General features: G+C 44.8%; 1 protein-coding gene across 1 annotated transcript; it reads right to left on the bottom strand.

The window, feature by feature from the left end:
- Positions 1–39,531: 39,531 nt before the first annotated feature.
- SEPTIN1 (septin 1) lies at positions 39,532–119,029 on the bottom strand. The gene is given in 16 exon segments (XM_070944749.1): positions 39,532–39,612; positions 53,628–53,665; positions 53,668–53,702; positions 81,241–81,328; positions 81,331–81,393; positions 81,500–81,538; positions 82,067–82,103; positions 82,105–82,128; positions 82,438–82,539; positions 83,581–83,644; positions 86,154–86,288; positions 112,184–112,307; positions 112,408–112,494; positions 116,043–116,103; positions 118,396–118,663; positions 118,833–119,029. Coding segments are annotated over 16 exon segments (1,443 nt in total).
- Between the last annotated feature and the right edge of the window lie 21,228 nt (positions 119,030–140,257).

Here is a 140,257-nt window from a genome sequence, read left to right as displayed (position 1 = left end):
GCTGCTGCATCATGCTCCTCGGAACTGTTCCATGACTCCGCTGGTGGTTGCTCCCCACCTAACCACCGTGAGAGGGTGGTTGCGGCCGGTTCCGCTGGATTCATTCGCTGCAGCTTCTGGACTCCCCCACCGCTGTGAGAGAGTGGTGGACATGCCGGCCTGGTTTACTCCTATTTTGTTATTCTTCCCCTCTTGTTTACCATCTCGGTCCCCTGTCGCTGTCTTCCCACCCACTTCTCGTATTTATTCTGGCTTACACTTCGGTGACCCTCCTCGCTCTGCGAGATGCCCCCCTCTCGCAGACATGGCCTTCGGATTTATCGAAGGCCTACCTCAAGGACGGGTTTTGGAACCCCGAGTGGGGGCATGCTTCTAAGCATGGTCTGAGGGTTTTTTTAATTAAGACTTTTAACCAAATTTTAAGGGGACCCGGGAGGTGGGTGGTGAGGGATGAGCCGGGGGCGGCTCCTACGGTTCAGCAATTGGGCCCATCGGATGGTTGTGGGGGGAGGGGGGGAGGGGGAGGGAACGAAGAGGCTCGGTGGAGAGAGGGTCTTCCAATCCCTGTGATGGTCGGGAGAGGCGGAGGTCGGGGGGGGCTTGGAGAGCGCCCCCGCTTTGTTCAAGCGGGGGCGCTCTCCTGCCCCCTCAGCTCATCCTGCTCCCCTGTCGGCGACGGAGTGCAGAGCCCTGGACTCCGGCTGGTATATTTGAATGCCAGGTCCGTGGTGATCAAGGCCCTCCTCGTTCGAGATCTTATTGACGAGGAGGACGCGGACCTGGCTTGTATCACTGAGACCTGGCTGGGACCGGAGGGTGGTGTCCCTCTCGTGGATTTATGTCCCCCAGGTTTCCGGATACTTCACCAGCCGCGACTCCAGGGGAGGGGTGGAGGAGTGGCGGTAATTATTAAGGAAAGTCTCAGTCCTAGGGAGGTCACCGTTCCTCAGATAGGCGGGTGTGAATCCCTTCTTTTGAAATGGGACCCTGGAGTTCAGTCAGGGCTGTTGATCACGTACCTCTCCCCCAGCTGCGTGGCCTCAGCCCTTCCCGCACTACTAGATGTCTTAGCCGAATTGGCGGTGGAACTACCCAACCTTTTAGTTGTGGGAGATTTCAACCTGCCGTCAGCTGGTGAGACATCTGAGTTGGTGCGGGAGTTCATGACCTCCATGACGGCCATGGACCTAACTCAGATTGTACAGGGCCCAACTCACATTGGAGGACACACACTCAACCTGATTTTTCTCTCTGGACGGTGGATAAATGATCGTGGGGAGGGGACTTTATCTATCGACCCTCTGTCATGGACCAATCATTCCCTCCTTAGGCTTGACTTTCCCACTGCCATCCCCCGTCACAGGGGTGCGGAGCCGGTAAGATGGTTCCACCCCAGATGCCTGATGGAACCCGAAAGGTTCCTGATGGAGCTTGGGTCATTTCCCGCCTCCTTAGCTCACGATTCATCCGAGGCCCTTGTCGCAGCCTGGGAACGGGCTGCGGTGGGGGCCCTGGATCGAATTGCGCCTTTGCGGCCTCTGATCCGACGCAGATCCCGGGTGGCTCCTTGGTTCACCGCGGAGCTCAGGGAAATGAAGCGTCGGAAAAGAAGCCTGGAGGGTGGTTGGAGATCCTCCCGATCCGAGTCCGACCGAACACAACTAAGAACCCATATTAGGTCTTATCTTGTGGCGATGGAAGAGGCGAAACGTAACTATTTCACCACTCTCATTGCATCTGCAGAAAACCGCCCAGCAGCCCTGTTTAGAGTGACCCGCACCCTCCTTAATCAGGGAGCGAGGGAGGATCCCTTGCAGGGCTGTGCTGAGGATTTTGCAGTTTCTGCAAGATAAAATCACTCAGATTCGGACCGGGTTGGACTCCGACTGGACAGAGTCCGTTGAGGTGACAGGGGCTAGTCTTGGTGGAAACATCTGGGTTGAGTTTGAGCCTGTTTTGCTGGATGACGTGGACAGGATTATGGGTAGGATGGGGTCCTCCACGTGTTTATTGGACCCTTGTCCCTCCTGGCTAGTTTCAGCAGCCAGAGAGGTGACTGGAGACTGGATCCAGGCTGTTGTCAACGCTTCATTAAAGGAGGGGGTCTTCCCCGCTGCACTCAAAGAGGCGGTGGTTCAACCCCTCCTTAAGAAGCCTAACCTGGACCCTGACGTTCTTAACAACTACCGTCCAGTCTCCAACCTTCGCTTTTTAGCGAAAGTTGTTGAGTCCGTGGTGGCACAGCAATTCCCTCAATTCCTGGAGGAAACTGACTACCTCGATCCTTACCAATCTGGTTTCAGGCGTGGTCACAGCACGGAAATGGCATTGGTCACCCTAGTAAATGATCTCTCGCGGGCCAGGGATGGCGGTTGTTCCTCCATCCTGGTCCTTCTTGACCTCTCAGCGGCTTTCGATACCATCAACCATGGTATCCTGCTGCAGCGGCTCGGGGAGATGGGGTTAGGAGGCACTGTTTTACAGTGGTTCTCCTCCTAGCTCTCTGGTCGTCTGCAGTTTGTTTGGGTGGGGGGTCAGGGATCCTCCCAGAGGCCTCTCACTTGTGGGGTGCCTCAGGAATCGGTTCTCTCCCCTCTGCTCTTTAACATCTACATGAAACCGCTGAGTGAGATCATTCGTGGTTTTGGGGTGAGGTATCATCAATATGCTGATGATACCCAGCTTTACATCTCCACCCCTGACCACCCTAGGGATGCCCTTTCCGTGATGTCCCACTGCCTGGAAGCGGTGCGGGTTTGGATGGGGAGGAACAGACTTAGACTCAACCCTTCCAAGACTGAGTGGCTGTGGATGCCGGCATCCCGGGATCTGGAGGTTCCATCTCTAATGATCGGGGGAGAAACTCTTGCTCCCTCTGATAGGGTCCGCAACTTGGGTGTCCTCCTGGATTCTCGGCTGTCCTTAGAGGACCATCTGACGGCCGTAACCAGGGGGGCCTTCGCACAGGTGCATCTTGTGCGCCAGTTGCGCCCTTTTCTAGACCGGGATGCCCTTGCCACGGTCACTCATGCCCTCGTTACCTCTAGGTTGGACTACTGTAACACCCTCTACATGGGGCTGCCCTTGGGATGCGTCCAGAGGCTCCAGCTAGTCCAGAACGCAGCCGCGCGGGGTAGTTACGTGGGCATCTAGATACTCCTGTGTAACACCTCTCCTGCATGAGCTGCACTGGCTGCCGGTGGCGCTCCGGATACATTTCAAGGTGCTGGTGCTCACCTATAAAGCCCTTCATGGCTTAGGCCCGGGATACTTGCAGGACCATCTCCAGCCGCTCTCCCACCGTCCTGTGCACTCTCACAGAGTCGGCCTCCTCAGGGTGCCGTCGGCCAAACAATGTTGGCTGACGGCCCCCAGGAGGAGGGTATTCTCTGTGGGAGCCCCGACCCTCTGAAATGGATTGCCCACCGAGCTCAGGATAGCCCCCGACCTTCTTTCCTTCTGTCGCGAGCTGAAGACGTGGCTCTTTCGTCAACTCAACTGATCCGTTTGGGGATACACTGTTATAATTTTAAACTGTTTTTAATAGGGTTGTTGATTTTAATTTATTTCATTGTGATTTGTATTGGAATTTGTCATTTTGTAAGCCGCCTTGAGTCCCTAGGGAGAAAGGCGGCATATAAATCGCAATAATAAATAAATAAATAATAAATAAATAAAACTCACTTAACAAATAGCTCACTTAGCAACAGTGTTAGCAAAAACACTTAGCAAAATGTTGGGCTCAATTGTGATCATTAAGCCAAGGACAGGCAGTCCTTGACTTATGACTATAATTACCATAGGATCAGAATTCCCATTGTTAAGCCAGGCAAATGTTAAGTGAGTTGTGCCCAATTTTACGTTTTTTGCCATGATTGTTGTTAAGCAAATGTTGTTGGTTAATGCTGGCTGAGCCCGAGTGCAACATAAGGAGTGTATATGTTATTTCTGTTACAGTTCTTAAGTGTTTCCCATCGAAAAATGGCGAAAAGTAACTTTGAAATTAAGTGGGACAGTTCAAGGGCACTTGGGGTCAGGAAAGGACTGGAAAATTGCATGTCATTGTGCAGACACAGGGATGGGCCAGGCCGGCTTCAGGACTCCAGCAGGCACACAAATTCCATGGTTCTCACTTCCGATTTCTAGGCTCAAATTTTGAGATACCTATCAAACACTCAGTTGGTCTCTCTGTGCCTTTTAAGAGTGGCTCAAAAGGCAATTGTGTATTCGTATCATATACAGGTAGTCCTTGACTTATGACCATTCATTTAACGAATGTTCAAAGTTATAATGGCGCTGTTAAGCTACAACCGGTCCTTGGATTTAGAACCACTGCAGTGTCACCATGGTGATGTCATCAGAATTAAGGTGTTGGGAAACAGCATGTATTAACAACAGTTGCAGAACCCTGGGGTCACATGATTGCCATCTGTGACCTCCTGGGAGGCTTCTGACAACCAACATCAATGGGGAAAGAGAATGTGCTTAACAATTGCACAAGTCACTTAATGACCATGATGATTCGCTTAACAACCATGTCAAAAAGTTGTAAAATCATTGAACCAACCAATAACTTCGGAGGAAATTATTTTAGCAATTAAACAGTTAAAAGGGGGTAAAGCTCCAGGTACAGATGGACTGACAGCTGTTTATTATAAAAATTTGCAATTAGAAATGGTGGAACCGCTTAAGGAACTATTTAGCAAAATTCAAGCCGGAGGAGATGTACCCCCATCCTGGAGAACAGCTTTTATTTCACTGATCCCAAAGGAGGATCAAGATCATAGTCAACCTAAAAATTATAGGCCAATATCGCTTTTAAATACAGATTATAAGATTTTTGCTAAAATATTAGCAAATAGGTTAATGATAGTTATGCAACAAATGATTCATAATGATCAATCTGGATTTATAAGTGGGAGACAAATGAAATGTAATGTAAGACAAATTGTAAATTTATTGGAATATTTGGAAAGAAACAACCAAGTCCCTGCAGCGCTTATTTTTTTGGATGCGGAGAAGGCATTTGATCGATTGAATTGGCAATTTTTATTGAAAATAATAGAAAAGATGCAGTTTGGAGAGTATTTTACACAATCTATTAGGGCAATATACCAGAGACAAACAGCACAAATAATAATTAATGGTGGTTTAACAGAAACTTTTAAAATTGAAAAAGGAACAAGACAGGGATGCCCTTTATCACCATTATTGTTTATTTTAACTTTGGAACTCTTATTGAATAAAATACGAGGGTCAAATAAAATAAAGGGAATTAAAATTAGACATCATGATTATAGACTAAGAGCATTCACAGATGACTTGGTTGTTACTTTAACTCAACCAGTACAATCAGTTATAGGCTTAATGGATATAATTAGCCAATATGGACAAATGTCTGGATTTAAAATAAATAAACAAAAAACAAAGATAATAACTAAAAACATGATGGCAAAGCAAAAAGAACTAGAAAGACTAACAGGATTTGAAATAGTAAAAAAGGTTAAATATCTAGGGGTATATATCACAGCCTCAAATGTAAAATTATATAAAAATAATTATGAAATGTTATGGCAAAAAATACAGAAAGAGATGGAGAATTGGGGAAAAATACAATTATCTCTGTTGGGAAGAATAGCAGCAATAAAAATGAATGTTCTACCTAGGTTTCTATTTTTGTTCCAAATGATACCAATACTCAAGAAAGATGAAAATCTGAGGGAATGGCAGAAGGGTATTAATAATTTTGTTTGGGCAGGGAAAAGACCTAGAATAAAGTTAAAAATAATGCAAGATATACGTGAAAGAGGAGGTCTTAAAATGCCTAATTTAAGATTATATTATGAAGCAGCTGTCCTATCAATAATTAGTGACTGGATTAATTCAACAGAAGAAAGAATATTGAATATTGAAGGATATGATTTGTTATATGGTTGGCATGCTTATTTATTATATGATAAGAAGGTGGATAAGACCTTTAAAAGCCTTATATTAAGGAATGCCTTGTTACGAGTTTGGAAAAAGTATCAATATAAGTTAAATTATAAGATACCTATATGGGCAATACCCAGACATGCGATAGAGAATATAACTGTAGAACAAAAGCAAGAGGTGATTACCTATAAAGAGCTTCTTAAAATGGAAGGGGGTATATTGCAGTTAAAGTCCTTAAAGGCATTAAAAGAAGAAAGGATAATTCAAACTTGGTTTCAGTATGGACAGCTGCAAGCTAGATGGAAAGAAGATCAGAGAATCAGTATCATGTAGAACGAGGAAAATTTGGTAAAACAAATTAGAGATCAACGCCAAATGCATATAAAAAGATTATATAATATATTGATAGAAATAGATTCAGAAACGGAATTAGTTAAGGATTGCATGATAAAATGGGCACAAAATATTCAGGAACCAATAATGATGGAAACTTGGGAAAAAATATGGGTTAGAAATGTAAAATTTACGCAAGCACAAAATTTAAGAGAAAATTTTTATAAAATGTTTTATAGATGGCATTTAGATCCTAAAAAGTTAGCTTGTATGTATCCGAATTTGCAATCTAAGTGTTGGAGATGTGATTGTGATGATGCTACCTATATGGTGCTACCTATCATATATGGTGGACTTGTAAAAAAGTTAAAGCATTTTGGATTAAAATATGATGGATTATCCAAAATATTCTTAAAAAGAAGATAAGGTTTACTCCACAGTTGTTTTTGTTGGGTATAATTACAGATTGTACGGTTATAGAGACTAAATTGATCTTAAATTTAATAACTGCAGCTAGACTTTTGGTGGCGCAATATTGGAAGAAGGAAGATCTGCCTACTATTGAAGAATGGACATTAAAAGTAGCGAATTTAGCAGAAATGGCAAAAATTTCAGCATATTTGAAAGATCATTCACAAGAAAGATATATATCGGAATGGAGAAGATGGATTGATTATATTCAAAACAAATATCGGACTAGAAAGTATCAAATAGCTTATGAATGAATAGAAAAATTAAGAGTATTCATATTTAGTGAAGTAAAAGGGGAGTTAAAGTGTCAAGGGGGGGATAGGAGTCCATAGATAGTTAGCTCAGTTTAGTATATGATTGTTAATTGTTATACCCTGTATTTTGTTCCAGGAAGTTCGGGGGGGGGGGGGTTGGGGGGTAAGGAAGGGAGGGGGGGGATGGGGAAATATTTGTAAAAATTTTTGTAAAACTCTTTAATAAAAAAAAAAGTTGTAAAATCAGGCATGACTCACTTAATGACCACATGTAATGACAGAAGAGCTGGGATGTAAAGGCAGACGGGCTGGTTAAACAGTTTCATGACAAGTACCCTCAAAAGTCAAAGGGACCTCCGGGAGCAGGAACAGGTGGTTAATTGGAGCACTGATAAACCTCTATGTGGTTTCTTTTCTTTTCCAGGAGCTTCTCATCAGTTAAGGGGGTCCGACTGTCAACCCTGAAGAGAACCTGGATGAGGCCATCTTTGAGGCTTCAGGGTTGCCACAAGGCAGAAGACGGGACAGGGAGGGGGAGAATAGATAGTGGGGGTTTGTAGTCAAAACAAAAGAAATTCCTGTTGGAACCAAGGACATTCCAACAGGTGCTGGGAAGAGGAGGAGTGGAGTAACCAAGCAACCGTCCAGCACCTCTATTGGACAAGGTGACTGATGACTTGGGGGAAGGGGGAACTTTCACTTTTTAATTAGGTGAAAACCGCAGGAACTTTGTTTTATTAAATTTGTTTTATTAAATTAAATTTTAAATTTTAAAATTTTAAAATTTAAATTTTAAAATTAAATTATTAAATTTATTAAATTAAATTATTAAACTTTCAGTCGGTTTTCACCAGTTGTCCCAATATGATGTATCCAATGAATTGTTCTTTGAGGAATCTACCTGCCTCGGAGTTCTGCTTTCTATGGGTGCATTACTTGGAATGCTGACAACAAACACATAATCCCTAACTTTAGCCACTGTTTCTGGAAAGGAACTCCCACAGAATTGTCCTCTGCAATACATAAAACTCACTTTTCCACACATTTTAACTGGCTCTGCTGTTATATTTGCAAGAGTACTGTGACATGCAACAGTTAAGTATCCAAATTAGTGTTTCTCAAGTCAACCTTGGCAACTTTTAAGATAACAGAATAACAGCGTTGGAAGGGACCTTGGAGGTCTTCTAGTCCAACCCCTCAGGCAGGAGACCCTATACCAGGGGTGTCAAACTCATGGCCCACAGGCTGGATAAATCACACGCTGGCCATGCCCACCCTCATTTTAGCAAAGGGGAAAAAAGTTGCAATATGTCATGTGACAATGTGACAACGTGAGTTTGACACCCCTGCCCTATACCATTTCAGACAAATGGTTGTCCAATCTCTTGTTTAAAAACTCCAGTGTTGGAACACCCACAATTTCTGGAGGCAAGTCGTTCCACTGATTAATTGTTCTAAGTATCAGAAAATTTTCTCCTTAGTTTTAGGTTGCTTCTCTTCTTGATTAATTTCCATTGCTTGTGCCTTCAGGTGTTTTGGAGAATAGGTTGACCACTCTCTTCTTTTCATTAAACTCGACATACCCAATTCCTGCAACCGTTCTTCATATGTTTTAGCATTCAGTCGCCTAATCATCTTTGTTGCTCTTTTCTGCACTCTTTGTGTGGACATGCTGGCTGTTGAGAAACACTGGCCTAGATAAACCTGTATGCTCAGTTGCTATTAAAAGCATGACAACAGGCTCAGCCAATATACAAAAGAGGATCATAAACCAGATCTCAGCCATGGCACCTTGTATCAGTCTGGCTTGCTGGTTAGAACGAGCTCAGCCAGGATATTTTGGCTGGGGATCATGGGAGTTGATCTGCAAGGCATCAGACTAAGTAAGTCTGATCAAAATTTCCCCAATTTCCTCTGTTGAGTTGAGTTCAATCCTGATGACTTTGTGGCCACATTAGAAAGTATTTATTTATTTATTTATGCAATGATACAGTCTCTCAACCTTTTTCTAGGACATTTTCCAGCTTCACTCAGGAGGATACTGGAAATCTCCCGTCCAAGCTAAGGAGTCTGACACTGCAGTGCTGAAATCTGAGTGAGATTTATCTGATCTGACTTATCCCGGGTCTACAGAGTTTAAAACACGCAGGAGTTCAATAACAAAAAGTTTTCTGGGAGAAAGAGAAGGAAAAAATGAATTATTCACACACAACACACCATTCAGGACTTGAGAACAACCACACTCCCAATATTGCTGATCTACAACTCCCAGCAACCCTCAGGCGCGGACCTGCTTCCAGGGGATGCTGGGAGTTGTAGATCAACAATACTAGGAATTTCAGAGGTTGATCAACCCACAGCACCAGTTTACTAACATCTGATATTCTCAGCTCTCGTCAAAATGCAAGTGCCTTAGCTGGGGATCCCACATCACCTTCATGTTGACTCAGGAAGTCTTCCCTCCCTGTTACTAGTTAAGAAAAGGAAACTTCAATTATTTTACTGAAATCGATACTTCTCTGGAGAGGGCAGATCAGCCTGCACTGCAGGGTTCCTATAGCTGTATGGGAAGGGTATAAATTGTTTTATAGGGAACTAAACTTCCAATAGAAGAAAAATACATGAAGTAAACTTTTATTTTCCTCCCTACTTGAATGTATAAGAAACAGGGCTTTTTTCCTCCACAAAAAAAGTTTCCAAAAGTGTTTCTACAATCTCCCCATCAGGTAGGATGGATAAATATCCATTGTTGGAAGAAATGTCCATCTGGGTTCAGTTCCAAGTGGGGAGAAAGACACTGGAAACATGGAAGGTGTTTGGAAAGATGGTTTAATGGTGGACAGGACCACATAGTTTGAGGTCTTAGGCAATTGAGCACATGGGGGGGGGAGAGAGAGAGAGAGAGAGAGAGAGAAAGATTTATACCCTCTCTTGGGCCCCGCCTTGGAGCTTCCTGTTCCTGTGAAAGAAAAGTATTCTGATTGGTTGTCAGACTCCCATGGGGCCATGCAAGGGTAACTTTGTAGGTTGTCTTTTCAGTCCCAGGCTTGGTTGAATCTTGCTGGGTGATGTAATCTCCCCAGATGCCATGTGGTGAGTTCTGTTGCTAGATGGGTAGAGGGCTAATCCTATCATGTCCTGAGGGCCATGTCTTAATCCTATCACCCTGGAGCTGAAGGGGGACAGGAAGCTGCAGGGAGCTGCTTTGTCTTTAGAACATGTTTCTCTCTTTCTCATCCAGGGAAATATAATATTCTGCCTGTCCAACATTTCCTAAAATATTTCATTCTTCTAGGAGGAGGGTGGGTGCTAACTTTCTTCACCATTAAAAATTATTTAAATTTATCTAATTATTGTAGGAAGTTAGCACCCACCCCTCTCCTGGAAAAATGAAATATTCTAGGAAATATTAAAAAGGCAGAATATTATACCTCCCTGGATGAGAAATGGAGAAACATGTTTTTTAGGCAGGAAGCAGACTCACTCTTAATAGCCCCCACACTCTCAATAGCCCACAGCAGATGTCAGCACTTAAGAGATTAAGAGATAGCTAGGTCTATACCCTCACCCAAGATCCAACAAAGGTAGGATTAATTGCCCAAAACCCTCTTCATTACATCATCACCCAGCAAGATTCAACCAGGCCTGGGACTCAAAAGACAACCTACAAAGTTAACCCTGCATGGCCCCATGGGAGTCTGACAACCAATCAGAATACAAGCTCAAATTCAAAGCCAAACAGAGGGTATAAATCTCTTAAATTGCTGGCTCGCCCGCCCCTCGCCTCCCACCCGCGCGGCGCCAGCCTACCGTAGCCAGGGGTGGGCAATTGTGGCTCTTTTACAACCTGTGGACTTCAACTTCCAGCTTGTCTGTCTCAGGAATTCTGGGAGTTGAAGGCCACAGGTTGTAAAAGAGCCACAATTGCCCACCCCTTCCCTAGCCTGAGTTCCGCTGCCTGGGATCCACGTGGGCTGCCACGTGGTTCCCCACCGGCTCCGGACGCAAGAGAGCAGGATGGAGAAAGCAGCTTCCACGCCTTCACTCACCCTCACTCTCTGCTCTGTTGGATCGCCGGCCGTTCACTTACCCCGCCCACTCCCCATCTATTGCTGCCTCCGATGGCTAGAGGAAAAAAAACCGGTTTAAATTCTTGCCGCGGGGCTTCAAAGGGCCGCCCTAGAGCCAGTGGTGCAGCTGAACCCTTTGTTAAATTGCTGGCTTGCCCGCCCCTCCGCACCACTATTTATTGCCAATAAATAGTGGTGGGCGAGGGGCGGGGGAGCCAGCAATTTAACAAAGGGTTCGGTGTTTTTTTTGTAATTTTATTGGCCCACGGAGCTTCAGCATAGGCTAATTGGCCTCCCGGCTCTCAGCTGATTTGTCTCAGCTGTTTTGCTCAGGGCTCTTCTGCTTCCTTGCAAAGAGTGCTGATTTTTTCCCCCCTAGCTATGCTGAGAAATGAAACTGAAACTGCTTTGCTGTTGCTGCAAGGTTGGAAAATTAGGCAGGCAGAATTCTTTTCTTTTTCCTTACCAAAAAAGGTAGGTGCAAAACTGCAAACAATGGGAAATTTAGGGAAAAAGAGGAGAGTTCAGGATTTTAAAACACAAAAGAAAAAAAGCTCTATTTAACTAGGGAATTGTAATAATTGAGATACTATTAATTGTATATTGTGTTGAAAGCAGAAATGGTTAAGTTGTGGTTTGGAGGAATATATGGGGGAAATTATTTGGTTTATTATTATTGGTAAATATAATTAATTGATTTGTAAGAAATTGGATTGCATGGAAATAATTGGAATATTCATGTTCATATTGATTAATATACAAAAAAGGTAGTTATATAACTAATTGATTTATATTAAAATGTTGAATTTATATTAAACAACTAATATTACATAATTAACCAATGTGAGGATGGATATAAAAATAGATGACAATGGGAAGGGATATAATATAGAATAGAAGGGAAAAATTGAATTTGATTAAGATTAGAGATGAGGATGAAGGGTAATATTGGTTTTTTACAAAAATAGATGAGGAATAAATATGGCAAAAAGGAAATATAGAAATTGTAAATTTAATTGAAATGACTAAACACTGTTTAAATTTGTGAACCGGCCAAATACTCTGTTCAAAGAAAATACATTGTATGTTTGTATGTGTGTTTCTAATTATTGTTATTTATTCATATTTGTTCTCTTTTATTCTTTAAAGTTTAACAATTCATTCTTTATCTTAATATCTTTATATTTGTTTGGGGTTGGCTTTTTTCCCTTTCATCTTTTTTATTGTACAGCAATCTTTCTCCTCAAACCTACCACCTCTCTCTTTTCTTTCCTTTTTACTTTCTCTTCCTCCCCCTCTTCTTCTCCTCCCTACTTCCTCTTCCTTTCTCCTTCTCCTCCTCTCTTCCTCCCTCTCTTCCCCTCCCTCCTACTCTAATTTCCCTTCCCTTCCTTCATCCCTCTCTATTGCTGTATCCTTTTATGCATATGGACTACTCAGAGGGCTGAAAAAGTTATTTCTGACTCGCACTTTTTGACCAGTCCTCGAACTTACAACTGTCCTCACATTTTACGTTTTTGCCCTATCTTGTCACCATGGTGAAGAGAAGCAGTTGTGAAATGAGTGACATGGTTGTTAAGAAAGCTGCACGGGCATAAATGTGAGGATGGTCATAAGTGTGAGGACTGGTCAAAAGTGCGATGCCCAGTCAGAAATGACTTTTTTCAGCCCTCTGGGTAGTCCTTTTGTGCATATGGACTACTCCGAGGGCTGAAAAAGTTATTTTTGACTGGTCCTCGCACTTTTGACCAGTCCTCGAACTTATGACTGTCCTCACATTTTACGTTTTTGCCCTATCTTGTCACCATGGTGAAGAGAAGCAGTTGTGAAATGAGTGACATGGTTGTTAAGAAAGCTGCACGGGCATAAATGTGAGGATGGTCATAAGTGTGAGGACCGGACAAAAGTGCGAGGCCCAGTTAGAAATGACTTTTCAGTCCTCTGAAAAAAGTCTATGCACATAGCCACGCCCACCCGGTCACATGACGAGCTACCCACGCCTACACAGTCACGTGACCAGCTAGCCATGCCCGCCCAGTCACATGATTGCCAAGCCACCCCCCCAACTAAGCCACGCCCACAGAACCTGTTGTTAAAAAAATTGAATCCCACCACTGGTGAAAGGGCCTCATAAGTGGAATAGCCTAGGGCCTCTTTTCATCTAAATCCGGCCCTGCCAGGACCTCAAAACCATGTGGTCCTGTCCACCATTAAATCATCTTTTCAAGCAGTCTCCATGTTTCCAGTGTCTTTCTCCCCACTTGGAACTGAACCCAGATGGACATTTCTTCCAACATTATTAAAAAAATTATTTATCCTGCCTTTATTATTTTCACAAATAGCTCAACCGTGAGTTTGACACCCCTGGTATAGGATTTCATGCCTGAGGGGTTGGACTAGAAGACCTCTGAGATCCCTTACAGCTCTATTCTGATTGATTGAATGAATGAAAGCAACTGGCCCAAAGCCACCCAGCTGGCTTTCAAAGCTAAGGCAGGATTTGAATTCACGGTCTCCCGCTGATTGATTAAAAAGGGGAAGAATTGATGAAAAGTGAAAATAAAAGGCTTGTGTTGAGGCTATACCTGCAGCAGATTATTTTTATAAAGAAAAAAAGATCTTTTAAAACCTTTTCTCCCCGCCCCCAGATCTTCCACATACTAGCCTTTGTCTCCATCTGTGTTGTTTTCTTCCTTTCACTTAGATCTTCTCTGAGTGGATGAGATCAGGAGCAGATCCTCGCCCCTCTAACTGCCTTCCTTTTGGATTGGTTAGAGAACTCAGCGTGTGTTTTGATGGCTTCCTTTGAGCGACTGCGGCTGCTGATGTCATAACCTATTGGACTGCCTCTTGTTGATTGGTGGAAAGACAGGGTGAACCCGGGGGAAAAAAATCCTGCGATCTACCGAAGACAAATTCCTTGTGTGTCCAATCACACTTGGCTAATAAAGAATTCTATTCATCCCAGCTGGTGTGTTTTTGGCGTGCATGGTGTGGGGGTGCCTTTGAGTGGCTTGCCGTCTGCAATCAGCAGAAATCCAGGTGGGTTTGAGTGCTGTTTTTTAATTCATTTAGCACCAGATATACTGGGGGAGGGGTTTAATTTCAATAATTGTACAGAAAATGAGATTTCATCCAGGCGGTGAGGTTCTAGCAAGGGGGATCCTTTCTCCAGGGCGGGAGAAGTCCACCAGAGCAACGACTTGAGGACCTTGGGAGGAATCCTGACCCGACTGGAAGAGTTGCTGTTGCCAGCCTTCTGGCTTGGAAGAAGGAGCCATTGAAGAGGTCTCGAGTGCAATCTTGCCCAGGGAACGATTGACAGGCACGAAATCATCTGGCCCAGCAACTGGGAGAGCTGGAGAAGAGGAACCCTGTGAAGTGCTCTGACCTGCCTGATCGTGGATCTGATGTTGTGACACCTCTCCTGCGACAGAAATACCTGACCCAACGATGTATCGATGCGGGCTCCCAGGTGAACTAAGTCTGTGGAAGGACTTAGCTGGCTCTTCTCCCAGTTCACGGTGAAACCGTGTTGTTGCAGAGCTTCGATGGTGAGTCGAACATCCTCCTGGGCCTGTTGAAACGAGGGAGATTGAATAAGAATATCGTCTAAATAGCACTGCAGTCTGATAGGGAAGGAACGCAAATGGGCCGCCACTACATCTAAAAGCTTAGTAAAAATATGGGGGCTGAGGAAAGGCCAAAGGGCATGGTCCTATATTGATAATGTGCATGCCCGTAACAAAACCTAAGAAACCTCCTGTGGGAAAGCCTAACGGGAACATGTAAATAGGCCTCCCGGACGTCAATAGATGACAAAAAGTCCCCCAATCTAATGCCACTCAGTATGGAATGGAGGGAATGCATCTTAAAACGCCTATAATGAATGTGAATGTTCAGGCGCTTCAAGTCCAAAATGGCCCTATAACCCCCCGACTTTTTAGGAACAAGAAACAGAATGGAGTAGAACCCAGAGCCCTGGTGTTCTGTGAGGACTGGTTCAATGGCTTGAATGGAGAGAAGATGTAGAATCTCAGCTTCCATCGAGACCCGTTTGGAAGGATCCGCGGGAATAGAACATTGAATAAATCTGCGTGGGGGGGAAGAAACAAATTCCAAGGTGACTCCAATGGACACCATCTGAATGGCCCATGCGTCTGTGGTCGTGGAGCGCCAGACATCAGCAAAGTGTGCGAGCCGACCACCAATGGGATGTAAAGGAGATATGATGTTATTTTCTGCGATAGGGTCGAAACCCGGATCCTCTGAAGAGGCGTCTGCCCTGGGATTGACGGCCACGATCCCTGTAGGGTTGACAGTCCTGGGTCCTGTAGGAGGACTGGCTGAACTGGCCCGCACGTTGTGGGATTTGAGACCCTTGTTCAGTGGGATGAAAGGACTGCCTGCGATACAGAAAGGAAGACCTTCTGTCGTAGCGCCTGGATGAAAGGGGAAGGATTTTCTTCTTGTCCCTACCCTCCACCAACACGGGATCTAATAACTCACCAAACAGAGCCCCCCCTTTGAAGGGAGCGGACGCCAAACGCCACTTGGTCTTCATGTCCGCTTGCCAGTGACGGAGCCAAAGGAGGCAACGTGAAGCGATGTTGGAAGCCATGGCGCGGGAGGCGAACTTGGCCGAATTGAGAGTCGCATCCGCCATGTATTCAGTGGCGGCAATGATCTTGCTGATATCCTGCTGTAAACGGGTATCCTCTGTGGATGCTCTGGTTTGTATCTGTTTAAGCCAGATGAGAGAGGTCCTGGCGAAAAAGGAAGCCGCCGTAGCTGATTTGATGGCCCATGCAGAGACTAGATGAGTCTTATGTGTGGATATTTCGGCCCTTTTGTCCTCCGTGCAAAGACCTTCAGCCGCATCAGATGGAAGGATGCTGGGAGTGTCACTGCGTTATTTTATTTGCCAGCTGAACTCATCATTTCTGGACTATCTGACTTTCCGTACCTTGCCAAGAATTGTTATCAAAAGTTACTACGCATGTCTGCATTCTTTCACTTGCTTCACACACTCTTTCCTTTGTTCTCTTGTCAGAAAGGTCCGGCTGAGAAATAGCCGGCAAGAACTATTTCAAAATGTAGCAATTACTTTTCTTAGTTAGTGAGGTGTTTTATTTTCTTTATAACAAATAAATGAGTTTTATTAGAGAACTTTTCTTCGCATTTCTTTTCAGAATATTGCAAACTTGGAGAGGCCACGATCCATCCTCTAATTAAACCAGGGTGATTTGTCCCAGAGCCAAACATGGGATTAATCGATGCCCTGACAGGGAGAAGTCAAGCTGGCCATGGGAGGATCAATGACAGGAAGCTTCAAAAGCTCTTCAAACTCCTGCTCAACAGCATACAATTTCTTATCCAAACCGCTAGGGTTGGAAATGGAGCCCGGCTGTGACCATTGATGCTGAACAGTGTCCACAAAAAGTTTAGGAGAAGGAACTGTGTCCTGTTGGGTGACACGTTCAGTAAAAAGACTAACGTTGGAATCAGAGGACTCCACAGCAGGAATCGGTGGAGGCTGAATCAGACCCATCTTTGCTGTGACCTTGGCTTTGTGCAGCAGAGTCTTGAACATCTCGTGACGAAAGAGTCCTGTGGAAGGAGAACTGCAGGAAGAGGGATCTTCCTCATCATCAGAAAGACAGAAGTCAAAGTTCTCATCATCATCAATAAAGGACTGGTCACTGTGATGCGAATGAGGAGACCGGGAAGGAGCAGGAGCCTCCTGGGTCAAATGCGAAGGAGATCCCAAAGAAGGCCTGGACGGGGCTGGTAAAGAGGAAGGAGCCAAAATACCTCTTTGTGAGAAGACGGATTCAATGCCTCTAGCCAATGACTGGGCTATCATGTCACACATCTCTGGTGGAATAGAAAAGGGCTGACCTTCTGGAGGGCGGAGCCCCACTGATGTAGGAGTGAATGTGGCAGAGGGTTGGGTGACAGCAAGTGAGGAAACCTCAGTTCCCTGTGAAAAAACCTCTCTCACCATAGACTGGTCACCTTGAGCAGAGGAATCAGTATTTGGAGACCAAGAAGAGGAGTCCTGAATGGTAGGCAGATCCGTGGACTCTTCTGGAATGAGATCAAGTGGCACAGGCAAGACAGAGGGGGGGGGGGGGGAATGCACAATGGCTTCAGCCTGCTTTTTTGCTTTATCAAACTGATTGTTGAGGGCCATGTGCCTTCTCTGGGCATCCTTCTCTGCAGCAGCAGAAAGAGAGACAGAAGAGGTAGAGGGAGAGTTGGATTTGGATCCTCCCTTATGCTGAGATGGAGCTTTAGTATTTCTAGTAGAACGGGTGCGTTCTGCCATGATTAGATATCAGTGAGAATACACAAACAATCAGAAGAGTCACTGTATCTTTGCCCACAAGGGACCTGAAATAAACAGGGAATATCAGGGCAGTTAATAAAAGCAAGGATAAATATGCAATAAGGCAATAATAAAAGCAGACAAGCATATTTTTTATTTTATTTTTTTATTTTATTTCAAATTTATATACCGCACCTTCTCCCAAGGGACTCAGGGTGGTGTACAGCCAGATAAAAACATACAATACAAACATTAAGAACAATTAAAAGAATATATATTAATTTGGCTCCAGTTTAAAATGACAAACCAATTAAAAATTTAAAATTTAAAAATATGTTAAGCCAGCCCGGCTTGATGAAAAAAGAAAGTTTTAAGGGCACGGCGGAAGGCACCAAGGTCTTGGATTCTCCTTATCTCAGGGGGCAGCTGGTTCCATAGGGTAGGTGCCCCCACAGAGAAGGCCCTCCCCCTGGGGGTCACCAGCCTACATTGTTTGGCTGATGGCACCCCGAGGAGGCCCTCTCTGTGGGAGCGCACGGGTCGATGGGAGGTTGTTGGTAGCAGCAGGCGGTCTCGAAGATAACTAGGTCCTATGCCATGGAGTGCTTTAAAGGTGGTAACCAACACCTTGAAGTGCACCCGGAAGACCACTGGGAGCCAGTGCAGCTCGCGCAGGAGCGGTGTTATGTGGGAGCGCCATGCAGCTCCCGTAATTACCCACGCGGCCGCATTCTGGAACAGTTGGAGCCTCCGGGTGCTCTTCAAGGGGAGCCCCATGTAGAGAGCGTTGCAGTAGTCCAGGTGAGAGGTGACGAGGGCATGAGTGACTGTGCACATGGAATCCCGATCAAGAAAGGGTCGCAAGTGGCGAATCAGGCGAACCTGACAAAAGGTCCCCCTGGCTACAGCCGTCAGATGTTCCTCCAAGGACAGCTGCGTATCCAGGAGGACTCCCAGATTGCGCGCCCTCTCCGAGGGGGCCAAAGACTCGCCCCCAATAGTCAGCGATGGAGTCAGCTGACTATATCGGGATGCCGGGAACCACAGCCACTCAGTCTTGGAAGGGTTGAGCTTGAGCCTGTTCCTCCCCATCCAGATCCGCACAGCCTCCAGGCACTGAGACATCACTTCAAGGGCATCGTTGGGGTGGCCTGGGGTGGAGATGTACAGCTGGGTGTCATCAGTGTACTGGTGGTACTTCACCCCAAAGCCATGGATGATCTCACCCAGCGGCTTCACATAAATGTTGAACAAAAAGGGTGAGAGGACTGACCCCTGAGGCACTCCACAGATGAGAGGCCTCGAGGTCGACCTCTGCCCCCCTGCCAACACAAACTGCGACCGGTCAGAGAGAAAGGAGGAGAACCACCGCAACACGGTGCCCCCTATCCCCAACTCTTCCAACCGGTGCACCATGGTCGATGGTATCAAAAGCCGCTGAGAGGACTAACAGGACTAGAACAGAGAAGCAACCCCTGTCCCGAGCCCTCCAGAGATCATCTACCAACACGACCAATGCCGTTTCCGTGCTGTGCCCAGGCCTGAAACCCGACTGGAACGGATCTAGATAAGACATTTCCTCCAGGAATTGTGGAAACTGTCGCGCGACCACACTCTCGACAACCTTCGCCACGAAGCGAAGGTTGGAGACAGGACGGTAGTTGGCCAATACTGCCGGGTCCAGGGAGGGCTTCTTGAGGAGAGGCCTCACCACAGCCTCTTTCAAGGCTGTGGGGAAGTAACCTTCACTCAACGAAGCGTTAATAATTCCCTGGAGCCAGCCTCGTGTAACCTCCCGGGAAGCCAGTACTAACCAGGAGGGACACGGATCCAGTAAACATGTGGCCGCACTAAGTCTCCCCAAAATCCTGTCCACGTCATCAGGGGTCACAGTGTCAAACTCTTCCCAGATAACGTTCTCAAGACTATTCCTCGCCACCCTGCCCGAATCTACCCAGTCAGAGTCCAAATCCCCCCGGATCTGAGCGATTTTGTCATACAGATATTGTCCGAAATCCTCAGCCCTGCCTTCCAGGGGGTCCTCCCGCGCTCCCGGTTGAAGCAGGGAGCGGGTCACCCTGAACAGGGCGGCCGATTTTCTGATGACACAATAAGAGCGGAAAAGTAATTAAACTTTGCCGCTTTTATCGCCACTAAGTAGGTCTTAATATGGGACCTTACTAGTGTTCGGTCAGATTCGGCGAGACTGGCCCTCCAACCGCTCTCCAGGCGTCTTTTCCGGTGCTTCATCTCCCTCAGCTCCTCGGTAAACCAAGGAGCCGCGAGGGATCGGCACCGGGTCAGAGGCCGCAGAGGCACGACTTGATCCAAGGCCCCACCAGCCGCCCGATCCCAGGCAGCCACCAGTTCCTCGGCCAAGTCATGTGCCAGATCCTCAGGAGGTGGCCCAAGCTCCATCTGGAACCTCTCAGGATCCATCAGGCGCCTGGGGCGGACCCATCTTATTGGCTCCGCCTTCCTGCAGCGGGGTGTAGCGGTTCGAAGGTCCAGGCGAAGGAGCGAGTGATCTGACCATGACAAGGGTTCCATGTCTATATCCCCTATAACAAGACCACTCAACCACTGGCCAGAGACAAAAATCAGGTCCAGAGTGTGACCCCCCCCTGTGGGTGGGGCCATGAACTAGCTGGGTCAGGTCCATGGCCGTCATGGAAGCCATGAACTCCCGAGCCATCTCGGACGTTTCACCAATGGACGGCAAGTTGAAATCACCCATGACCATAAGCCTGGGTGTATCAACTGCCACCATGGCTATCACGTCGAGGAGCTCGGGCAGGGCCGTTGCCACGTGGCAGGGAGCCAGGTACGCAAGCAACAAGCCCATCTGAACCCCATGACCCCATCTCACAAAGAGGGATTCACATCCGGCAATCTGTGGCACAGTGGTCTCCCTCAGACCAAGACCTTCGTTAATAATAACCGCCACCCTCCCGCCCCTCCCCTGGGCCCTTGGCTGATGGAATGCTCTGAAGCCTGGTGGGCACAGCTCAACCAGGGGGACCCCTCCCTCCGGGCCCAACCAGGTCTCCGTAATACCCGCCAAGTCCGCTCCCCCCTCCTGTATAAGATCGTGGATGAGGGGGGCCTTATTTACCATGGACCTGGCATTGCACAGCATCAGCCGAAGGCCCAGATCCTGAGTATCCGAGCCACCTAGTATCCGAGAGGAGCCTTGGAGACCGTGGCGCGCAATAGCTCTCAAACAGCGAGTGCGCTCCCCCGACACGTGATATGGTCTCCTGCTCCCGCCATATCTGCCCCTCCCATCCACCGTGCTAATGGTCCATCCCTCATTGGTATAGCCCTCCATCCCCTCCCCAATCCCTCGTCCAGCACCCTCCAAACCGTTGCCCCATGCCGGGCTTCGCTCCGACCTTAGTGGATTTGCCCCCCCATCCCCTTTGGTCGTTCTCTCAGTTCCCCTTAAAAGATTGTTAACCCCCCCTCCCTGAACCCCTTAAAATCTTATTTAAAAACTTCCCCAAAAAACCCCACAAGCCCTTCCTCGCGCCATGCCATCTCTCAGTATTCCAAAATCCGTCATCGAGATAGGCCCTCGATAATGTGGAGGGCGAAACCTGCGAGAGGGGGGAATCTTGCAGGGCAAGGAGTTCAGACACTGAATACATCAAATCGTTAGGGGTGAGAAAAGTCCATGGTCGGGAGACCACCATGATGTTATAGTACAGGGTACAAAGTTCCAGTCCATGACACAAGCAACCGGGCTCCATTGCCCTCTCACAGCAATGGAGAGGGAGATATATGCCATCCGACCCCCGGAAGTTTCTTGGCCAACCGTCCTCTCACAAAGGCCGACCAATAAAACTTTGATGGACAACGGGAGTGAAGGCAGCCATACACCGACTCCCACCGGCCTCGAGTCCATAGATCCAGTTCCCCATATGGGTTAGGAGAAATACAGGGAAGAGCTGAGCCAAGGCACCACGAGGCTATTCTCCATTCCCTTAGCGCAAGGCTGAGCAACACAGCCTCCCACGCGCGCTCCTTCCGTTTTAACACCAGAAAAAAACAGTACAAAGGGCCCCCAGCCTCAGAAATTTATCCACAACCCACAGCAGTAACATCAAAAACGGCGCGGGGCCGACAAAACAGCCCCTTAAGCGCCCTCCGTTAACTCATGATCACACCACTGGGTTTGGAGAAGCGCTTTGAGCCGCCGCCGAAGCTAGCACTCTACAGCTGATCGGCGCTTGCGAAATTCCTCCCCTCGCTTGCTCCTTGTAGAAGAAAATTGCGATTTCCAACAGTAGCAAAGAAAAAAATTTAGTCTTAGAGAGTCCAAGAGTGGAGCTCCAGGAAAAAACAAGTGATTGAGGCTCGGACTGAGTAAGGAACTGGGCTAAGCAGGAAGAGGAGGTGTGTTTAGTCTAATTTCTTACTCAGTCAGAGGCCAATCGGATGAGGAACCTCCCACTCAATGGACTCTCTAAGCAGCGCAAGGGAGAAAGAAGCATATTTTGGAGTGGTGAAAGATGAAATCCTTGGAGCGAGGATTTATCTAGTCCAGCTTCCGATTCCCCAGACAGCCCATCCAAAGATTTTTGAGAAGTCTGTACAATCTGAAAAAAAAGCCCTTAGAGCAGTGATGGCGAACCTTTTAGAGACCGAGTGCCCAAACTGCAACCCAAAAACCACTTATTTATGTGCCAACACGGCAATTTAACCTGAATAATGAGGTTTTACCACCTAAAGTAATGATAAACAAGGCAGAGTTCAGCTAATTGTTCTAAGAAAAATGTGATAAATGCACTTCTTTGCCCCATTTTTTGCTTTTGAAATATTACGTTTAGCAACAATAAAAAAGAAAAACATTTGTAATATTATTTCTCCCTTCCCCACCTCTTTCTTTCCCTCCCTCCCTTTCTCTTTCCCTTCCTCTATCTCTGCCTGTTTCTCTTTCCCTCCCTTTCTCTTTCCCCCCTTTCTCTCTCTCTCTCTCTCCCCCCCTCTCTCTTTCCATCCTTCCCTCCCTCCCTCCCCCTGGGGGGGGAAGGAACCCCTGAACTGGTGCTGGGTGGTGGGAATCTGACATCTGGAGGCCTACAAGCTGTTGTGGCCCACCAGCGGCCTGCACGGATTGTGGCTGATCCTGATGACGAGGAGGCTGGTGTGGTGTCGCGCCAGCAGCTGGCGCTCGAGTCGGACAGCGAGGAGGCTGAAGAAGATGTGGTGCCAGAGGCAGAGATTCAGCCAGGGCCTTCAGATCCTCCAGAGGCTCCTTCAAGTGAAGAGAGTGAAGTGGAGGAGCCTCTTCTCAATGCACGAGCACACAGAGCTGCCAAAAGGCAGGAGTGGTTACTCAGGAGGAGGTGTCCTCGAGAGTAAGGCTTGGGGCTAATTGGCCACTCCCTTAGCCTATTTAAGTTTGCACACAGCTGGCAAACGTTGCAAGAAACAATGTGTGTTCGTCTGGTCGTCTGTTGAGCATTTGAGAGTGAATTTTCCTTGCAAACCTGGTTTCTGGGCTAATTGCCAACTCTTGTAAGCCTTTATCTAATCTTTGGAATTTCTGGCAGGCTGTTAAGGACATTTTTAGTAATAGCCTGCATTTGAAAAAGACTGTGTTTGTAGTAAATGGAGTTGTTCGGAGTTTTGTGTGTGCTACATTTCTTGGGTTCCGTAGCTGGGGCAGAACACAAGCCCAGGAGCAGTGCGCCAAAGACCAGCTGGCTGGCGGGGAGGCGGGACATCCCAACACAGGCAGCTCTGCAGGAAAAGCAATTGACCGGATGTCAGTTGCTTTTTTTGGCCGACCTGATGCAGGGTCACAATGTGGCTCTGCGCTAAATTTCACTGTGCTGCACAAGGCGCTGTGAGAATAAGGGGCAGGCCAGGGGGGCAGCAACAGCAAATGTACCACAACGAAGGCGGAAAGCTGTTTCACACATTTTTTTAGTCCCTCAAACGTTTGTTTCCCTGCAAACAATGGTGAGAAACACAACAGAGAAAAGCGCCCCCTGGGCTGGGGTGATGGCTCATGTGCCCACAGAGAGGGCTCTGTGTGCCACCTCTGGCACGCGTGCCATAGGTTCACCACCAGGCCTTAGAGAGTTTTGGCTCAGGTTGTGCTAAATGGTGGTTTGCTTCATCATGGTTATTGAACAAACCATAGTTAACTGCGTCCCTGCAAGGGATGATGTCATTGGTCATGATTTACCAACCACAGTACTGTACTGTACTTGGTATTATAGTCAGACTAAGCCAAAATCAAAATTCAAGTTGCAGAGAAACCGCTCGTTATTCAGTTTCCTTCAGTTGTTTTATTTCAAAAGTTGCCATGGATTGTTTTAATGTCCTAATGTCGAGCCCTGGCCGGGACTCGCCATCTCCGGGGACGCTGGGGAGTCTGGGGCCGGACGGAGCGCCTACCTAACCGCCCGTGACGGCGGGATCGGCTCCGCGCAGCAGCTGAGCAACCGAGGCGATGCTGCCGGCCGAGAACTACCAGCGCTGTCCTGTGACGTCACGGCTGTGGCGTCGGAGCGTCACGGCGCTCAACGGCTGATGTGGGAGGGGGGGATTTTTGAAATTGCATTGCCGGATGGTGGTTTGGGGGCCGGGAAAAGTATAAATAGCACTGCACGGCGGTTGCGTGCAGCACTGACTTTAACCCTGTGTTCCGGTTCGTCCTGTTCTTCTTGCTATGTTGCTGCTAACTCCGAATAAACAATTATTGATTGGCATTGCTTCTGGTGATTTTTGCGGACACGGTCTGGATGACAGACGGAGCCGAGAGAAAGTCAGCACTACCACCTATTCCTGTTCCCGTTTTTGCTGGTCTTGTCTGCTGAGGAGTGAGGATGGCGGAAGGCTCGGTACCAGAGGAGGTGGAAACGGAGCTGTTAGCCGAGGCAGCAGTGGGGGAGACGCTGGCAGAGGAGGAGGTTCAGGAGGAGCCTGTTGAGCAGCTAGTGGTGAGACCCAAGGTACGACAGACCCAGGAGGAGGGCTGTCAGGAGGAGAACGGTTCCCAGCTGCAGAGGGGCCGTCCCGCACAGCCAGCCACAGGGGACTGGTAGCATAGCTCTGCTCTCACTGGACTGAAACTGCCAAACCCCCCCCCCCTTTGGGTCCATCCTTCCAGGGCTGGCGGGAGAGACTGTGGATAGAGGAAGAAGAGGGGGAATGGGGTTATGATACCGGCCCTAGCGCCATGGACACCCTCCGGGAACGCTTTGGGGAGGCAAGTTTCCGTGACGCCCCCTCATGGCAACCGTGGGCCACCGGATTGGATCCTGTGCAAGCGCTATCCTGGCAGGATACCGGGACGTTTAGTGGGGGGAGGGACGTTTCTGCCTTGCCAGCCCGAAATTGCGGAAAGAGCAAGCACCTACTCAGTTGGAGGACCGTACAGTAGCATGGGACCAGGAGTCCTCTCCGGGGAAGGGCGTTGTGCGGCATCAGGAGCGCCAACAGAAGCGGCAACCCGGGAGGCAGGAGAGGGGCCCTGCGAGAGGGCTCCAAAGACCACCAGCTGACCAAGCCCGTGTTGAGCGAAGGGGTGTGGAGGCGAGAAGACCACCTGACCCGCCGCAGCTGTGGGGCCCAGCTCCCGGAATGTGGGTACCACCTACCTGGGGCCCCCCTGCTTTGCAAGCCACCTTTGATGGGAGTCCAGACCGAGTGGCTTTATTCCTAAACCAAGTAATAAGCCATCTGGACCAGTATGGGCGTTGGTACCCTTCCCAGTGGGCCATGGTTGTGGCCATTACGGTGGTCCTGACTGGGGATGCTGCTGATTGGGTGGCTAGCCTGCACAGTAACCACACTAGGGAACTGATCGACGTTGGGAGATTTCTGGAGGCTCTTCGGTCCACCTTCGAGAATGAGTCTAGTGTGCAAGTGGCAGAGGGTGACCTGGTTGCGCTTAAACAGAGGGGTGCTCCTGCTAAAGACTATGTAAGGGATTTCAGGAAGATAGCAAGTCGCTTGGTGGGCTGGCCAGAACAGATGTTGGTCCAACAGTTTCGCATGGGTCTGGACCGAGAACTGTGACAAGCTTGTGTCTATAGGGGCCTGGCACCACATTTGGCGGTATGGTTCAAGGCCGCTATAGAGCTAGACCTCGGCCTCCGAGAATTCCGGGTTCGGCCCGAGGGTGGTTCAGGTCAAAGGAAAGGGCTGATGGATAGATCGACAGAAAAGCCTCAGGCCACGAGAGAACCTAGACCGTGTGTACTCCCGGACCCACTGGAGAGGTCCCAACGACCAGCATTCCGATGTTTTCGGTGTAACCTGGTGGGTCATCGAGCGGCTGAGTGCCCTTCGCCAACACCACGGGTACAGCCCCAGAGGCCGACCACTGGAGTGGCATCAAGAGGTCGAACACGACAGCCACCTGAGAGATCCCGGGCGGCACAGGGCCCCAAGACAGCTACGGAACCCCAGGGCAGGGGTCCTGCATCAGTCCCAGCGATGGGAAAGTTTCCTGTAGTGTCCGGGGACAGTGACGAGGAGGACCTGGAAGACCCAATGGTGAGCGATCCCATTTGTCCTTTTGTGATACCGGTGGTGTTGAACCCTCGGGCCACTTCCAGGAATCGCTACGGGGCTCTAGTGGATTCGGGGTGTACTCGGTGTCTTATCCGCCAAGCAGTGGTGGATGACCTGGGATTGCGGGTGAGGCAGCTAAAAGCTCCCGTGACGTTTGAACAAATGGATGGATCATTGTTGGGGGGGGCACCGGCTACCCATGTGACAGAGAGATTATACTTGGAGATAGGAGACCACCGAGAGATGATCCGCTTTATTGTTATTGAAAAAATGATAGAACCAATAATACTGGGATTAGCTTGGCTTGATAAGTGGCAGCCTACCATCTGGTGGGAAGGGGGATATCGGAAACTACGGCTGACAGTTGGTCCAGTGCCACCTGACATGGCTGGGGACCCCCGTGCATCATCTACAGAGGGGCATAAAGGGGAGGGCTGTGCTATAACGGTGCCCCCTTCAGAAAAGGAATTCCCTAGTGTTTACGAGGATCTTGCTCTTGTATTCAGCGAAGAGGAGTGTGAGGTGTTGCCCCCTCATCGGCCCACAGACTGTGCTATTGAATTGGTACCTGGGGCCACACTACCAAAACCGAGGATGTATTCCATGACACAGAAAGAAATAGCAGAACTATGGCAATACATCGATAAGAATCTAGCTCGAGGGTTTATTAAACCCAGTAGGTCACATATGGTGGCTCCTGTCCTTTTCAGAGAAAAGAAGGATGGGGGGGTTATGCTTATGTGTCGATTTCTGGGGTTTAAATGCAGTTTGTGTAGAGCATTTGTACCCGCTTCCCTTGATGAAAGACCTCTTGGCTACGTTGGCGACTGGACGAGTTTTCACGAAATTGGACTTGCGAGAGGCGTACTATCGAGTTCGTATCAAACCAAGGGATGAGTGGAAAACCACATTCAACTGTCCCCTCGAAAGTTACCAATTTCAAGTCATGCCATTCGGTCTCCAGGGCGCTCCTGCAGTCTTTATGCAGCTCATCAACGAGGTGCTGCATGAACATCTGTACAGGGGTGTCTTGGTATACCTGGACGATATCCTAATATATACCCAGACCATGGAAGAACATACCAAGTTAGTACATCAAGTGTTACAAAAGTTATTGGCGGCTAAACTGTTCGTGAAATTATCGAAATGTGAGTTCCACAAAACAAGAATAGACTATCTGGGTTACAGGATATCGGCGGATGGTGTGGAGATGGATCCACGAAAGGTCCAGGCAATTGTGGACTGGCAAGCCCCAGGGACTAGAAAACAGCTCCAAAGTTTCCTCGGTTTTGCCAATTTTTATCGACAATTTATTCCTGCATTCGCCACGATAGTGTTACCTCTAACAGACTTGTTGCGTACCAAACCACAAACTTTGAAACCAAAGCCTGGTCAGCTATTGAATTGGACAACCGCATGTCAAACGGCGTTCGAGAAGTTAAAATACCTGTTCACTAAAGAACCAGTCCTTAAACACCCCGATCCAACACAAGCATTTGTTGTTCAGGCAGATGCTAGTGACGTAGCTGTGGCGGCTGTTCTCCTACAAAAAGATGGACAGGGTCGTCTGCAACCGTGTGCATATACCTCACGCAAATTAAGTCCCACCGAACGAGGGTGGGCTATATGGGAGAAGGAGGCCTTTGCCATAAAATGGGCATTGATGACATGACGTCACCTTCTTGAAGGAGCAGCGCATCCGTTTGAGGTCTGGACGGATCATAAGAACTTGGAGGCATTACAAACACCGAGACGGTTGTCTCCTAAACAAGTGCGGTGGTCTCAATACTTCCACAGGTTCTCCTTCTGCTTGAAGCATGTTCCGGCTGGGAGAAACTTCCTTGCAGATGCCTTGTCCCGAATGCCACAATACCATAGCAAACGGGAGGAGGTTGTAGAAGCTCTTATACCACCCAGTCAGGGTTCACATGATATGTCAACGGTGCTTCGTTCGGAAAAGCCCTTTGTAACTGAACTTAAGGCAGCAATAGACAATGACCAATGGTTGACACAGAAGCCCTTGCTTACCGTTCGGGAGGGGCTGGCATGGAGAGGGGATAAGTTGTATATTCCGGAGTCACTAAGAACGTCTGTTCTACAACGTTGTCATGATTCGAAACCAGCGGGACATTTCGGATATTTGAAAACACTTCATCTTGTCAGACGACAGTTTTGGTGGCCGCAGATGTGCGGCGATATCGAGAAATATGTGAGAGGGTGTTCAATATGTGTGGCAGCTAAACCGTGGTCAGGAAAACCAATTGGACTGTTACAAACTGTAGCTGATCCCAGCAAGCCATGGGAAGAGATCGCTATGGACTTTATAGTTGATCTCCCCCCCAGTAGTGGATACAATGTGATCTGGACGGTGGTAGATTTGTTTTCAAAGCAAGCCCATTTTGTGCCCTGCAAGGGATTACCATCTGCACGACGTCTAACCGACATGTTTCTTCAACATATCTACCGCCTTCATGGAGTTCCTAAACGAATTATTTCAGACCGAGTTCAATTCACTGCTAAATTTTGGAGAGGTTTCATACGGCGGATAGGCTCCACCCAGGGATTGAGCTCTGCCTTTCATCCCAGTACCAACGCTGCGGTTGAGCGATACCTCCGTTGCTATGTCTCTTACCAGCAATCTGATTGGTCTAGACTCATCCCATTTCCAGAAGTGGTTTACAATAATGTCACTCATCGTAGTACAGGCCTTTCCCCCTTCCAGGTGGTATATGGTCGAGACTTCCCAATTATACCGGAGGTAGAACCTCTGTCCACGGGTGTAGACACCCCAGGTGGTTGGGCAGAGAAGATCCGCCGCATATGGCCAGACGTTAAGATGGCGTTACAAAAAGCGGCAGATGAATATAAGACCTATGTCGATAAAAGACGGGCGGACCCAAAGCCGTTTCAAGTGGGGGACAAAGTGTACCTATCGACCAAATACCTGAAGCTTAGGTTGCCAAGTAGGAAGTTGGGTCCAAAGTACCTGGGACCTTTCCTGATCACCCGAGTAATTAATCCTGTGACTGTAGTTCTTAAATTGCCCTCATTTTTGGGTAAAATACATCCTGTGTTTCACAGTAGTTTGTTGAAACCCATAACAGTGGACAGGACCACCGATGCAGCTAGTCCACCAGGTCCAATACACACGGACCAATATGAAATAGATAAGATATTAGACTCTAGATTCCGCCGAGGCAGAATCCAATATTTAGTATGGTGGAAAGGTTATCCCCTAGCACAAGCATCCTGGGTAGCAGGGTCAGACGTACATGCTACACGTTTGGTAAGGAGGTTCCACCGCCAATACCCCAACAGACCACAGCCTGCAGGAAGCGTATCTACTATGATTAATATCTCTCCTCTTCCTCCCACAGGTGGACCCCTGGTAGAGGGGAGCCGCCTGTCGAGCCCTGGCCGGGACTCGCCATCTCCGGGGACGCTGGGGAGTCTGGGGCCGGACGGAGCGCCTACCTAACCGCCCATGATGGCGGGATCGGCTCCGCGCAGCAGATGAGCAACTGAGGCGATGCGGCCGGCCGAGAACTACCGGCGCTGTCCTGTGACGTCGCGGCTGCGGCGTCAGAGCGTCACGGCGCTCAACAGCTGATGTGGGAGGGGGGGATTTTTGAAATTGCATTGCCGGATGGTGGTTTGGGGGCCGGGAAAAGTATAAATAGCGCTGCACGGCGGTTGCATGGAGCGCTGACTTTAACCCTGTGTTCCGGTTCATCCTGTTCTTCTTGCTGTGTTGCTGCTAACTCCGAATAAACAATTATTGATTGGCATTGCTTCTGGTGATTTTTGCGGACACGGTCTGGATGACAGACGGAGCCGAGACCTAATCTGCTTTATTCCTTGCATATGAAACTGCCCTCACAAGAGTACCAAAGAAGCTGATAGCCCATGGAACTAAATAAGGATGGCATTTTGCTTCTGTTGCCGTGGTGGTAGATGATCGGAAATCACTCTAGTTTACCAAAAGTGCATCCTCAAAATGTTAAGCCTTTGAACCCTGCTTTTGAGGAGGACAGCCTTCTGCATATGCTTAGAGGCACTCCTCTCCTTGGATGATTGAGATGTAAGCCCTCATACTGAAAGTAAACCTTTGTCCCTGGGGATCAGCTTTGGAAAATCTTGACTCAGATTAAGCCCAAATTTGAGGACGTAAGAATTATGTTTCGGTGAATTGGATAAGTTTGGAAATTGGGATTAACCTGGATTTTTGCTGTTTTGGGAGCGTGTCTGAATGAACCAGAAAACACTGGGGCAGCTGCTTCACCCAGAATGATTTTATGGCAAAGCTCCACTAGGACCAGGCTGCATCCTGGCCTTACAGATGAAAAGGGCATATTGACATTCATCATCTCAAAGACAGAGGGACATTTTTTTTCCAAACTGTAGGTCCTACATGGCATTTTGAGGTGCTGGGCATTGTGCTCTAAAAACTTAGGGATGGGCTGGGATAAAAAAAGTTGATTTGATTTCAGTTTTTTTATGTATAATTGAAATTAAACAGGGTGGTTATTCTCTGTTTTTAATTCTTACCCAGAGTAAAATATGGTTAAAAACTAGAAGTTTTTGGAGGCCACGTTTAAAGTTTTGACGATGTTAAGATTGCTCTGACATAGCAGAATATCCTACAGTACAGGTACTGTATTCCTCAACTTACAACAGATCATATAGTGTTCAAAGTTACACCAGCACTGGAAAAAGTGACATGACTATTTTTCACACTGTTGCAGCATCCTCAGGGTCACATGATCAAAATTCAGATGCTTGGCAATTGACTCATATTTATGACAGTTGTAGTGTCTTGGGGTCATGTGATCACCTTTTGCGAGCTACTGACAAGCAAAGGGGTTCAATGGGGAAGCCAGATTCACTTAACTGTGCTACTAATTTAACAACTGCAGTGATTCACTCAACAACTCTGGCAAAATTCACTTAACAAATGTCTGGCTTAGCAACAGGAATTTTGGGCTCAGTTGTGGTCGTAAGTCGAGGGCTACCTGTATTGATTTTTATGTAGGAAATGAGTTATAGGAGAATGTCTGAAATAGTATCTCTTGTTTTTGGCAAACCACTTTATTAAACCCTTCCTTCCCTCCTTCCCTTTCATCTGTCCATGCCTTCCTTCCTTCCTCCCTCCAGGTGTAACTGATCCATGGCATCATCAGAGAGGGACAAAGGGAAGGAAAAGGACTCAAATGCCCAGTTTCAGGCTACTATAGACAAGGAAGGGAGGACAGCCTGCCAGACCTGCAAACATGAAATGCCTGTGAATCCATCTGACCCTCAGCAGCGTATGGCCAGCAATGCCCATGATAGCACCACAGAGTCTTCTGGGTCCTCGATTGGTGAAAAACATAGAGTTTCAGAGGATTGTGGTCTTGCAAACACCATATTCAAGAGGAAAGAGGTGACAGAGCTTCTGTTGTATTTGCTCACCCATAACCATAACCATTTTCACATCTATTGCATTGAGGTTTTAATTTATGTATCTATTTTATTTATGCATCTCATTCATCCTTAGTCTCATCTTCAAGAAGTTCCTGATCCTTTTTTGATCCTAAGAATTTCTTGGGAGGCTGTAAGAATTATTTAAAGCCACAGTTTTGGAGATAGTGAATGACAGAGTTCACATGTGGTGCTAAGCTGTTTAGCCATAGTTTGAGTAATTATGATTGCCTGGCTGTTTGCAAAAACACTATGCTTAGGCTAAGCCAATTATACAGTTAGAACAATTAATCAGTGGAACAACTTACCTCCAGAAGTTGTGAATGTTCCAACACTGGAAGTTTTTAAGAAGAGATAGCCTAGGATGGGCACCAGCACGAATCGGAAAGCTCGGAAGAAAATACCTCTGATCCCGGTGACTGACCCAGATTGGATCCTGCATAGGTGATGTTATTTATTTATTTAGCCCAGAAATAATTACCCTAGCCTTTACAGGCAGTCCTCGACTTGCAACCGTTTATTTAGTGACCGTTCAAAGTTACAACAGCACTGAAAAAAGTTACTTATGACCGTTTTTCACACTTACAACCATTGTAGCATCCTCATGGTCACATGTTCAAAATTCAGATGCTTGGCAACTGGTTCATATTCATGACAGTTGCAGTGTTCTGGGGTCATGTGATCAGCTTCTGCTGCCTTCTGACAAGCAAAGTCAATGGGGAATCCAGATTCACTTAACAACCATGTGACTAACTTAAAAGATGCAATAATTCACTTAACAACTATGGCAAGAAAAGTTGTAAAATGAGGCAAAACTCACTTAACAAATGTTTCACTTAGCAGCATAAATTTTGGACTCAGTAATGGCTGTAACTTGAGGACTAGATGTATCAGATTTAAAAAAATATTTTTAAAAAATTTTAAGATAAAGGCTAGAGTAATTCTTTCTGGGCTAAATAAATAAATAACACAACCTATGGCCAGAGCAAGCTCAAGTATGGATGGTTGCTTCCTAGCCCTATTCTACTCACCAAAGAAAGGAACAGGAGAGAAGGATTCTTCAACTGTGGTGCTGAAGTCCGTTTTCCATGGATATTGGCTTGTCAAGGTTGAAAAACTGGTTTATTTTTATTTATTATTTTATTTTATTCAATTTGTATACCGCCCTTCTCCTAGTGGACTCAGGGCGGTGCACAGCCAAAACTAAAACACATACCAATACAAAATTTAAAATTTTTAAAAGAATTACATGACTTTGGCCCAGAATTTAAAACATTCAAACTAAAACCCATTGACAATTTAAAAAGCTAAAAAAAAAAAAAAGGGGGGGGGTGTTTCACGCCAGCCCTGCTTGATGGAAAAGAAAAGTTTTTAGGGCACAGCGAAAGACCCGGAGATCCAATATCCTTCGTATCTCCGGGGGCAAATCGTTCCAGAGGGCAGGAGCTGCCACAGAGAAGGCCCTCCCCCTGGGGGTTGCCAGCCGACATTGCCTGGCTGACGGCACCCTGAGGAGTCCCTCTCTGTGGGAGCGTACTGGTCGGTGGGAGGCTATTGGCAACAGAAGGCGGTCCCGCAAATACCCAGGTCCTATGCCATGGAGCGCTTTAAAGGTGGTAACCAACACCTTGAAGTGCACCCGGAAGACCACTGGAAGCCAATGCAGCTCACGCAGGAGAGGTGTCACATGGGAGCGCCCCCTCGCTCCCATAATCCCCCACGTGGCTGCATTCTGCACCAGTTGGAGCCTCCGGGTTCTCCTCAAGGGGAGCCCCATGTAGAGAGCATTGCAGTAGTCCAGGCAGGAAGTGACGAGGGCATGAGTGACCGTGCGTAAGGAGTCCCGATCCAGAAAGGGACGCAACTGGCGAATCAGGCGAACCTGATAAAAAGCCCCCCTGGCCACGGCTGTCATATGCTCTTCTAAAGACAGCCGTGCATCCAGGAGGACGCCCAAGTTGCGAGCCCTGTCTGTGGGGGCCAATAACTCGCCCCCAATAGCCAGCGATGGCACCAGCTGGCTATATCGGGACACCGGAAGCCACAGCCACTCAGTCTTGGAAGGGTTGAGTCGAAGCCTGTTACTCCCCATCCAGATCCGCATGGCCTCCAGGCACCGGGACATCACTTCAAGGGCATCGTTGGGATGGCCTGGGGCGGAGATGTACAGCTGAGTATCATCAGCATACTGATGGTTTAGCACCCCATGAGAAGAGAACCTCCCTCAGGTTTCCTTCCCCCTCTTCAATCTGGCTCCATCTAAGCTTTTCTTTGCACTCAGTGCTTTTGTCTGTGGTCTTTTTTAGCCAATGGTGGGAAGAAGCTCCCAAAGGCTTACCAGGGTGGACATCATCGGAGCGTGAGGCCCTCAGCGATGAGCTGAGTGATGTTCTCATTTGTCTGGTTGCGCTGGCAAACAAGTGCCACATGGACCTCCCTGCAGCTGCTCTCTGTAAAATAGAAAAGAACTGCCTCAAATACCCAGCCAAGCAGGTCTATGGTTCCTCCAAGAAATACACAGAGTATCAGGAATAAGTATGGAATTTATTCCTGGATGGAGAGAAGAAAAAGCACCCCATGGCTTCTAGAAGATACTCTTTTCACAATTTAGGACTCTTTTGGGATGAGCAGTTCAAAGTGACCCCGGATTGACTCTTGACTTTGTGGGATGGATCCAGCAAGCTCTGATTCAAAGATACACAAACAGACCCTGTTGTGGAGATCTCTGTTTTTTGTTCCTTTGCCCTTTCTTTTCTTTTGCAAAGTAGGTTTGGGGAACCTGTGACCATCCAGGAAGTGTTGGGCTTCAATTCCATCACCCTGAGACCATGTTGACTGAGAGTCATTGGAGTTGGAGTCCAACCCCAGTTGGAAGGCTGCAGGTTCTCCATCCCAAACTTCAAGGGTTGCAGATGGATGCACAGGAGTGCAGAGGAATCTCTCTGGAGGTAAAACTGAAATATCACATCGGATGTGGAAAAAGGTCATTTACAGAGAGAAATACATGTCCCTTTCCTTGTGGAGGGGTGTATCCAGCATAAAAGTGCAAGGAGCTTTTTATAAACTCTGCTTTCTGAGTGAGGCCAGATTTTTCTCTCCAGCTTGTGGATGTAGTTTAGTTTAGTTATTAAAGAAAAATAGGTGGCCACCATTTTGACCTGAAGAATTGACAATTTCTTCCTGACTGCACATTCTTTCCAATAGAATTGCCCTCCTCAATGTGTAGATTACATCTCATTTGGTATTCCCTTTGGGTCTTAAAAATGCAGAGGGCATTTTTGAGGGGAAAAAATGGTGGGAGGCTGAAGAATGAAGTGGCTGTGGTGGTTTTCCTGCCCAAACTGGCAACATAACATGGCTACCATCATAACATAATAACATTTGAAGAGGTTGCTAGATATGCCTTCTCTGTGTTGATTCATTTGCTCCTACAAAGTGGGCAGAAAGGATGAATGATGCCATGATGCAAATGTGTCATTGCCTTACATACACGTGACAGTACAATGTATATGCAGCACTCGTGTGGGTGATATTGCGACACAGATGCAGAAATAGTGGAGCACGTCATGAGGTTGTAGCACAAATGTCATGATGTGGGAGTTATTGTGGATAGAAATGGACACCTATGTTTCTTCTTCAGCACTTCAGTATCCCCTCCATCATATTCCTATTCTTTTTTTTTTTGTAAATTTGTTTTATTTTTTCCAACATAAACATAAAAAAGAAAAATTTTCTCAAGAACGAAGTCTTGGTCTGGTCACAAATGGGTATACTAGTTTAACAAAGGAAAACAGATAATTTTAACATAAATTCCAACATCTTAATTTAAATCTTTCTATTATCTCATCATACATCTTAATCTACTAAAACAAAGCTCATTTTTATATTCAATTATAAATTCAATTATAAATCAAAATTCAATACCGCTCTAATTTTTTTTTCCATTGCTCCTTTTAACATCAACATTAAACACAAAAACAGTCTAATCTAGTGTTCTATATATTTACCTTACAATTTTATCACCACGAATCCTAATTTCCAAATGTATGCAACTCAATTTTTATTTCAATTTATTAATCAAAATTTCTTTCTATTTTTCTCATTTTCTAGACCCAATTCATCCTATCTTAATCTTAAACTTTTACACAGACATCTCAAAATTTTCCATTTCATTTTAATTATCACCCAACATTTTCTTTTTCACCCCTTATTAATAATTATTCTTCAATGTATTCTCCTCATTCTCCTCCATCACTCCCGCTGTTGTTTGGCTGATTTCCAGCATAACATATTTTGGCTGAGTTTTCAGCATATTCTCCTCCATAACTCCAACTATTATTTGGCTGATTTCCAGCATTTTCTCTTATTTTGGCTGATTACCAGCATGCTTTATTTTGGCTGATTTCCAGCATTCTCCTCCATAGCTCCACCTATTATTTGGCTGATTTCCAGCATTACTTATTTTAGCTGAGTTTTCAGCATAATCTCCTCCATAACTCCAACTATTATTTGGCTGATTACCAGCATTTTCCATTGTTTTGGCTGATTTCCAGCATGCTTTATTTTGGCTGATTAACAGCATTCTCCTCCATAACTCCACCTATTATTTGGCTGATTTCCAGCATTACATTATTTTGGCTGAGTTTTCAGCTTATTCTCCTCCTTAACTCCAACTACTATTCTGCTAACTTATTTTAAAAATTTCTTCTTCAGTATGTTGTCTATTAATCCACTGTTTCCAACTAAACTCTTCCAGGGTGTATCCCCATCTATTTCTTAATATTAATCATTTCCAACATGTGTTAAATTCAATCTCAATTATGACTTCCATCTGTGTACCTTAGTATATTTTTTTTTAATTTTTTTTTATTTTTTTAATTTGATTTATATGCCGCCCTTCTCCGGAGACTCAGGGCGGCTTACAATGCGTTAAGCAATAGCCTTCATTCTTTTGTATATTTTATACAAAGTCAGCTTATTGCCCCCACAAACTGGGTCCTCATTTCACCTACCTTAGAAAGGAGGGAAGGCTGAGTCAACCTTGAGCCTTGGAGAGATTCGAACCAGCAGAAATTGCAGGCAGCTGTGTTAATAACAGGGTGCACTAAACCCCTGTACTATCAAGTATATCATCTATAATCATTAACAATTGATCATAATTATCATCCACCACTTTATCAACTTAAAACTAAAACATGTTACATCTAATTATGCTTTTATGAAAATATCACTTTTAGTCACCTTAACTTCCCACTTCTATTTTAATTATCTTTTATTTTTAATTTTCTATCTTTATTTTACCATAAGCACTTCTTGTTTTTATTTAAAGCTCACTTAAACTTTGAACCATTTAAACAATTAAGCATTCAAACATTGCTATCTAGTTTATCTATTTTGCTTCTTCATTTCCTTAACTGTCCATAAGCATTTCAATTCAAAGTCAATACTTCCATGCTTAAAACTCTGCATATCCTTTTTAATTCTATTGTAGAATCTGTTTCCAGTAAAATCCATTAGCTTCTCCACTTCTGTTCCTGCGCCAAGCCTTTTGTTACTGCGCCAGTTAGTTAAAAGTGTATTAGTCATTGTGTTTCTTCTTTCTTAATAGAGCCATTAGAAGACAGAATAGGAATCTCCAAAGTTCAAAAAACCATAGTTCTTTTCAAAGTAATCCACAATATGTAGCGAGTCAAATAGGTTCTTTTCAGAAAAAAAAAACAAGTTTCCACAATCAACACTTTCACTTAGTCACAGCTTCAATCGTCATTTTGAAACATTTATGTAGCAATCCGTTTAATCTCTTTGTCTGGCTATTATTATTATTATTATTATTATTATTATTATTATTATTGTTATTGTTGTTGTTGTTATTATTATTATTATTATTATTATTATTATTATTATTATTATTATTTATTAAATTTCTATACCGCCCTTCTCCCGAAGGACTCAGGGCGGTGAACAGCCAAGATTAAAATACATACAATATGAAAATTAAAATAATTTAAAACATAATTAAATCAATTTGGCTTCCCCAATTTAAAACCCCTTACCCATAAAATTAACCAGTTAAAAATTTTAAGCCAGCCCGGCTTGCTGAAATAAAAAAAAAAGATGACAAATCCTTAATTATTGCTTTTCTCTTTTCCAAAAGTCAAGTCCATTTCAGTTTTAACAAGAAAATTTGAATATCCAACTCTATTTGGTTATTAAGCAATTCATTCCAATCAATCAGTGTTAAAGTAAAATTCTTAAAGGGTCTTCAATTCCTTTCCTTATTTTACAAAATCTTCAAGCCCCTCAGATCTTCAGCCGCTAGGTAAGGCTGGGGGTCTTATTTGTAAATATCCTTATTCACACATTGTTTCTCTCCTGGGTTGGTGTCACTCACCCGGCTCCAAAGCACATCGTCCTTTCTTCCTTCCTCCTGCACATTGCTTGTCCCGATTTGTCGCGGTCTCGAGGCAGCCACCATGGCTTCTGTCCCCTGCCGCTGACTTAGAGGGTTGCCTCCGGCCTCCGAGGAACTTGCCTGTTCTTCTCGGCCACCCAAAGGGTCCCTCTCTTTCCCCTGTCCCTTCAGGACAGGGTAGGTCCACAGACCTGTCAGCGGCGGTTTGCCAGTCGGGGTTTTTGCGGGGCTCATCAGACTGCATCGCCGCAACGCCAAACCAGAAGTCCATCATATTCCTATTCTTGATAGCCCAATAAACTGTCCTGTTGATTCTGCCGGTAGTCCTTAACTTACGACCACAATTGGAACCAGAATTTGTTGCTAAGCAGTATAAGTGAAGTGTGCCCAATTTCATGATCTTTTTTGCCATGATTGTTATGTGAATCACTGCAGTTGTTAAGTGAGTCATATAGTTGTTAAGTGAATCCAGCTTCTCACATTGAATTTGCTTGTCAGAAGCCAGCTGGAATAGCTTGATCTCGGGATGCTGCAACCATAAACACTTGCCAAGCATCCAAATTTTGATCACATCACCATGGAGTTGCAATGGTCATAAGTGCAAGAACTGTTCATAAGTCACTTTTTTCACTTGCTGAATGAGAGGACTACCTGTATAATATTAAGCCGAGAACTAAAGAGTTAATTTTCTTAGTGTCATCTTTTTGTGGCTTCTTACCAATTGTTCAGCTCTAATATCTCTGCATTCTTGCAGAAGATCTGTAGATATTGTTGAAAATATTTGGTTCTCATGTTAAGCTAAGCCATGGTAGTTTAATCATGATGGGTTTGCTTGCCATTGCACAAAACATTCCTTTATGGCAAAAGGACCAAAATTACAGTTGAGTGAGTTGTGTCAGTTCAGCCAAGCTGATCAATCAAAATGACCCTGAATAAATCAGATTTGGATTAATGATTGGGTCCTATTGAAAAACAGCTACAGGTAGTCCTCGGCTTACAACCATTCATTTAGTGGCCATTCAAAGTTACAATGGCACTAAAAAGAGTGACTTATGACCATTTTTCACATGACTGTTGCAGCATCCCCATAGTCACGTGATCAAAATTCAGACACTTGGCAATTGACTCATATTTATGATGATTGCAGTGTCCTGGGGTCATGTGATCACCTATTGCGACCTGACAAAGTCAATGGGGAGGCCAGGTTCACTTAAAAACTGTTACTAACTTAACTGCAGTGCTTCACTTAACTGTTGCAAGATAGGTCTTAAATTGGGGCAAACCTCACTTAACAAATGTCTCACTTAGCCACAGATATCTTGGGCTCAATTATGGACATAAGTCGAGGACTACTTACATTTGACTCAATCCCAAATCATGAATCGATTATACTTTAGATATAAATGCCTTATAAGAAAGAAATTGCGAGAGAATAACTGCATTAAAAATTCCAGGCCTGGCATGGATCCAAAAAATGCATTTTATTGAAGAGTTTTATTGCTGGCAAGTGAGAAATGTTCAAGGTCTTAATGGATGAGAAAAGAGGTCTGTGTGAAAGGAGGAGAGAGGAACGAAGGAAAGAATTCCCTTTTCCACTTCTCCAAATGCACAGTTCATCTGCCAGAACTAACCTGGCCATTTTCCAAAGCTGGTGGGCTCCTCTGACCTGAAGATCAGCCAGGGAATTTCTCCCTTCAGAGATTCCTCTGATTCTTGGGAAAAGAGGCTCTTTCACAAGCTGTTGCACTGTTCTCCCTTGCTGTGTAGCATCTGCTCCTTCATTTTCCGTAACATTTCCTGCATCCAATGGAGCTTGGAAAAGCAACGGAGAAATGAAATTTGCGCTCACAGTGCAGCCTAAGAGTATTAGGTAAGAGCGGCTGAGATTTGGGTTGGGAAGTTGATGGATTGCCCTGGGCAAAGACAATCATCCAACCTGTACCTAGCCTTACTAAGAGGGCAGGAACCTGCATTTCCCTCTCTGTGGCTGGCAATTATGAAAAACATCTGTCTTCTGTGAGGTCCTTGCTGCTCTCTGAGCTTGGTTGTTTCCTTGCAGACATTTTGTGGTACACAGGAAATACCTGTCACCTGGAAAATAAATGACAGTGAGTTGGAATACAAGACAAGAAAAAGTTTATTTCTTTGCAAAGGTCCCTCTCAAATTGAGAGAGCAAATTACAGTGTCTCCCTTACCGTCTTTTATACAATTTCAGGTAACATTGTACAGGATACAAGCCAGGATACAAGCATGTCCCTTGAGTACAATTTCAGACTTTATATAACAAGTAAACACATGTTTTCCCCTTGTGGAAAGTCCCCACAATTCCAATATATAAAAATACCCCACTTAAAAATATCGCTTATACATGTAATATGTAATATCAGCATATGCGTACTTCCCCTTCTTAATGAGGGCAAGATGCTTGAGGGCAAGATGACCTGAAAGCATATTTCCTGCCAGATAAACACATTCTCAAGAACACAGGAATTACACAGTTCCTTTCTCATGTTCTTAAATGTCAGCTAAATTATATAATCAGGTTATACAGAGTAAAATAAAGCCTTGACATGATTTTAAAATGGCGTAACTTAGGCTATACATTTTTACAGGAATAATCCTAATTTCTTTATTTCTCACAATCCCCACTTCTCCTCTTCATTATTTTTTATTCCTGTAAATTATGTATATCTTGCAACATTATAGAAACTTCTCTTCTCCCTAAGCCACCATGCGAATCTCCAACTAATTTCTTTTGCTTCTTTATTTGACAGCAACACTTCCAAAAATCACAGCAAATAGGTATACATTTAATACAAAGACAAGAAATAACCTGGACTCTCTATTAGGTCAGCCCATTTTTCCATCACTACTGACTCTGGGACTTTATTATCACCCTCCTGGATTTTTATGTTTGTTCTCTATCTCCTTCTGCTGCTGGCTAGTTTATTCCTGCCGCCCGATTTCCACCTTTAGGCCTTGGCTCGGGGGAGGAGAGATTGCAGGCTGGAGGGAGAAGCTGAGAGTCCAGGTCAAGGACTGCTGCTCCATCTGCAGGGAGAGAGTGACTATTGTTGGCCTTTTACATCCAGCCGCGGTGAGAGAACGGCTGTGGCCATCCGCCTGCACTGCAACCATCTGATCTGGTCGCCCCATCACTGTGAGAGAGTGAAGGGGCCCCAGCTTCATCCTGGCCAGCCTCTTTTGCCATCTCTCACCTCAATGACTATCTTTAAATTTCGCTGACATCCAAGGTTCCCCTTTTCCATCTCATCATACTTGTATGGCTTATACCTCGGCAGATTTGCTTGCGCTGCGAGATGCCCCCCTCTCGCGGCAATGGCCTTCCACTCTATCGAAGGCCTACCTTAAGGACGGGCTTTGGAGCCCCGAGAGGTGGCATGTTTTAAAGCGGGGATTGAGGGGTTTTTTAATTAGGGTTTTTAATAATCTTTTAAGGGGAACTGGGAGGGCGACCAAAGGGGATGGGGGGGGGGGTAATCCACCTAGGTCAGGGCCCAGCCTGGCACAGGGTAACGGTCTGGAGGGCGCAGGACGAGGGATTGGGGATGTCATCAGCACGGTGGATGGGAGGGGCAGATATGGCGGGAGCAGAGGACCTTATCTTGTGCCGGGGGTGTGCACTCGCTACTTGAGAGCGATTGCACGCCCCGGTCCTCAAGGCTCCCCTCGGATACTAGGTGGCTCAGATACTCAGGACCTGGGCCTCCGGCTGATGCTGTGCAACGCCAGGTCCGTGGTAAATAAGGCCCCCCTCATTTACGATCTTATTCAAGAGGGGGGAGCGGACCTGGCAGGTATTACGGAGACCTGGTTGGGCCCGGAGGGAGGGGTCCCTCTGGTTGAGATGTGTCCACCAGGCTTCAGAGCATTCCATCAGCCGAGGGCCCAGGGGAGGGGCGGGGGGGGTGGCGGTTATTATTAACGAGGGTCTGGGTCCGAGGGAGACCACTGTGCCACAGATTGCCGGGTGTGAGTCCCTCTTTGTGAGATGAGGTCATGGGGTTCAGATGGGCTTGCTGCTTACGTACCTGGCTCCCTGCCGCGTGGCAACGGCCCTGTCCGAGCTACTCGACGTGATAGCCACGGTGGCAGTTGATACACCCAGGCTTATGGTCATGGGTGATTTCAATCTGCCGTCCGTTGGTGAAACGTCAGAGATGGCTCGGGAGTTCATGGCTTCCATGACGGCCATGGACCTGACCCAGTTAGTTCATGGCCCCACGCACAGGGAGGGACACACGCTGGACCTGATTTTTGTCTCTGGCCAGTGGTTGAGTGGTCTTATTATAGGGGATATAGACATGAAACCCTTGTCATGGTCAGATCACTCACTCCTTCGTCTGGACCTTCGAACCGCTACACCCCGCCGCAGGGAGGCGGACCCAATTAGATGGATCCGCCCCAGGCGCCTGATGGATCCTGATAGGTTCCAGACGGAGCTTGGGCCAATTCCTGAAGATCTGGCACACGACTCGGCCGAGGACCTGGTAGCTGCCTGGGATCGGGCGGCTGGTGGGGCCTTGGATCGAGTCGTGCCTTTGCGGCCTCTGACCCGGTGTCGATCCCTCGCGGCTCCTTGGTTCACCGAGGAGCTGAGGGAGATGAAACGCCGGAAAAGACGCCTAGAGAGCGGTTGGAGGGCCAGTCTCGCTGAATCTGACCGAACACAGGTAAGGTCGCATATTAAGACCTACCTAGTGGCGATAAAGACGGCAAAGTTTAACTACTTTTCCGCCTCTATTGCGTCATCAGGGAATCGTCCGGCCGCCCTGTTCAGGGTAACCCGCTCCCTGCTCCATCCGGGAGCGCGGGAGGATCCCTTGGAAGGCAGGGCGGAGGATTTCGGACAATACCTGTATGACAAAATCGCTCAGATCCGGGGGGATTTGGACTCTGACTGGGTAGATCAGGGCAGGGTGACGAGGAATAGTCTTGAGAATGTTACCTGGGAGGAGTTTGATGCTGTGACTCCGGATGATGTGGACAGGATTTTGGGGAGACTTAGTGCGGCCACATGTTTACTGGACCCGTGTCCCTCCTGGTTGGTACTGGCCTCCCGGGAGGTTACACGAGGCTGGCTCCAGGGTGTTATCAACGCTTCGTTGAGTGAGGGTCACTTCCCCGCCGCCTTGAAAGAAGCGGTGGTGAGGCCTCTCCTCAAGAAGCCGTCCCTGGATCCGGCAATATTGGCCAACTATCGTCCTGTCTCCAACCTTCGCTTCCTGGCGAAGGTTGTTGAGAGTGTGGTCGCACGACAGTTTCCACAATTCTTGGAGGAAACATCCTATCTAGATCCGTTCCAGTCGGGTTTCAGGCCTGGATACAGCACGGAAACGGCATTGGTCGCGTTGGTTGATGATCTCTGGAGGGCTCGGGACAGGGGTTGTTCCTCTGTTCTGGTCCTGTTAGACCTCTCAGCGGCTTTTGATACCATCGACCATGGTATCATGCTGCACCAGTTGGAAGAGTTGGGGATGGGGGGCACCGTATTACGGTGGTTCTCCTCCTTTCTCTCCGACCGGTCGCAGTTCGTGTTGGCAGGGGGGCAGAGGTCGACCTCAAGGCCTCTTATATGTGGAGTGCCTCAGGGGTCGGTCCTCTCGCCCCTCCTGTTCAACATTTATGTGAAGCCGCTGGGCGAGATCATCCGTGGCTTTGGGGTGAGATACCACCAGTACGCTGATGACACCCAGCTGTACATCTCCACCCCAGGCCACCCCAACGATGCCCTTGAAGTGATGTCCCAGTGCCTGGAGGCTGTGCGGATCTGGATGGGGAGGAACAGGCTCAGGCTCAACCCTTCCAAGACTGAGTGGCTGTGGCTCCCGGCATCCCGATATAGTCAGTTGACTCCATCACTGACTATTGGGGGCGAGTCGTTGGCCCCCACAGAGAGGGCTCGCAATCTGGGAGTCCTCCTGGATAGGCAGCTGTCCTTGGAGGAACATCTGACGGCTGTAACCAGGGGGACCTTTTGTCAGGTTCACCTGATCCGCCAGTTGCGGCCCTTTCTTGATCGGGATTCCCTGTGCACAGTCACTCATGCCCTCGTCACCTCTCGCCTTGACTACTGCAACGCTCTCTACATGGGGCTCCCCTTGAGGAGCACCCGGAGGCTCCAACTGGTCCAGAATGCAGCAGCGCGGGTAGTGACGGGAGCAGCCTGGCGCTCCCATGTAACACCGCTCCTGTGCGAGCTGCACTGGCTCCCAGTGGTCTTCCGGGTGCGCTTCAAGGTGTTGGTTATCACCTTTAAAGCGCTCCATGACATAGGGCCTAGCTATCTTCGAGACCGCCTGCTGCCACCGACGATCTCCCATCGACCCGTGCGCTCCCACAGAGAGGGCCTCCTCGGGGTGCCATCAGCCAAACAGTGCAGGCTGGTGACCCCCAGGGGAAGGGCCTTCTCTGTGGGGGCACCTACCCTCTGGAGTCAATTGCCTCCAGAGATAAGGAGAATCCAAGACCTCGGTGCCTTCCGCCGTGCCCTTAAAACCTTCCTTTTCCAGCAAGCCGGGCTGGCCTAATTTTTTAAGTGTTTTTAAGTGTTTTGTTTATTGTTTTTAATTAATGGGGCCAAATTTATATATGTATATTTTAACTGTATTTTAATATTTGTACTTGATGTTTTTACTTGGCTGTTCACCGCCCTGAGTCCTCAGGGAGAAGGGCGGTATACAAATTCAAAATAAAATAAAATAAAAATAAATAAATAAGACATATAACTATAATCAACAATATGCCTACAAACAATTCCCTTAACCATGCAAAGTTAGGTAACCATGAGGTTAATATATCCCAAACTCCCCTAAAAGCTGTATTTTCAGTTACATGTGTTAAATGTGTAGTGATATTATGTAATGTCTTTATCTTAGATTCTATAAATTGAGATCGATCGGATATATTGAAACAACAAAGGCCGTGGAATTCCTCGCACCCATGACCCATTCTTAATAGCATATAATCTATAGCCACTCTATTTTGTAATAATGATTGTCTTATTTCTCCCATCTCATCAGCTAATGCAGCAATAGCAGACGATGTTTCATTTATACTTTTAGCTAAAGCACAAGCTAGGTGTCCAAGTTGATTCTGGCTATATTGTGTAGACATCCATGGAAACATTCCCAAAAGTCCAGCCTGAACTTTATTCAGTACTACCACTTCATCATTACAGTTAGCATCAAACTCCAACTGTGTAGCATCCCTTTTACCTCTATAAACCCCCTATATGTTCCTTCTCCAACATGGTCATATGATTCTATTGGTGTAATATGCCATTTAGTAGGATCCTTAGGAGCATATATAATTAAATGAGGTTCTCTTTCAGGCCTAGGAATTTCTCCATCTCCATGTCCCTCTACAGTTTCAACACCTTCATGCGTAGTCACCTTAGTCATCACTTTCTTCTGAACACGGTCAGTATGATACAAACTTGCATTCATCATTTCATAGTAAAACTCTGTTTTATAGTTTATATCTTTAAAATGTGCAACAGCCATAACAGTAGTTAAACGGCCAATAGTACAAGGACCACCTACGGCATGTGCCGGAATATATGCATAAGCATACAATCCACAAAAGAGAAACCAACCCTTAGGTAAATATAGAACCTGATTTATGGCTTCCACTTCCTCCATCTCCGAGCAGTGAAAAACCTTTTTAGTAGGCACAGGAACATATATTACCTTCTCAGGTCGTTTCTCAGGATGTTTATATAATACACAATCATATGCTGGTAATATTGTTTTAACTTCAATCACCAGTTTCTTCTGATTAGTCCATTTAGTTGGCTTTTGTGGACTCCCAAATAATGTTATAATATGTGACAAATTAAGATTATTTGGTTCTATTAGGATACTTGCTTCTTCAAATAAAAACTTTCCCGGTACTGGTACCCCCACAAAACATGTAGCCATTATATCAGAGACAGTTGTCTCACCCCTGATACAAAAGGAAGTACTGTTTAAAGCTACCTTCATTAAATCCAGAAATATATTGCCTTCTCTCGTTCTCCGTTCAGCAATACTTCTGGTATATCGTAAAGGTGCCTTAAGATAACCAACAGCACATCTTCCCTTCCAGAAATAAGGCAATGTAGGCAAAGCCAAATTTCCACATAGAAACATTAACTACGAAGGGGCTTTTATTTTAAAATATGGAAAGTGTAATCCCTCCTCCAAAATACGGAATATTTTATATGAAGGAGTATGATTACCATATAAATCAGTACATTGATTATATAAAAACTCCATTCTATCTGACAAATCAGTGTATTTAGGGGTTATGTCATATGTATTGTTACAACTGGCATATCTGCCTAACGGTATACCATCCACAAAAGATGATCTTATACATATATCAGCTTCTTCAGCACCTTCTATCAGGGTCAGTATTTCTATTAAAGAATATTGGTGCTTGAGTTCAGTATGGAAACACAACTGCTGCCATGTTATTGGATAATCATGTAACACATCCAACATTTCTTTTTCCATCCCTATCTGCACCTCCAAAAGAATAAACAGAAACACCATATACCCCATCTTCCTAGTGGACTAAGCCCCCCTCTTCAATGTACCTTCCAAAAAGATAAAATATTATTATCTTACCACCAAAGTATCAAACTGTCGAGGTGAACCTGCATCCACTGGATACCAAAGCATAGATTTACACCAGTCAATTATATCTTTTCTTAATACAATCAAAAATACAACAAAAACTAATATCACTCCTAGCCAAATACAAAATTCTTCATAAAACTCTTCTTCCATCCGTTGGTCATCAATCATCTAAGGGTTGTCGACGAAAGGTCAATTTAAGAGGATCCGTAGATTTCGCAGCCACCGTCCATCCATATGGCGAAGACACCAGTCCTTTCACTCTGGAATAATGCACCCAACCTCGTTCCTTTGTTCTCACAGCCGATTCAGTAGTCAGCAAAACTTGGAACGGTCCTTCCCACACCGGCTGCAACTTTTTCTCCTTAAGTGCTTTGATCAGGACCCAGTCTCCGCTTTTGTATTCATGGATTTGGAAGTCAAGCGGTGGGGTTTGAGCCAATAATCCTTTAGACCTTAAAAAAGAAAAACACTGGGACAGTCCTTGTATATATTTTCTTAGAAAAACATCCTTCAATTCTATTCTGGGCATTCCAACTTTCCCTGTATACGGCAATCCAAACATCATCTCATATGGAGATATTCCTATATCCTTTCTCGGACTTGTTCTTATCCTCAATAGAGCTAAAGGCAAACATTTTGTCCAAGGCAGTTTTAACTCTAGCATTAATTTTTTTAACGCAGATTTTATAGTCTGATTAGCTCTCTCCACACGTCCAGAGGAACTAGCTAAATGACTTAAATGAAGCTGCCAATCAATTCCCAATTGATTCATTACTTGCTTCACCACCTGGGCCGTAAAATGTGTACCTCTATCACTATCTATTGATTCTATTAACCCATAGCGTGGTATCAATTGTTCCAATATAATCTTAACAGTCATTTGAGCATTTGCCCTCGCACAAGGAAAAGCTTCAACCCATCCTGTTAAATGATCCACTATAACTAATAAGTATTTAAGAGTTCCAACCGCTGGCATTTCTGTATAATCCACTTGGATTCGTTGAAAAGGCCAGACAGCCAACTCTCTACCTCCCATCAGTTGTTTTCTCATAATCTTTTTATTAATTCTTACACAATGTATACACTTCCGTAAGTGTATTTGCATAGCTATAGTATACATCCCCCTACACACATATGTACGTTTAACAAAATCAATAAGAGCTTGTGTTCCCCAATGAGTTCCCTCATGCACATGTTCAAGTACATTCCTCATCATAGCTTTATTCAACACTTGCACCCCATTCTTAGTAATCCATTTACCATTCACCTGACGCACACCCTCATTTATCATTTGTTGTTCTTCATCATTAGTAAATACTGGCGTCACGTCAAAAGTCAATGCCGGGACTAAAATCATAATAGCTTCTTCCCCTAAAGCTGCTTCCTTAGCTGCTTCATCTGCCAACCTATTTCCCACTATCAATTTCGAAGTTCCCTTCTTATGTGCTTCAACATGTATAACAGCAAGCTTAGTAGGGCCCTCAGCTGCTTTTAAGACAGCGGTTATGAGATCAACTTGTTTAAGTTCTTTTCCCTTAGTAGAAATCAATCCCCGCTCCATCCAGATTTTACCAAAAGTATTTAAAATACCATAAGCGTATTTTGAATCTGTATAGATATTTCCCACTTCATTAGCCAACAAATGCAAAGCTTGCAACAAAGCAAAAACCTCACACGTTTGTGCTGACCATTCAGACGGTAACTTTCCAGCTTCTAAAATCTCCGAAGTATCCCCATTCACAACAGCATAGCCGTTCAATCTCTTTCCGTTCTCAACTCGAGAAGAACCATCAATAAATAAGTTAATACCGCCCTCTAGTGGACTATCTTCTAAATCTTCCCTAACCTTTGTTTGTAAGTCAATTACTTCCACACAATTATGCTCTATAGAATCCCACTCCTGTCTCTCTCCTGACAAGAATTCTGCCGGATTCAAATTCCTATCTGTAGAAAGAACCAAATTCTCTTGAGACAATAAAATAACTTCATACTTCAAAAGTCTTGCATTAGTTAACCACCTATGCGCCTTCTGCATCAAAATAGTTCTAACCTGATGTGGGCTACTCACAACTAATGCACCCCCAAATGTCAATTTTCTACTTTCTTCCACCAATAAGGCAGTCGCTGCTACAGCTTGAACACACAGCGGCCACCCTCTTACTACCGGATCCATTAATTTCGACAAAAAAGCTATAGGTTTTTTCTTCCCTGCCCAAGTTTGAGCAAGCACCCCTTTTGCAATTCCATCTTCTACTGCTACAAACAAGTGAAACGGTTTCTTCAAATCTGGTAAACTCAAAACCGGAGCCTGCATCAAAGATCTTTTTAATTCCTTCAATCTAGACTCATCATCTTCCTTCCATACAACTGTCCAAGGTTCTTCCTCTATTAACTTATCATATAAAAACCGTACCTTGTCCGTATAATCATCAATCCACAATCTACAATAACCCACCAAACCAAGCAATTTCCTAACTTCCTTCTTAGTTTTTGGCAAAGGCTGAGTTATTATTCCTTCTACTCTCTCAGGATTAATCTGTTTACTTCCCTGGCTTATCAGATGACCTAAATATTTAACTTCTAACTCCACATATTGAAGTTTCCTTTTAGACACTCGCAAGCCATTTCTTCCCAGGAAATTCAACAATGCATTTGTTCCTTTTTCAACCTCAACCTTCTTCTCTCTAGATAACAACAAGTCATCTACATATTGTAACACCTGCAATCCAGAAGGAATACAAAATCTTTCCAACACCTGTTCCAACATCTGTCCAAACAAGTTCGGACTTTCAGAAAATCCCTGTGGCAAAACACACCATCAATATTGCTGGTTCCTATGAGTATCAGGATCAGCCCATTCAAAAGCAAAAATATATCTTGACTCCTCATCTAAAGGACATGTCCAAAACGCATCCTTCAAATCTATCACACTAAAATATTTATGACTATGTGGTATTCTCCCTAACAACGTATAAAGATTTCCTACAATTGAATGTCGATTGGCAACCAATAAATTTATCTTTCTCAGATCATTAACTATTCTGATCGACCCATCAGGCTTCCTAACAGGTAATATAGGTGAATTATATTATGACATAGTAGGCTCAATCAATCCATCAGCTAACAACTTCTCAATCACTGGCTTTAACTCCCTCCTCAAGTCTATAGGAATATTGTACTGCTTAACCTTCACAGGAACTGTCCCTTCCTTCAAAGTCACTTTCAACGGGGGAATATCTAAAACACCCCTATTACCTTCCTGTTCCCACACAATAGGGTCAATATTCCTTTCCTGCTCTTCAGTCAACACATTAACTATAGAGTCATTACAGGAGAATTTTAACTCACACCCAAGAAGTGATAATGCATCTCTCCCAAGCAAATTAATGCCAGCTTCTGGTACAAATATCACATCTAGATAGATTTTTCGCTTTCCACAACCTAAAGTCATATTATTCAATAATGGCACTTCAAAAGGTATTCCTTGAACACCCCTTATCTTAATGGTTGCACCTGTTTGATGCACTCCATTAGGTAATTTACAAATAGAAGTTCTGGTTGCTCCCGTGTCTATTAAAAACACATATTCCTCCTCTTCTGGTCCCACTAACAAATTTATCAAGGGCTCTTGGTGGGATCCCTCTATCAAAAGCCCCTGACCCCACTAATCATCCTCTTCTCCCATAAGGGTGTAGAGGCGTGGTTCCATCCTCTGGGACCTCCTCTTCTCTGGACAATTCCTAGCAAAATGTCCATCTTTGCCACACGCAAAACATTTCCTACTCTCCTGGCCACTAACTCCAGGCTTTCTCAACTGGGGAAAACCTCTCCCTACTCCAGGACGCTGTTTCAATAGAGTGGAAGGATTCTTTACAAAGCCTCTTCCTCGCCCTACCATTTCTTTCCTGTCTGCTGGCTTATTTGCAGCCTTCATTACCGACACCATCATCTGACTCTTTTGCCTAGTCTTTGCTTCATCTCTATTTACATACACTTTTTGTGCTTCCTTCAACAGAGCGGTAATATCAGACCCAGCCCAGTCATCAATTTTTTGTATCTTCTTCTTGATGTCTGGCCATGCCTTTGTCACAAACTGCATTTTCATTAATGACTCATAAGCTGGTGTTTCAGGAGAAAGACCAGAATACTTATTTAAATTGTCCTTAATACGTTCCAGAAACACGGAAGGTGTTTCATCTCGCAGCTGTTCCACCTCAAAAGCTTTAGTTAAATTCTTTCCTTGAGGTACAGCTGTCTTAACTCCCTGAAGTATAATTCTCTTCAGGTCCTCCATTTGCCCCCGGTCAGCTACATTGTTATTATTCCAACCAGGATCGGCTAATGGAAACTTAGTCTCTGCAGCAACGGGTTGAGCAGCCCCAACCTGGGTCTTATCCCAATAGGCCATAGCCGCTTTCTGTATTTGTGACCTCTCCTCAGGGGAGAACAGATAACCCAATATATGCTGCAACTCAGCATATGTATACAGATTGGGCCCCAAAAATAGATCTAGCGATTCTGACAACTTAATAGGATCCGCTTGCAAGGAAGGCATAGTACTCTTGTAATTTCTCAAATCTGAAGATGTTAAAGGCACATTTACAAACGTTGTAACTGGGAGACCTGCACCAGTTAAACCATTTGGCATCTCCCTTAAAGGCAACATTCTTTTAGTTTGTAAACGTGTCCTACGAGGGGAAGGAGGTCTTACCGGTACTGGCAATTCCTCAGACTCCCTCTTTAACTGCTGATATTGCCGAGCTGCTGAAGGCCCTCCCCCACTGCTCCCAGCAGCAGCTGCCTCATCTAGGCCACCCACTGCCCCAGCAGCATTCTGGTTATATGGAGGAGGTAAAGGTGGGCAAGTAGCATAAGCCAAAGGGTCCCACCTTTTCTCTTCTTCCTCATCCCCATACAACACTCTAGAATCTCTAGGGGGAAAAGGGTCAAACCACTGAACATGAAACCACGGTTCAACATATGGCAACTGAGAAATAAGTTTTTTGCTTTCCAATACCTTCTTCAAGGCATTAATCCAATACGGGTCAGACTCCCCAAACTTACTCCACCTATAATTAGGCTTTATCAAGATAAATTTCGGCCACACCCTAGTACAATAATTAATCATAGCTACTTTATCCAACTGTTTGGTATAAACCTTCAACCAGTCCTCTGTCCACTGAGTTAACAACTCCCCTAAAGGTGATATCGGAGGGATGGAGGGTATTTCATTGTTAGTATTATTACCACGTTTACTCCAAGAAAGACCCATACTGTCACTTTCACACACAGACCACACACACTAAGCACACCTAATAATAACCCCAGAGAGAGGAAAGAATACTCACTCACTCCCAGTGCAGTCCCCCGGAACGTTCCTCTTGTCTCTTGTCTTAACGTCCAAGTCTCCGTCTCAGGGCTTTTAGAGAAGCTGCTCCCGTCCGGCAAGAAAACAAACCTTACACCAAAACAGTGTTTAGCGCGCTTTTTTAGATTTATTTGCTCACCAGACGAAAGGTCCTCAGGTCCCCTGTTCAGCGCCAATTGTGGTACACAGGAAATACCTGTCACCCGGAAAATAAATGACAGAGAGTTGGAATACAAGACAAGAAAAAGTTTATTTCTTTGCAAAGGTCCCTCTCAAATTGAGAGAGCAAATTATAGTGTCTCCCTTACCATCTTTTATACAATTTCAGGTTACATCGTACAGGATACAAGCCAGGATACAAGCATGTCCCTTGAGTACAATTTCAGACTTTATATAACAAGTAAACACATGTTTTCCCCTTGTGGAAAGTCCCCACAATTCCAATATATAAAAATACCCCACTTAAAAATATCGCTTATACGTGTAATATGTAATATCAGCATATGCGTACTTCCCCTTCTTAATGAGGGCAAGATGCTTGAGGGCAAGATGACCTGAAAGCATATTTCCTGCCAGATAAACACATTCTCAAGAACACAGGAATTACACAGTTTCTTTCTCATGTTCTTAAATGTCAGCTAAATTATATAATCAGGTTATACAGAGTAAAATAAAGCCTTGACATGATTTTAAAATGGCGTAACTTAGGCTATACGTTTTTACAGGAATAATCCTAATTTCTTTATTTCTCACACATTTCATTACCCAACTAGGTAACATCATCAGTACTAAATGTCTTTGGAGATTCTCAGTCATCCATGTCATGGTTATCCCAAAGGTGTAACACAATCCTTTCAGCCATTCCAAAAAGGTTCCACACCCATTTGCACTACTCAGGTGACCCTGAGGGCACTGATAAACCTCCAAGTAGCCTCAATGACTCCCAGAAAGAGTGCTAACGACCAGACGACTGTAAAGTACAGTATATAAATCCTTCTATTCCCTATTATTTAGTCAAAACTGAAGAAGCTTCTTGGATTAGAAGCAAAACGATTTCAAGGAAAAACAAAGTCCAGTCGCCTCTTGAAAAAGCACCTTTGGGATCATCAATTCTAGTGAGTATATAAGCAAGTGAGTCCCTCTTTGAAGGAGATGGGTGGTTTAGAAACATGAAATATATAAAAATAAATATAAACGGGAAGAAAACTCTACACTGACTAGCACTGATGATGTTACATAGTTTGAGTAATGAAACGTCTGCAAGAAAACAACCAAGCTCAGAGAGCACCAAGGATTCTACAGCTCAAACCTGAGCTACAAATATTCTTTATTGGTATATTTGTCTTCTATAAAGGAAATAGGAGAAAGTGCTTTGTCTTCTCTGCACTTTGCATCTGATTGCGTAATGGTGTGTAGGAATGACCTTGGGACATGGGGAAGAGCTGTGGTCAGAATTGGGGCATGGCAAACATCTCAAAAGAGACCCTCCCTAGTTTCTTAGGCTGTAAAGGCGAGCAGGGTAGAGATGTTCTTTCAGACTTGCAAGATTCTGTAAATATAACAGAATAAAGTAGAGCTAGTACTTCTGCGTGTGTTTCTTGTCTGAGCTACCTCGTAAGGCTGGCAGGCTGTCAAGGGATTCCCCACCCCTTGCAACTAAGATGGAAACCAAGCAGGAAAGATGAGATGGAAAGTTGCAGAAGTCCATCATTCTCCTTTGCCATCAACCCTATAGCTTGCATAGTTGGAAAATTCAGTCCCTCAGGAAAGTGCAAAAGTTTGCACAATGGTCCTGTTTCTCTTTGTGACCTACTTCTTCATCCTTCTTGCGAATTAATTTCTCTGTCTGGACATTGGCAGGTCAATGGCACTCTGGCGTGACAGTTTCCTAGCGAGACAGGAGTTTTAAATTTCACTGGGTCACATTCTTGCTATGTATCAGGGGTGGGTTCTAAATTTTTTTAGTACCGGTTCTGTGGGTGTGGCTTATTTTGTGGGCGTGATTTGTGGGGGGGGGGGGTAATGTGACTGGGTGGGCGTGGCCAACTTTTTCTTTTTTACTTTTAAAAGCATTTTTTCTACAACCTTAAGAGGTTGCAGAAAAAAATGCTTTTAGAAGCCTCTGACGATCAGGCAAGTCAGCTGGGATCGCCAGAGGCTTTTAAAGCAGGGTGGATAAAAATCAATGATTTTTTTTAAAAAATAAAAAAAAACAGATTGTTTTTATTTAAATCAGATTTTTTTAAATAAAATGCTTTTTAAGGAAAATATATTACCATCCAAAGGTTATTCCATCATGAAATAAAGATTAGTTTTTTAATTATGTAGAATAAGGCTGTATATGTTTAATTTTTTTGGTAAATAAATTCCATTAATCCATTCACAATGTCATGCTCTTCCAGAGGTTTTTGTAAGATTATTGGGCAGTTTCTCTGCCTACAAGATATTATCACAGATGCTTGGTTTACTTTTGCAGTTCTCAAAACTGAATTTGACTCAGCAGAGATCACATGCCTCTTCTTCACAGCAAAAATGTTATAACATGAACAGAGTTGAGAAAAAGACCTTAATCCTATTGTTCTACAAACCTATGAATACAGAATCAACCCCTTCAGTGCTAAGTTTCAAGAAGTTCAGTGAATAGAATAGAAACAATATTTTTCTGATTGTTTGGAGTGGAATAGATCTGCACAAGAAGAAAATGAAACTAAGTGTGAGGACGAAGGGGCAAGCAGACAAGCAGTACAAAATGAAAGTGAAACTTTCTGAGCACAATACTGCACAGCCACAGACAGACAAGTCTTTGGATCTTTTTGTGTGTATGACCTGAGGTTTATCACATTCTTTCCTTGGAGGAAAAAACCTATAATGGCAGCAGGCCGTAAAAGAGACCCAGTTTGGCAATATTTTAATGAAGTTCCTTTACCTATCGGTAAGGCAGGCATACGTGTAAACTGCACACACTGCAACAAAGAAATGCAAGGCCTGGTGGCCCGAATGAGGCAACATCATGAGAGGTGCTGTGATGAAGATGACCAAAGAAACACATTTGAACAGGCAGGATCTTCAGGTTGGTAAACATTTTTATTGAATCATATTTCTAAAGACTGCCTTGAACTGTCATGTTTGAGCAAAATTATATTTCTTATTATTACTGCATGTTACTGTCATTTGGTACAGTTATGAAGAAAAGCAAATATTCCTTTTGGGGCAGTGCTGTGTACAATAAGCAGAAATTGTATAAACAATAAAATAACAGCATTGACTTTTTTGTTTAGGGGAATTCATGGATTCTGGAAACTATCCACCTTCAAGATCACCATCCTCCTGTTCTACAGTTTCAGAGTTATCCATCCAGGATAGTGCTTCATTAGCGTCATCATCATCAGACACCCACAGCCACATATCACTATCACCTAAAAGAAAGAAAAAACCCTTCCCTCCTGGAACCACCATAGATAAATTTGTGATAAAAACTAGCAGATTAGAAAAAGAGTTAATTGATGAAAAAATTGCCCTGTTTGTTTATGCAACAAACTCTTCTTTCCGTCTGTCTGAGAACCCACATTTCATTAATATGGTTCAGTCACTGAGACCAGGATACAGTCCACCCAGCAGAGCAGATGTTGCAGGGAAACTGCTGGATAAAGTGTATGACAGAGAAATGGAGCAATGTGCAACAGCTCTGGAGGGTAGAATTGTTAACCTAAGTATTGATGGGTGGAGTAATGTCCGCAATGATCCTATTGTATGTGCTTGTATAACAACAGAAGAAGGGAAAGTCTTCCTTGCACAAACAATTGATACGTCAGGAAATGCACACACAGCAGAATACTTACAAGAAGTGGCAGTAAAAGCTATAACAACATGTGAACAAAAATTCAAATGTCTAGTACGCAGTTTGGTCACAGACAATGCTGCAAATGTATCCAAGATGAGAAGAAATTTAGAAGAGCAGGAAGGGAATACAAAGCTAATAACATATGGTTGCAGTGCTCATTTGCTGCACCTCTTAGCCAAAGACTTAAGTGTTCCAGAAATAAAGACTAATGTTGTTGAAATTGCTAAATACTTCCGTAACAATCATTTTGCTGCAGCAGCTCTGAAAAGGATGGGTGGAACCAAGCTAACGCTCCCACAAGATGTTAGATGGAACTCTGTGGTGGACTGTTTTGAGCAGTATATCAAGAACTGGCCTATTCTGATGACAGTTTGTGAAGAAAATCGAGATAAAATAGATGGCACTGTCACGGCCAAAATCCTCAACATTGGGTTTAAGAGAAATGTTGAACATATGCTGAGCATCCTGAAACCCATCTCTGAAGCTTTAAACAAAATACAGAAAAATGGCTGTTTTATTGCTGATGCTGTTGAAATTTGGAAGGAACTGAGTGAACACTTAAAAACAGAACTACACATGGACAGAATTAAATTACAAGCATTAAAAAAACGAATGGGACTAGTACTGTCTCCAGCTCATTTTTTTGGCAAATATTGTCAATATCCAGTATCAGGATCAAAACTTAAGTGCTGAGGAAGAGGAGTTAGCTATGACATGGGTATCCAGCAATCATCCATCTGTAATGCCAACTATAATAAACTTCAAAGCTAAGGGGGAACCATTCAAGAAATATATGTTTGCTGAAGATATTTTAAAGAAAGTCACACCAGTGAACTAGTGGAAGTAACTTAAGCACTTGGATTTAGAGACTGTTCAAGTAATGATTTCACTTTTAACAGCAGTAGCTTCTTCTGCAGACGTTGAAAGAATATTCTCTTCCTTTGGACTCATTCATTCTAAATTGAGAAATCGTTTGGGACCCGATAAAGCAGGAAAGCTTGTTTTTCTTTTTCAGATTATGAACAAAGAAGATGAAGATGACGAGTGAGCTACAGAGGACAGTATTTAAGTTTTTCATGTGTAGGCTGGGCTGACAGTCTAAGTTTCTTAAAATATATATATTTTGTTTAGCCAAATTAGTTAACAAACATGGATGTTTGTTTAAGCAGATAACATATGCTGTAATGTTATTGTTTCAGTTGAATAAATCTATTTAAATTGTTATTATTAAGGTAATGATTATTTTTCTCCTTCCTAAGTACAACAGAAAAGTTGTCCAAATATGAATGATTTGTCAACTTACAAAGCTTTCAAGTTGCCATGAGCAGGAGGGAGGGAGAACTGAAGTGAATTCCATACATTCTTTCTGACCGCAATCAGAAGGAGGGTGTTAGGTTTCACAGCCAGCCAAAGTGGTTAATTGGAGAATGTGATTTATGACATGGCCAGAGAGGAGGGGAGAGACAGGGTCATAGGGGAACGTAAATCTACGTAGGATCAGTCCTAACTGCATCTGAGTATTGCCGGAATGTTGCTCCTAATAAATGGCTATATTTCCTTTGAAGTTTGGATCATGGCTCATGAATTAATTAGGGCATCTTTCGGAAACTTGACAGGATTAACCTATTAAACTGGGGATAAAAAAACTAATATGAAAAGTTGTTATTCTAAAAATCTTCATCTACTTGCATATTAAAGTTATACCAGCAAGAATTAGTCTTTATGTAGAAAACTATGATTTAAATCAAACCTTACTGACTAGTGATTTAAATCGTGATTTAAATCAGTTTGATTTAAATCAAATCCACCCTGTTTTAAAGGCATTTTTTTCCCTACAACCTTCTTCTTTTTTGCAGAAAAAAATGCAAAAAACATCCATAGATACACTCACAAGACATTTAATCGCCCGCTCTTCTTTCACCCCCCTCACCCAGCACCCTATTACAGTCCCCGCCTCTGGGACCCAGCCGGGCAGCCAGCAAAGCCTCTCCCGCCGCTTCCTCCTCCTCCTCCTCCTCCTGCTCTGACGGGGAAGCCCCGCTGAGGGGAAAGCAAGCTACTCTAGCCTGCCCATCAGTTCCTTCTCCTTCCTCCCCTCGGTTCACCCGGCTCCATCGAAGCAGCACCGGAGCCGCCAGCCCGGCTTTTATCTGGTGCCCCGAGTTTGCGCACTGAAAGGAGGTTCACTCAGCCCCTGGTGGGCGTCGAATGAAAACCCCACCAGCCTCCTCTCCCAAGCTCCGCAGCCGCAAAGATGGAGGCGCTTGTCTGGGGCCGGTAGCGGCACCTGCGGAAGCCAAGGGGTGTCGAGGCGCCGAGGCGAACCCCCACATCCTACGCCCCGCCAAGGTGCTTTTTCTGTCAGCCGCCCTTCTCCCCCCCCTTAACAACCCCTTAAAGAGAAGCTCGGTGTGTCTTCCTCAGTCCTGACGGAGGGAGCAGGATGGGAAGTCCCTGCACCTTGAGAGACCGGAGAGTTCCCTGGTTTTAGGAAGAAGAAAGGCGCTAAGTAGGGTCGGGGATAGGCACGTCCTCGGCTCCTCCGCGGACACTTTTGTCAGCCAATCAGGCCTCCTTCCTTCCATCCCTCACCCAGGGATCCGCTGGGCCCCGGGCCTCCCACGCCGGCTGAGCAAAGCTAAAGATAGCGCCGTTGTCCTGTTTCTCTCCCCCCCCACCAACCAACCACCAACACAACCCAAACAAAGTGGCTCTTTTTCAAACCCTCTGGCCTGGCCTCTTTGCACAATAGCCCCCCTCCCTCTTCTTCCTTCACCCCCCTCCTCCATTTTCTCTCCCCTCAGGCGGCACCCTGAGAGGGGGGCCCGCGTTCCTCTCACCATCACCCCCCTCCCCAGGCGAGGCTTTCCTAGGTCTGTTTTTCTTTCTCACCTGGCTGCAGATCCTCTCTATGCATCTAGCCGCCCTGAGTCTTCGGAGAGGGGCGGCATATACATTTAATTAATTAAATTAATTAAATTAAACCTGGGGAGGGTGAAAACAGCCTTCCCCACCCCTTCGGAGGCCCGAAACAGCCCATTTCCCAACCTCCAGTTGGACAGGAAGTGACGTTTTTTGCTGTCCCCAGCCTCCAGAGCCTCTCTAGGAGTCTCTGGAGGCTGGGGACAGCAAAAAACGTCACTTCCTGTACAACCAGAAGTTGGGAAACAGGCCGTTTCGGGCCTCTGAAGGGGTGGGGAAGGCTGTTTTTGCCCTCCCCAGATGCATAGAGACCGCCAGCCCCGTCGCCCATAAAGAGCCGCCTTTACAGCTGAAAGGCGGCTCGAAAAACTCCATTTCCTTAAGGAAATGTGAGACAGAGCCGGCGAGGGCAGGTAGAGCCCTCTGCGAAGTCCCCAGAGTTCTTTTTTACCTCTGGGGAGGAAGCAGGATGAGGCTCCCTATTTTCGCTCGCCGCTGCTCCAGGCTTCGGGAGAACTCTGCGTTTTGCAGAGCCAGGCGATGGGACCAGACCAACTAACGAAACTAACAGATCATCTGAACAAGTAGGATGAAATCCGGATCTGGGATCTTAAATTGCAAGTATTTCTAACAACCCTAAGACTGATTTTAAAAGTAAAGAAGAGTGAAAGGGGGAAAAAAGAAAGTTTAAAATGGCGACTGGCTGAGGCTTGAGAAGAAAGCCGAAAGCGAAAGTCCTTCCGTTTGAATAGTTTAATAGGTTACAAAGTAACTGAAACAACAGCGCTGGCTAGAAGTGAAGAGAAAAATTCTTATTTCATGCTTTTTTCTTCTTAGAGACTTGATATTAATATTGTTTAGAGAGAAGTCTTTCTCCATAAAGGGGGAAAAAAAATCTGTTTGTGGGGCAGGATGGCATTAAAACTGACAAAGCCAGACAACCAAGCTGTGGGGGGGGGGTCTCCCCCATTTATAAACCACATGAACAAGTTGTGAGCTTGCAGATGCAGAAGAATGGCTTTACAGACCTAAAGGAATTTGTACTGGAGGAGATGGCAAGACATGATAAGATTGTGAATCAGAACCTTGAAAATTTTAGACAGGAAATTAAAGAGTTGGTTCAACAAAAGTATGATATCCTGAAGCAACATTTGAAAAGTTTCTTAGGTGCAATTATGAGGATGGATAAAGAGATTAATCTAGAAATAGAGTCTAAAATGAAGGAAATTGATAAGATTGATAATCTGGACAATAAAATACAAAGAATTGAAAATGATTTGATAAATATTCAAGATAATAGCTCAGAAGTAAAATCCAAATTAAAGGAAGCTGATTACAGGACCTATAATGCAGATAATATAAAACAAAGGATTGAAAAAGAAGTTACAATGATGCAATACAGGTCCATGGAATTTGCGGTCAGAATAAGGGGACTACAGGAAAATAACAGAGATGATTTGAGAAAGATGTCTGCTCAAGTTCTGGCTGGGATTTTAAAGGTTAGTCCTGAAGAGGTATCCTGTAAGATTGATAAGGCCTACAGAGCTAATTCTTGGGTGGCAAAGCAAAGGCAGCTGCCTAGAGATGTGGTGATTTACTTTACTGATAAAGAAATAAGAAATGATGACTTCCGGTTTCCTTGTCTTCGGCGACGGCGGCGCCTTTTGAAGCTCCGCCAGCCCCGCCGCCTGTAGAGCCGCTTCGAGACGAAGAAGCGGCTCGAAAACTTCTAAATCCATAGGATTGAAGAAGGAGAGATCGCAGGGCACAGGTCGAGCCCCTGTAACCCCCCAGGGAAGTTTCTGGGGAGAGAACAGGCGTGGCTCCCTTCCAACCTGCTGAAACTCCGGGCGACGTGGGACGATTCTGCCTTTGCAGAACAAGCCGGCTGCAGGAAACTTAAAGCGAAAGAACCAGCTTTAATAAACAGCGAAACTACCTGAATCCTGAAACTTGGAAACGCAAGTATTAGCGCTTTGTTGACTTTTTAATCTGAGAAAATGCGAATGAGTGAAAGTGCTTTGAAAAAACATGGCGCTTAGCCTCAGAGTTAACGAGCCAGCGAGTGTGGATTGGTGAAGTTATTTTGCTTTGTTACAAAGTTTCCAAGTTGCTACAAAGTTGCCTTGCTTGTTATAAGAGAAACAACTGGAAAATTTCTCCCTTTTCAATATTTGACTTTGCTTTACTTCAACCTTTATTTGATCAAATCTGGGGGACTTTTTTAGAAGTCTTTGTGCAGGAGGGAAAGGAAAAGGAACTTCCCTCTTTAGAAAAACTAGATCACGTGGCAGGATGGCTTCAAAGAAGCAGGAAGGGAAGGCAACAGGGGGGGGGGATCCCCCACACACAAACATGAAACGCAACTTCCCCCTGCTCAACAGCTACAAACTCAGAAAAAAGAATTTGATGTGGGAGATTTAAAAGAATTTATTTCTAAAACTTTGGATGATAAATTTCAAAAATCTCAACAGGAGATAGATGATAAACTTCAAAAATCACATCAGGGGATAGATGATAAACTTCAAAAATCACATCAGGAATTTATGCAGGAAATTAATGAAGTTAAAGATATGGTGAAACAGAACCAAAACAAGGTGACCAAAAAAATATCAGAAGTGGCATCTGGCCTGGCAGAATTTATTGGGAAAGTTGATTTTAAAGTTGAAGAACTTAAATCAGAAGTTAATGTTAAGATGAAAGACAATGATTATAAAATTGCTGATGTTGACAATAAAATGCAGAGAGTTGAAAACGAGATTGTTATGATACAATTCAGGGCAATGGAGTTCGCTATACGGCTTCGGGGAATTCGAGAGGAGGAAAGACAGGATTTGAGACAAGTTTGTTCTGAGGCCCTGGCCAAGATTCTACAAGTTAATCCTGATGTGGTTTTTCACAAAATAGACAAAATTTACAGAGTGAACTCTTGGGTGGCCAGACAAAGACAATTACCTAGAGATGTGGTCATATATTTTACAGATAGAGAAATAAGAAATGATATCCTGCAAAAATCCTTTTACACTTCTGTACAAGTGGGGGGCTCACGAATTGGAATTTATAAAGAATTGCCTCCTAAAATGCTGAAAGCTAGAAAAGAATTTGGCTTTCTTGTCAAGGAATTGCAAAATTTACAGATACCTTTCCGGTGGGACGCACCAGTTGGCATAATTTTCAGATACAAGGGAGAAAGATGCCGTTTGAATACCGTGGAGAAGGCACAACACTTTTATACTACTATTCTTAAGGAAAGAACACCATCTCCACGTACATCTACAGTTTTGGAGATTAAAGAGAGTGAAGAGAAGCAACCTCAACGAGAATTGCAAGAACAGTCCAAGCAGGAATTAGAGGAAGTGCAAGGTGCAGAAGGAGGTTTTCTGGATGAGCCCTTGCTGGAATCTTCTCCAATTTTGGACTCGGTTCGGATGATTGAAGTTAAGGATCAACGTATAACTAGAGCTCAATCTAAGTTACTTAAACAAAAGCAACAACAACAACAGGAAAGACAAGACAAGGAGGCAGTTAAGAGTACTGCACAAGAGATTGGAGCTATGGGAGGAGCGAGATCGAAGCTTTCGGATGATCTTCAAGTATTTTGCTCTTTGCTCCAGAAAGAGGCTGATGACGTTTAAGTGTTTATCTTGGAATGTTAATGGGTTGAATTCAGCACAGAAAAGGAAGAAATTATTTACATATTTGAAACAATTTAATAATGATATAATTTGTTTACAAGAAACACGTATCACAACTCAAGATCAAAAATATTTGATAAACTCCAAACTAGGAACACATTTTATATCTTCAACTTCGCAAAAAAAGAATGGTGTGGTCATCTATGTAAATAAAAAGTTAACAGCTAAAGTTATAGAAACAGATGAAGATGGTAGGTTTGTAGCAATTGAATTGCTTACGGCAAATGGCCAAATTCTTTTGATTGGAATTTATGCTCCCAATCAACAACAGGACTATTTCTACAAGATGTTACATACCAAAATATTGCAATGGGATTACAGATCTATTTTAATTATGGGAGACTGGAATGGAGTAATTGACTCTAAATTAGATAAAAAGAGTTTGGCAAAGTCTAGGATCAGATTACCACAGACCTTTTTTGACATGAAAGAAGATATGGAACTAAAAGATGTTTGGAGAATACATAATTCAAAAGAATTGGACTACACTTTTTTTTCTGACAGACACAGATCCTTCTCTAGGATTGACTTCATTTTGTTGACAGATGACTTACTTGTTAAGACAAAAAGAACAAAGATTTTTCCAAGAACTCTGACTGACCATAGCCCAGTATGGATAGAAATCGAGATGGATAAGGTTGAGAGACGTTCTTGGAGACTAAATGAGAATTTGTTTAGATATGAAAAAAATACAACAGAACTTAAAAAGCATTTGAAAGAATTTTTTGAAATAAATTTGAATAAAGGTACCCCAATTGAAATTGTGTGGGACGCAAATAAAGCTTATATGAGAGGGGTACTTATTTACATGAATTCTAAACATAGACTGTTCCGACAAAAGAAAAGATCTGATTTGGAAATAGAAATAAAGAATAAAGAACAGTTACTTATTAAAAATCCAACAGATGAAAGAATACGCAGTGCTATAAAACTGTTGAAAGACCAATTTCAAATGCTCATGGCGGAACAAGTTGCAACAAACTTACAATATGCGAAGCATAACACATTTTGTAACGCTAATAAACCGGGCAGATGGCTGGCTTACACATTGAGGAAAAAACAAAGTATACGGACTATTGATAGTATTGATATTGGAGGGAAAGAAATTTTTCAACAAAAATTAATTAAAGAAGCTTTTGTGGACTATTATACTAAATTATATGCTAAAGAGGAGGTGCAGAATGGACTTATAGAAAAATATTTAAACGATAAAAGAGTTACAAAAATTACTGATCAACAAAAGGAAAGAATGAATTATCCTATAACAGAGGAGGAGATAATAGTAGCAATTAAACAGTTAAAAACAGCCAAAGCTCCTGGTACGGATGGTTTGACTGCAGTGTATTACAAAACTTTGCAAGCTGAAATGGTGGAACAACTTAGAGATTTATTTTGCAATATTCAGCAAGGGGGTAAAATACCCCCATCGTGGACAACAGCTCATATATCTTTGATACCAAAAGAACAAATTGGTCCTAAAAAACCAGAGAACTATAGACCAATATCTCTTTTGAATACAGATTATAAAATCTTTGCGAAAGTACTAGCCAACAGGTTGATGCCAGTAATTCAAAAGGTGATTCATGATGATCAAGCGGGATTTATCGAGGGCAGATACATGAAGGACAATGTAAGGCAAGTAATAGATTTATTGGAATATCTTGAGAAGAATAAACAGATTCCTGCAGTGCTGGTCTTCTTGGATGCAGAGAAGGCCTTTGATAGAGTGGATTGGAATTTTCTACTAAAGACTTTAAAAAAGATGGACTTTGGGGATCAATTTATACAGGCAATTTCAGCAATTTATCAAGAGCAAAAGGCACAGATCATTATTAATGGAAGTCTGACAACAGAGTTTAAAATTGAAAAAGGAACAAGACAGGGATGTCCGTTGTCCCCACTTTTATTTATTTTAACACTAGAAGTCTTGTTAAATACAATAAGGGACTCTAATATCTTGAAAGGTATAAAGATTAGGCAAGAGGATTACAGAATAAAGGCATTTGCAGATGATCTGGTTGTTACCCTATCACAACCAATGGAATCAATAATCCTGATGAAGGACATTATACAAGACTATGGTAAAGTTTCAGGTTTTAGACTGAATCCAAAAAAGACTAAAATGATAGTTAAAAACATGACACAAGATCGTAAACATGAGCTTGAAAGGAGGGCAGGTTTTGAGACTGTACCTAAGGTAAAATATCTAGGAGTTCAGGTTGCAGAATCAAACATGAAATTGTTTCAAAATAACTATGAGGTGTTGTGGCGAGAGGTGCAGAAAGACATGGAGACTTGGAAAAAACTGCAGCTGTCTCTACTTGGAAGAATAGCAGCAGTTAAGATGAACATTTTGCCAAGATTTCTTTTTTTGTTTCAAATGATTCCGGTGCTTAAAAGTGATAAACAATTGAAAGTTTGGCAATCTGGAGTGAATAAGTTTGTCTGGAACGAGAAGAAGCCGAGAGTGAAATTGAAAATTATGCAAGATGTTCCAGAAAGAGGAGGTCTTGAACTTCCAAACCTACAGCTATATTATGATGCAGCAGCTTTAACTTTAACAAGTGATTGGTTTGGAAGGAAAAAGACTGGAATATTGAATGCAGAAAGTTTTGATCTTGAATTTGGATGGCATGCTTACTTATTCTACGACGACAAAGTAGATAAAGTATTTAAAAGTCATATACTTAGAGATTCTTTGATGAGAGTTTGGAAGAAGCACCGACTCAAATGGGATTATAAAATACCGCTATGGCTGGATCTTGGTCATACTTTGTGGAATACAAATATAATGTCACTCGGGGGGGTTTTATATAAAGAGGTTCTTTTTACAGATGCGGGCAGATGGCAGCTGAAGACATTGCAGACACTGTTGGATGAAGGGATTAATTTAACTTGGTTACAATATAATCAATTACAACTGAGATGGAAAGAGGACCAAAAAACTGGTATTATGTTGCATGAGGAAGAATTGGTTAGACATATAAGAGAGAAAGGTCCAATGCATATCAAAAGGCTTTATAATGTTTTGCTAGAAAGAGATTCAGAAACTGAATTAGTTAAAGACTGTATGATTAAGTGGGCACAGAATTTTGAAGAACCAGTGATGTTGGAAACATGGGAAAAAATTTGGGTTCAGAATGTTAAATTTACACAGTCGCAGAACCTGAGGGAAAATTTCTACAAAATGTTTTATAGATGGCATTTAGATCCCAAAAAGTTGTCATGTATGTACCCTAATGTTCAGCCAAAATGTTGGAGATGTGAATGTTTGGATGCTACGTATTATCATGTTTGGTGGACCTGTAGGAAAGTTAAGGCTTTTTGGATAAAAATTTGGTGGGTCATGCAGAATGTTTTGAAGAAAAAAATTCAATTTTCTCCACAACTGTTTTTATTGGGTATAGTTAAGGGTTTTACATTGGGTGAAACAAAATTGATATTGTATATGATAACAGCAGCAAGATTGTTGATAGGTAAATACTGGAAGAATGAAGTTTTGCCCACGATTGAGGAATGGACTTTGAAGATGGCCAGTTTTGCAGAGATGGCGAAGATTTCAGCATATTTAAAAGATTGTTCACAAGAGACTTACGAATGGGAATGGAAAAGGTGGATAGAATATGTTCAGAACAAATATCAAACTAGAAAGTATCAAATAGCTTTTATTTGAAAATAATGTATTGGATATATTTTAATGTAATGAGGTAAAGAGAAAAACTATACAGGGGAGGGAGGGGTTTAAGTTTATATATAAGTGTTATATTAAGGGTTTTTTATGAGTATGAGTATATTATAGGGAAGTCTGGGGGTTGGGGAGGGTTAGGGGGGGTTAGGGAGGTTGGGAAGTTTGGGGGGGAGGTGGGGGGGGGAAAAAGGGGTGAAAATGTAATTGTAAAACTTTTGCAATAAAAAAAAAAGAAATAAGAAATGATATTGTGCAAAAGTCTTTTAACTCCACTTTTGAAATGCATGGAAGGAAGATTTGGATATTTAAAGAGCTGCCACCCAAGATGTTAAAAGATAGAAAGGATTTTGGATTTTTGGTGACTGAGCTAAAGAAACAAAACATCCCATTTAGGTGGGATGCTCCAGTTGGTATAATATTGAGATATCAAGGAGAAAGATATCAACTAAATACTGTTGAAAAAGCGGAAGAATTTTACTACAAGATTCTTAAAATGGATTCAACATCTCCATGTATAATACACGAGGGGAATAAAGAAAAGCAAAATAAACAAGAGATTGAAATTCAGGCTAAGCAGATGGAGGTGGAGGTAATGGTAAAACAACAAGTTACAGAGGCCTTTTTGGACGAGCCGCTTTTGGATTCTCCTTCAGAGGTTATAGTTGGATTACCTATAAATACAAGAGCGGCGGCTTTGGATTCTAATGTGATGATTTATCAAGTTACAGACCAGCATGGAAATCAATCAGCTGATATACAAGTCCTAGAAAGGCAACCAGGATGGAGATCTAAGCCACAAAAAGTTAAGAAAAAAAGAAGCAGGTTCTACAAAACTAAAAAATTTTAGACTAAACAACAGTCTAATGCCAGTTACTTAAGAGACGATTAAATACATGAAAATATAGCTGAGGCAAAGTATTGGTTTATACTATTTTGAGGAGAGTGACAGATCTCTGCAGTGCTGTGCTTTTGGGATGTGGAAGATGGCCTTTAATTGAGTGGATTGGAACTTTCTATTTTGGACTCTTTGACAAATGGATTACGTTTATGCTGAGCTACAAGGCAAGAGAACTATGGGATTGGGGCATGCAGAAGATCTGGTGGTTACCCTAACACGGTGGTTGGAATTAATAATCTAGATGAAAGACATTACAGAAGACACTATGGAATATAAATATAAAGTCACTCGGGTGGTTTTTTGATATATGAAAATATTTATTATTGATGGAGGCAGATGGTAATTGAAGATACTGAACATACTGGACTTCCGGCGGTGATGTCAGCGTGTTAGGGACGAAAGGAACGGACCTCCGTTCTCCAAGTCCCTAATATCTCCGATTTAGGAGCCGATTTAGGCACTATTGACCTCGGAGAGGTCAATAGAAAAAAGGGGAAACTCCGAGGACCTCGGGGAGGACAGCAATCCCCCCGAAGGTTCAGGAAATCCCCCTTAATCCTGATCGGGGAAAAACCAGCCACCCCGGCTGGCCAGAAACGTTGACAGCTGACTAAGAGGGAAGCAAAAATCAAATAAAGAAGACTTCGGTGGAAAGATCGGGAAGAAAAAGAGCTCAAAAGGTATATTTACAACCCATAACGTGAGAATCGAAGGCGGAAGAAGATAAAACTCCAACTAAGAAGCGAACCTTCGCTAGACAAGCGGCGACTGAGAAATAAGCGGAGACGGCTTCCATCTTGACAGTGACAGCGCACAAATTAACAACCGGCGAAAGCGGAGGAAATCCAGGGGAAACCCAGGAGGAGAAAGTGATCCCAGAGAAACTTGGATTTTGAATATTTTGCTACAGAGGAGAGATGGAATTTAAGGAGAGAAAGGGATTAACTTGATAGACTTTGCCCTTTGTGGAGGTGACAACGAGACAATTAACAAGCAGCCGATACCGGAAGAGAGAGCGGCAGAAAAACTCCGTTTAAAGTGGAAGCTAGTGACTTTTGGAGCTAAATCAAATCAACCTAAGCAGAATATTTTCTTTGGACTTTTGGACTTTTGGACTTTGGATATTTGGAGGTTTGGACTTAGACATTGGGACTTGGATTATTTTAACCTTTACTTTTTTTTTTTCCCCTCTTTGTTGAAAGGTGGACACTCGGGAGTCTTGGAGCTTTGGTGGACATTGGACACTTAATCTAAAAGTATTGGGATATTAGACTCTGAACAATAAATAAGAAGGATACAAATTTGAAAAAAAAAAAGAGAAGAGAGTGATCCAGAAGAAGAATCAACTGTAAAGTATAATTAATTGTATTAAAAGCTGATAACAAATTAATGATTAAGAAGCATAAAAAGCATTAATATTAAATGTACTGTTTGTGAAATCTCATATATAACCCTATATACTATACATATAACTGTTAACTTAATTTCATATTTACTCTAAATATATATTTATACTTATCTTAGTGCTATATTTTATCTTGGTAGTTAAATATCATATTGTTTTGTATGTTTAGTTTTGAAAAATTATATTAGACAGATTAATTGAATCTAGGATTGAAATTAAGGGTAATTGATTTGATAAATAGTAATTAATAATAAATTTAAATAAGATAGTAAGTAATTAATTATAAGGATAGCTAACGGATGAATTGCTGAAGTATTAGACTTTTCCCTCACTCCCTCCCCTTATATTTCACCCCATGTTTAGAGAGTAATATAGGCCAGACAGCCACCATGAATTGAAGAACTCTGTAAAATACTGAAAAGTGAAAATAGAACTTATAGATAAACTTATATATAGACAGTGATAGTGTGACAAGGAAACTCATTTTAATTGCTTATCTCCCTGGGATTACCAATCAAACATAAATACCAAAAGAAATAGAACAGCCCAAATAGTAATCAGTATATGAAATTCTGGGAGAAGATAATAAAAGAAATACAAATGGCAACTACAAGTTCAACAACAATTTCTAAGTTAAGTAAGAAAATACCATCAAGCCAGATGATACTCATGGCCTCCCCAGCACAACAAAAAACAGTTGAAACTACGGAAAAAGATAAAGCAACTCCCACCCTTAATATGCAAAACATTCACTCCGTATTAACGATGATCCAGGAAGGAATGAATAAAATGCAAGAGACCATGGCCTACAACCATGAGGAGACAAGGAAAAATCACGAGGAACTTAGGATGGATGTGGGAGAGATAAAGGATAATATTAGGAACATGGATGAGAAGATAGGAAAGATACAACACAAAATAGAGGAAAATGAACAGAGGATTTATAAGGTGGAGGAGAGAATAGAACATACGAATAAGAGAATGGAGAAGATGGAATATAACCAAGCAGCCACAAATAAGGACTTAGAGGACACGGTATCATATCTTGAGATGGAGAAGGCATCCTTCTACTTAAGGTTTCAGAACGTAGAAGAGCAAAAGGAGGAGGACCTAGGAGAAATCATGACCGAGATACTTTCAGAAGTGACCCAGAGGGACAAGGAAGAGATACGAAGTGGAATAGACGAAATCTATAGAGTTCACACGAACTACGCCCGGAGAAATAAGTTACCAAAAGAAATACACATCAGATTTACAAAAAAATCTTTAAAAGAAGAGATCTATAGGAAGATGAGAGAGGATACAGCTATGTATAAGGGAAAAGAAATCTTAACCCTCAAACAGATACCAAAAAGGACAAGGGACCAAAGAAGGAACTACAACTTCCTAACGGCACAGTTGAATAAATTTAAAATAAAATTCCGTTGGCTAATACCGGAGGGCCTACTAATCTCCTGGGAAGACAAAAAATACAGAATTGATAACGTAGGAAAAGCACAGGACTTTTTCGACCAACACTTCGTGCTGGAGGAGGAGCAGGAGAGCAGAAAAGAAGAGGAACTTAAGAGGCAAGAGGAACAGCGGACAGAGAAAGAAGAAAGAGACCAAGAAGAGGGGAGAAGATTGGAAAGAGAAAGAATGGAGAGAGAGGGAGCGAGGGAAAAGACGCAAATGATTACTAGAAACACAAAAAGACTGCAAACAACGGATAGATAAATAAAGAGAGATGGAAAAAGAGCTAAAACTTATTTCAATCAATATAAACGGACTTAATTCACCAGCTAAAAGAAAACAGACATTTACAAAACTTCAAAAGCTAGAAATAGATATTATAACACTCCAAGAGGTACATATCAAAAGACAGCATCAAAAACTACTGGACAATCAAAGATTAGGAAGACTATATGCAGCTCTAGGAGACCAAAAAAAGAGAGGAGTTGTAATATATGTGAAGAACTACCTAAAAACAAAACAAATATATGCAGACACAGAAGGACGTTTCTTAATAATAGAAATACAAACAGGATCTAAAACAATATTATTAATATCCATATATGCACCCAACGGAAACCAAAATGACTTTTTTAAAAAGCTACACAATATAATTAAAGACCTGGAATACGAAACTATCTGTATGGTAGGAGATTTCAATGCAATTATGGACATAGAAAAAGACTATCGGAGTAATAAACAAAGTAAAACCAGAAAGAAAACTCTACCGGAACCTTTCAAAGACATGATCAACGAACTACACCTACATGACGTATGGAGAGAGGCAAACATGCAAACAAAACAGTATACATATTATTCGAACCCACACCAGTCATGGTCTAGGATCGACATGGCCTGGATGACCTCAGACCTCAGAGAGGAGGTAAAAAATATCGAAATAGCAGTGAACACCTGGGCAGATCATAACCCCATTAAAATAATATGGAAAGGACATCGAAAGCAAAGGAGGTGGATGATGGATACGGGAATAATAAAAGATAAGGAATATATACAGATGATTGAGAAAGAGGTTAAAATCTTCCTACAAATAAACACTAAAGAACAGACATCGCTTCAAAACCTTTGGGACACAATTAAAGCATACATAAGAGGTCTTACAATTGCGTATATGGCAAAAAAAAAATAAAGAGAAACAACAGTCAAGGAGTAAGTTGTTAGAAGAACTTAGAATATATGAATTAGAATTGCAGAAGGAGCCCCATAACAAAACAATAAAAGGAAAATTAAATCTTACTAAACATAAAATCAATCTGATTACCCAGACAGAAATTGCACAGAAAATCAAATTAGCAAAACAGAAACATTTTGAACATGCAAACAAAACGGGGCGCTGGTTAGCGTATAAATTGAAAAAAGAAAAAGAAAGGAGAACAATATTTCAATTGCAGGACGAAACAGGACAAATATACCATACCAACCTAGACAAAAAACGTATAGTCAAAGATTTTTTTCAAAATCTTTACAAGAAAGAAGAGATTCGGGATGAAGACATTAAGGAATACTTATGTAAAACAAACATTACAAAATTAGAGGAGTCCCACAGAGAAGCATTAAATAGACCAATTACGATGTCTGAGCTGGTGGAAGCAAGGAAAAAGCAAAAAAACAACAAGGTCCCAGGCCCGGATGGAATACCAACGGAGTTTTATAAAAACTGTCAAAATGCAATCGACGAACTGTTACTCCAAGTCCTCAATGATGCATTATTAGAAGCAGAAATTCCCAAATCCTGGACTGAAACCATTATTACACTTATCCCTAAAGAAGACACAGACCCCACACAAGTTAAAAACTATAGGCCGATCTCATTGCTCAATGTAGATTATAAACTCTTTGTTGCTAGTTTGGTTATCCTGGTTAGGCCCATATATAAGAGACTGTAGACTTTCTTGTAATAGTAATATTTATTTCTTTTCTTCCTCAGGAACACAATTAGACAACAGCTAATCTGGGAGGAGCGAGAACTTATATACAGAGGAGGCGGGGCTAATGGTAAGTAGTAACCAATGGTAAGTGACACAATGACATCACACAATGACATATACACAAGCACACATATTTACAGATATCAGGTTAGGTATTTTCATCTGTAACAAATCCCCCTCTAAAATACCTAACTAATGGTGAGTTATTAAGATTATATATGTACATTAAGTTTGGAAGTCAAATACATATGTTGTTTGGTTGGCAATGGCTTAGTGAGGATATCAGCAATTTGTTCACTAGTATCGCAATGGACAGCTTTAATAAATCCTATACTTGACAGTTGTCTCACATGTTTATATTTGATATCGATATGTCGAGATCGTTGACCTATTGCTTCGGAAGCTGATATATCAATTGCTGCCTTATTGTCCTCATTGATAATAATTGGATAAACAGGTTCATCCCACACATTGGATAACAAATCATCGAACCAAGTTAGATTGTTGACCGCTTTGGATAAGCAAACATATTCAGCTTCCGCTGTAGAAGTGGCAATTAAATTCTGTTTGCCTGTGTACCAGTGCACCGCACAGCCATTTATAAGAAAAACATATCCAGAAGTGCTTTTTCTGGTTTTTGAATCAGTAGCCCAATCAGCATCAGCGTAGCAGGTCAAAGTTGGTTTTTCAGAAATGAATGGTTCTAAGAATAAGCACATATCAATGCTAGATTTTAGATATTTTAGAACCCTTTTAATTCCCTCCCAGTGGTATGAGTTAGGATTGCTTACATGTCTTGACAACAAATTTACGGCAAGGGTGATATCAGGCCTGGTCCAATTAGATATGTATAATAAGGACCCAATAATTGATCGATATAAAGTGTTATCCTTGAATGGTTCGTACTCATTATACACATTCCTATAAAAATCAGTTGACATAGGAATATCACAAATTTTTGAGTTAATTAAGTTACATTTTTGTATGAGTTCCATAATCTTGTCTTTCTGAGATAATTTGAATCCCTTATCTGTTTTGTCAATTTGGACTCCTAGATACTTATTTACCTTTCCTAATATTTTTAAGTTGAAATTTTTGCCTAGTTGTTCAGCGAAATTATCACATTTAATTTTGTCATGTCCAAAATACAATATATCATCAACATAAATCAAAACATATTCAATAGAATCATTATTTTTTTTCGTGAAAAAGCAAAAATCAGATGAAGTAGCTACAAAGCCTATATTTTTAAGTATCTTTGATAAGCACTCATACCACCGCTTACCGGACTGTTTTAGTCCATAAAGGCTCTTATTTAATAGCCAAATTTCTCCCTTTTTTGTATCCTTTCCTGGGGGTGCTTTCACATAAATTTCTTTATCTAGATCAGCGTGCAGATAGGCTGTCTGCACGTCAAATTGATATACTTCCAGATTTAAGATAGAAGCTAACACTAGTGCTATTTTCACACTTTCTGATCTAACGGTTGGGGAGTAAGTGTCTTCATAGTCATCCGGAAATCTTTGAGCAAAGCCTTGAGCCACTAACCTGGCTTTGTATAGGAATTTACCATCCTCTAGCTCCTTGATTTTATAGATCCACCTAGTGCCAATAGGGGATTTCTCAGTGGGCAGGTCTGTTGGTGTATATACATTTAGTTCTCTCAAACTGTCCATCTCTTTTTTCATTGCTTCCTCCCACTTACTTTTTTCTTCTAGGGGTAGCTTAAGTATGTCATCATATGTGTTAGGAGTCAGGTGTTTAGCTTGGATAGACAGTACGTAATCATCTAATCTTTTAGGGATTATGCCCCTATTGGATCTAATGGGCCTATTCTGGGGATGTTCATCGCTATGCATATACTTAGCTTCTTTTTCGGTTAATTGATCTACCTTCAAAGTGGGGTGTCCTTTTTTCCATTCATCATTAACTATTACTGGGCATTTGATTCTGTTTGTAGATGTGGATTTGGGGTTCGTATCTGATGTGTGATGTTTTGCGTGCGTGTGTGTAATATTTTTTGATTCTGGGTAAATTTCATTGAGATGTAATTTTGACCAGTTCATGTGTTCATGAAACACGGCAGATCTGGATACAATGAAGTGGTTATTTTTATCAATGAAGCGATATCCCTTGGTTCCTGATTCGTACCCCATAAATATCAGTCTTTTGGATACTTTCTCTCCTTTGCGCCTTAACTGTGAGGGCACATATACATCAGCAGATACACCAAATACGTGCAAATGCCCAATTTTTGGTTTCCTTCCATACATGAGTTCGTATGGGGTCTTGTTGATTGTACTGGACCATAAGCGATTTATAGTGTAATTGGAATAAGTAAGGGCTTCAGCCCAGAATGACTGGTTTAAGCCAGCATCATCTAACACACATTTAACCATGGTTTGTAGCAAACCATTTTTCCTTTCAGAAACTCCATTTTGGAATGGGGAAAATGGACAAGATTTAAAGTGCAATATTCCTTGTGATTTTAGCCAAGTTGAAAATTCGTTGGATAGGAATTCCAACCCCCTGTCAGTCATTATTTGTTTAATTTTGGTATTGTGTTGCGTTTCTACCATTTTAAAGAACTCCTTAAATTTTTTGAAAACCTCACTTTTGTGATTAAGGGTGTATACAAAACCAAATCTACTATAGTCATCGACTATGGTCAGGAAGTATCTTTTTTTATATTTAATTGAAGGTTTTAATGGGCCTACTACATCCATATGAATTAGTTGAAAGGTTGATTGTGTGGTGCGAGTGGCTTTTTTGGGTTTTGGTTTGTTTTTAATTTTGGATGAATTGCACACAGAGCATTCTAAGTAATTTTTACAGTTCTTTATTTTTAAATCTTCGGAACACTCTAACATTTTTCGTATGACTGGAAAGCTCGCGTGTCCTAGCTTTCTGTGGAGTAAGTGACTACAATTATCGTGAATAGGTTTTCCATTGTTTAAATTTTCAGACATATTAGTATCAGTGGTTGATGCATTCTTATTATTACTTTCATCATGGCTATCTGAATTTGGCTTTTCGTTTCTTAATTGATAGTTTGCATAGACTAGTTCGTTATCTTGTGGCAGTAGGTATGTTAGTCCATCATTTGTAAATAGTTTACCTATGTTTCTGTTGTTCTTAGTCATAAATACCTTTCCACCTCTGAAAGTGGTTTCTATTGCATTCTCTATGCTTAATTTTAGGGTTGCCAATATGTTATTTGGAATTTCGGGCACAAATAGTACCCCCTCTATTTTTCCTATACCCTTTATATGTGTGTCTCCTATTCCTCTCACTAGGACTTTATTTTGGTTTGCTACTTTAATATAATATTTCTTTTCAGTGAAGTTGCTTAATATTTCTCTATTATGAGTTGTATGGCATGTGGCTCCTGAATCTATGAGCCAGGTGTTGAGTGAATCAGACATCAAAGTGTTATTGTTTCTTATTCCATATAGTGATCCTTTCTTATTTTCTTTAGGGTTATTTCTGTATGTTTGTCTTTCTCTAGAGTGTGGTGATTCTCTTCTCTTATACCTATAATCTGGGGAAGTTCTGTCTAAAAAGTGTATTCTCCTATCCTTGTGTTTATATGAGTCACTGTATCCTATATTCTTGGGGCAGTCTCTACTCTGATGTCTTTCAGATCCACATGTGAGACATTCATGTGGGTATCTGTCTCTGGCCCTGAAATCAGTCCTTCTTTGATTTCTACCTTCTCTTTGTTGTGTATATCGCTCTCTTCTAAGTCTATCTTCAGTAATAAGCTTATTGGTAAGGTTTTCTAAAGTAATTTGCTCTATACTTAGGTTATCTATCAAGGTAATGTAGTTATCCCAGCTGTGATCTAATGAGTTAATTATAATGCTTTTCATGGTGTTGTCAGAAATGGTTTCTCCCCTTTGAATAAGGTCTGCTCTTACAGCGTTTAGATTCAAGATATGTTCACTCATGGATGTATCATGTTTTAGTTTGGCAGAATAGAATTCCCTAGAGATTTTTGTGGTGGTGGCTACATTTTTGCTATAGAACAGTCTGAATAATTTTTGATATACTTCAAATACAGTGAAATTATGCTCTATACTGGGGAGTATACTTGGGGAAATAGAAACAATTAATATATAATATGCTTTGTGATGGAGGCAGTCTATTTCATAGGTCCAAGGCTTATTTGGTGGGTTATCAATAAAAAATAAAACATTTTCTTTCAAATATACAATCTGTAAACACTGGTCCCATTCCATTAAGTTGCTTCCATCTAATTTCAATTTTATAAAGTCTGGAGGTATTGTCCCTGAGTGTAGTGAGGTGTTATTCATGTTTAGTAGCTGTCCATGGTTTAAGACCTTAGCATACTCGCAATAAGGTCTGGGGATGGTAGATGTATGTCTGTATTTACTTATCTCTATGTTGTCTTGACTTGTATCTATGTTTCCTTTTTCCTTTTCTGCAGGCTCGTTCTGGGCATGCTCAGTCTTCATTTTCTTCCAGCAGTCGGCGAGGGAGGTTCCTTTGTTTGCAGCTCCCGGGGTGATGTCCCAGACGGCCTTCTGTTGTTCTGTTTTGTTTCCGGAGGGCCTCTGGTGGCTGGAAAATGCCTGGGATGCTGCTCTGCTCGTCGTGGAGTCTCCGGAGTCGCGAGGATCGGGGGAGAAGACACTGGAGGCTTGTCGGCCATTTTCTCTGCCGCTATTGCCGATGGAGCCGGGTTGCTCTGCGAGTCGCTCTTCGGTAGGTGAGTATGATTGCCAGCGCGTCTTTCTTCGGGTGGCTAGGTCTTTGTTTAGACAGTCTGTTTCTTTTTGGCTTTTTGCTGATGGTAGTTTAGAATTTTCTATTTTATTTTCTGATAGTTCGTTTGGTATTTTTAGTTTAGTCCCGAGTGCTGCAGTCAGCACTTGTATAGCGTTGTCTATTTCTACTTCAGTAGGTTGAGCTTTGCTTTGTTTAAATAATTGTTTTTTATTTGTTTTTGGGCTCAGGTAGTCATCTTCTTGGTAGTTTTTGTTTTTCATTTCGTAGTTTGAGGTTTGGGATTCTTTTAGTAATTGGTCGGGCATTTTAGAGGTATTAGGTGGGTAAGATGGCTGCCATAAAAAAGGCGGGAAGCTGTCGCCATCTTTGGTGTCATTTTTGAAGTTAGGGGTTGAGTTTCTTACCTCGTAGTTTTCTTGTTTGTTATTTTCGTTATCTGCTGCTGTTCCATGGTCTTTTATCATGCTGCGGATTTTCACAAGCAGATTTGATTCAGTTGTAGTTGTTTCTATTAATTGTAGTATTTTTCTTTTTACTTCATCTTCTTTGTTTGGCGTTGAGAAGGGTTCTTCTGCTTCAGCTAGTGGTTGTTCGTTTTGCGTTAGCTGTTCATATTCTTCTGATTGCGTTTGTTTCTTCATGTTTTCAATTGGTGTATATATGTCAGGAGTCAGCTGGGCTGCCATTCTTTTTGTTATGTATCTGGTGGCAGGTCTTCTTTTTTCTTTTTGTGAGTCTTGCATCTTTATGTTTGGTTGGGCCTACCAAACCATCCTCTTGCTACCAATTTGTTGCTAGTTTGGTTATCCTGGTTAGGCCCATATATAAGAGACTGTAGACTTTCTTGTAATAGTAATATTTATTTCTTTTCTTCCTCAGGAACACAATTAGACAACAGGTAATCTGGGAGGAGCGAGAACTTATATACAGAGGAGGCGGGGCTAATGGTAAGTAGTAACCAATGGTAAGTGACACAATGACATCACACAATGACATATACACAAGCACACATATTTACAGATATCAGGTTAGGTATTTTCATCTGTAACACTCTTCATGTTGGTTATAACGCAAAGACTGAAAACAATTATTCATAAATACATACATACAGATCAGAACGGTTTTGTTCCAAGAAGACAGATCAAAAATAACATAAGAACAATTATCAACGTCCTGGAATATTACGAGAAAAGAGTTGATAAACAAGTAGCCTTAATCTTCTTAGACGCACAAAAGGCCTTTGACAATCTAAATTGGAACTTCCTCATATTGCAACTAGAAACCATGGACTTTGGTGCTAAATTTTTACATATGATTAGAAGAGTATATTCCCTCCAAACGGCCAAAATTATGATTAATGGAGATATGACTGAAAATCTGGATATACAAAAGGGTGTGAGACAGGGCTGCCCCTTATCCCCACTATTGTTCATAATTTCATTGGAAATATTACTAAATGAAGTCAGGAAAGATGCTGAAATAAAAGGTTTGAGAACACGGAAAGAAGAGTATAAATTGCAAGCCTTCGCTGACGACGTGGTATTTATAATGGAGCAACCGGAAATAACAGGAACCAAACTTCTAGCGAAGATAGAGGAATATGGAAGAGTCGCAGGGCTTAAAATTAACAAACAAAAAACTAAAGTATTAACAAAGAATTTGACAAAGGTACAGGAGACAAAACTAGAAGACAAATTAGGAATACAAATTGTAAAGAGAATAAAGTATCTAGGAATCTGGCTTACTGCTAAAGCAATAACAATTAGAGAAGACAATTATAATAAATTAATGAAACAAATTAGAAAAGACCTGGAAACGTGGAACAAATTACAACTGTCATTCCTAGGGAAAATTGCATCCATAAAAATGAATATACTGCCTAGATTACTCTACCTTTTTCAAGTAACCCCAATCTGGCCAGGAAAGAACTTTTTTAAGGACCTTAATAAAATAATAACAAAATTTATCTGGAATGGGAAAAGGGCCAGAATCAAAATAAAGTGTATGCAAGATATTTGGGAAAAAGGAGGTTTAGGCCTACTGGACTGGGAGTTATATTATAAAGCAGCGTCGCTAAACTGGATAAGGGAATGGATAGACCTTAAGAATAAAAGAATGCTATCACTAGAGGGCTTTGAATTACAATGCGGATGGCACGCCTTTTTGTGGGAGGGAAAGGACAAGCACCACGGATACTTCCAGCAACATATTATCAGAGAATCACTGTACAAATCATGGCAAGAGATTAGGAAACATTATACCAAGATTCCACGATGGCTATCGACAATGGAAGCACTAATATATCCCAATGCCATGGATATAGAGAAAATGAGGACTTACAAAGAATTACTGAACAGTGAAGGAGAATTACAAACAAGACAAGAATTACAAAATCAGGGTATAGACATTGATTGGTGGCCATACATGCAAATAGAATCAAGATATAAAATTGATCGGGCACAATTTGGATTCCAAAATGAACCAAATGAATTGGATAAAATATTACAAAGTACAGATCAGAAAATGATTACCAAAATTTATAAGTACCTATTAAAATACAAATTAGAAGAGGAGGTTGTCAAAGAGAATATGATAATATGGGCCAAAAATATAGGATATACTATTGAATTGGATAAATGGGAGAATCTGTGGAAGATAAATTACAAGATGACATTGTCTATACCCTACAAGGAAAACCTTTACAAAATGTTCTACCGATGGCACCTCCCACCGGCGCGCCTAGCCAAGATGTTCCCAAATACATCTCCGATGTGCTGGAAATGTAAATCACAGAAAGGGACATATTATCATCTCTGGTGGTCATGCCGAAGGGCAAAACAATACTGGCAACAAATCAAAACAATGATTGAAGAAATTACGAAACAAAAACTGGAAATGAGGCCGGAAACCTTTTTATTGGGAATAATCACAGCACAATATACCAAAGAAATAAAATATCTGATTATCCATATCCTCACAGCAGCACGTATACTCTTTGCCCAACATTGGAAATCTGAACAGCTACCCACAGAAGACAAAATAATAGCTAAAATTACAGAATGTGCAGAATTGGATAAGCTCACAAAAGAAATACAAGAGAAAGATGATACTGATTACTATTTAGTATGGCAAAGATGGTACAGCTGGCTGGAGGCAAAAATAGGAATATAAAGATGACTTTCGACTATTTAATAGAAATGCATAGAAGTAAATAAGGAGTCAACTATATATGTACATATATAACTAAGTAAATAGGTGACTGTAGATATTGATACAAATAGAAATATGAAAAATAACCCACCGTTGTAATATCTTCTAAGAGTCAGTCATTGGACTGAATTGATGTGTGTTCATTTTGTATGTTGTTTCAATGTATTTATGTTGGTTTTGTTTTTTCTTTTTATTATTAATAAAAACTATTAAAAAAAAAGAAATGCATAATTCTTCCACATTGAAGTGGATGGAAATAGACAAAGGAAATAAACTGTGTTTTTGTTCAGTGCTGGGACAGACATGAACCATGGAAATGAAATAATAATGTCATTAAACAAATCAGGACAGAAAAAAAAAAAAAGAAGATACTGAACATACTGTTGGAACTAGAATGTGATGTTACCCTAACATGGGTGATCGAATTAACAATCCAGTTGAAAGACATTATAGAAGATATCATATGGAATACAAGCTTAAAGTCATTTGAGGATTTTATTTACATATGGAAATATTTTTTTAGTGGTGTGGGCAGAAGAATAAAAATATTAAAAATATTATGTATGGTAGACCTGTAGGAAAATGGGTGGAGCTGGGTTAGTTTACTGATTGTTTAGTTTAGGAAAAGGGATGTTATGTTATATTAATATATGTAAAAGACTTGAATTAAGAGATATATGTATGGGGGAGGAGGAAATGGGTAGATTATGAGTTGAAATTGCCAAATTAGGATTTATTATATAATTTTACAGCTGAATGTCGTTCTGAAATGTATAGTATAGGGGGGATATAATAATATTGTTAGAAAGAAAGGGTCAGTATATGGGGGGTGGAGTAAAAGGATGGTAAAGTATTATATAATCTGTTATTAATTTGGGTTTTATTCTGGAGAAGCCACAGGGGGAGGGGAGGGGGAGGGGGGGTTAGGGAGGAGGAGGGAAGAAAGGGGGGGAAAATTTGTATTTGAAAAACTTTTTCAATAAAAAAAAAAAGAAAAAAGTGACTTACAACTAGTCCTCATGCTTACGATCATTGCAGCATATTCATGGTCACGTGATCAGAATTCGGGCACTTGGCAACCAGCATGTATTTATGACTGTTGCAGTGTCCTGAGGTCATGTGATCACCATTTGGGATCTTCCAAACTGGCTTGAGACAAGCAAAGTCAATGGGGGAAGGAGTTGCTTAATGACTGCATGACTCACTTAACAACTGCAGTGATTTGCTTAACAACAGCGGCAAAAAAGATTGTAAAATTTTGCATGACTCACTTAACTGCCTTGCATAGCAACAGAAATTCTGGTCCCTGTTTTGGTCTACTCAAGGAAGTAGTATAAAATCAGAAGATGTGGAGAGACCTGCCCCGTATAATCGCCAAGAGTCGGACTCGACTGAATGGATAATATCATTATCATCATCCTGGTCGTAAGTCGAGGACTGCCTATAAACCAATTGTTTGTGGGTTTTGGTTTTCATTATGCCATACAAACCCAGCCAGTCACTTGATTCATTCTTGACCTCCTCATCTGAGTTCTCTTAGCTAAATTCCCATTTTCCAAAGTCCCAAAGTGGACTTACACGCGGCTACTGCGATCCCGAGCCCCGGGTCTGGTGAGACTCTGAATGTACTGTGCAGGGTAATTTTTGTAATGAACCTTGTGGGTCACTGCATATCAGTTTGAATCAACATGTTCTGAAGTTTAAGGAAGTCGCAGTGAGCAGCGTTCTCCACTAGGGGAAGAGAAGAGCTCAGTACCACCTCTGACTTCCCATGGCACAGCGCCCTCTGCTGCCCATGTCACTCTTAAAAAGATTTTGAAATCTTAAAAAGATTTACCTTCCACCGTTCCACATGCATACTCTCTTCCCCGAAATCAGTGATGAAATTCAAAAATTTTCCCTACCGGTTCTGTGGGCGTGGGTTGGTGGTCATGGGTTGGTGGTCATGTGACTGGGTGGGTGTGGCTTGGTGGTCATGTGACTGGCTGGGTGTGGCTTGGTGGTCATGGCTGCACAACTGACTCACACACAATGTAAAAGCAGCTGGACTTCACACAAAATGGCCCCCGCAACAAGCAGGAACCTCACAGACAATCACAAACAGCTGATTGTCTCACAGCTGATCAGTAGTAAAAAAAAGTAAAAGTTCCGAGGATTGCCCGGCACAGCTGATTGTCACACAGCTGATTGTCGGAACTGTTTTTAAACTTTTTAAAGCATTTTTTTACTACCGGTTCAGGCGAATAGGTAGTAAAAAAATGCTAAAAAAAAAGTTCTAATGATTGCGCGGCACAGCTGATTGTTGCACTTTTTAAAGCATTTTTTTACTACCGTTCGGGCGAACGGTAGCACTTTTTACTATCGGTTCGGACAAACTGGTAGCATTTCACCCCTGCCTGAAATCCTTTGCCCTTTAACTCTCTGACCATGTGGCTAGATCCCAACGACAGCAAAAGGGATGCTTCTCTGCAGGGAGAACGTTAATTAGATCATTGGCTGCTTTAACTAATCCAGTATTAGACTTTGGCCACTTGAAGAGGTGTGGACTTCAACTCCCAGAATTCCCCAGTCACCATGGCTGGCAGAGGAATTCTGGGAGTCGAAGTCCACACCTCTTTAAGTTGTCAAGGTCAAGAAACAGTAATCTAACCAGGGGTGGGTTCTACTTACCATTACTACCGGTTCGCATCGTGCCCGCACGCTCTTCTGCGCATGCGCAGATCACCTATGATGACCTCCAGGTCAGTGGGATATTGTAGGTTACAATGCTCTCACCTTCATCTCAGCATCCTGAGCTTTGAACGCTTCGTCTTCATCGGAGTCACAGTCAGGAAATTCATAAATGCAGATGCTGTTGGCTTCTAATTCCTGCCGAATCTGTAATTTTAAAAGAGCCTTGAAATGTAGCTACGGAAGGTGGAATTCGACCAGAAGCGTCGCGGCGAGACAGTCGGGGAAATCGCAGGCTCTGACGAGCTCCGTGAAATCCAGGAGTGACAAGCCGTTGCTGAGGCGTCTTCGGACCGGAACCGTCTCATAGGGATGGAGAAGAAGGAGAGGCACCTCGGAAGACCAAGAGGAACAGGCAAGTTCCTCGAAGGTCAGAGGAAACTCTCTCTGACTCGGCAGCGGGGGCGGCAGCCATTGTGACCGTCAAGAAGCTGGGGCAACCAGACTAAGTATTGAGCAGGAGCGGTGATTTGAATGGAGTATGAAGCTGGGTGAGTGATTGCCAGATCATAGGCCCAAAAAAAAAAAAAAGGAAAAGATTTTTAAATCTGTCAAAAGAGCCCCAGCGGAATAATAGCAGCTAATGGGCATGGGGGAAAGGAAGGAAGAAGGCTAAAACAGAAATTTAAAGTGATAAAACCCGAAAAGAAAATTGACCTTTGGATAAAAATATTTGGAGAATTTTAAAAATTAGAAGAAAAACCCCATAACTGTGTAGAGGACTGGAAAGAAAATAAGCAGATTTCTTTTTTGAATGTTGGAGAAAAGCTAAAGAGAAACCTAAAATTAAAGCTCTGCAATAGAAGTTTTGTACTAAAAAAAAGAGGGGAAAAACTGACTTTGTAATTTGGAATGGACTTTAAATCAATTTGGTGTATATAAAGGTAAAAAAGAAGAAGAGGAAAAAAATTAGTAAAGATTGTTAAAGTGGATTGCAAACAAAATGGATACTTTTTTAGGCTGCTGATTGGAATTGTGGATTGTAGAGAGACATCTTCAGGAGAAATAAGATCATTGCAACAGTGAATTTTTGTTTTGGAAAAAAACTTGAATTTTGATAGTGATAACAGCTGTGAGAACTTCTAAGGAGGGTGTTGAGCCCAGTCCTCAGGCTTGCCACAATTGGGGGGGGACAATGCGGGAGTAGCGGAGGCAAAGGCAGCAATACCTGGCAGAGGTGTGACCTACCAGCATGTGTTCTGGAACGTGGGAGATGCCGAAGAGCCCATGCACCTCTTGGCTGAACACTGCCCTGGAAGGCCACCAGGGAAATAGCCTGACATACTCCTTAGTCATCTATGCCGGATGTTAGCTGCGGGGGGGTGGGGGGGACGGAACGCTGTAGGATAATTGGGTAATTGATGGTTGGGTAATTGGATAATTAGGAGGACAAAAGCCAGATAATTGGGGGTGGAGAGTGGGAGATAAAAACAGCACTGGAAGGCAGCTGCTCCCAGCGCTGACTTCACATGTCTTTTGCATTTTCACCGAGTTCTGTGGCTTGCCTGTAACGGATGAAATAGACACAGCTCCAGCTACCATTGTGGTTGTGTAGTGTTGGCTTTACTGTAGTTCCAGCCAGGTCAGCCCTGACAGGCTGAGAGAGGGTTTGTTTTTCTGCAAGCAGCTTGACTTTGATGATTAAAAAAGGAGGATTACAACGCAACTTTAAATTGGAATAATATTAACTCAGAAAGAACAAAATGGTACAGGAACTTAAGGAAATGATGAAAATGATGTACCTATCACTGAAAACAGAAGTAAGGGAAATGATCACAATGTTGCATGGAAAACCGAAACCTGATGATTCAAAAATTGTGTTAGAGTACACTCAAGCTGACAAGGAAATAACCAATGAGAAGCAAGAAAGAGAGATTGACAATAAAGAAGAAAACAAAGACAAAGAGATTGACTATGGAAAATTAAATGATTATGTGGGTAGTAACAATAAAAAGGAGAACTTTAAAGATTACATTGGGATTAACAATGGAAAAAATAAAGTGTGGAAAGAGACAAAGAGGGAAAAAAGGGTGGAATAGAAAGAATATAAAAAATTTAAATGATTACACTGGGATTAACAGTGGAAAAACAAGAAAGAGGGAAAAGGGATGGAAAACAACGGGAAATACAGGGCAAAATAGAAGAGCTCACAGTTTTAAAACACATAATGATTACACTGGGATTAACAGTGGAAAAATAAGAAAAAGGGAAAAGAGATGGGAAATACAGGACAAAATAGGAGAGTTCAGGATTTTAAAGCACAAAAGAAAAGAAGGGGAAAGAAAAATAAAAAAATAAAAATAGAAAGGGAGAAAGGGAGAAAGAAATGAAAGAGGAATATGTTGTATACATTTAGAATTGAAATATGAAGTAAGATTTATAGACGTAATGAATGTTATAAAAAAGATGAGATTGTGATACTAATTAAGTAATATAAAATAATGGAAAACTATATGGATGTATGAACGAATTGAAATAAGTTTTAGAAATATGTTTTACCTAAAATTAGAGAAATTGTAACAATTGGAATATTCTTAATTGCATTGTTGGAGTTTATATAACGATAAGTTTTAGAAATATGAATAAATTTAATCAGGGAAATTGTAACAACTGGAATATTTTTAACTGCATATTTGGAACCTAATCAAAAAAGAAAAAAAGGTGAAATGATATTGTATTATGAATTAATTAGACTGTGGTGAAAGTAGAAGTGATTAAGATGTTTGAAGAGGTATAAATACATATGTTTGACAAAGTAATTGAAAATTAGAGATAAGATTCAAGGAAGCAATTTGGTTTATTATTATTATATAAAGAGAAAAGATGGTTATATAACTAACTGATTTTCATTAAGATGTTGCATTGTATTATTTGGAATAAGATTTAAGGAAATGTATGGTATAAAATGTTTTTGTTTATTATTTTGATAAGAAATGAATGATTGTAATACTAGGAATTATATTAAATGAGATTTTATATTTAAGGGGTTTAATATAGAGATGAAGGGAAAAATTGAATTTGGTTAAGATTAGAGGTTAGGATGAAGGGTAATATTGGTCTATAAAAAAATAGAGTGAATAAATACTATGGCAAAAAGGGAATATATAAATTGTGTTGAAATGAGTAAAAATTGTTTAAATTCGTGAACCGGCCAATACTCTGTTCAGAAAAAATACATTGTATGTTTGTCTGTTTGTGTAAAAAATTAAAAAAAACTTTTTTTTTTAAAAAAAAAAGAAATGTAGCTACAGAAAGGATGGTGGGAATTTAACGCAGGTGTTTTCAGGTAGAATCAGGCATGACTAGGAGGTGGATGGGAGACCACAAGGAAATCTTAATAGGGAATTTAAAAAAAAAATCATCCTGGAGGAAGCCAATATTATGACTCATGATGGTCCTGACACTTAGCATCTCCATGGTCCCAGCATCCCCACGGTCACATGATCAGAATTTGGGTGCTTAGCAACCAGTATGCATTTATGATAGTTGCAGCATCCTTGGGTCATATGACTGGCATTTGCAACCTTCTCAGCTGGCTTCTGACAAGCAAAGTCAATGGGGGAAGCAGGATTTGCTTAATGACTCTATGATTCACTTAACAACTGCAATAATTTGCTTAACATCTGTGCCAGAAAAGGTCATAAAATAGGGCCCAACTCTCTTATCAACTGCTTAACATAGCAACGGAGAGTCCCAACTGTGGTCGTAAGTCAAGAACCACTTTTCACTCTGCTTTACTCCTAAACTTGTGTGCATCATACCCGTGTCCAAAAGGTGAGAGGACGTAGAGACAGCAATGAACACGGTCATCCTGAATATTCTTGCAGTCAAGACCATTCTCATCCCGAAAATACTGTTCAAACTGGCCATCAATGTAATTGGCAATTGGTTTCCAGCTGTAGGATAAAAGGGAAAGAAAGCGAGCCAGTTTGGTCTAATGGTTAAGGCACCAGGATAGAAAGCAAGAGACTGTGAGTTCTAGTCCTGCCTTAGCCATGAAAGCCAGCTGGGTGACTTTGGGCCTGTCCCTGTTTCTCAGCCCAACCCACCTTACAGGGTTGTTGTTACAGGAAAAGTAGGAGGAGGAAGGTGTGTTGGATATGTTAGTCGGATTGAGTTTATATATAGCTGCATTTATAAAAATAGTAAAGGTGGGATACAAATAAATAAAAAAAATTGAGGTAAGCCAGTTTTTTTTTAAAAAAAAAAAGGATTTCTGGAATGTGACTTTATCACTGGAGATGATAAAATAAGAGAATCTGAAAAGTTTCTATCCTAATTTTTCCTCTCATTTTGTACGAAACAAAATCAAATTGGAGTTACTTTAATTTTCTTTGTTATACTCGCTTCAGTCTCTGAACTGTGTACAGGTACCCATTGACTCACAATAATTGATTTAGTGATTCTTCAAAGCTACAACAACACTGAAAAAAAGTCACTTGCAACCTGTCCCCACACTTATGGCTATGGCACACCACTTAAGGCACACCATCCCCATAGTCACATGATCAAAATGTGCAATGTCAACTTGCAAAGCTTTCAAGTTGCCATGAGCAGGAGGGAGGGAGAACTGATAGAGCTGATTGATTTCCCTAACTGAAATTACATTCCATACATGCTTCCTTACCGCAATCAGAAGGAGGGTGTTGGATTTCACAGCCAGCCAAAGTGGTTAATTGGAGAATGTGATTTATGAAATGGCCAGGGAGGAAGGGAGACAGGGTCATAGGGGAACGTAAATCTACGTGGGATTAGTTCTAACTGCATCCAAATAATCCCGAAATGGTGCTCCTAATAAATGACTGTATTTCTTCTGAAGTTTGGCTCATGGCTCATGAATTAATTAGGGCATCTTTCGGAAACTTCACAGACAGTTAGAACTACTTTTAAAATCTATCAAGATTACCAGGTTTCCTGAATCCTGGACTCTCCAATCGCTCCCCGATGTCTGGGGTGCTGGGAGGGAAAATCAGGCAACCATGGCCGAAGACGGGCTATCTGAAGAGAACCTAATTGCAGCCAGAGTGCAGCCTCCCTCAGACATCAAAGCTGAGATGCCTGCTCCAGCGGCGGAAGCAAGAAAAGATGAGTATTGGGAGTTAATCCCTAAATCAGCTGAGGTCGAGTTCCCCCACCCCAATGCCCGGGAAAACGGGAAGCCCCTGAGCGAGCTGGGAAGAGTGGAATGGAGGTTGGACTGGAAACAAGCCAGGCTCCCAAAGCCCCTGGGGAGTTGAAGAGACCAGGCCACCCTTCCCGATGAGGGGCTGTCATGCAGGCCAAAGGAGAGGGGAGGAGCAGTGGATCCCTTTGAAGTGAGGAGAAGCAGACAGGAGCACAGCCCCCCTTCTCCACCCATCAAGAGGCTGCAACCAGTGTCTTTTCCACGCAGCAGGCAGGCTGCCCAGGGCAGACAAACCCCTCTCTCCCTCCAGACTAGAGCTGAGGAAGAGGGCCAGCTACATCAAATGCAAGCATACAGAGGCCAACAGGGGGAGAGAGGAGCAGTGCTGAATGAACTGCCCCAGTTCAGAGGAAAGTTTGATGGGGACTCAGACCAGCTAGCTCTATTCCTTGACTCAGCTGAGATCCACCTAGAATGTTATGGACACCTCTACCCATCCCCCAGAGCCATGGTGAATACCATCGCAGAGGGGCTAGAGGGGGAAGCAAGGGAATGGCTAGCAGCCCTCCACAAGAGGAGAGCCCCCCAAATGCAAGACGTAGATGACTTCCTACGACTACTAGAGGCCAGATTCGAGGAGGCTGAGGAAGACCTGTATGCAGAGGATGAGCTCAGCTATCTAAAGCAGAGTGGCCGTCCCATTAAAGAGCACATCCGCGAATTTAGGAGAGTCATTGGGAGGCTACCCCCTTTGCCAGAGTGGTTGCTAGTGCACTTTTTCAGAACAAGCCTGGACAATCAAATTGCCCAGGTAACTGCTTACTTGGACATCCCAAACCAGCTCTCTGAGTGGTTCCGAGTAGCAATAAAAGTCAACAGTGGATTGCACGCCAACAACATGAGAGAGCAACCAGACACGAAAGAGAGGTGGCAACCCGACCTGAAACCGCCCAGCCAATGGGGAACCACAGCACCACGGCAGACCCCGAAACCAGCCCTCCCTCGAAGCCTGCTGAAGTGCTACAGATGTGGGGGAAAGGGCCACATGGTATCTGTGTGCACGACCCCAGCCCCAAGGCCTAGGCCAGAGCCACCACCCAGGGCACAGCTGGAACGAGGCCCCAAACGAGCCACCAACACGTCCCGGAGGGCCCTCCATGCTGAAGAGGTCCCTTCCCACCCAGCTGAAGAGGGGGAAACACCAGGCAACGATGGCCAGTTGCCAGAATCCTATGATAGCGAGGATGAGGGCGAAAATGACCCAATGGTGAGGGGACCAGTCTACCCTTTCATTTTCCCAATACGCCTCACAGCCCCAAAAAAGGAGACCCAGGGGGCCTTTCAAGCCCTGATAGACTCAGGCTGCACTAGATGCTTGATCAACCTAACCACAGTCCTGAAACTGGTCAGAGCAAAAAGACTGACCCACCCAATCCGGTTCGAACAGGTTGATGGGTCCCTAATGGGGGGAGCCTATGCCACTCACCTGACTGAACCAGTGAGGCTAGAGCTAGCGGATCACCGGGAAGTAATTCGATTCGTAACAGCCCCCAAAATGACAGATCCAGTCATACTGGGACTCTCCTGGCTAGACAAGTGGGGACCGACCATCTGGTGGCAAGGGGGTACCTGCAGACTGAGAATAGCAAGGGGGCCCCAACCCCTCCCACACCAGTGAGCAGAAAATACTGCCCATTTATTTATTTTATTTTATTGAATTTGTATACCGCCCTACTCCCGAAGGACTCAGGGTGGTGAACAGCCATGGAATAAAACATATAAATACAAAATTTAAAATAAATTAAAACGAATTAAATAATTTGGCTGAACAAATTTAAACCCCCAATAATTTAAAACCAGATTTAAAATTTCCATTTAAAAAGGGGAAAGATTTAGGTCAGGCCGGCTTGGTGAAATAGGAAGGTCTTAAGCGCGCGACGGAAGGTACGCAGATCCGGGATCCTCCATATCTCCGGGGGGAGCTCGTTCCAGATAGTAGGTGCCCCCACAGAAAAGGCTCTCCCCCTGGGGGCCGCCAGTTGACATTGTTTGGCCGACGGCACCCGGAGGAGCCCCTCTCTATGGGAGCGTACTGGTCGGTGGGAGGCTATTGGTGGTAGCAGGCGGTCCCGTAAATAACCAGGTCCTAAGCCATGGAGCGCTCTAAAGATGATAACCAAAACCTTGAAGCGCACTCGGAAGACCACCGGGAGCCAGTGCAGCTCGCGCAGGAGAGGCGTTACATGGGAGCGCCACGTCGCTCCCGTCACCACCCGCGCGGCCGCACTCTGCGCCAGTTGGAGCCTCAGAGTGCTCCTCAAGGGGAGCCCCATGTAGAGAGCGTTACAATAGTCCAGATGGGAGGTGACGAGGGCATGAGTGACCGTGCGTAAGGAGTCCCGATCTAGAAAGGGACGCAACTGGCAAATCAGGCGAACCTGATGAAAAATCCTCCCGGTCACGGCCTTCAAGTGCTCTTCTAAAGACAGCCGTGAGTCCAGGAGGACACCCAAGTTGCGAGCCCTTTCCATGGGGGCCAATGATTCGCCCCCAATAGTCAGCGATGGCACCAGCTGACTATATCGGGACGTCGGAAACCACAGCCACTCGGTCTTGGATGGGTTGAGCCTGAGCCTGTTCCTCCCCATCCAGATCCGTACGGCCTCCAGGCACTGGGACATCACTTCAAGGGCATCGTTGGGGTGGTCTGGGGTGGAGATGTACAGCTGGGTGTCGTCAGCGTACTGATGGTACTCCACCCCGAAACCATGGATGATCTCGCCCAGTGGCTTTACATAAATGTTGAACAAAAGGGGTGAGAGGACCGATCCTTGTGGCACCCCACATATAAGGGGCCTCGGGGTCGACCTCTGCCCCCCCGTCAACACAGACTGCGACCGGTCGGAGAGAAAGGAGGAGAACCACCGTAGTACGGTGCCTCCCACCCCCAACCCTTCCAACCGGTGCAGCATGATACCATGGTCGATGGTATCAAAAGCCGCTGAGTGATCTAACAGGACCAGGACAGAGGAGCACCCCCTGTCCCGAGCCCTCCAGAGATCATCCACCAACGCAACCAATGCCGTTTCCGTGCTGTACCCAGGCCTGAAGCCCGACTGGAACGGATCTAGATACGTCGTTTCATCCAGGTACTGGGGGAGCTGTCGTGCAACCACACTCTCAACAACCTTCGCCACAAAGCGAAGGTTGGAGACTGGACGATAGTTAGCCAATACTGCCGGGTCCAGGGAACTCTTTCAAGGCGGTGGGAAAGACACCCTCACTCAATGAAGCATTTATAATCCCCTGGAGCCAGCCTCGTGTCACCTCCCGGGAAGCCAGCACTAACCAGGAGGGGCACGGGTCCAACAAACATGTGGTCGCATTCAGTCTACCCAGAAACCTGTCCACGTCCTCAGGGGTCACAGGATCAAACTCATCCCAGATAACATTCTCAGGACCTGCCTCTGTCATCCCCGCTGGATCTACCCAGTCGGAGTCCAGATCTTCCCGAATCTGAGTGATTTTGTCATGCAGATACTGAACAAAATCCTCGGCTCTTCCCTCCAAGGGGTCATCCCGCGCTTCCTGGTGGAGCAGGGAGCGGGTCACCCTAAACAGGGCGGCCGGGGTGATTATCTGATGACGCAATAAGAGCAGCAAATTGAGTATATTTTGCTGCTTTTATCGCCACTAGGTAATTCTTAATATAAGATCTTACCAGTGTCCGGTCAGATTCAGCATGACTGGCCCTCCAACTACTCTCTAGGCGTCTTTTCCGGTGCTTCATCTCCCTTAGCTCCTCGGTGAACCAAGGAGCCAGGTGAGATCGGCACCGGGTCAGAGGCCGCAAAGGCACGACTCGATCCAGAGCTCCAGCAGCCGCCCTATCCCAGGCGGCCACTAGGTCTCCAGTCGAGGCATGAGCCAGAACCTCAGGGATTGGCCCAAGCTCCATCTGGAACCTGTCAGGTTCCATCAGGCGCCTGGGGCAGTACCATCTTGTCGGTTCCGCCTCCCTGCGGCGGGGTGCAGCGGTTCAAAGGTCGAGGCGAAGGAGAGAGTGATCCGACCTTGACAAGGGCTCGATGACTATATCCCCTATCTCGAGATCACTCAGCCACTGTCCTGAGACAAAAACCAAGTCCAGCGTGTTTCCCCCCGCGTGTGTAGGGCCATGAATTAACTGGGTTAGGTCCATAGCCATCATGGAAGCCATGAACTCCCGAGCCGCCTCAGATGCCTCACCCACGGACGGCAGGTTGAAATCCCCCATGACCATAAGTCTGGGGGTATCAACCGCCACCGCGGCGATAACATTGAGAAGCTCGGGCAGGGCTGCTGCCACGTAGCAGGGAGCCAGGTACGTGATCAGCAAACCCATCTGAACCCCATGACCCCACTTCACGAGGAGAGACTCACAGCCGGCCGTCTGAGGGACATTGACCTCCCTCGGCCTAAGGCCTTCTCTAATAACAACCCCTACTCCCCCACCCCTCCCCTGTGACCTCGGCTGATGGAATGCGTGGAAGCCTGGTGGGCACATTTCTACCAGAGGGACCCCTCCCTCCGGGCCCAACCAGGTCTCCGTAATACCCACCAGGTCCGATCCCCCCTCCTGAATAAGATCACAAATGAGGGGGGCTTTATTTACTATAGACCTGGAGTTGCACAACATCAGTCGCAGGCCCAGACCCTGAGGGTCTGTGCAACCTGGAGAACGGGTGGAGCCTTGGGGGCCGGAGCGCGCCACCGCTCGAAGACAGCGGGCGCGCGCTCCCTCCACATGATATGGCCCCTTGCTCCCGCCATATCTACCCCTCCCACTCACAGTACCGATGGTAAAAACACAATCTGGACAAGCTCAACCCCCCGTCACCCCCGGATCCCCTACCCCCCCTGCCGCGCATCATGGCCAGGCCCGACCCTCCCCTTAGTGGGTTATCCCCCAAACCCACTACTCTAGTTCGAATCCTACCTTCCCCCCCGGGACCCCTTAAAAATTTATCCAAAAATTTACATAGAAAACCCCTCAACCCCCTCTTTGCCACATGCCACCTCTCTGGGTTCCAAAGCCCGTCATTGAGGTAGGCCCTCGATAATGTGGAGGGCCAGGCTTGCGAGAGGGGGGAGTCTCGCAGACCAAGAAGCTGAGACCTTAAATACATCAAAAGCCCTGAGGTAGTAGTGAGGCATGGCCAAGGGCTCCATTATGATAGTCCAAAAATTGTCCAGGAAAACAAGGCATGTTCCCCATGCAGGGAACCCTCCAAAAGAGCACACCAGAACAACTGGCAGCCACATCCGACAAAACCCCAGAGACCAAACAGATCCCGAGGGAATATCAGGACCTTGCAGAAGTATTCAGCGAGGCCGAGTGCAACGTCCTGCCTCCCCACCGCGAGGCAGATTGCGCCATCGAAATCATCCCTGGGGCAAAACTACCCAAGCCCAAACTGTATGCCATGACACCTTGGGAAATGCAAGAAATGCGCAACTACATAGACAAAAACTTAGAAAGGGGGTTCATTGAGCCAGCCAAACCACGTGTCGCGGCGCCAGTCCTCTTCAAAGAAAAAAAAGATGGGACTATGAGATTGTGTGTCGACTTTCGAGATTTCAATGCAGTGTGTGTACACAACCTATATCCCCTCCCCCTCATGAAGGACATGCTATCTCACCTGGCCAAAGGAAAAGTCTTCACCAAACTAGACCTCAGAGAAGCATACTACCGAGTACGCATCAGGGAGGGAGACGAGTGGAAAACAGCGTTCAACTGCCCCCTAGGGAGCTTCCAATTCAAGGTGATGCCTTTCGGACTGCAGGGAGCCCCAGCGGTGTTCATGCAATTAATAAATGAGGTACTGCATGAGCATCTCTACAAGGGGGTTCTCGTCTACCTAGATGATATCCTCATTTACACTGAGACCATGGATGACCACATATCCCTTGTCCGCCAGGTACTGAAAAAACTTCTGGCAGCCAACCTGTATGTCAAGCTGTCAAAATGCGAGTTCCACCGCGCACGGCTAGACTACCTGGGTTATCGAGTGTCAAATGAGGGAAGAGAGATGAATCCAGCCAAAGTGCAAGCAGTCCTAGGCTGGCAACCCCCTTGCACCCGTAGACCGCTACAAAGCTTCCTAGGGTTCGCGAACTTCTATAGGCAATTCATCCCCTCCTTTGCGAAGATTGCCAAACCCATGATGGACCTCCTAAAGACAGGGAGCCCAGGAACAAAACCCCGCCCGGGACAACCTCTGCAGTGGGACCTAACGTGCCAAGAGGCATTTGAAACACTAAAAGAAATGTTTGCGAAGGAACCGGTGTTGAAGCATCCTGACCCCGAACAACCCTTCATCATCCAAGCAGATGCCAGCGACGTGGCAGTTGGAGCAGTGCTACTCCAAAGAAATAGTCAAGGAAATCTACAACCCTGCGCCTACACCTCCCGCAAGCTCACAGACACAGAGAGACGATGGGCAGCATGGGAAAAGGAGGCGTTCACGGTGAGATGGGCACTGCTAACCTAGCGACACCTGCTGGAAGGGGGCCAGAAACCGTTCGAAGTCTGGACTGACCACAAAAAACGAGGCCCTCAGGACCCCGCGAAAACTATCGCCCAAACAAGTCCGTTGGGCTCAATACTTCAACCGCTTCGACTTCGTGCTAAAGCACATTCCAGGGGGGAGGAACTTTCTAGCCGATGCCCTCTCCCACATGCCCCAGTACAAATGTGAGCGGGAGCAGGTAGTGGACGCCATCGTTCCCCTTACCCAAATAGTGGGCCAAGTAACCACCAGACGACAACGCCACGACCGGCACAACCAACCAACAAGCGATCTAACGGCAAAACTCAAAACTGAACTGCTGGCAGACCCCTGGTTCCGAGACAATTAACACATCCTGACAAAAAGGGATGACCTCGCATGGAAGGGGACAAAGCTCTATCTCCCAGAATCCCTACGCACCCTGATCCTCCAGAGGAGCCACAACGTTAAACCGGCAGGCCACTTCGGATTCCTAAAGACTTTACACTTAGCACGGAGGCAGTTCTGGTGGCCCAGCATAAAGAAAGACGTGGACAGTTATGTGAAAAGTTGTACCATCTGCGCCATGATGAAGAAGCAACCAGGAAAACCCCCCGGACTGCTACAATCAGTAGCAGAGCCTACAAGACCATGGGAGGAGATTGCAATGGACTTTATAGTGGAGTTGCCAAAAAGTGGGGGAAACACGGTGATCTGGACTGTAATAGATTTATTTTCCAAACAGGCACACTTCATACCCTGCAGTGGACTACCCTCAGCCCACCAGTTGGCCAAACTGTTCCTGAAACACATCTACCGCCTCCATGGAGTACCAAGAAGAATTATCTCTGACAGAGGGGTCCAGTTCACAGCTAAGTTCTGGAGGGAGTTCCTACGGTCCATTGGGTCATCCCATGGCCTTAGCTCAGCCTTTCATCTGAGCACCAATGGCGGGCAGAGAGACTGAATGCCATGGTAGAGCAGTACCTGAGGTGCTACGTGAACTATCAGCAGTCCAATTGGGTGGACCTCCTGTCTTTCGCTGAGGTCGCATATAATAATGCTGTTCACAGTAGCATGGGGCTAACCCCGTTCAAGGTAGTGAGCGGCATGGACTTCGTCCCAATGCCTGAGTACCCAAGGGAGCCCCCCTCTTCAGTCAGCTTACCGATTGGATGGCGACACTGAAAGCAACCTGGGAGAATGTCAAGAAAGCGCTAACTAAAGCAGCACAAACCTATAAGAAACAGGCAGACAAACACTGAGCTCCCCAAAGGCCATTTCAATTGGGGGAGAAAGTTTACCTCTCCAGAAAATATTTGAGGTTAAAACTCCCTAGCAAGAAATTGGGGCCAAAGTTTATGGGACCATTCCCCATAGTAAAGATAATCAACCCAGTCATGGTGCAATTGAAGTTGCCCCGACTGCTAGGGAAGATACACCCAGTATTCCATAGTAACCTCTTAAAACCTGTGGTCGGATCGACCCTGAGGCCACTACCCCGTGAGCCCCCAGACCCCGTGGTCATAGGGGGCCAGACCCATTATGAGGTGCAGCAAATCCTCAATTCGAGGTGGCACAGGAGACAACTCCAATATTTAATGAAGTGGAAGGGCTACCCCTTATCAGAGGCATCTTGGGTAAAGAGTCAAAACATCCAGGCTGATCGCCTTATAGCCAAATTTCATGCAGAAAATCCAAACAAGCCAGGTGGGGGGTCACGTCCCTAAACTCTACATCTGTACTCAAATTGTTTTGCTTTGCGCAGGTCGCCCTCGGGAAGTGAGGGGAGCTGAATGTCAACTTGCAAAGCTTTCAAGTTGCCATGAGCAGGAAGGAGGGAGAACTGATAGAGCGGACGTTGACTTACCTGAACGTCCCTTCTCAGCGCGCTGCTGGAGAATCCAAATGTTGGGATATTCATCTTGATTGCTAGACTGGGTGAATGTTTCTTTAAGAAACATCCTTGGCCACTCCTCCTTCGCTCGGCTGAGCTCCAGTTTATTCACGAAGACAAAGAGAGGACGGTGCTGCCAAACAAACAAAGAAGGTAAAACCACCCGGTCCCACAGAACACAGCCGAAGGGGTGGGTTGGATTCTCCAGCAGCGCGCCAAGAAGGGACGTTCAGGTAAGTCAACGTCCGTTCTCCAGCACGCTGCTTGGAGAATCCAAATGTTGGGATATACCCAAGCTAGTCAGATGACGGGAGGGCGGCTGCGTAATCCCGGGTGGAATAAGCAAGAACCGACTGCAGCACACGGCGACCAAAGGATGCCTCAGCCAAGGCAAAGGAGTCTATCTTGTAGTGTCTAATAAACGGTGACAAGGAAGTCCACGTCGCAGCTCTACAGATGTCTGTGATGGATGCCTGGGTAGCCCAAGCAGCTGATGTAGCCGCACTTCTGGTGGAATGAGGTAAGATTCTCCCCGGCAGTGGTTTCTTATGGGTGCAATACGCCGTCGCAATGCAGGCCTTAATCCAACGACCAATCATGGACGATGAGACCTTCCTGCCCAACGTAGATGGATTGAAGGACAGGAATAAGGCTTCAGACTTACGGAAGGATGATGTCCGTTTAATGTACTGACGCAGGGTCCTCCTAACGTCAAAGGTATGCCACTGTTGTTCGAGATGGTGGCTAGGGTCCGGACAAAAGTCAGGTAGAACCAACTCCTGCACTCGGTGATATGGAGAGTTTACCTTGGGCAGAAAGGAGCAATCTGTTCGGAGTACCACCTTGTTAGGGTGGAAGATGCAAAGGTCGACCCGCACTGACAACACTGCAAATTCAGAGACCCTTCTTGCCGAGGTAATCGCCAAAAGGAAGGCGGCCTTGAGTGTCAGGAACCAAAGTGAAATCGACGCCAGAGGCTCAAATGGAGGTGACATCAGAGCGTTAAGGACCAATGAAAGGTCCCACGTTGGATATCGGTGGATTGTAGCTGGCCGGAGATTGAATGCCCCGCTCAAGAAGGTCCGTATTCGGGGGTGTTGAGTCAAAGGCCGATCATTGTCAATAGACAAAACAGTGTTCAAGGCTGCCACTTGGTGCTGCAGAGTGTTAGGGGCGAGTCCCCTGTCTAAACCGTCCTGCAAAAATACAAGAACATCAGAGGCAGACGCTGTCGTAGGGTCTCGATGAGTCCAGGAGCACCAGGAACAGAACAAGTGCCAGGTGGCGTCGTAGATACGATTTGTAGAAGGGCGTCTGGTGGATTGCATAGTGTGAATCACATGCGCCGGGATGTTGTCTTTTCTTAGACGGATCCTCTCAAACGCCAGACGGTCAAATGCAACCATTGCGGCTCTGGGTGCAGTATGACCCCGACTGAGAGATATCTTGTCGTTGGGGATGTGCCAGGGGTGCTCCACCGACAGGTTCAAGAGGTCTGCGTACCAGGGTCGACGCGGCCAATTGGGAGCGACCAGGATGAGATCCGCCTTCTCCGCCAACAGCTTGCAAATCACTCACGGGATGAGCAGCAGAGGGGGGAAAGCATAGAGGAGCCCTGGGGGCCACACACTTCGAAGTACGTTGCAACCCTCTGCTCTGGGACAGGAGAGCCGGGAGAAGAAACGGGGTAGTTGTGCATTCAGCGGGTGAGCAAAGAGGTCGACAGCTGGGAGACCGAATCTCCTCGACAAGTCCTGGAACAGTGACGGATGGAGTTGCCACTCCGCCTGATCTATTTGGGTCCGGCTGAGCCAATCCGCCTGGATGTTGTCTGCGCTGGATATGTGTTCCGCCGTCAGTGACAGAACATGCTTCTCCGCCCAATTCAGCATCCTTATCGCCTCGTCCATTAGGAGTCTGGAACGAGTTCCGCCTTCCCTGTTCACGTGTGCTTTCGTTGTTATATTGTCCGTAAGGACCAGCACGTGATGCCCCATCACAGAGATCTGGAAATGGCGCAGGGCGAGGTGGACCGCCCGTAGCTCCAACCAGTTTATGTCGTGTTATAACTCCCGCGTGGACCAGCGACCCTGAGCGACGTGATGGTAATCCGGATGGGTTCCTGAAATTAACAGCCTGTCAGGTTTCGCTGCTATCTTAAATAAACTTCATTCTCAAACGCAAGGTCTCTGATGAATCTTTTCTTTATTTAAGAATAGAAAGAACGACATCCCTGAACTCTTTGTGCAGCCAAAACTGGCACCTCCTTCCACACCCTCCCTTTCCGTTCTTCAACCCCAATGTCTCATTGGCCATCGTGCAGATCCATCTCTCCGTCCCAAGCACTCTCTATTCACAGGAATTCCCCCCTCTCTCTGTCACCCAGGTAACACTATCTACTAAAAAGCAGGAAACTAGGTAAAAGTTCATCTCATAATTAAAGCAAAGCTTCTCCCTCTCTCATTCATGTCAGCGCTGGAGGAGATCATAAATTGGAATGCTGACACAGCCCTTCCTTATGGCTGGCGAGAGCCACCACCTCAGGGACAAGTGGACTGCCACCGGGAGGACTACCTTGGCGTTCGAACTGGCCCAGTGAGACCTCTGATAAGGCAGAAGGTACCACTGAAGTGGTCGACTGTGGAGACGGGCCCATGGGACAATTGCGATGCATGATATTAGTTTGCCGAGCAATTGGGACAATATGATCAGGGGAACGGATCTGAGCGACAACACCTGAGTCACTAATGATCTTATGCTGTGAATCCTGTCAGGAGACAGGAATACATGGCCACTGACCGAGTCTATGACAGCTCCAAGGTGGAGAATGCGGGTGGTGGGCAGGAGCTGACTCTTGTCTAGGTTCAGGGAAAAACCGTGTTGTTGCAAGAGACGAGACACAGTCCGTAACTCGACCACAGCCAGATTCCGTGTGGAAGACAGAATGATGATGTCGTCCAGGTAACACATTACTCTGATTGGGATCTGCCGTAGGGAGGCAGCCACCATCGCTAACAGTTTTGTGAAGGTCCGAGGGGTGGACGATAGGCCAAACAGCATGGCCCGATATTGGAAGTGTCGGTTTGAGTAGGCAAACCGCAGGAATCGTCGATGAGAGGGACGAATCGGGACATGCAGATAAGCCTCCTTGAAGTTGATTGATGTCATAAAGTCCCTCCGTCGGATGCCCTGCAGAATCGACTTGAGGGACTGCATTTTGAAGTGATGATACCTGATGAATTTGTTTAAGGCCTTTAGGTCCAAGATCCCCCTCCAGCCCCCGGAAGACTTTGGCACGAGAAAGAGGAGCGAATAGAACCCGGAGCCCCGTTGTTCTACTGGCACAGGTTCGATGGTGCAGATGTCGAGCAGATGTTGAACCTCTGTGTCCATCAGTCGCCTCTTCTCTGGATTGCCCGATACTGGGCATGAAATGAAGCGGTTCGGAGGGCTGGAAAGGAAGTTCAACGTGAGGCCAAACCTCACCGTTTGGAGGACCCAAGCGTCGGTTGTGGAGGATTCCCACTGGGGTAAGGAGTGGATGAGACGACCGCCAATGGGTAGATTTGCGTGGTAGTCACTTGCCCCTTCTGAACGATCAGCCTGGCGTTGTGCTGACCTCTGTCCCGATCCCGGTAGACAGGTCTGTCAGAAGACCGATCGAAGCCCTGGGAGTATTGTCTAGAAAAATAGGACCCGCTGGGTCCAGACTCAGTCCGAAAGGGCTGTCTCTGGGAATAAGGAGCATATCTCCTATCCTGTCGTCTGAAGGAGGACGGCATAATTTTACGTTTATCCTTATCCTCTACTAGTATCGGGTCCAAAGCATCTCCAAAGAGAAAGGAACCCTTGTAGGGAGCAGATGCCATCTTCCACTTTGATTTGAGATCGGCCCTCCAATGGCGAAGCCAAAGGAGGCGCCGAGAGGTGATGGTAGAAACAAGAGCTCTAAAAGCAAACTTGGCCGCATTCAAGGATGCGTCTGCCGAATATTCAGTGGCTGCCACTATTTTATTTATGTTGTGAGAAATAAAGAAATTAGGATTATTCCTGTAAAAAAGTATAGCCTAAGATACGCCATTTTAAAATCATGTCAAGGCTTTATTTTACTCTGTATAACCTGATTATATAATTTAGCTGACATTTAAGAACATGAGAAAGGAACTGTGTAATTCCTGTGTTCTTGAGAATGTGTTTATCTGGCAGGAAATATGCTTTCAGGTCATTTTGCCCTCATTAAGAAGGGGAAGTACGCATATGCTGATATTACATATAAGTCTGAAATTGTACTCAAGGGACATGCTTGTATCCTGGTTTGTATCCTGTACGATGTAACCTAAAATTGTATAAAAGACGGTGAGAGAGATATGTAATTTGCTCTCTCACTTTGAGAGGGACCTTTGCAAAGAAATAAATTTTTCCTTGTCTCATCTTTCAACTCTCTGTCAATTATTTTCCGGGTGACAGGTATTTCCTGTGTATCACATATGTCCTGGTGGAGCCTACTGTCATCAGGTGGTAATTGCTCTTGCAGTTGGCGCAACCAAATAAGAGATGCGCAAGCAAAGAAGGATGTAGATGTTGCCGCCCTGATGGCCCAGGCTGCCGCCTGATGCGTCTTACAGAAAGACAGTTTTTTTTTTAATTTGATTTATATGCCGCCCTTCTCCGGAGACTCAGGGCAGCTTACAATGTGCTAAGCAATAGCCTTCATCCTTTTGTATATTTATACAAAGTCAGCTTATTGCCCCCACAACTGGGTCCTCAATTTACCTACCTTAGAAAGGATGGAAGGCTGAGTCAACCTTGAGCCTGGCGAGATTCGAACCTGCAGTAATTGCAGGCAGCTGGTCTTAATAACAGGGTGCTTTAGACCACTGTACTACCAAGGCTCTTGGTAGTACGGAAGACAGTTCAGCTTTCCTGTCTTCCGTTCTGAGACCGTGTAGCACATCATTGGAGATGACGGAAGAAGACGTTAATTGAGCCACAGGGGCATCCACTGTAGGAAGCTGGATCAGATTTTGTAAGGTAGGGTCCGAACAATACAACTTTTTATCCAAGCCATTTGGAGCCGAAATGTAAGCCGGTTGGGTCCATGATTTTTGGACCACCTTCGTGAACAGTTCAGGGCATGGAATAAAGTCTTGTTCAGGCTTGGGCAGCTGAAACAAGTCGTCATTGGGTCGAGGGTCCGCCTGTTGCAATGACTGTGTGCTCGAAATGCCCATATTTGTGGTAAGTTTGGCCTTGTGGAGCAAGGACTTGAACATGGAAGAGCGGAAGAGGCCCGTGAAGGAAGGCCTATCGGGAGCAAGGTCCTCGTCCTCAGACAGTTCAATCTCTTCAGGTTCCTCCTCATTCCACACGGAGTCGTCGGTGAGAAGAGATTCCGCCTGATATGAATAGCCACGATGGCTATTAAAAGAAGAAGAATTAAAAGAAGAAGAAAGAACCTTGGTACTACAGTGGTTTAAAGCACCCTGTTATTAACACAGCTGCCTGCAATTTACTGCTGGTTCGAATCTCTCCAAGGCTCAAGGTTGACTCAGCCTTCCATCCTTTCTAAGGTAGGTTAAATGAGGACCCAGTTTGTGGGGGCAATAAGCTGACTTTGTATAAATATACAAAAGTATGAAGGCTATTGCTTAACGCACTGTAAGCCGTCCTGAGTCTCCGGAGAAGGGCGGCATATAAATCAAATTAAAAAAATAAATAAATAAATAAATAAATTGGGTGGTTATATAATAGTAAAATGGAGTCTTGCATGACTAATGGAAAATGGACATTGGCTTACCTGAATGTCCTTTTTCGGAACGCTGCGTATACACTCCAGCATTGGGAAAATCCTCTTATCTGACAGCAACTGAGAGAACTTTTTTTCACTTATCTTCCCACTCTGTGCTCTCTCCACGCCCCCTTTTGCACCCGAATCCCCAGTCTTGAACGAAGACACCACAGGTGAACTACAACAAATTTTATTAACACAAAACCACCACAAGCAAACAAACAAAGAAAGGGAGGGAAATGGAGTGTATACGCAGCATTCCGAAAAAGGACATTCAGGTAAGCCAATGTCCATTTTCCAGAACGCTGCTACTACACTCCAGCATTGGGACATACCCAAGCCTAACTTTCAGGGCCGGGCAAAACACTATCCAACTCAGAAGACCCAGACACCACTGCTTGCAAAACTCGTCGCCCAAAAGACGCCTCAGCCGAAGCATAGGCATCAATCCGGTAATGTCTTATGAAAGGCGACAAAGAAGTCCAAGTAGCCGCCCTACAGATGTCCAACACAGAAGCCTGGGTAGCCCAGGCTGCTGAAGTAGCCGCACTCCGCGTAGAATGAGGCAAAATGTTCCCAGGAACAGGACGACGCTGATTCTCATAAGCAGCAGCAATACAGGCCTTAATCCAACGACCAATCGTGGTCGACGACACTTTCTGACCCATGGATGCAGGATGGAATGAAACAAACAGGGCTTCCGTCTTCCGAAACTCGGCCGTCCTACGCATGTAACGTCTCAACGCCCTGCGCACATCCAGAGTGTGCCAAAGAACCTCTTGGCGACGGGCAGAAATCCGGAAGCACTAATTCCTGCGCCCGGTGAAACCACGAATTAACTTTGGGCAAAAACGCAGGATCCATCCTCAGGACCACAGTATTAGCATGAAAAATGCACAAGTCCTTCCTGACAGATAAGGCAGCGAGCTCAGAAATGCGTCTAGTCGATGTGATCGCCAGGAGAAAGGCAACTTTGAACGACAGAAACTTAAGTGAAGTGGAACCCAGCGGCTCAAACGGAGACAAAGTGAGAGCCTGCAAAACTAAAGACAAATCCCAAGAGGGATAACGATGAACCGTAGGCGGTCTCAGGTTCGTAGCTCCATGAAGGAACCCCTTCACCCACGGGTGATGAGCCAAGGAAGTATACGGTGGACAGGATAACACAGTGGCCAGGGCCGCCACCTGGCGCCTGAGAGTGGCGGGAGACAAACCCCGTTCCAAACCCGCCTGTAGAAAAATGAGGACATCCTGAACCGTTGCAGACGTAGGATCCACATGAGCAGTCGCACACCAACGGCAAAAGGCTCTCCACGAGGCTTCGTAGATCCTCGTCGTGGATGGTCGACGGGCCGACTGAATCGTACCAATCACCGTATCCGGCAAACGGCCTTTCTTCAAGAGGACGCGCTCAAATGCCAGACGGCCAACTGCAGCCACTGGGGCTCGGGATGACGAATGGCCCCCTGACACAGCACGATCCGATGTGGAGGAATCACCCACGGGTCTGTCACCGAAAACTCCACAAGATCCGCGAACCACGGCCTGCGGGGCCAATGTGGAGCTACCAGTAACATCTCCGCCCTCTCCGCTATCATCTTGCGAACCACCTGCTGAATCAGTGTGACGGGCGGGAAGGCATACAGTAGACCCGCTGGCCAACGACACCGCAGAGCGTTTGTGTCTTCTGCCGCTGGAGTCGGATACCGGGTGATGAACCGGGAAAGCTGGGCGTTGGTCGGACTGGCGAACAAGTCTACCAGAGGCCGTCCGAAGCGAAGACAAATCTCCTGAAATAGACTGGGAAGTAGCTGCCATTCGGCCTGGTCTATCACTTCCCTGCTGAGCCAATCCGCTCGTGTGTTGGCTTTCCCGGAAATGTGGTCTGCGAGGATGGACTCCAGATTCCTCTCCGCCCAGTTGAACAGACGTGTCGACTCGAGCATCAACGTCTGTGACTTCGTCCCCCCTTCCCGGTTTATGTGCGCTTTGGCAGATGTATTGTCCGTGAGAATCAGGACATGACGACCCCAAACCAGCGTCCGGAAATGCAGAAGGGCGAGGCGAATGGCTCGAAGTTCCAATAGGTTGATGCTCTGTGCATGTTCCTCTGGAGACCATTGTCCTTGGCCCACCTGGGCCCCCAGGTGAGCTCCCCAGCCATGGAGACTGGCATCGGTGGTGATCACGACCCGGTCTAGTTCCAGGAAACTGCAACCTTGCAGGATGGCCGACGACTTCCACCAACTCAGTGACAGTCTGACTCGCGGAGGCACGAACACTGTCCTTGTGGAGTTGGAACTGCCTGTTCTCTGGAACGGAAGAAGAAGCCATTGCAGTGGACGAGAATGTCTGCGTGCCCACGGAACAATGCGGAAGCACGAGACCATCTTCCCCAACAAACGTGACAGCGTCAATAGAGGAGCCTTCCTCCGGGTCAGTACTTGGCCCACAAGCGATTTGATGTTTTTCGCCCGCTCTGAAGACAGGAAAACCTGACCCTTCTCGGAGTCTATCAGGGTCCCGAGGTGTAGAATTGCGGTCGTGGGGACGAGCTGGCTCTTGTCCAAGTTGATGGAGAATCCGTGCTCTCGGAACGCCGAAAGCACCCTGACCCTGTCTTGCGCCGCTTGTGCCCTGGACGAAGACAGGATTAGAATGTCGTCCAGGTAACATAACACCCTCACCGGAACGGTACTGAGAGACGCGGCCACTACCGCCACCAGCTTGGTGAAAGTCCTGGGAGCCGAGGAAAGACCGAACGGCATCGCACAGTACTGGTAATGCCTGCCCGCATACTCGAATCGCAGAAACTGTCGATGCGAAGGAAGCACTGGAACATGCAGGTAAGCCTCTCGCAAATCCACCGACTGCATCAGGTCCCCTTGGCGAATAGAAGCCAGAATGGACCGAAGAGAATGCATCTTGAAACGACGGTAACGTACCGCCCGGTTCAACTCCTTGAGGTTGAGAATGCCTCTGACCCCTCCCGAACTTTTGGGAACCAAAAACAGTATCGAATAGAAGCCGGTCCCCTGTTGGTCCAACGGAACTGGTTCTATCGCGCGGATCTCCAGCAGGTGTGCTATCTCTTTCACCATCAGGCTGCGAGAGTCTGTGGACAGTGGAACTGGGCACCGGATGAACCGTCGTGGGGGCCGATCCGTGAATTCGATTGCGAGGCCCTCCGAAATAGTGCGACGCACCCACTCGTCCGGAGTGGACCGGGCCCACCGATGACGAAATGCCCGGAGACGTCCTCCCACTGGCCCCGGAGTCGGTGAGTCATTTGCCCCGTCTGAAGGGCCTAGAAGTGGACCCACGATAGGGGCGCTTGGAGGAGGACTGTGACCTGCCACGCTCTCTGAAACGCTGTCTGTCAGAGAAGCGTTCTGGAGTCTGGAACGACTGCCGGTAAGTCGAGGGGCCTCCCTGCCCCGAGTAGGAACGAAATGGCTGATGTTGCGTGTAAGGGGTGTAACGCCTGTCTTGTCTGCGAAAGGACGAGGGCATAATTTTGCGTTTGTCTTTGTCCTCCACCAGAATCGGCTCCAATGCCGTGCCAAACAGGTTCGGGGCTTTATACGGGGCCGCCGCCAACTTCCATTTGGTTTTCACATCAGCTTTCCACGGCCGTAGCCAGAAAAGGCATTGCGATGTGACAGAAGTCACTAACGCCCGCGATGCAAACTTGACAGAGTTCAACGAAGCATCCGCCGAATACTCTGTGGCTGCAATAATCTTGTTAATATTGTGGCGTAAGCGGGTATCCTCTGGAGGGAGCCGTTCCTGAAGTTGGCGCAACCAGATCAAAGAGGCCCTATTGAAGAATGAAGTAGCCGTGGCAGTTCTAACAGTCCAGGCCACGGCTTGATGAGACCTACGAAAGGCCAATTCAGTGCGCCTGTCCTCCGACTTGAGCCCCTCCAGCGGATCAGATGAGACCATCGAATGCGAAGTGAGAGACGCCACCGGTGCATCCACTGTGGGCACATCCAACATGGCTTCAAGTTCGGGCGCCGCACAGAACAGTTTCTTATCTAAATTGCTTGGAGCAGTGGACGACCCTGGTTGGGCCCAAGGCGCTTGCAGAACATCCGCGAACAGTTGAGGGCACGGAATAAAGTCCTTCTCCTGCTTGACTTGCTTAAACAGGGCATCATGAGGACCGGTCTCAGACGGGGTTGTCGGTGGTTGTGCTCCCACCGAACCCAAATTAGTAGTCAAGCGAGCCTTGTGAAGGAGGGACTTAAATAGTGAGGGACGAAACAAGCCCGTGAAGGCTGGAGTGTCAGGTACCAGACCTTCATCCTCAGAGAATTCGAGGTCGTCGGGGCCCTCCTCATCATGGCACGAGTCCTCAGACGAAACAGACTCACGAGGCGAGGGGGATCGAGCCCTGCGAGAGCTTGAAGAGGCCAACGTGCTTGAAGTCCCCGCCGCTGATGTCCGGGCCGCTGTCTGCGCTCCGGCCGCCATAATAGAGGCCAACGCTGTTGACAACATCGTCTGGAAGTCGAACTGAGACGGAGGCGGAGGATTGTCCACCTCACGGAGTCCCGCTGCTGTAGGCGTGAAAGTGGCCGAAGGTTGGCACCGAGGGGGCGGAAAGGCCTCCAACCCCGCTGAGGAAACATCAGGCATCGACTGGGACACGCCCTTCTGCCAAGCCAAGGAACCGGATTGGACCGCTCTCCGCTCCGAAAGGTCAGGAACAGGAACAGACTGTTGGGCGGATCCCGCATCATCACGGACTAAAGAAGCTGACGCCTGCTTGGCCTTCTCGCATCGTTTCTCCAAAGCCTTATGACGCCTGAGAGCATCCTTATCAGCGGCAGAGGAGGTCTTAGAGTGGCGGGACTTGTGACCACCAGATGCAGAGCGTTTGCCCGATTGTTTCTTGCGGGACTTAGATCTGACAGGACTGACCTCCTGATCACTGTCTGAGGAGAACGAGCAGTCCGCCATGGTGAGAATGCCCCAAGCAGAATAGAAGTATTAAACAGTTGATTGACAGATGAAGTTGTAATAATAAATAATGATTGATTGATTGACAGAAATCAGTTTGCTTGATTAATTGATTAATTGATTGGATGAATGCTTGTTTGATTAATTAATTGGTTGATTGAATGACTGGCTGCTTTGATTGCGTAATTAATAGATATCTGCTTGAGAATAATTAATTGAATGATTGCTTAATTGATTAAAGACAGATGAATTAATATTCTGGCTACTGCCCTGGGCAATGCACTATGCCCCAACAAGCAGAGCTGGCACTCCTGCCACGCTAAGCACAAGGGCACCCCTGTCTCTGCCCAGGTAGAGGGAAAGCCGTGCACTAGAGGCTGCAAACAAAGGGGTGAGCGATAAACTGGCAACGCTCCCCCCCTTTTTTTCTCCTCCGAGTCAATGCCCAGCACGGGACAGAGACTCAGCCAGCCAGACCTCGGAGTAAGGCTGCGGCCCTCTAATTAGGGTCCGCGCTGCCACGAGATTTCAAAATGGCGGCCGCCCTAATGGTTCAAAATGGCGGCCGCAAGTTGGTGGCGTAGTTGTAAAATGACGGCCCGCCCGAGCTTTGAAGGATGGCGGAGCGCTTTCCCCCTGGCGCCGCTCACACGCGGACGCCAATCAGGGCTGGAAACCGGGCGGCTTAGGTACGACGGGAGGGTAGCGAGCCCCGACAGCCACGCCACACCCCCCCCAGCGATCACTTACGGCTGAATCCTCGAGGCCGTAGAGAAACGCCGCCAGTCACAGCGCCGCCCGCAGAAGCCTGACGGGACGGCCGCTGGAGAATCACGCCACTAAACACAGCGAGCCGGTAGCCGCACTTGAAATACCTCCGTTCCGGCTCGCTGTTCCACACGGGAGTCGGGGAGCGATCCGCTCAGCCCCGATCTCCCCGGCGATAGAAATACCTTACCAGATCCGCCCCGCAGGGACAGAAGCCGGCAGCAGCAGGCGCAGATGCGCGAAAGCCGGCACGACCCAGTTCCCTGGGCACAAAACCGGCGAGCAGCTGATTGACTCCAGGAATCAAAGAAAACTAACTCAACCGAAAAAGGAGAAGTAAAAATAAAAAAGGGGGCTAATCAAAAATAACCAAAAGGCCTAACGCAACACTCAGAGCACAGAGAAAATCCTCCCAGTGTGTCAGCAACTGAGAGAAAGACTGGGGATTCGGGTGCAAAAGGGGGCGTGGAGAGAGCACAGAGTGGGAAGATAAGTGAAAAAAAGTTCTCTCAGTTGCTGTCAGATAAGAGGATTTTCCCAATGCTGGAGTGTAGTAGCAGCGTTCTGGAAAATGTGGATTATAGAGAGACACCATCTGGCCTAAAGAGGAACTTTGTAACTTCTCTTTGTTATGGGAAACTCTGAGCTTTATAGATAAAAGTTACTGGATTCTGTGGAGGAAGATTTTTTTTTCCTGTCTGCAGGCAGCTTGATTTTGGTGAAAAGAAAAGGAATCTACAACGGAACTCCTATAGTTGAAATAATAATAACTCAAATACTGGCGCAAGAACAGAAGAAGGATTAAGCGCAGGCTCAAAAGAAAGAGATTTGATACATTATATCTGGAATAAAAATAAGAAAGAGAATTAATCTGATTTATGGAGAACAAAATTAAAAATTTGGAAAATGGAGGGAAATATACGTTTGCAGGCGAGGAAATGAAGACAATGTGATCAAAAATAAAATAAAGGTGGATTGTAATAATAAAAGGGAGGTTTCTATAGAAATTAAGAATGTTAAAAGGAATTAATAAGTATATGTAAAGGTATGTTTGAAGCAAGAATTATGTTTTAACGTTAAAATGTTAGGAAAAAGAATAAGGATAAATATGATTAAATGAAAATGTTAAAAGGAATTTATAATTACATCTAAAGATATGTTTTAAGCAAGAACTATGTCTCACTGTTAAAATGCTATGAATGCTATGAAAAAGGACAAAGATAAATATGATCAAGTGAAAATAAGCAATGCATAGATGGATGGAAACAACAAAGAAAGGATTAAGTAGGGATCAATAGTTAAACCAACTATGAATATGCTGTGTTTAACAGCCAAAAAGTAAAAATAGATATGCTGTGTAACAGCCAGAAAACAAAAATGAATATGCTGTGTTGAACAGCTAAACAAAATGGTTATGCTGTGTAACAGCCAAAACAAAACTGAATATGCCGTGTAACGGCCAAAAAATAAAAATGAATATGCTGTGTTTAACAGCCAAAGAAAAATGGGCATGCTGTGTAACGGCCAAAAAATAAAAATGGGTATGCTGTGTTCAACAGCCAAAAACAAATTGGCTATGCTGTGTTTAACAGCCAAGAAATAAAAATGATTGGTTTAACAACAAAGATAAAGATAACAATGCTGGGTTTTTTAGCAAAATATAAAATTAGGTGGGATAATTAAAGTGAGGAGGTGTATGTTGAGAGTGACAGTTAAAGTAAAGTGAATAAGTTAGGTTTAATAATAGTAATAGAGTATAAATTTTGAGTTTAATAGTAAAAATAAAACAAGTATGCTGAAATTAAATATTTTAAGAATGTTTATCATAATTGTATGACTTATATTGTTAAAATATATCCATCTAAGCAAATGAAAGAAAAAAATGGAATGATAAGTGGTTAGGATTTAAGATTTAAGTAACGGGTTTTTGGGGATAATGGCATAGTTAAATAGACAGATCTGAGGGAAATATTTGTGTAAAATATTAAGTTGTGTTAATTGAAAATTAAGATTTGTTAGTGATTGGTATTAATTTGTGACCGGAGCAAAAGTTTCGTTTTGAAAAGATGTGTTTTATGTTTTTGTTTTAAAAATAATAAATAATTTAAAAAAAAAAAATGTGCACTATTTGCACCCTTCCCAGCTGGCTTCCGACAAGCAGAGTTAATGGAGGAAGCCATGTATTATTAGTGGCTTGGAGACTAAAACATATGACGAACGGTTGCAGGAATTGGGTGTGGCTAGTCTAGAGAAAGGAAGGACTAGGGGAGACATGATAGCAGTTTTACAATATTTGAGGGGCTGCCACAAAGAAGAGAGGGTCAATCTATTTTTCAAAGCACCAGAAGGCAAGACAAAAACAATGGATGGAAACTAATCAAGGAGAGAAGCAACCTAGAAGTAAGGAGAAATTTCCTAACAATGAGATCAACCAGTGGAACGGCTTGCCTTGAGAAGTTGTGGGTGTTTCATCACTGGAGGCTTTTAAGAAGAGACTGGACAGCCATTTGTCTGGAATGGTATAGGGCAGCGGTTCTCAACCTGGGGGTCGCGACCCCTTTGGGGGTCGAACGGCCATTTCCCAGGGGTCGCCAAAGCCCTCTCTCGCCCCCCCCCACGCCTTCACTCACCCTCACCCTCTGCCTCTGCTGGATCGCCCGGTCGCCGTTCGCTTACCCCGCCCACTCCCAATCTATTGCTGCCTCCGGAGTCCCAGCTGATGGCTAGAGGAAAAAAAACCTGTTTAAATTCTTGCCGCGGGGCTTCAAAGAGCTAGCTGCAAAGAGGTAAATTCCTGGAGCAGATTTTTTTCCCCTCTACCAATGCTGAAAAAGTGAAATTGAAAGTAAGCAGGCTGCAACGTGACAAAATGAGGCAGAGATATTTCTTTTTCTTTTTCCTCACCAAAAAAGGTAAGTGCAAAACTGCAAACAATGGGAAATTTAGGGCAAAAGAGGAGGTTCAAGTTTTTAAAACACAAAAGAAAAAAAGCTCTATTTAACTAGGGAATTGTAATAATTGAGATACTATTAATTGGTTAAGTTGTGGTTTGGAGGAATATATGGGGCAAATTATTTGGTTTATTATTATTGGTAAATATAATTAATTGATGTGTAAGAAATTGGATTGCATGGAAATAATTGGAATATTCATGTTCATATTGATTAATATACAAAAAAGATAGTTATATAACTAATTGATTTATATTAAAATGTTGAATTTGTATTAAACAACTGTATTACATAATTAACCAATGTGAGGATGGATATAAAAATAGATGACAATGCGAAGGGATATAGTATAGAATAGAAGGGAAAAATTGAATTTGATTAAGATTAGAGATGAGGATGAAGGGTAATATTGGTTTTTTTAAAAAAATAGATGAGGAATAAATATGGTAAAAAGGAAATATAGAAATTGTAAATTTAATTGAAATGACTAAATACTGTGTTGGAAGAAATATCCTTCTGGGTTCTGCTCCAAGTGGGGAAAAAGACACTGGAAACATGGAGACTGCTTGGAAAGATGTTTAATGGTGGACAGGATCACATGGCTTGATGGGGCCCATTGTCTTAGTTTCTGTTGCTATTGTGTTGCAAATGTCCTTTGACAAAGGATTGACTTTATGCCTCTGGCACATTAACAAAGGGTGGGGGGCAGGAAGGTGGGAGCTGCTTTGTCTGTAAAATATGCTTCTCCATTTCTCATCCAGGGAAATATAATATTCTGCCTTTTTAATATTTCCCAAAATATTTCATTCTTCTAAGAAAGCGGTGGGTGCTAACCTCCTACAACTGTTTAAATTTGTGAACCGGCCAAATACTCTGTTCAAAGAAAATACGTTGTATGTTTGTATGTGTGTTTCTAATTATTGCTATTTATTGCTATTTGTTCTCTTTTATTCTTTAAAGTTTAACAATTCATTCTTTATCTTAATATCTTTATATTTGTTTGGGGTTGGCTTTCTTCCCTTTCATCTTTTTTATTGTACAGCAATCTTTCTCCTCAAACCTACCACCTCTGTCTTTTCTTTCTTACTTACTTTCTCTTCCCCCCCTCTTCTTCTTCTCCCTACTTCCTCTTTCTTTCTCCTTCTCCTCCTCTCTTCCTCCCTCTCTTACCCTCACTCCTACTCTAATTTCCCTTCCCTTCCTTCATCCCTCTCTATTGCTGTATCCTTTTATGCATATGGACTACTCAGAGGGCTGAAAAAGTTATTTTTGACTGGTCCTCGCACTTTTGACCAGTCCTCAAACTTACGACTATCCTCACATTTTACATTTTTTGCCCTATCTTATCCTATCCATGTTGAAGAGAAGCAGTTGTGAAATGAGTGACATGGTTGTTAAGAATGCTGCACAGGCATAAATGTGAGGATGGTCATAAGTGTGAGGACCAGTCAAAAGTGTGAGGACCTGTCAGAAATGACTTTTTTTAGCCCTCTGAGTAGTCTCTGTACACATAGCCATGGCCACCCGGTCACATGACCTCCAAGCCACGCCCACAAAATAAGCCACACCCACAGAACCGGTAGTAAAAAAATTTAGAACCCACCCCTGGTTGGGGGTCACCACAACATGAGGAACTGTATTAAAGGGTCGTGGCATTAGGAAGGTTGAGAACCACTGGTATAGGGTCTCCTGCTTGAGCAGGGGGTTGGACTGGAAAACCTCCCAGGTCCTTTCCAACTTTATTATTCTGTAGGTGCCTCTTACCACTCCATATTGTCTATTGCATCCCCAAGTCCTGGAGTATCAATCACCGTCAGCTTGACTTTCACTCCTTGTTCCTCAATATCTACTGCATGTTTGACAATTTCCAGAGTCTGGGGGATCCTGGCTGTGAAGCAGAAAACAGGAAAGCAGGAGCAACACTGAGGTTTCCTAATCAGGTTACTCCTCCAGGCCCATCTTCCCCAAATCATCAGCTCTGCTCTTACCTTGCACATATGGAAGCACTCGGTCCTTATAGAGATCAGACAAGAAAAGGCTGTTGATGAGAGTGGATTTTCCCAGGCCAGATTCTCCTACAGAATGAATGCAGAAAGTTTGACTACAGGTAATCGACTTACAACCACGGTTGGGACCAGAATTTACATTACTAGGCAAAACGGTTGTTCAATGAGTTCAGCCCAATTCTATGTCCTTTTCTGCCACACTAGTTTAGTGAATCAGTTTAGGTGTTAAGTGAATCACACAAAAGATGCTGTTGAAAAGGCACTACACAACCTAAAACCATCTCTATCGATTGGCCCTGATGGACTATGTGCCTACTTCCTAAAGAAGCTCTCAACCACCATAGCAGAACCACTTAGCATAATCTATGAAATATCTTTCAGAACCAGCTCCTTACCTAACTTATGGTCACTAGCCACGGTCATCCCTATCTTCAAAATGGGTGACCCCAGCCTAGTTGATAATTACAGACCAATCTCATTTTGTGTCACCTACAAAGTCATGGAATCAATCATAAACCAATCCATTACCCTCTACTTAGAGACTAACAACTCTAACAAGCAATTTGGCTTTAGAAAAAAATTGTCCTGCAATCTGCAACTATTACACTGCAAAAACATATGGACTTCAAAACTCGACCAGGGTAAATCAACAGATGCAATTTATATAGACTTCTGTAAAGCCTTCGATTCAGTGGTACTGTCGAGCCCGATACCTTGCTCGACAATGCAAGAACAGGACAGAGGAACGGTGGAGGATACAGACCGACATGACGGGCTAGAGCAAACAATACCTCACGGGGCTGGTGGTGGGAGCACTAGGGATAGGCGGCCGGTTTCGGGGCCGTGGTGCATCGGGGATAGGAACCGGGTGTTGATTGCTGTGACACCGATGATGGATACGAACGAGTCGAGCCAACAAGTTGAGCCGGTGACGGAAACGCGGCGAAGAAACCTTGTAAGGCTGCCGATAAGGACATGCTGGTACGCTGCTGCTGTGGAGGGGTGGCGCCTGAATAGATAATCTCCAGCTGACGGGCGGCTACCTGACCAATGAGGCGGGGTGGGGCGGCGCGATAAAAGGCGCTACGAGGCGAATGCTCGTAGCGCCAACTTTGAAACGTTTGGGCTCAGCGTTGTCTCGGAGCTATTGACAGCATTAAACCAGGATCACAACCCAGATAAATGTGTCCTGCTGTGTTTTCCTGCTGCATTCGCTCTGTCCGAGAGAAGGAGCTGAGAGGTACACGACAAGCTACTTCTAAAACTAAAATCTTATGGCATTTCCTGATTCCTGAATAAGTGGATAGCTGTGTTCCTATCAAACAGGCAACTAGTAGTCAAAATAGGGAACGCCTTATCTAACCCTGCACCTGTTAACAGTGGTGTCCCCCAAGGCAGTGTTTTAGGACCCACACTCTTTATACTTTACATAAACGACCTTTGCGATCATATTATAAGCAACAGCGTTCTCTTCGCTGATGATATAAAACTATTCTGACAATGCTGCTACTCTACAAAAAGACCTTGACTATGTGTCAGAATGGTCAAACAATTGGCAACTCCAATTCTCAACCAAGAAATGCTCTGTCTTACACATTGGCAAAAAAAAATCAGAACACAAAATACAAGCTGGGCGGATACAACCTAACAGATGACCCTCACTCTGTCAAAGACCTTGGAGTACTCATCTCAAATGATGTAAGTGCCAGAGCTTACTGTAACAGCATTGCTAAAAAAGCATTAAGAGTTGTTAACCTAATCTTGCATAGCTTCTTCTCCGGTAATATTGAACTACAAACTAGGGCATACAAAACTTTTGCCAGACCAATTCTTGAATACAGCTCATCTGTCTCGAACCCGCACTACATATCAGACATTAATACAGTCGAACAAGTCCAGAGCTATTTCACGAGAAGAGTCCTCCTCTCCTCTGCTCGCTGTTCTGTCCCCGTCTCACACACGCACACCAGCAGTCGACCAAGAGTTAACATAAACCAGCAGACAAGAATTTCCTTTGATAACAGAATTGGCAGCAACCCAGTGGCTGCTTGCCAACAGTCTTTACTTACAAAGGGAGGTTTATCTCCTCCGACCGAAAACATCAAAGTCCACAAAAGCCAAAGAATAATCAAGTCCAGTCCAAAAAATCAATCCAAGCAGAGCATATAACAAAGTTCCAGAAATGCAGAATGACTTGCTAGCTTTCCGTTTTGTCCGTCACAAAGCCTGAATGGCCACCACACCCCCTTTTATCCCCTGTGGGGTGTGGTCCAGTGACTCAGCTTAATCTCTGGCATGCCTCCTTCTCTGCTGCGCGCGCTTGTCTTTCCGACGCTGTCGGGAATCCAGCCAAGACTTATCTCCGTCGCTGTCTAACTGCGGCTGCTCAGAAGTGCCTGGCTCCTGGCCTATCTCTTCTCCTTCGGAAGACACCTGAGGCATTGCCAGAGAGGAGGGTCCTGGAGAGAGAGGCCTTGCCAACTCCTCTCCTTCACTTTCGGAGTCTTCTCCCTCCAATAAGACGGGCTCGGGGGTCGGAGTCACAACACTCGCAACAAAATACCTTATGCCACCAGACTTGAAATTTTGGGCTTAGAAAACTTAGAACTTTGCCATCTTCGGTCTGACCTAAGCATAGTACATAAAATCATCTGCTACAATGTCCTACCAGCCAATGAATACTTCAGCTTCAACCAAAACAATACAAGAGCACACAATAGATACAAACTCATGGTAAATCAATCCAAACTAGACTGCAGAAAATACGACTTCAGTAACAGAGTTGTCAATGCCTGGAATGCACTACCTGACTCTGTGGTTTCTTCACCAAATCCCCAAAACTTTAACCTTAGACTGTCCACTGTAGACCTCACCCCATTCCTAAGAGGTCTTTAAGGGGTGTGCTTAAGCGCACCAGCATGCCTACCGTCCCTGTCCTAATGTTTCCTTTTATTCATATCCATTTCATGTATTTATAATTATGTTTACACTTATATCTGTCATAAAATACATGCTTGATGAAATACAAATAAAATAAAAATAAATAAAAATAAAAATAAATCCGGCTTCTCCTTTTGACTTTGCTTGTCGGAAGCCAATTGGGAAGGTCGCAAATGATCCTGGGATGATCCCGGGATGCTTCAACCGTTGTAAATGCTGGTTGCCAAGTGCTCAAATTTCGATCACCCGACTACCAGAATGCAAGAACTGGTTATAAGCAGTGGTGGGATTCAACCAGTTCTCCCCACTTCAGCCGAACCAGTTGTTAAATTGCTGACTGGCCCTGCCCCTCCCCTCCCAACCATTCCGTATCTTGCCTTGGCTGCTCCCAGCTGCTGTCTGGCTACTCTCTGGTTCCTCGCCCAGGCCCAGCCCGGGATCCGCACTGCCACCTTGGCCCTGCCCCCTTGGCGTGCGCACAGGAGGAGGCAAGCGTGCAGGGCCTGGCGTCCCTGGGGACTGCTTGCTGAGTGCTGCCCTTCACCCAGGATGCCAGGCCAGGCCAGCCCTCGCACGCTTGGAGCCTCCTGTGTGCACGCCCATGGGGCGGGGCCAAGGTGGCAGCGCAGATCTAAGGCTGGCCCTGGGTGGCACCAGTGCCTCCATGCCCTGCTCACTGGCCTTTCCCTGGGACTGCCCCTGGCTGGTGCTGGGTCGGGCAAACGGTGCAGCGCGGTGCTGCAATGGCAAACGGGCAACAGAGCGGCCCTCTCTTCTCCCTGGTGCACCTCCTTCCCTTGTGTTGTCTGCTCCATTTCCCGCTTCTACATTGCAGCGCAGCTGCCAGGATCAACTTTGATAGTGAAGGGGGGGTAGGATAATTTGCCTGGCCAAACTAACCCCGCAGTCTCCCCTACACTGGGATCAGCTTCGATCAGGTCAGTCAGTTGGTCAGTGACTCCGTTGACTTTGACTTTTGACTTTGACTTTTATTAGATTTCTATACTGCCCTTCTCCCGAAGGACTCAGGGCGGTATACAGCCATACTAAAACACATATAATTTACAAAATTTAAAAAACCATTAAAATCGGATATACAAAAATTTGGCCCAAAAATTAAAACTAACATACACCCATTTAAAATTCACATTCAGCCCGGCTTGTTGAAATAAAAGGGTCTTCAGGGCGTGGCGAAAGGTGTGTGGGTCGGGGATCATACGTACATCTAGGGGCAGCTCATTCCAGAGGGCTGGTGCCCCCACAGAGAAGGCTCTCCCCCTGGGTGTCGCCAGTCGACATTGTTTGGCCGACGGCACCCTGAGGAGCCCCTCTCTGCGGGAGCGAGTTGGCCAGTGGGAGGCTGTCGATGGCAGAAGGCGGTCTTGTAAATACCCCAGTCCTAAGCCATGGAGCGCTTTGAAGGTGGTAACCAACACCTTGAATCGCACCCGGAAGACCACTGGGAGCCAGTGCAGCTCACGCAGGAGAGGTGTCACATGAGTGCAACAAGTCGCCCCCATAATCACCCGCGCGGCTGCATTCTAGACCAGTTGGAACCTCCGAGTGCTCTTCAAGGGGAGCCCCATGTAGAGAGCATTGCAGTAGTCCAGACGTGACGTGATGAGGGCATGAATGACCGTGTGCAGGGCATCCCGGTCCAGAAAGGGATGCAACTGGCATATCAGGCGAACCTGATAAAAAGCTCTCCTGGCCACAGCCATCATATGCTCTTCCAAAGACAGCCGTGCATCCAGGAGAACACCCAAGTTGCGAGCCCTCTCTGAGGGGGCCAAGATCTCACCCCCAATAGTCAGCGATGGTGCCAGCTGACTATACCAGGACGCCAGGAACCACAGCCACTCTGTCTTGGAAGGGTTGAGTCTGAGCCTGTTCCTCCCCATCCAGATCTGCACGGCCTCCAGGCACCGGGACATCATGTCAAGGGCATCATTGGGATGGTCCAGGGTGGAGATGTACAGCTGAGTGTCGTCAGCATACTGATGGAATCTCACCCCGAAACCACGGATGATCTCGCCCAGCGGCTTCACATAAATGTTGAACAGAAGGGGCGAGAGGACCAACCCTTGCGGCACCCCACAAACAAGGCACCTCAAGGTCGACCTCTGACCCCCTGCCAACACAAACGTACGGTCGGAGAGGAAGGAGGAGAACCACCGCAACACAGTGCCCCCCCACTCCCAACCCCTTCAATCGTCGCAGCATGATACCATGGTCGATGGTATCAAAAGCCGCTGAGAGGTCTAATAGGACCAGGACAGAGGAACAACTCCTGTCCCGAGCCCTCCAGAGATCATCAACCAATGCAACCAATGCCATTTCTGTGCTGTACCCCAGCCTGAAGCCCGACTGGAACGGGTCTAGATATTCAGCTTCATCCAGGTACTGGGGAAGTTGTCACGCCACCACACTCTCAACAACCTTCGCAACAAAGTGAAGGTTGGAGACTGGACGATAGTTCACTAATATATCCGGGTCCAGGGAAGGCTTCTTGAGGAGGGGCTTCACCACCGCCTCTCTCAAAGAGGGAGGGAAGAAACCCTCACTCAAAGAAGCATTAATAATCCCCTGGAGTCAGCCTCGTGTAACCGCCCAGGAGGCCAGCACCAACCAGGAGGGGCACGGGTCCAATAAACATGTGGCAGCGCTTAGCCTACCCAGAATCCTGTCCACGTCCTCGGGAGTCACAGGGTCAAACCCCTCCCAGATAACATTCTCAAGACCCACCTCCATCACCCCATCTGAATCTACCCAATCAGAGTCCAAGCCTTCCCGAATCTGAGTGACTTTGTCATGCAGGAATTGCACAAAATCCTCAGCCCTGCCCTGTAAGGGGTCTTCCCTCGCTCCCAGTTGAAAGAGGGAGCGGGTCACCCTAAACAGGGCTGCTGGGCAGTTCTCTGAAAACCCGATAAGAGCGGAAAAATAATTAAATTTTGCCGCTTTTATCGCCACTAGGTAGATCTTAATATGAGACCTCACCAGTGTTCGGTCAGATTCGGAGCGGCTGGCCCTCCAATCGCTCTCCAGGCGTCTTTTCCAGCGCTTCATCTCTCTCAGCTCCTCGGAGAACCAGGGAGCCAGCTGAGATCGACACTGGGTCAGAGGCCGCAAAGGCACGACGCGGTCCAAAGCTCCAGTGGCCACCCTATCCGAGGCCGCCACTGGTTCTTCAGTCGTGCCGTGAGCCAGTGCCTCAGGGAATGGCCCAAGCTCCGTCAGGAACCTGTCAGGGTCCATCAGGCGCCTGGGACGGAACCATCTAGTCGGCTCCGTCTCCCTGTGGCGAGGGGTAGCGGTTTGAAAGTCCATGCAAAGGAGAGAGTGATCAGACCATGACAAGGGCTTAATGACTAAATCCCCTATTTCCAGATCACTCTGCCACTGACCAGAGACAAAAATCAGATCCAGAGTGTGTCCCCCCCATGTGAGTAGGGTCATGAACTAACTGGGTCAGGTCCAAGGCCGTCATGGAAGCCATGAACTCCCGAGCCGCCATAGACGTTTCGCCAACAGATGGCAGGTTGAAATCCCCCATAACCATAAGCCTGGGGGTATCAACTGCCACCCCGGCTATCATGTCAGGCAGTTCGGGCAGGGACGCTGCCACGCAGCAGGGAGCCAAGTACGTAATCAGCAGGCCCATCTGCACCCCACGGCCCCACTTCACGGGGAGGGACTCACATCCGGCTATCTGAGGTACAGTGGTCTCCCTCTGACATAGACTTTCTTTAATAATAACTGCCACCCCCCCGCCCCTACCCTGGGCTCTCAGCTGATGGAATGCCCGGAAACCTGGTGGGCACATTTCAACAAGGGGCACCCCCCCTTCCGGACCCAACCAGGTCTCCGTGATACCCGCCAGGTCCGCTCACCCCTCTTGAATAAGATCATGAATGAGGGGGGCTTTATTTACCACGGACCTGGCGTTGCACAACATCAGCCGGCGGCCCAGGCCCTGAGAGTCTGTGCTACCTGGGGAACGAGAAAAGCATTGGGGACCGGAGTGCGCAATCGCTCGAAGATAGAGAGTGCGCACTCCTGAAACATGATATGGCCCCCTGCTTCCACCATACCTGCCCCTCCCACCCACAGTAGTAATTAAACAGCCCTTACTAGATCGAGTTCTAGCCCCCTCCCTAGTATCCGACCCTGCATCCCTAATGCCGCAGCCCCTCACTGGACCCGGCCTTGACCCTGGTGGGTTACCCCCCAAACCCACTCTGGTCGTCCCTGAACCCCTTAAAATTTTGATTAAAAACCCATTAAAAAAACCCTCAATCTCCTCTTTGCCGCATGCCATCTCTCGGGGTTCCAAAACCCATCATCAAGATAGGCCCTCGATAACGTGGAGGGCCAGGCCTGCAACACGGGGGAATCTCGCAGCGCAAGAAGCTCGGCCGCTGAATACATCAAAAGGCTGCAAAGGATGAGGATGAAGACAAATCCCGACCGGGTTCCATGTGATGGTTTAAATGGTCCGGAGCGAAGACGACAGTTCAAAACGGGTGGCTGGGCTCTCACGCACTCTCATGCTCTCTCACAGCAAGAGAAGAACCATGCCATTTCGATAAAGTCAGGGGACTGCCCCTCCAAGCCACCCTCTCACGGTGGCTAATAATGGAGAGTTCGATGGTAAATTCCTCTGACGATGAGATGGGAGCATAAACCCATTCCCACAGCCATACGTCTTAATCGTCCACACTCCATCAGTCCAGGGTGTCACTTGGAATCAGCCGCTAAGTCATGAAAGCAGAGTGACACTAAGTCCGGGGGGAGCAGATGAAAAATCCAGCAAGAACAGGCTTGAAGCATAGGAGCAGGCTGGGATGATATCCGGGGTAAACACGAAATCCTGGCAAAAAAGGGGGGTAAGGAGGGGGGTAAAAAGGGGGAACAGCCAGAGGCGACCACAAGGCCCTCCTTCCACCGTCCTCCAGCCTCCCTCACCCCCAGATCTTCCACCATCCGGTCATCCGTGCCCCCACTCTCCAACCCCATGATCTCCAATGGGGGGGATGACCAAGTCCCCTAGCAAGGGGGGGGGGCTTCAAAATAGGCCCCACTCCTGTCCAACCAAGCAGTCCCAGAAAGCTAACAGGCCTCTCCCAACCAGCGCCCCAAAACGCCGTCAACCATCTGCCACCAGCTACCGGCCCAGCACTCTCGCCCTTGTCAAGCGCCCGCCGGGACCGCCGCAGCATCCGCCATCGCCGCCGTCTCTGCCAGGACTCCCTCTCAACCCTGAGTCCCCAGCATCCCAGGGAACGTCGCTGGAGTTACCGCCGCCCCGACCGCCGCCGACTCGGGATGAAAAAGGCCACCGGCGGAACTGGCCACCGCCGCCGTCTTCCCCTGGTGCCTTCAGCCGGCTGTATCTCCACCGCCCCAATGTTCCAGAGGGAGGAAAACCCCTCTACGGGCGGGGAGAGAACTCCCCTGGCTGGGACCGGGACCAAGCTGACCCAATTGGTCCCAGGTCCCCTGAAAAGCCGGGAGTCACCCCATCATCCAAATGTACCTCAAGCGGTATCGGCCATCTTGGACATGCGCAGAAGGGGATCCGTTGGTGGATCCTCTATCATAAAGGCCATATCGTCTGCGAAGGCCTGTGTTTTATAATCCTCTTTTTTAATTTTTAACCCTTTTATTTCCTTATTCTCCCTTACCTGAGCCAGTAAGACTTCTAATGAAAGAATAAATAGGAGGGGAGATAATGGACATCCTTGCCTGACCCCTTTAGTTATATTGACTTTTTCTGTTAGGTCTCCATTTACCATAATTTTTGCTATCTGATTTGAATAAATTGCCTTAATCATTTCTATAAATTTTCCGCCAAATTTCATCATAGTTAGTTGAGTAATTAGGAACTGCCAATTTAGGTTGTCAAACGCCTTCTGTGCATCCACTAGTATTAATGCTAGTTGTTTTTCAGGGTGGGCCTCATAATACTCTAATATATTCATTATAATTCTTGTATTGTTTTTTATTTGTCGTTTGGGTAAAAACCCATTTTGGTCCGAATGAATAATTTTGATTAATATTTTTTAAGTCTTTCTGCCATTATTGTCGCCAAGATTTTATAATCGGCATTTAGCAGCGAGATTGGCCTATAATTTTGGATATATTGATTATCTATATTTTCTTTTGGGATTAATGTTATATATGCCTCCGTCCACAAGTTTGGCATTTTGGCTCTCTCTAATACCTCATTGTAAATTTCTAACATAATTTCCTCTAAAGGTTCCTGAAATTTTTTATATGCTTCCGCCGGAATTCCATCTGGCCCTGGTGTTTTATTATTTTTTGTTTTTTAATTGCCTCTTTCAGCTCTGTTAAGGTAATTTTGTCATTCAACATTTCCCTATCTTCCTCTAATATATTTGGCAGTTTTCTCTCTTGTAAATATTTTGTGATATTTTCTTCTGCAATATTTTCTTGACAGTATAGTGTTTGAAAGTAATTTTGAATAATATTTTTTTCCCATCGATCTTGTAATGCAAATTCCCTTGTTCATCTTGTAAATGTTGTATCAACTTTTTAGCTTTTCCTTTTTTCAATTTGTGAGCTAGCCATCTTCCAGGTTTATTTGCTGTTTCAAAGTAATTTTTTTTTTTTTTTAAATTTGATTTATATGCCGCCCTTCTCCGGAGACTCAGGGCGGCTTACAATGCGTTAAGCAATAGCCTTCATACTTTTGTATATTTATACAAAGTCAGCTTATTGCCCCCACAAACTGGGTCCTCATTTCACCTACCTTAGAAAGGATGGAAGGCTGAGTCAACCTTGAGCCTTGGAGAGATTCGAACCAGCAGTAAATTGCAGGCAGCTGTGTTAATAACAGGGTGCGTAGACCAGTTTTATATTCCATATCATTGCCTCCTGTTGTAATATATTGATTTTATGTTTCATTAAGTCTCTTTCCTCTATAATTTTCTCATTCTGGGGTTCTTTCTGTAAAGCTGTTTCTAATTTTTTGAGTTTCTCCAGTATTGACGCTTGTTGTTCCCTTTTCTCTTTATTTCTCCTCACCACATACGCTATCGTTATTCCCCTCATATATGCTTTAGTGGTGTCCCATAAGTTCTGTGGTGTTGTATATTCTTTCCTATTCTCCTTAAAAAAGATATTTAATTCCCTGTCCAATGTTTATATATAAGATTTTTCTTTTATAATTCTTTGATTTAGAGTCCATCTCCTTTTTTTCTCCCTACCTTTCCATTTTAATGTTAAGGGACTATGATCTGCCGAGGTGTTTCGCATTATCTCCATCACTTCTAGATTATTGATCAATTCTGGGTTCATCCAAGCCATATCTATGCGTGACCATGAGTTGTGTGGGTGGGAGAAGAAGGTGTATTGTTTTTTCTCTGGGTTCAATTGTCTCCACGCATCTCTTAAATTTAGCTCTTGCACCATCTCGAAAAACGTACTTGTTAATTTTCGGCTTTTATATTTATTTTTCCTTGTAGTCCTATAATCAATTTTATTATCTGCCACTGCGTTAAAATCCCCTATTATGCAAATATTTTCACCATCTAATTCCGTTATTTTCCTATGTAGTTTGTTGTAGAATTTTTCTTGTTTTGTGTTTGGCGCATAGATTATCACTAGAAGGATTTTCTTATAGTTTGTAGTTATTTCCGTTATTAAGATTCTACCATCTTTATCACTGAATATTTTCCTAGAATTTAACGAATCCTTTATATATACAGCAATCCCTTTTTTTTTATTCTGTGCCAGTGCCAAACGTAATTTCCCTAATTTAGGACATTTTAAAAGATCACTGTGCTTTTCTTGAATATGTACCTCTTGCAGGCAAATGATATCCATCTTTTCTTTTTGAAGTCTTGTTAGTATCTGTTTACATTTGATAGGTGAATTGATGCCATTAATGTTTAGTGATAGCATCTTTATTACATCTTCCATCCTGTTATTTGTCTGTTGGTCTTAGTCCTCTCCTTGCTCTGTTCTCTGTTTGTGCTCTAGTTCTGGCTCCTTCTCTCACCTGACGTTCTATTTCCTTCTGATCTCTTGTATCTTGTTCCGTGATTTTTTCCTCAGATATCTGATCTTCCTGGCTTTTACTTTCTCCTTCCTCTCTACTATCTTGTTCATCCTCCCTACTTATATAATGATTGTAGAATTCCTGTGCTTTTTCCAAGGTGTCAATCCGAAATTTCTTCTCCTGCCATGTTACTAACATCCTGTTCTGTCCCCAACCACACGCACACACACCAACAGACATTCAGGAGTTAAAGACCAAACCAGCCGGCAAAATCCTTTTCCTTATGATAACGGAACTTGGCAACAACCTAGTGGCTGCCTGCCAAAAGTTTATTATTTACAAAGAGGAGAGATAACTTCTCCCCACTTCTAATACATCAAAGGAAAGCAGTTCAATAATTACGGAATTAAATCAAGTCCAGAGATACTTCCAGCAAAGTCTTAAAGCAAAAGTCCGGCAATGCAGAATGGCGTGGAAGCTTTCAGCTTTGTTCGTCACAAGGTTTGACTGGCCACCACGCTCCCTTTTATATCCTGTGGGGTGTGGTCCAGTGACTCAGCCTAATCTCAGGCACGCCCTTTCTTCTGTTGCGCGCGCTTATCTCTGCGATGCTGGCGTGGGTCCAGGCAAGACTTATTACCCTCATCACTGTCCATCTGTGGCTGCATGGACGGAGCGTTGGTCCTACCTGATACGTTCCTTCTCGTTGAGTGGAGACAGCAGCCAGCGTGGGTAGTGCCCATCCAATCAGCTTGAAGGACTGAGCCTGCCAATTATTCTTAGTCCCGCCCTTGTTGCCAGGCAGCCCAGCTTTTGGCGAAGACTGGAAGACAGACTTGGTGTGTGGGACAAAAAAAGGAACCGAAAGACAGAAAGGACAGAAAACAAGCCGGGTCCAGCTCAAGGAAAAAGGGGAGGGTCTGGCTGCTGTCTCCACTCAACGAGAAGGAACGTATCAGGTAGGACCAACGCTCCTTCTCCATTGAGAGTGGAGACAGCAGCCAGTGTGGGACATACCCAAGTTCACTGTCCCGATGTCAGGGGGGGATCACGCTGGACCGCATTGTCCTCTCCGGCAACAACCCTTTGCAGGACCCGGCGACCAAACGAGGCTTCGGCCGACGCAAACTGGTCGAGTTTGTAGTGTCGGATGAAAGGACTAGGAGAAGTCCATGTGGCCGCCCTACAAATTTCTAGCAAGGAAGCCTGTGTCGCCCAAGCTGCCGTCGTAGCTGCGCTGCGGGTGGAGTGAGCTGTCAAACCTGAAGGGCGCGGAAGGGATCTAACATCAGAGGCTGTGGCAATCGTCTGGTGAATCCAATGACCGATGGTTGAAGGCGAGACCTTACTGCCTTGAGAGGTAGGTAAGAAGGAGACAAAAAGCGACTCCGAACAACGGAAAGGAGCCGTCCTCTTCAGGTAAATTCGCAGTGCCCGCCGGACATCAAGGGAGTGCCAACGATGTTCCCGAGGATGAGTAGGCTGGGGGCAGAAATTTGGCAGGACAAGCTCCTGGGCACGGTGGAACACAGAGTTGACCTTCGGCACGAATGTCGGGTCCAAACGGAGTACCACTCGGTCTGCGTGGAAAACACAAAGGTCCGGACGAGTGGACAAGGCGGCGAGCTCAGATATGCGGCGAGCCGAAGTGATGGCCACCAGGAAGGCAACCTTGCAGGTGAGAAGTCTGAGACTGGTAGTCCGAAGTGGTTCGTACGGAGGACTCGTAAGAGACTGCAAGACCAGAGGAAGATCCCAGGTAGGGTAGCGATGCAGAACGGGAGGGCACAAGTTCTTTGCTCCCCGAAGAAAACGGCGGATCAAAGGATGTTGAGCCAGAGACGACAAGGAGCCGCAGGTAAGTACCAAAGATAAAGCTGCAATGTGTCGGCGGAGAGTGTTGGGAGAGAGACCTTGGGAGAGGCCCTTCTGCAAAAACATCAGAATATGTATAATAGACGGTTGTAGAGGCAAGACACCGACCTGACTACACCAGTTGTAGAAACTCCGCCAGGTGGCAGAGTAAATGCGTTCCGTAGAAGGCCGTCGGGAGGATAGCAAGGTATGCACAACATCTGCCGGGACTTGCACCTCCCTCAAAGTGCACCGCTCAATCTCCAAGCGGTTAGAATGAGCCAGGCCGGGTCTGGGTGCTTCAGGGCGCCTTGCGAGAGAATATTGTCCGAGAGAGGAATGCGCCACGATGGGGTCACCGATAGGGACACGAGGTCCGCAAACCAGGGTCTCCGAGGCCAATGAGGTGCCACAAGGATCACTTCCGCTCGCTCGGATAGAATCTTGCGTATGACCCTGGGAAGGAGGGCCGTCGGGGGAAATGCGTACAGAAGGCCCGACGGCCATGGAGTTCGAAGAGCGTCGATGCCGGCCGCTCGAGGAGGTGGGTATCACGAGAAGAACAGCGGAAGTTGAGAGTTCTCGTGAGTCGCGAACAGGTCGATCACAGGACGGCCGAAGCGAAGAGACAGTTCCTGGAAGAGGAGCGGGAGGAGACGCCATTCCGCATTGTCTATCTGCCGGCGACTCAACCAGTCCGCTTGAACATTCTGTACCCCGGAGATGTGTTCCGCCCGAAGGGAACACAGGTGGCGCTCTGACCAGATACCCAACGCGACTGCCAGGGTCAGAAGAGACTTCGATCTGGTGCCCCCCCCGTTTGTTCAAATGAGCCTTTGCGGCGACGTTGTCCGTGAGGACGAGGACGTGTGCTCCGGAGACCAGATTGCGGAATGACTTTAGAGCTAGGAAGACAGCCTTCAGTTCCAGCCAATTGATGGGATGCCGAGCTTCCGAGGGAGTCCAAGTCCCTTGAGCCAGTTGACCTTGGCAATGGGCTCCCTAGCCCAGGAGACTGGCATCTGTCGTCACCACCACCCTCGAGGGATCGAGGAAGAAGCAACCCGCTGAGAGAGCAGGGGAGCGCCACCACCGGAGGGATCTTCGTACCGCAGGAGGAAGAGGGATCGGCTTCGATGAAGTGCCTCTGCCAGCCTTCTGCAAAGGCAAGAGAAACCATTGGAGTTCCCTGGCGTGAAGTTGAGCCCAGGGAACAATAGCTATCGCAGATATCATCTTACCTAAGAGTTGAGACAAGACATAGGGGGAAACCACCCGGCTCCCCTCAACCCGGGAAATCAACTGCCTCAGACTAGCTTGCCTATTGGGAGAAAGAAAAACTTTGCCCTGAAGAGAGTCAATCAGGGCACCCAAGTGCACTAATCTAGTGGAGGGAGAGAGATGGCTCTTCTCCAAATTAACAGAGAAGCCGTGAGCCGCTAGCGTCTCAACCGTCAGACGAATATCTAAAGCAGCCTGCTGCACAGAAGGGGACAACAGCAGAATATCATCTAAATAACACAGGAGGCGGACTGAACGGAGACGGAGCCGAGCCGCCTGTCAGACTTGACGCCGTGAGCCTGGCCGAACCAGGAAGAAAACGCTACGAACAGCAGTTAGGTGCTTCAGCAGTTTAATTCGTTCAAGCAGCTCCGGCGAAAGCAAGCAGTACAAATGCGATTAGCACAAAGTCGGCGTTGGGAGCGTCTGCCTCCCTACGCCCTTTTAAATCCCCGTGCCAGCCACACCCACGCCCTTCCGGGTACGGCAGCCCTGGCGCATGCGCGAAACGGCTCGTCCCTCAATTCCAGCGAAGGGAAGGTGTCAATTGACGAGTCTCCCTATGCCGGCCGCTACGTGACCGACCGCCTAGGATAACAAACACCCCCACCACCAATGTGTCTGTGAGTCCCCAATCACCCCCAACCAACCCCCTAAAGTTCTGTATTGTTGATGGTTGTCAATCAGGGCTTCGTGCGTGCCGCTGTGGGTTGTATTGTCGAGGAGCGGTCTCGACAGGCGGCTCCCCCTACCAAGGGTGCTCCTGGAAGATATAAAGGAACATGTTGACAACCTGTTAGGGCACTATAACCCCCACCCTAAGGACCCGGTTTTTGTGGATAGCGTCTATGAAATTGTTTAAGTAGGCGATGGGCATGTACATCCCTAGCCCCCACCCAGGATGCCTCCTCAAATGGGTACCCTTTCCATTTTATCAGATATTGTATATTACCCCTACGGATCCGAGAATCTAACACATCTTCTATTTCGTAGTGGTCCCCCTCTACGGGGCCAGGTTTTTCTAACTGTTCCCGGACACAGTCCGCTGGTTTTAATAAACTGCTATGGAACACCGGATGAACCTTACCTAGTAGCGGTGGTAACTGTAGCTCTACGGTTACTGGATTAATTATCTTTCGTACAGGGAATGGTCCTATATATTTGGGTCCTAGTTTCCGACTAGGAATCCGTAATTTTAGATATTTTGTAGAGAGATAGACACGATCTCCTACAGCAAATGGTTTGTGGTCTGCTCTCCTTCTATCTGCCTGCGTTTTGTATGAATCGGTTGCCTTCTCTAAAGCTTCTTTTATTCTTGGCCATTGGTTTCCGATACGAGTAGCCCACGTATCAGGAGACACCTTTTCTTGATCATGTAAATCCAATTCAGGGATGGCAGGAAACTCTTTCCCTGATACAACCTGGAAGGGGGTGCTTCCTGTACTACTATGGACTGCGTTATTATACGCTATCTCAGCGAACGGTAGCAAGTCTGACCAATCAGACTGTTGATACGACACGTAACAACGTAAGTACCGCTCCACCATGGCGTTAGCCCTTTCGGCAGCTCCGTTGGTGCTTGGATGAAAGCCTGAACTCAGTCCTTGCGATGACCCTATCATCTGAACGAATTCTCGCCAGAACTTAGCGGTGAATTGAACACCCCTGTCAGAAATGATACGGCGGGGTGCTCCATGTAACCGGTATATATGCCAAATGAACATCCTCGCCAACCTCCGAGCTGATGGCAAGCCGTGACACGGTATAAAATGGGCCTGCTTGGAAAAAAGATCGATTACGGTCCATATCACAGTATTCCCATTGCTTTCCGGAAGGTCTACAATGAAATCCATTCCAATCTCATCCCAGGGCCTTGTGGGTTCCGCTACAGTCTGTAAAAGGCCGAGGGGCTTTCCTGGCCGTGGTTTTGCCACGGCACAACCTTTGCAACTGTAGACATATTGCTCAACCTCTTTCCTCAAGCGTGGCCACCAAAATTGTCGTCGTACTAGGTGTAATGTTTTGAGGAAGCCGAAATGGCCGGCCGTCTTAGCATCGTGACATTTCTTCAATACGGCTTGACGTAAAGACTCGGGAACGTATAAGTTATCCCCTACCCAGGCAAAGCTGTTACGACGTGTCACCATATTTTCGTGGTTCAACAACCAATCATCGGTAGTCAGTGCTCGTTGTAACTCTTCCTTCCACTTGGTAGACGGTTCGTCGTGTGATGTCCGGCCCACCTGTTGTTTTCCTGGCATCATCGCTTGCACTACATCTTCCCGTTTACTAGCAAATTGTGGTAACCGTGAGAGAGCATCAGCCAAAAAGTTCTTCCCACCCGGCACATATTTCAAGTCGAAATTGAAACGCTGGAAATACTGGGCCCATCGTACCTGTTTAGGGGACAGTCGTCTCGGGTTTTGAAGAGCTTCTAAATTCTTGTGGTCTGTCCACACTTCAAACCTGATACCGCTACCTTCCAACAAATGTCGCCACGTAAGCAATGCCCACCGCACTGCGAAAGCCTCCTTTTCCCATATGGCCCAGCGTCGCTCAGTGACGGTGAACTTATGAGACGTATAAGCGCATGGGTATAGCGTTCCTTTTATCCCGGTTTGACTGGCGACGGGACTGGTATGGCGGAAAGTACTGAGGCCGGTGCACCGGGGCTGGAGGAGGCGTCGGTAGAGGACACCGTAGTGGAGGCGGTCCAGACGACGGGGGAGACGGAGCTGCAGGTGGTACGTCCCAGAGAAAAGTTACCAATGCTGCAAGAGACCCTCTCCACGGAAGCGGGGCAAGCCGGCGCTAGCGATGGGAAGCCCGCTGTGGGGGAGTGGTGGCAGAGTTCCGCTATCGCTGGGACTAAGCAGTTGACCCCCCAGTCGAGCGAACCATCGTTCAAGGGGTGGAGGGAGCGGCGTTGGATGGAGGAGGAAGAGTGTGATTGGAGTTACTCCACGGGGGTGGGGGCTTCCACCCTGGACGTGCTACGCGAGAAATTTGGGGGAGCAAGCTTCAGAGACGCCCCATCTTGGCAGCCATGGGCGCCAAGTCAGGACGCCTGGCAGGGGGACACCCGAAGCAGTACGGAGACCCGGTTCCATCTCGCTAGTCCGAAGCTTCGCATGCGTGCAAAACTTTTTGTAAAACTGTCAAAGTGCGAATTCCATCGCACAGAGCTGGACTACCTGGGGTATCGAATATCCGAGGCTGGGATAGGAATGGACCCGAAAAAAGTAAATACAATATTAGAATGGCAGGCGCCGAAGACGCGAAGACAATTACAGAGCTTTCTGGGTTTCGCCAATTTCTACCGTCAGTTTATTCCTGCCTTTGCTCATATAGCTCTCCCATTAACTGAGTTGTTACGCACAAAAAACACAGGTGTAAGGGCAAGGCCGGGACAGACATTACTCTGGACTACGGAATGTCAAACGGCTTTCGAGGGATTGAAAACCATGTTTTCACAAGCTCCTATTTTGCGACATCCCAACCCAACATTACCGTTCGTTGTACAAGCAGATGCCAGCGATGTGGCTGTCGGTGCGGTCTTATTACAAAAAGACCCTAAAGGAACGCTATACCCATGCGCTTATACGTGCCAAGGCAGCCAGCACCTTCATAAAGGTGTGAGGGGCAGAAGAAAGGCCAAATGGGAGAGCCCTATATTGGTAGTGTGCTCCGTCATAACAAAACCTCAAAAACCGTCTATGGGATGGGAGGATAGGGATATGAAGGTAGGCCTTGGTTAGGTCAATGGAAGAGAGGAGATCGCCCCTCCGAACACCGTCCAGAATAGACTTCAATGATTGCATTTTAAATTTTCGGTACACAACGTATCTGTTCAAACGTTTGAGGTCCAGAATAGGACGCCACCCCCCCGATGATTTAGGGACTAGAAACACCCTTGAATAGAATCCCGAACCCTCCTGACCGGAAGGCACAGGTTGGATAGCCCTGATAGTCAGGAGATGCTGAACCGATGAATCCATAAGGGACCTCCTGGCGGGATTACGAGAAATCGGACAGCAGACAAAGGTGTGGGGGGGGGGGGCAATAAATTCAATGGCCAACCCAGATTTTAAGGTGGCGTGGACCCACTTGTCCGAGGTGGATTCTTCCCAGACAGCGGCAAAAAGATCCAATCTACCGCCAATGGGAGGATCCAAGAGGCAATCAGCGTCGGCGATGGGCGAAACGACCTCCTCCCCCTCGAAAGGGATGCTTAAAGTTAAAGGGACGCCCTCTGAATGACCTATCGGAAGAACCCCGCTGCCTGCTGAAAGACCCATCTCTCCTAAATGTGGGGAAGGGAGAAGAAGAGGAGGACCCCCCATCCGCACCTCTGGAGTAAGAACGAGAAGGGTAAGGTGAGAAACGGGGCGCTCCTCTCCGGAAAACAGCAGCTAAGACCTTCTTTTTGTCCCTGGTTTCTGTGAGGAAAGGATCTAAACCGTCCCCGAAAAGCTTCATGCCCTTAAAGGGAACCGAAGCCAATCGCCACTTATGCCTGGCATCTGCCTGCCAGTGACGGAGATACAACAAACGACGAGCCGTGACTGCCGAAGCCAAAGATTTTGCGGAGAACCTGGCAGCATTCAGAGTAGAGTCGGCTGAAAATTGTACGGCAGCCACGATTTTATTCAGGTCTTGTCTGATACGAGTATCTCCGGGGGCTAGCTTTTCTTGTAACTGACACAACCAAAGCAACGTTGTTCGATTAAAGAAGGATGCTGTAGTGGTAGCTTTAATCGCCCAGGAGGAGCTTTGAAAGGCCTTTTGAAGAACTTGATCAGATCTGCGTTCATCAGGACGGAGACCTTCGTCCGGCTCGCCCGGAACATTGGAGTTAGGAAGAAGAGCTGCAACTGGGGCATCCACCGAAGGAATTTGAAGAAGAGCCTCCAGATCCGAGGATACTTGAAAGTTTCTTTTGTCATTAGACGAAGGTAGGGGAGCAGATGCCGGAGATTCCCACTGACGTTTCACAACGTCCAGAAAGAGAGGAGGAGTAGGAACGGATGTTATAGGCCTAGCTGGTTCCGCGAACATCGGGTCCAAAGATCCAGAGGAAGACGAAGGGGGTACCGGATCCGCATTTGGAGAGGATAAACGGGCCGTATTAACAGCCTTGAAGAGCAATGATTTGAACAAGGCTTGAGGAAAGAGACCAGTGAAAGCCGGCTGATCCGGGGGAAGGTTCTCATCCTCCGACAGGTCAGAATCAGGATCTCCTTCGTCAATCAAGGCTGAAGGGTGACTGTAGTGAGAAGAAGTAGGAGAAGCAGAGCGAACTGAATGTGAACATCCTTCGTCACTGCGGCCCGCTGAAAAGGGGGAAGCTTCTCTTACCGATCCATGTCGACTGGAAAAGCCCGAACGGGTGGCCAAGGACCTTTGAACCGCCGCCTCAATCATTTGCTGCAGCTGATCTGGAGGAACGAATGGATCCAAAGAGCGGGCAGGCACAGAGTCAGAGGAATGAGCCGCCTGTACTATTGCTGGATCAGGAACCGGTTGCTGAGAAACTGAGCCAGGACCCCACAAATTTTCTTCGGAAATAGTCACTGGACAATCTTGCAGAGACAGCTGGTCAGGAGTAGGCGAATGGGGTACGGTGACTGGAGGTGAATTAGAAGGAGCAGGTTGTTGAGGAGTGGAAGGAGGCAACTGGGCGCATGCCTTGTCACATAGTCTGGTCAAAACTTTGTCTCTACGTTTTTCTACTTTAAAAGAAGAAGATGACAAGCCACCTGTGGAAGATTTGTGGTGAGAACGTGAGAGTTGAGAAGTCTTGGAATGAGACCTGGAATCTTCCATGGTAGATTGCTGGGTAACAGACGTGGAGTCTGATTGGCCAATTTCACCTGCACTGGCCTTCCGGCCGTGCTTAGACTTAGAAAGGGCCTTAGGCATGACAGACAATAAAGGTTGAATGTAAAATCCCATGCACCAGACTGTGCCTCAATAATCAGATTCTGAGTAGATAGAAGGGAGCGAGAGGAACTCCACAGGAGGCAGCCTCGAATAAATTGTCAATTAATTTTAACCAATCAAAGGCCAGACAGATTAAGTTGGGAGCGTAAGAACTCCACAAACTGGAAGGCGTGGTGGGGAAGGCCCGAAGCAAATTTGAAGTGTTGGTGAAAGGAAGGCAATCAATCAATTAATCAATTAGACAATTAAGACCACAGTCCTGTGGCCGTTGCAAACAAGAAAGAAAAGGGGGTGGGGGCGCGAAGCTCCACTAACAATTAATGACGGTAAGCGCAGAGACAAACAATTGCTGCAATAGAGTAAGGGGGCGCGAAGCTCCACTGGGCACAATTTAGGACGCCCACGGATCCGGGCCACTGCCACGCAGAAGGAGGGGGCGCGAAGCTCCTCAGCTACAAATACTCAGGCAGCAACGTCGCTTAGTAATTAATTAGCCTGAGGAGAGAGAACTGCGGGGTAATTTAGGAGGCAGCAGCTACCGGCCACAGCAGCGCAGAGGAGGGGGCGCAAGGCTCCACAGAATAACCACTCAGCCCGCCACGCTTCTCATTCAGATAAAATTAGCCTGTGGTGAGCGGCTGCGAAAGAGGCGTTCCGGAGCGAAAAAGCCTCAGCCGGCAAGAATTCTTAATGAGGGATCGCAGGCTGCAGAAACTAGTGCTCTCCCTAATGGCGGGAAAAACTTGCAGCCCAAAATGGCCGGCGCCGCTGTAAAGCGCCCGCCGAAACCACCGACAATCAGGAGAAGCGAAAGTGGCCAAATGCGGAGGGCGAAGAGAGCGCAACAGTGAGAATGTCCCTCGAAGATCAAACGATCATCAGCCCTCCTTGAGAGGAACGAGGGCAGGGAATCCCCATGCCCCTGATCAAGTCAGGGGAGACCGATGTTACTTTCTAGTTTGGTATTTGTTCTGAACATATTCTATCCACCTTTTCCATTCCCATTCATAAGTCTCTTGTGAACAATCCTTTAAATACGCTGAAATCTTCGCCATCTCTGCAAAACTAGCCATCTTCAAAGTCCATTCCTCGATAGTAGGCAAAGCTTCATTCTTCCAATATTTACCTATCAACAATCTTGCTGCAGTTATCATATACAATATTAATTTTATTTCACCCCGTGTAAAACCCTTAACTATACCCAATAAAAACAATTGTGGAGAAAATTGAATTTTTTTCTTCAAAACATTCTGCATGACCCACCAAATTTTTATCCAAAAAGCCTTAACTTTCCTACAGGTCCACCAAACATGATAATACGTAGCATCCAAACATTCGCATCTCCAACATTTTGGCTGAACATTAGGGTACATACATGACAACTTTTTGGGATCTAAATGCCATCTATAAAACATTTTGTAGAAATTTTCCCTCAGGTTCTGGGACTGTGTAAATTTAACATTCTGAACCCAAATATTTTCCCATGTTTCCAACATCACTGGTTCTTCAAAATTTTGTGCCCACTTAATCATACAATCTTTAACTAATTCAGTTTCTGAATCCCTTTCTAGCAAAACATTATAAAGCCTTTTAATATGCATTGGACCTTTCTCTCTTATATGTCTAACCAATTCTTCCTCATGCAACATAATACCAGTTTTTTGGTCCTCTTTCCATCTCAATTGTAATTGATTATATTGTAACCAATTTAAATTAATTCCTTCGTCCAACAGTGTCTGAAATGTCTTCAGCTGCCATCTGCCCGCATCTGTAAAAAGAACCTCTTTGTATAAAAACCCCCCGAGTGACATTATATTTGTATTCCACAAAGTATGACCAAGATCCAGCCATAACGGTATTTTATAATCCCATTTGAGTCGGTGCTTCTTCCAAACTCTCATCAAAGATTCTCTAAGTATATGACTTTTAAATACTTTATCTATTTTGTCGTCGTAAAATAAATAAGCATGCCATCCAAATTCAAGATCAAAACTTTCTGCATTCAATATTCCAGCCTTCTTATTTCCAAACCAATCGCTTGTTAAAGTTAAAGCTGCTGCATCATAATATAACTGTAGGTTTGGGAGTTTAAGACCTCCTCTTTCTGGAACATCTTGCATAATTTTCAATTTCACTCTCGGCTTTTTCTCGTTCCAGACAAACTTATTCACGCCAGACTGCCAGACTTTCAGTTGTTTATCACTTTTAAGCACCGGAATCATTTGAAACAAAAACAGAAATCTTGGCAAAATATTCATCTTAACTGCTGCTATTCTTCCAAGTAAAGACAGTTGCAGCTTTTTCCAAGTCTCCATGTCTTTCTGAGCCTCTCGCCACAACACCTCGTAATTATTTTGAAACAATTTCATATTTGATTCTGCAACCTGAACTCCAAGATATTTTACCTTAGGTACAATTTCAAAACCTGCCCTCCTTTCAAGCTCATGTTTACGATCTTGTGTCATATTCTTAACTATCATTTTAGTCTTTTTTGAATTCAGTCTAAAACCTGAAACTCTACCATAGTCTTGTATAATGTCGTTCATCAGGATTGTTGATTCCATTGGTTGTGATAGGGTAACAACCAGATCATCTGCAAATGCCTTTATTCTATAATCCTCTTGCCTTATCACTATGCCTTTCAGAATTTTTGAGTCCCGTATTGTATTTAGCAAGACTTCCAATGTTAAAATAAATAAAAGTGGGGACAACGGACATCCCTGTCTTGTTCCTTTTTCAATTTTAAACTCTGTCGTCAAACTTCCATTGATAATAATCTGTGCTTTTTGCTCTTGATAAATTGCTGAAATCGCCTGTATAAATTGGTCCCCAAAGCCCATCTTTTTTAAAGTCTTTAGTAGAAAATTCCAATCCACTCTATCAAAGGCCTTCTCCGCATCCAAAAAAACCAGCACTGCAGAAATCTGTTTATTCTTATCAAGATATTCCAATAAGTCTATTACTTGCCTTACATTGTCCTTCATGTATCTGCCCTCAATAAATCCCGCTTGGTCCTCATGAATCACTTTTTGAATTACTGGCATCAACCTGTTGGCTAATACCTTCGCATAAATTTTATAGTCTGTGTTCAAAAGAGATATTGGTCTGTAGTTCTCTGGTTTTTTAGGACCAACTTGTTCCTTTGGTATCAAAGATATATAAGCAGTTGTCCAAGATGGGGGTATTCTACCCCCTTGTTGAATATTGCAAAATAAATCTCTAAGTTGTCCCACCATTTCAGCTTGTAAAGTTTTATAATACACTGCAGTCAAACCATCCGTGCCAGGAGCTTTGGCTGTTTTTAGCTGCTTAATTGCCGCTATTATCTCCTCCGCTGTTATAGGATAATTCATTCTTTCCTTTTGTTGATCAGTAATTTTTGTAACTCTCTTATCCTTTAAATATTTTTCTATAAGTCCATTCTGCACCTCTTCTTTGGCATATAATTTAGTATAATAATCCACAAAAGCTTCTTTAATTAATTTTTGTTGAAAAATTTCTTTCCCTCCAATGTCAATACTATCAATAGTCCGTATACTTTGTTTTTTCCTCAGTGTGTAAGCCAACCATCTGCCCGGTTTGTTAGCGTTGCAAAATGTATTATGCTTCGCGTATTGTAAACTTGTTGCAACTTGTTCCGCCATAAGCATTTGAAATTGGTCTTTCAAAAGTTTTATAGCGCTTCGTATTCTTTCATCTGTTGGGTTTTTAATAAGTAACTGTTCTTTATTCTTTATTTCCATTTCCAACTCAAATCTTTTCTTTTGTCGGAACAGTCTATGTTTAGAATTCATGTAGATAAGTACCCCTCTCATATAAGCTTTACTTGCGTCCCAAACAATTTCAATTGGAGTACCTTTATTCAAATTTATTTCAAAAAATTCTTTCAAATGCTTTTTAAGTTCTATTATATTTTTTTCATATCTAAACAAGTTCTCATTTAATCTCCAAGAACGTCTCTCAACCTTATCCATCTCGATTTCTATCCATACAGGGCTATGGTCAGTCAAAGTTCTTGGAAAAATCTTTGTTCTTTTTGTCTTAACAAATAGATCATTTGACAACAAAATAAAATCAATCCTAGAAAAGGATCTATGTCTATCGGAAAAGAAAGTGTAATCCAATTCATTTGGATTATGTATTCTCCAAACATCTTTTAGTTCCATATCTTCTTTCATATCAAAAAAGGTCTGCGGTAGTCTAATTCTAGACTTTGCCAAGCTCTTTTTGTCTAATTTAGAATCAATTACTCCATTCCAATCTCCCATAAGTAAAATAGATCTATAATCCCATTGCAATATTTTAGTATGTAACATCTTATAAAAATAATCCTGTTGTTGGTTGGGAGCATAAATTCCAATCAGAAGAATTTGACCATTTGCTGTGAGCAATTCAATTGCTACAAACCTACCATCTTGATCTACTTCTATAACTTTTGCTGTTAATTTTTTATTTACATAAATAACCACACCATTCTTTTTCTGCGAAGTTGAAGATATATAATGTACTCCTAATTTTGAGTTTATCAAATATTTTTGATCTTGAGTTGTAATATGCGTTTCTTGTAAACATATTATATCATTATTAAATTGTTTCAAATATGTAAATAATTTCTTCCGTTTCTGTGCTGAATTCAACCCATTAACATTCCAAGATAGACACTTAAGGGTCATCAGCCTGTTTCTGGAGCGCAGAGCAAAATATTTGAAGTTCCTCCAAGAGCTTCGATCTTGCTCCTCCCATAGCTCCACTCTCTTGTGGGGTACTCTTAGCTGCCTTCTTGTCTTGTCTTTCCTGTTGTTGTTGTTGCTTTTGTTTAAGTAACTTGGATTGAGCTCTAGTTATACGTTGATCTTTAACTTCAGTCAACTGAATCAAATCCAAAATTGGAGAAGAATCCAACAAGGGCTCACTCAGAAAACCTCCTTCTGCACCTTGCACTTCTAATTCCTGCTTAGACTGTTCTTCCAATTGCCTCTCTTCACTCTCCTTAATCTCCAAAACTGTAGATGTACGTGGAGATGGTGTTCTTTCCTTAAGAATAGTACTATAAAAATGTTGTGCCTTCTCCACGGTGTTCAACCGATATCCTTCTCCCTTATATCTAAAAATTATCCCAGCTGGTGCATCCCACCGGAAGGGTATCTGTAAGTCTTTCAATTCCTTAACAAGAAAACCAAATTCTTTTCTAGCTTTCAGCATTTTAGGAGGTAATTCTTTAAAAATTACAAGTCGTGAGCCCCCCACTTGTACAGAGGTGTGAAAAGATTTTTGGAGGATTTCATTTCTAATTTCTCTCTCAGTAAAGTATATGACCACATCTCTAGGCAGTTGTCTTTGTCTGGCCACCCAAGAGTTCACTCTGTAGATTTTATCTATTTTATGAAATACCAAATCAGGATTAACTTGTAAAATCTTAGCCAGGGCTTCAGAGCAAACTTGTCTCAAGTCCTGTCTCTCCTCCTCTCGAATTCCCCGAAGCCGTATGGCAAATTCCATCGCCCGGAATTGTATCATGACAATCTCATCTTCAATTCTCTGCATTTTATTGTCTACTTCATCAATTTTATAATCATTATCTTTCATCCTAACATTAACTTCTGATTTGAGTTCTTCAACTTTAAAATCAACTTTCCCAATAAAATTTGCCAGGCCAGACGCCACTTCTGATATTTTTTTGGTCACCATATTTTGATTCTGTTTCACCATATCTTTAACTTCATTAATTTCCTGCAAAAATTCCTCATGTGATTTTTGAAGTTTATAATCTATTTCCTGTTGAGATCCTTGAAATTTGTCATCCAAAGTTTTAGAAATAAATTCTTTTAAATCTCCCACATCAAAATCTTTTTTCTGAGTCTGTATCTGTTGTGCTGGGGGAGGCTGTGCTTTATGTGTGGGAGATCCACCTCCTGCTGCCTTCACTTCCTGCTTCTTTGAGGCCATCCTGCCACGTAGGCTAGTTTTACTAAAAAGGGAAGTTCTTCTTCCTCTCCCACCTCCACAAAGACTTTTAAAAAAGTCCCCCAGATTTAATCAAATAAGAACCAAAATAAAGCAAAGTCCAATATTAAAAAGTTCCTCTCTTATTTCTCTTGTAAAAAAAAATACAAGCGAAGCAGCTTCGTGGCAGTTTAGAAACTTTGTAACAAAGCAAGATGAGTTCAGCAATCCACACTCGCCCGCTCGTTAACTTTGAGGCTAAGCGCCATATTTTTACAGTTCACTTTCACTCATCCGCATTTCTCAATCAAGTTAGAAAGCCAAGAAAACTCTAATACTTGCGATTCCGAGTTTCAGGGTTCAAGTAACAATATGCTGCTTATTCAGGCTGGTTTCTTTTCTTTCAATTTAAAGTTTCCTGTAGCCGGCTTGTTCTGCGAAAGCAGACTTGTCCCACGCCGCCCGGAGTTCCAGCAGGTCGAATGGGAGCCGCTCCTGTTCCCTCCCCAGAAACTATTCCCTGGGGGGGTTGCAGGGGCTCAACCTGTACCCTGCGATCTCTCTTCAAAAATCCTAAAGATTTTTGAAGTTTTCGAGCCGCTTCTTAGTCACGAAGCGGCTCTACAAGCAGCGGGGCTGGCGGAGCTTCAAAAGGCACCGCCGCCGCCGAAGACGAGGAAACCGGAAGTCCCCGATGTTAAACGAAGGTTTGGGTAACTCACAAACTCGATGCCAAGACGGTCCAGGTCAGCAGGAATAATCAGCCAATGTCCAAATCGGAGAACCAGATCACAGTCAAACAGTCCAAGTCAAAGAAATCAGAAAAAAACAGCACGAAAGGGATAAAAAGGAGAATTTTAGCCAGAGAGAAGTCCCACACACCAGCCAGCGCTGAAGGACTGAGCCAAAAACTGGGCTGCCTGGCAACAAGGGCGGGACTAAGAATAATTGGCAGGCTCAGTCCTTCAAGCTGATTGGATGGGCACTACCCACGCTGGCTGCTGTCTCCACTCTCAATGGAGAAGTGCTTGGCCCCGGCCCTATCTCTTGCTCTTCGGTGGACACTGAAGGCATTGCCAGAGAGGAGGGTCCTGGAGAGGGAGGCCTTGCCAACTCCTCTCCTTCACTCTCGGAGTCCTCTCCTGCCAATGACACAGGCTCAGGTAACGGAGCCACAACACATCCCCTCCAGGATGAGCCATCGAAACGTAACTCTATATTTTAACAGCTGTGTGGAGAGGAAGTGGTAACTTCGTCTTTGCTCTCTTATTCTTCTCGGGATCTGTTTCAACACTATAATCTCTTTTCCTTTATACGTCAGGGGGTCTTCTCTTGTTTTACTGTATACTTCATCTCTGGTTTCCTTTCTCACAAATTTAACATGAACTTCTCTCGGGAGTTTATGCCTACGTGCGTAGTTCGTATAGATCCTGTATGCTTCATCAATTTCAATTTCATTTTCCAGCTCCTGTTTACTTTTTTGCAGTGGTTCCGCTAGAAGCTCGGCCATCAGTTTAGGGAGTTCTTCTTCTTTGCTTTCCAGAATGTTTTGAAAATGGAGGTATAACATTGATTTTTCCATCACCAGATTTACTATAGCTTCTTCTAATTCCCTATGTTCTGCCAGCATCTTATTTGCATGCTTCCAGCGCCTTCAGTTACATCGTCAGGTCGACAGTATCAATTCCCAGAAGCGATGCTAAAGAATGTGGTGCGTAAATTCAATAATATATAAGCAATCATTGGAATTTGGCAGTTCATACGAACAGTATGGACTTTGGCTTGGAAACCATATATGATACCCACTTTAGGCTTGGGAACCTAGGATAAGCTGCCCAATTGATG

The sequence above is a fragment of the Pituophis catenifer genome, unplaced genomic scaffold (assembly GCF_029215685.1).
Source record: "Pituophis catenifer annectens isolate HBS135680 unplaced genomic scaffold, rPitCat1.0.hap2 SCAF_5, whole genome shotgun sequence".
Lineage (NCBI taxonomy): Eukaryota > Metazoa > Chordata > Lepidosauria > Squamata > Colubridae > Pituophis > Pituophis catenifer.
The sequence above is the reverse complement of the archived record's forward strand: the minus strand, read 5'-3'. Positions and strand labels throughout refer to the sequence as shown.